This window comes from Barbus barbus (assembly GCF_936440315.1).
Source record: "Barbus barbus genome assembly, chromosome: 9".
In the NCBI taxonomy this organism is placed as follows: Eukaryota; Metazoa; Chordata; class Actinopteri; order Cypriniformes; family Cyprinidae; genus Barbus; species Barbus barbus.
Window position 1 is genome coordinate 10,744,493 of NC_136737.1, and position 136,364 is coordinate 10,880,856.

At 39.0% G+C, this 136,364-nt stretch overlaps 5 protein-coding genes across 12 annotated transcripts; 2 read left to right on the plus strand and 3 right to left on the minus strand.

Annotated features, from left to right (window-relative positions):
* The first annotated feature begins 1,016 nt into the window (after positions 1-1,016).
* On the plus strand, positions 1,017-13,077 carry LOC306875008 (E3 SUMO-protein ligase ZBED1-like). Of its 7 annotated transcripts, none has more exons than XM_079425366.1 (11): positions 1,045-1,266; positions 1,506-1,608; positions 4,884-4,915; positions 7,537-7,633; positions 8,582-9,540; positions 10,170-10,337; positions 10,511-10,606; positions 10,785-10,902; positions 12,191-12,362; positions 12,493-12,793; positions 12,872-13,071. In XM_079425366.1, exons 5-9 carry the CDS (start codon positions 8,587-8,589, stop codon positions 12,259-12,261), a joined length of 1,407 nt encoding a protein of 468 aa, XP_079281492.1. In that variant the 5' UTR covers positions 1,045-1,266; positions 1,506-1,608; positions 4,884-4,915; positions 7,537-7,633; positions 8,582-8,586; the 3' UTR covers positions 12,262-12,362; positions 12,493-12,793; positions 12,872-13,071. The 7 variants fall into 7 exon arrangements, with proteins under 7 accessions (XP_079281489.1, XP_079281492.1, XP_079281488.1 ...); XM_079425367.1 differs by lacking the exons at positions 1,045-1,266; positions 1,506-1,608 and adding exons at positions 3,468-3,824; positions 4,031-4,562 and having other exon boundaries at positions 8,582-8,670; positions 8,777-9,540; positions 12,493-13,077; XM_079425363.1 differs by lacking the exons at positions 12,191-12,362; positions 12,493-12,793; positions 12,872-13,071 and having other exon boundaries at positions 1,017-1,266; positions 10,785-11,718.
* Positions 13,078-19,236: 6,159 nt separating this feature from the next.
* LOC306875040 (uncharacterized protein) lies at positions 19,237-22,410 on the plus strand. The gene is made up of 4 exons (XM_079425414.1): positions 19,237-20,120; positions 20,297-20,455; positions 20,931-21,026; positions 21,160-22,410. The coding sequence occupies exons 1-4, from the start codon at positions 19,719-19,721 to the stop codon at positions 21,457-21,459; spliced, it is 957 nt and encodes a 318-aa protein (XP_079281540.1). The 5' UTR covers positions 19,237-19,718; the 3' UTR covers positions 21,460-22,410.
* A 3,464-nt stretch (positions 22,411-25,874) lies between these two features.
* LOC306874994 (stonustoxin subunit beta-like) lies at positions 25,875-71,772 on the minus strand. 2 transcript variants are annotated; one of them, XM_079425344.1, is made up of 4 exons: positions 71,701-71,772; positions 66,218-66,350; positions 41,607-41,759; positions 25,875-27,097 (listed from the first exon to the last, which is right to left on the minus strand). In XM_079425344.1, the coding sequence occupies exons 2-4, from the start codon at positions 66,270-66,272 to the stop codon at positions 26,679-26,681; spliced, it is 627 nt and encodes a 208-aa protein (XP_079281470.1). In that variant the 5' UTR covers positions 66,273-66,350; positions 71,701-71,772; the 3' UTR covers positions 25,875-26,678. The 2 variants fall into 2 exon arrangements, with proteins under 2 accessions (XP_079281470.1, XP_079281469.1); XM_079425343.1 differs by lacking the exons at positions 25,875-27,097; positions 41,607-41,759 and adding an exon at positions 48,273-50,549.
* A 5,738-nt stretch (positions 71,773-77,510) lies between these two features.
* Positions 77,511-84,848, minus strand: LOC306874999 (uncharacterized protein). Its single transcript, XM_079425350.1, has 3 exons — positions 84,790-84,848; positions 82,900-83,032; positions 77,511-80,068 (listed from the first exon to the last, which is right to left on the minus strand). The coding sequence occupies exons 2-3, from the start codon at positions 82,952-82,954 to the stop codon at positions 78,375-78,377; spliced, it is 1,749 nt and encodes a 582-aa protein (XP_079281476.1). The 5' UTR covers positions 82,955-83,032; positions 84,790-84,848; the 3' UTR covers positions 77,511-78,374.
* A 4,464-nt stretch (positions 84,849-89,312) lies between these two features.
* On the minus strand, positions 89,313-96,920 carry LOC306874992 (uncharacterized protein). The gene is made up of 3 exons (XM_079425341.1): positions 96,799-96,920; positions 95,692-95,824; positions 89,313-92,021 (listed from the first exon to the last, which is right to left on the minus strand). The coding sequence occupies exons 2-3, from the start codon at positions 95,744-95,746 to the stop codon at positions 89,830-89,832; spliced, it is 2,247 nt and encodes a 748-aa protein (XP_079281467.1). The 5' UTR covers positions 95,747-95,824; positions 96,799-96,920; the 3' UTR covers positions 89,313-89,829.
* Positions 96,921-136,364: the final 39,444 nt, after the last annotated feature.

Below are 136,364 nucleotides of genomic sequence, written 5' to 3' on the forward strand. Positions count from 1 at the left end.
AGATATTCAGCTGGAATATTCCCATCAGTTTACAAGTGAACACGAACATCAGAGCATCAGGAAGAGCTGAAATCTGATCAAAGACTGAGTTTATTAAAGAGGACAGAGAGAAGATGGGAGATCCAGAACCCTGCAGAATCAAACACACTGAAGATACTGAACAACAAACATTCTGTATTCTGTATGTTTTTTGCATTCAGAATACAGAATGCATTCTGAATGCATTCTGTATTTTTGCATTCTGCACAAGAAAAGTTTGCTGCAGACATGCAGATGTTCAGATGTAATTGTACATACACTTTTTTTAACTCAGCTAAAGTATTCTGATTTTTGTTATATTTTAATAATTCAATTAGCAATCAATTTTGTTTTTATTATTTAATTATATACATAATTATATATGTATGTGTGTGTGAGTGTGTGTGTGTGTGTGTGCATGTTTATGTGGTTTATGAGGACACAAATTTGTATAATGACATGGGTATGACAGAGGTATTACAATGAAGGTGGTTTATGAGGACACTGCCTATGTCCCCGTAATTTAAAAGGCTTAAAAACATACTAAATGGTGTTTTTTTTTTTAATCTAAAAATGCACAAAGTCTCCTGTGAGGGCTAAGTTTAAGTGTAGGGTTGGTGTAGGGCAATAGCACACACAGTTTGTTCAGTATAAAAACCATTACGCCTATGGAGAGTCCCCATAAACCACAAAAACCAACATGTGTGTGTGTGTGTGTGTGTGTGGCTTTAAAAATATTATAACCAAGCCCTTTCTATAAATAAATAAATAAAAACCTAAAAAGTTCCTGGCTCCTTAAATGGTTTCTGCAGACAAACTCTCACTGGAATTTAACATTGGCCAACATTTAAACAAATATATTATGCAAGAATTAAACTCTGAACGCCATTGATATGTGTTTTATTATTTGTATGTATGTATGTATGTATATATATATATATATATTTAATTTCTGATTTGAGCGCGTGAACGGGACTTCTATTTTGGAATGGCTGTTTGACGTCATAAGGCTGCGCTGTTAACCAAACGCGAAATTTGTAGCTGCTAACTCGTCTGAAAAAAGCTTCATCCACACATGAGAAACAGAAAATATCAATATATCGAGAATCGGTTCAGAAACAGTTTTTTTGGAAGTTGAACCAGATGTTTTGTACAATGATCACATGCTCTGTTGGTTAAAACAGTGTAAATACAACGATAAGACAAAGATACAGGCTATAAGACAATTTTCACAATCCAACTGCAAAGGTTTCCATAACAGTACAATCTACTGAATTTAACATAAACATCATTGAATACCAAATGTAAACGATAAATATTTAAATCTGTCATGTCTTTGTTGGTATAATTTGTGTTCTTTTAGTAATTTGTAGTACTAGTTTTGAGTGTTTTTTGGCAGATCAGTTCACTGACAACTGAAATAGGAATCTTGACTGAGACACATCCAGAAATTTTCTTTATTTTTCTCATAAAAACTCCTGGTGAAGTGACTGAGATCCATAAAGATGGCGTTTATTAAGGAGGAGAGTGAAGACATAAGGATTGCAGAAGTTTTCAGCTTGAAACAAGAAGATGCTGAGGAACAAACAGGTTGGTTTCTTTCTCAAAGCTGAACTCAGTCATTTGATCCTTATTCTATCCATTTCTACAGAAACTAATGATATTTGTGAAGATTTAATTGGTGAAGCTCAATTATCTTTTGCTGCACATCAGAAATATATTCTTTGGTTTTTCTCATTGAGATGGATGATTAAGGGAATTTGGGCTTTGTTTTCCCTCCTATTTTCTGTGAAACAAGAAGCCATGGCTGGATAATTTTATGTTCATAATCACCCTGGAGTGCTCAAAATTGTGAATATGAATGGGAATATACTTCAGAGATATTTTACTCATAAGAATTTCTAGGTGCCAATAATCGTGTATTTGAGAAAAGAAACATTTCATTATATTTCCCCCCATTTTAAATTCTTATCCAATGAAAGGTTAGATTTTTATGAATTTATTCAATAAAAGATAAAAAGGATTAACAATACAGGTAAATATGATCAAAGGTGGCTGTGAAAATTTATCTGTATTGTTAATCCTTTTTATCTTTTATTTAATAAATTCATAAAAATCTAACCTTTCATTGGATAAGAATTTAAAATGGGGGGAAATATAATGAAATGTTTTTTTTCTCAAATACACGATTATTGGCACCCCTAGAAATTCTTATGAGTAAAATATCTTATGAAGTATATTCCCATTCATATTCACAATTTTGAGAATATATTAGTGGTGGGCCGTTATCGGCGTTAACGTGCTGCGTTAACGTGAGACTCTTATCGGGCGACAAAAAAAATATCGCCGTTAATCTATTCGCAAAGTTGGGTTGGGAGCTGGGTCTATACTACGCATGATGGCTTTCACCTTGATATTTTAGCGCGGATGTATACCTAGCCGAATTGCACTGTAGGGGGCGAGAACGAGTCTTCGAACCTGTGTGTATGCCTACTATGAAATTACCACATCAAACGTGACGTGCTAACATGGATACAGCTATGAAGCCGCCGGGTTTGCTTAAGGGAAATTTTATTTTTAAGAAGCTTCCCAATGGAAACATTGACAAGACTAAGGTTGTTTGCACCTTGTGCAATGCGGAATTAGTTTACTGTAGGAGTTCTTCCAGTCTCAAGTACCACCTAAACGCAAAGCATCCCTTAGCTAATGCAGAAGATGCCGGCCAAGCACTGATGTAGCGCAGGGGAAGAGTCATCGTCAAACTACTATGTTTGAGTGCAAATGAGGCAAGCCCGTCAGCACAGCTCTATCAGCCAAGCTAACTAATCTCCTCGCTCAGTGGATTGCCACCAGCTGCCGGCCCATCAGCGTGATTGAAGATGATGGGCTCGAGCTTGTTCTCCAGGCGGCCACAGGTGACCCATCTTACAAACTACCTGCGAGGCGAACTATCATGAGGAGAATACATGACCAGCACGCCGCAGAGAAAGCCGCAAAAGATGAGAAGATGGTAGAGGCGAGGTGTGTAGCACTGACTGGGGACCATTGAACATCTGTCAACAATGAAAACTACCTCGGCGTTACTGTACACCTCATCGATGCCAGCTGGGAACTTCACTCCTTCGCTTTAGGTAGGCTACGTTATGTAATTTTAAATTACATAATTTAATTTAATTACTTACCCTATTAATTACCACGACACCACAAATTACCACCACATTATGTTTGCTTCTTGATGATTGCTAGTTGTTTACTACTAGTAGTGAACATATTCAGATCTACTTTGTCTGTCCGTTAGGTGTGATGAAAACAGAGGAGTGTCACTTTGCAGAAGCGTGTGCCAGGCAGTTTCTCAACGTCGCTAATCAGTGGGGAATAGTTGACAAAATCAGCACTATTGGAACAGACAGCGCTCCTAATATGGTGGCAGCAGGGAGGATACTGCCATTCGAGCATTTGCCCTGTGTTGCGCATGTTGTACAGAGAGCTATTGTAATGTCACTTCGGGAAGGTGGTTTTGATGGTGCACTGGCCAAGTGCCGTAAAGTGGTCGGACATTTCAAACACAGTCCGGCCAACTCAGATGAGCTGAATGTCCAGCAAGCCTCCCTTGGACAAGTTCAGGAGCCACTCGTGCAAGATGTTCCAACACGGTGGAATTCCAGCCTTGAGATGATCAAGCGCGTGATGCGCAACAGAGACGCACTGCACACAACGCTGTCTCAGCAGAAGCAAAATCTGGCCCTCCCAACAAATGCTGAATATGAGAAGTTGGCAAAGCTAGAAAAACTGCTGGAGCCATGCAGGTATGGTCTACAAAGATAGCGTGTTCATGAATTGGCATACAAGTTCTTTTAAATGTCACTTTGTATTTAAGAAACACGTGCCCTTAAATGTAATGTGATTACATTTAAAAATGTGTAATCTGAGTTAAATGAATCAGTCATTAATTATTTATTGCTCTGTTTCTGTCTGTCTGTGTGTCTGTCTGTCTGTCTGTCTGTCTGTGTAGGTACATCACTGAGCTCCTTCACTGTAAAACCAAACAGTAAAACTTCCATAAATAAAATGGGTTGTAATTACTCAAAAAAAATAAAAACGTTCATTCGACTTTAATTTTCTGAGCAATGAGAACGAAAGTGAAATTTTAAGTTTACAGCACTCAAATGCTTTAATTTGTTTTTGTCAGTGCACTCAAATAGTTTTACTATAAATTCGTCTGACGTCACTTACGTCCGTACGTGCTCCTCCTTCATCTAGCGGTTGCAAGTTCGTGGAAACACGCCATGTTTTTGTTGCTCGCCTGACCCGCCTCAGATGAAAATCTGTCCAGCTAAGGTTTTAACACGTGAAAAGCTCGATCATATTTTATAAAAAATAGCGTAGGAGGAAATATTCTTCGATCGGGAATTTGCTGTGGTGTTGTCTGTGAGGACCTTTGGTGAGAAACGCGGCATGCAATTTTCGGAACCTGCTGGTGACAAGATTTTCTTCGTTGTGCTGCCCGCCATTATATTCTTCTTCTCTTTGGGCACACTAATCTGGTAAGTTCCCTGTTTTATTTTCTGCAAATATCTTTAGTGTCGTAGCAGTTAATGTATTCTATGCATCTGCAAAGCGAATGCGGATTTGATCAATTGTACCCTGCCTCACTAAAGGTAAAAATGGATTGAATTGTTGAAGCAAATGTTTTTTAAATATCAAAGTCTGTCTTTTTGCATTGGTTGTGTAAAAACATTTTCGGGCAACAACTTTTAATGACCTCAAAATGGCGCGGCGGGCTGATTAGCGTGATGTGTATTCACATTTTTTCTATTTTGGCAAATATTACAACCTGACTAACTTCACAATCTCTCTTTTTTCAGGCTAAAAGTGAAGCAGCTGGCAGTTCAGTTTGGTATGTTTATGTCCAATTATTAATACACATTCATTGCATAAAGATACTAAAATGTGAATGAATATTGAGAAACGCAACACAAATCGAAAAGGAAAAAAAAAATCAATGGCGTGGAAGTGCAAACTTTGTGCTGCTATCTTTGATAAAAGGTTACAGGTGCTTGAACACTATCGTTTGCATCATGGCAATGTTTCCTCAGTCAGCCCATTGCCATGTCTCTATGAAGACTGTATCTGCACATTTCAGTCAATAAATGCGTTGAAAATTCACTTAACACGGTTGCATACTCAGACAGCTGTGCATAGTGTAAATCATATGGAATGTGTATCATTCATCTGTCCTAAATGTGGACTGAAGCAGCCGTTTAGCGATAAAACCCTTCTCAGTCATTTAAGGACACATTTAAAACAACATGAGACAGTGGACTGTCCATTCAGAAATTGTCAGTACTCTACAAATGTCTATTCCTCCTTCAATGCCCACAAAAGTAGGAATCATCCAGATGGTGATGTCTCAGATTTTAAGGACGAGATCATCTGTGCAGTAACTGACAGCCCCTCAATGCAAAATCAAGTTGAATCTAATGAGCCTGATTCCTCTCAGGATTCTCTTGAGCTAGAGACTACTGACTTTAATCATCTTGAGTCAAGATATGACACAGATGAATTGCAAGCTCAATTAAGGAACAACTTGGCTTCTTTGTTCTTGAAAATGCACAGTGTTCTTCATGTATCAGAGATGGCTATACAAGACATAGTTGAAAGTTTGGTACAGATATTCTCACTGTCCAAACCTCTTGTGAGAGACTCAATCATCATGGTTCTGCGAGAGCATGATCAGACTCTCAGTGAAGTCCTTCTTAATGAATTAGTGGAAGCTGTTGTGAAAAGTAACATCTTTGTCAGCTCTACTGTAGAAGGTGCGGAGCTGTCCACTGCTAAGCGAAGAAAAAGATTTGTGGAGAGTAACTATCCTCTGGTATTGCCAGTTCAATATACAGTAGATTCCAATGGACACACAGCTGTGTATGTTCCGATACTTCAGATGCTTCAAACAATGTTTAAAAATACTGATCTTCTTGAGAAAATTCATGAAGCCAAACCATCGCCACCTGGAATGTACATTTCTCATGAAGACGGAATGTATTTCAAACAAAATGAGGTACTGTCTGAAGCAGGAGAGCTGAAATTGTCACTGATTCTGTATGTGGATGACCTTGAATTAGCAAATCCTTTAGGCACAGCTAGAAAGATCCACAAGATTTGTGCAGTGTATTGGTTACTTGCCAATTTACCCAGCAAGTATAGATCCAGCCTACATGTCATACAACTAGCTCTGCTATGCAAAGTATCAGATGTGCAGAAGTGTGGTTATGAAAGTGTTCTGTCACCTTTGTTGAAAGACTTGCAAACTCTTGAGCAGGATGGTGTTTTTATTGAAAGTCTCGGTCAGTGCATCAGGGGCACGGTGTTGTTTGTGGCAGCTGATAATTTGGCTGCTCATGGTCTTGCAGGCTTTGTGCAGTCTTTCCAAGGACGTTATTTCTGTAGATTTTGTTGCTGTACTGCAGATCAAAGACAGACCAGTGACGTTTCTGAAGGAGATTTTAGCATGAGAACGAATGACTGCCATGATCTTCATGTGCAAAATGTTGTGCAAGGAGAAAATGTAAGCCATTTCGGTGTTACAGGTGAGTGTGCTCTCAGCAAGGCACTGCAGCATTTTCATCCCATTACTGGATTCCCACCTGATATTCTGCATGATTTGTTTGAGGGTATTGTGCCTGTTGAGTTGGCCTTGTGCATCAGTGAAATGATTCGAAAGAAGTACTTCACCCTTGAAGCCCTAAACAAAACAATTTGCACATTTCCATATCAGCACACTGATAGGCTTGATAAACCTCAGCAAATTCCCAAAAATTTTGTTGCCAAACGAAACATTGGTGGGAATGGGCATGAAAATTCCACTCTGCTGAGGTTATTGCCACTTATGGTAGGAAGTAAAGTCCCTGAAGGAGATGAAGCATGGGCCATATTGATGGACCTTAAAGAAATTGTGCAGCTAGTGTTGTCTCCATCTTTCACAGAAGAATCCATCCAGTACATGCAAACTAAAATAAGTGATCACAGACAGGTTCTTAAAGCAGTGTTTCCAGACTTTAAACTCAGACCCAAGCATCATTATATCGAACACTACCCAGAACTGACCAAGTGTTTTGGGCCTCTGGTTCATCTGTGGACCATGAGATTTGAGGGAAAACACCGCTTTTTCAAAAAGGTGATACATGACACACAGAATTTCAAGAATGTCTTGAAAACCCTCGCTACCAGGCATCAGCACATGATGGCATATCACCTCAATGCACCATTTTTTTTCAGACCCCACATACAGGTCTCAAGTGTTACTACTGTCCAAGTCACTACTCTGCCTCAAGTGGCAAGAGACTTCATAGAGACCAAGACAGACAGCCAAAACATATACAGTACATCAAAAGTCTCTATTGATGGCACAGAGTATGCAAATGGAATGTTTGTTTCCGCAGGGCAGGCAGGAGGACTTCCAAAATTCATCAGGATTGAAAATATACTGCTTGTGAACAACTCTGCTTCCTTTCTTTGCAGGAACTACGAGTCCTGGTACAGAGAACATTTAAGATCATTTGAGCTGACATCATTGGACATCTTCTCTGTGCATCAACTTTCGGAACTAAATGACACAGTAAGTCTCACGGCATACACTATCGATGGACATTTGCTGTTAACACAGAAACGATCTGTTTTGATCAAAGATTTGGAGGATTAAACCCATTTAGAAATAGGAAAAAATACAGTCATATAGAATAGTTTGTGGTTAGAGTAGTGTTAAAGGGATATCAACAATTAAAATTATTATTTACATACCTCATGCCATCCCATATGTATATGACTTTATTTCTTCAACTGAACAAAACTGATGATTTTTAGAAAAATATACCATATCGGTGAGTCCATATAACACAAGTGAATGAGTTCCAAAAAGTTGAAAGTTCAAAAAGCACATATAGCAATAATGACAGTGATCCATAAAACCTCATGAATCAATGTCTTCTGGAGCAAAAAAATAGGTGTGTGTCAGGAACATTTTAATATTTAATTTTTTTTAAATCTATAATCATGTGTTCATGAGAGCGTCAAGTTCATGCTTGATGTAAATTTAAGCATGTTGTGAAGCATGATGTAAGCATTTTGTGAAACTCGCGTAAGAAGTGCACAAGGAAATACATTTTTGTGCAAGCTTCACTATGCGTTACATCATGGTTCACATGTACAAACATGCGTATTATGGTTGAGTGAAAGCGATTCTTTAAAGTGAAGAAAAAAAAAGTTAAAATTATAAAAATTCTTACACCAATAATTTTACTCCAGAAGACATTGATTCATATACTGTAATTGTACAGATAGCATCATTATTGCTGTATGTGCTGTTTGAAGTGTTAACTTTTTCCAAAACCCATTCACTTGTATTATATGGACTCACAGAAATGCATTATTTTTCTAAAAATCTTCATTTGTCTTTGTAAAGAAAGAAGGACAGTCATAGACATCTGGTATGGAATGAGAGTTTTCATATTTTTGGTGAACATTCCCTTTAAACTCATTAATGCATTCTTTATTTTCTTTTAAACAGTAAGAATGGCAGCTCAGAACTTCCTGCTTCATGTCCATATCTCATCAGACATTGTGCGGAAGATGACTCTGTCTTCACGTCCAGAATCTGTGAATGAGTTAAAAACAATGATAAAAGAAAAGTTTAAGCTGGACTTTGACTTTAACCTATCTTACGAAGATCCAGATTTTGACGGGCAATTATGTTCCCTTGTAGACATAGAGGAGCTTCCACAAAAGGCTGTGGTAAAAGCTGTACGATCTGAGATTGATGCAAGTTCAGTAGCATCAGATGACACCATAACATTGCCCCATGTTGTGACTCCAGACAGGACTGAGAGATGGCCGTATGTTTTTCCAGTGCCCACTTTTTCTTACGAGGTAGAACTCATACTTGGTGAGGGAAATGCTACACGTGAGAAAACGGGGAAGACTCTCAAGTTATCCAGGGGACAAAAGCATGACATTCTTGAGACCCTTGCAGCCAAAATGCATAGTTTCAAAGCATACCCGAATGATAAAGAGGTTTCAAAGGTAGCAGAAGCACTTATCACCAAGCATCCTTGTCTAAAAGAGCCAGGATCTCAGACAGGGTGGTATGGTTGGAAAAACAGTCTGAAGTTTAAGATGGGGAATTACCGGACTAAATTGAGTCGAGCTGGATTTCACGAGGTTGCTGTAAATTGTGGGAAGAGGAGTAGAAACAACCCGGACAAGCAAGCTCCTCACACAAACATCAAACGCCCCAAGAGGGCAGAAGTGAATTTCCTCCCTAACTTCCCAATAGGCGAAGACATGGCAAGCCTGGAACAACTTAGACTACAAATTTTAGAAGAAGTTAAGAAGAGTGACAAAAATCTTGTCCTGATTATGAAGTTAATGCAGACGACCTTTGCCCTGAGACGCAAAGAGGTCATCACTGAAAACCTACCTGTTGGTGATATCCTGGAACGCTGGCCTGCCTTTAAAATTGAGTCACAGGTAAAAATATTTTTCTTAGTACACTTGAAAATGTTATTTAAAGGAATAGTTGACCCAGAAATGAACATTTGCTGTTAATTTTACTTTATCTCTGGCCATGCAAGATGTAGGTGACGTTCTTTGTATAACACTAAAGATTATTTTTAGCTTAACTCTTGGTCCTTGATGACTCATAAAATGCAGGTCAAAGGGTGTCGTCACTTTGCGAATCAAAAAACATAAACAAGCAACACAGAATGAATACCTGTGACACAGAAATCTTGAGCTCCAGTCTTTAGTTTTAATGGTAATAATGTTATAATGTGTTGTCTATATCTGCTTTTTGACTCGCAAAGTGGTGGCACCTGTTGACTTGCATTTTATGAATCACCAAAGACCACAGGTTCAGCTTAAAATCATTTTTAGAGTTCTACTGAAGAAAGTAAGTAACTTTCATCTTGGATGGCTGAAGGGTGAGTAAACTGACAGTTAATTTTTATTTGTGGTTCTTTTTAAGTGTGTCAGGTTTACACTTGTAGTTGACAGTCGAAGTTCAAAATGTTATTTTGCAGCACATGTTTTTTTTTCTACAGGATCACAAATGTACACTGTACATATACCTTGGCTTAATCACTTATTAATTGTTGCAGATCTGTTCCGAGTTTCATAAAATTACAAACGTCAACCTGAAGAACCACTTTTATGCTGTGTTGGACCAGCATGCTCCCCGTCTTCAGAGCTTGTTCAGAAAGAAAGCTGCTCGCACAGGGAAAGTGTCTGAAGTACTGAGTCAGCTCTTCAGGATATATGACCTCCAGGTCAGTTGGTTACACTTCTTGATGCCTCATAAAGAAACTGCAGTGGATTTTTAAATATTTTGGTTGCATTTACAGACATTTTAGTGGTAGATGCATAGTATTGTGTGGCTGTGCGGATTATATTCCATGTTAAATCAAGATTCTCATACTCAAGTCTAATTCTCACACTGAAGGAAAACGTGGACATCCATGTACGACGAGCTGCCATCCTCCGTGCTCTCCCCACCTATCTGCAAGAGGATGACTCCAACTTTCTCAAGACATGGGATGTAAGTATTGCACTGTTTGGTAACCAACAATCTCACTTGCCATTAAGATGTCATCCTGGTTCTAGTTCCATGTTTTTAATATATTAATTAGAGTTGTAATTACTGTATGGTATTAATTATGGTATTAGCAGTCATCCTTTGGAAGTTTAGAGTAACAGTTCTTTGTTCTTGTCTTCAGGTTGAGCAATCTGATGAACCAGACATTGATGACGTACCACTTGGTCTCCTCTCCATTAGTGGCAATTCAACAGATGCCACGTTCTTCTGCCCAGAGAAGATTGCAGTTGTTCTTGAGGGTAACATAGTTATCGATTTTCCCACATTGGCTGATGCATTTGTCATGCTTTTTGGACTAACTTACGCCTTGGATCTAAGTTACCCAAAAGAGTTGGCCAACACATTTGACTTTACCCAGAAAGTCTTGATGGGTCTGGAGGATGGGAAGCTAAGGCCCAGAGTTTTGAGTCTTAAAAATGAGCTTTTTGCAGTGGAGTAACCTCAGTGTTTGAACAAAGCTTTCAAACTCTTTCATTTGACATTTCATTTCTGTCCTGTTCATTTCACTTGTCACTTTTAGTGCAAACCGTAGAGCAAGGAAATTAGTTTTTTGATGACAGCTTACAGATGTTTTAAAGTATGATTGTTCAACGTACAGTTTAAATGTGTTGCTGTTCAAGTTGGCATGTTTGCACTGTATTGATGCCATGCAGTACAACAGACAATGCAGTGCATTGCAGTTTACACTAGTAATCATATCTTTGATTTCTGTATCCTAATACGGTCATTGTGCAGTTTAGTAAATCATTACAAAAAAATAGAGATGACAGTTTAAAAACATTTGGTTTTTTATCTTTCTCTTATATTGTATTCTAGTATAACTTTTATATTTCTAAGGTTACTACGTGAATTTTGAATAGTGTTCCACTGTTCATACTTGACGAAAGTGTTTACAGCTGGGTGATATCCAGATATCCATATTGTCCACTTCTAAAAGTGATAGCTATCTCAGCCCATTTCTCAAGGGCCTTGCGCTCTATTGGAGTATTTCCATTTGACAAACAATTTATTGTTAATGTTTTGTGGTTACTTAATAAAAAAGTAACTTGCATTTAAATTGTCTGTGACCTGTTTTTTTTTTCAGAATGTGTATAGTTATTTATAGCTATTTAGTTGATAACTTAAATCTAAAAACTTACAAAAATGAATAAAGTGAGTAATTTGTTACTGAGAAATTAAAACGTTTTTTATGAAGGTAAAATACACTGTATTGTAACAAAAAATGTAAGTTATCTTTGGGTAATGTGAACCCAGAAACTCCTTGTAAAATTACTTGATCAATAATGTTACAGTAACTTGTGATACTAAGTTAGTATCAGTCAAAATGACCTAGTACCATTTACTTAAAAAAAGTATGTCTCTTAACTTATAAAATGTAGTTTGTATCAGTTAAAATTACCTAGTACAATTTACTTAAAAAAGGTATGTTTCTTTAACTTATAAAATGTAGTTTGTATTACTTAAAATTTTCGATGTAATCAGTTTCAACTATTTTTTTGAGTTATATTAACTTATCCGGTTTTACAGTGTTGGTGGGGATAAGTATGTATCCTGCTCTGTGGTTCTGCCTGCCCTGTGCCACCTCCAGTACGCGATGAAGATCTCAGATGATGATCCTGCCTATATTGTGCGATTCAAGGCTGCCTTCACCAAGGACCTCAACCAGCGGAGGGAGAAAATAAACCTGGAATGGCTTAAGGTATGTCAGACTGACCAGAAGATAACTGCATTGTTTGACAATTATAGACTGTTAAGCCAGTAGATCGTTCAATGAATAGATGAATGAGTCAATAAATCAATCAATAATTATTATTTTTTATTCATCAAAGGTGGCGACTGCTCTAGATCCACGATTTAAGGACCTCAAGTGCTTGCCCAGAGCAGAGAGGGAGCCAGTGTGGGCAAAGCTAAGTGAGTTGGTGAAGGGAGAAGAACCTGCTCTGCAGCCACTCGGGGAGGAGAACACTGAGCCACCCAAGAAGAAAACAGCCCTGCTACTGATGGGATCAGACTCAGAATCAGTTGAGGAGACACCAGAAGACAATACTGTGGAGAGGTACAAGGTAGAGCCCAGTGCCAGTCTAGATCAGTGTCCACTGAAGTGGTGGTCGGAGCACACTGCTGTCTATGGTAAGATGGCCCACATTGCCCGTAAATACTTGGGGACTCCTGCCACAACTGTCCCATGCGAGAGACTTTTTTCTTTAGCAGGCCATATTGTGCAGAAGAGGAGATCTAGTTTGTCACCAGAAAATGTGAACAAGCTGGTCTGCCTGAGTGACTGGTGGAAGAAGGAGAAATAGAACTTGGACTGATTGACACAAAGCTACTGACTGTAAACAGTTCATCACAACCTCTTATGTAGGCCTACAGTTCAAAATTCATGTTTAACTGAATAAACAGTTAGTAAACACAAGTACATCTTATTGAACATGATTTATTTTCATCACCAATTATCATAGTAGAACAGCTTTCTCAAGCAGTTTGTGATGCATTTTGGAAACAGGAGATGAGCCCCTAGTCTAATGCGCCACCTGGCGTGAGAAACCCGTTCTCAAAGACTTACTTTTAGTCATTATTTGGGTAGCACACATATTCTGAATGCCTTCGGCAGAATTCAAATGAGCCATTTTAATCTAGATTAATTCCAAGATTACAGTGAGATTAATCTAGATTAAAAAAATGTATCTATGCCCACCACTAATATTAATATATACAGGTCCTTCTCAAAAAATTAGCATATTGTGATAAAGTTCATTATTTTCTGTAATGTACTGATAAACATTAGACTTTCATATATTTTAGATTCATTACAACACAACTGAAGTAGTTCAAGCCTTTTATTGTTTTAATATTGATGATTTTGGCATACAGCTCATGAAAACCCCAAATTCCTATCTCAAAAAATTAGCATATCATGAAAAGGTTCTCTAAATGAGCTATTAACCTAATCATCTGAATCAACTAATTAACTCTAAACACCTGCAAAAGATTCCTGAGGCTTTCAAAAACTCCCAGCCTGGTTCATTACTCAAAACCGCAAACATGGGTAAGACTGCCGACCTGACTGCTGTCCAGAAGGCCATCATTGACACCCTCAAGCAAGAGGGTAAGACACAGAAAGAAATTTCTGAACGAATAGGCTGTTCCCAGAGTGCTGTATCAAGGCACCTCAGTGGGAAGTCTGTGGGAAGGAAAAAGTGTGGCAGAAAACGCAGCACAACGAGAAGAGGTGACCGGACCCTGAGGAAGATTGTGGAGAAGGACCGATTCCAGACCTTGGGGGACCTGCGGAAGCAGTGGACTGAGTCTGGAGTAGAAACATCCAGAGCCACCGTGTACAGGCGTGTGCAGGAAATGGGCTACAGGTGCCGCATTCCCCAGGTCAAGCCACTTTTGAACCAGAAACAGCGGCAGAAGCGCCTGACCTGGGCTACAGAGAAGCAGCACTGGACTGTTGCTCAGTGGTCCAAAGTACTTTTTTCGGATGAAAGCTAATTTTGCATGTCATTCGGAAATCAAGGTGCCAGAGTCTGGAGGAAGACTGGGTGAAGTCCAGTGTCAAGTACCCACAGTCAGTGATGCTGGTGTTGGTCCACTGTGTTTTATCAAGGGCAGGGTCAATGCAGCTAGCTATCAGGAGATTTTGGAGCACTTCATGCTTCCATCTGCTGAAAAGCTTTATGGAGATGATTTCATTTTTCAGCACGACCTGGCACCTGCTCACAGTGCCAAAACCACTGGTAAATGGTTTACTGACCATGGTATTATTGTGCTCAATTGGCCTGCCAACTCTCCTGACCTGAACCCCATAGAGAATCTGTGGGATATTGTGAAGAGAAAGTTGAGAGACGCAAGACCCAACACTCTGGATGAGCTTAAGGCCGCTATCGAAGCATCCTGGGCCTCCATAACACCTCAGCAGTGCCACAGGCTGATTGCCTCCATGCCACGCCGCATTGAAGCAGTCATTTCTGCAAAAGGATTCCCGACCAAGTATTGAGTGCATAAATGAACATAATTATTTGAAGGTTGACTTTTTTTGTATTAAAAACACTTTTCTTTTATTGGTCGGATGAAATATGCTAATTTTTTGAGATAGGAATTTTGGGTTTTCATGAGCTGTATGCCAAAATCATCAATATTAAAACAATAAAAGGCTTGAACTACTTCAGTTGTGTTGTAATGAATCTAAAATATATGAAAGTCTAATGTTTATCAGTACATTACAGAAAATAATGAACTTTATCACAATATGCAAATTTTTGGAGAAGGACCTGTATATATAAAATAACCTGCATTATGCTAAGACTTGTCATTGCACTTGCAGTTTGTTCTTTTGTTGGTTTTGATTGCTTCTATTGTCATCATTTGTATATTGCTTTGGATAAAAGCATCTGCTAAATGACTAAATATACAGTGGGTACGGAAAGTATTCAGACCCCCTTACATTTTTCACTCTTTTTTATACTGTGCTTGATTATACTGACTGGACTTAATTAGGAAAGCCACACACCTGTCTATATAAGACCTTACAGCTCACAGTGCATGTCAGAGCAAATGAGAATCGTGAGGTCAAAGGAACTGCCTGAAGAGCTCAGAGACAGAATTGTGGCAAGGCACAGATCTGGCCAAGGTTACAAAAAAAATTCTGCTGCACTTAAGGTTCCTAAGAGCACAGTGGCCTCCATAATCCTTAAATGGATGACATTTGGGACGACCAGAACCCTTCTTAGAGCTGGCCGTCCGGCCAAACTGAGCTATCGGGGGAGAAGAGCCTTGGTGAGAGAGGTAAAGAAGAACCCAAAGATCACTGTGGCTGACCTCCAGAGATGCAGTCGGGAGATGGGAGAAAGTTGGAGAAAGTCAACCATCACTGCAGCCCTCCACCAGTCGGGGCTTTATGGCAGAGTGGCCCGCCGGAAGCCTCTCCTCAGTGCAAGACACATGAAAGCCTGCATGGAGTTTGCTAAAAAACACCTGAAGATTCTCTGGTTTGATGAGACCAAGATAGAATTTTTTGGCCTTAATTCTAAGCGGTATGTGTGGAGAAAACCAGGCACTGCTCATCACCTGTCCAATACAGTCCCAACAGTGAAGCATGGTGGTGGCAGCATCATGCTGTGGGGGTGTTTTTCAGCTGCAGGGACAGGACGACTGGTTGCAATCGAGGGAAAGATGAATGCGGCCAAGTACAGGGATATCCTGGACGAAAACCTTCTCCAGAGTGCTCAGGACCTGAGACTGGGCCGAAGGTTTACCTTCCAACAAGACAATGACCCTAAGCACACAGCTAAAATAACGAAGGAGTGGCTTCACAACAACTCCGTGACTGTTCTTGAATGGCCCAGCCAGAGTCCTAACTTAAACCCAATTGAGCATCTCTGGAGAGACCTAATAATGGCTGTCCACCAACGTTTACCATCCAACCTGACAGAACTGGAGAGGATCTGAAAGGAGGAATGGCAGAGGATCCCCAAATCCAGGTGTGAAAAACTTGTTGCATCTTTCCCAAAAAGACTCATGGCTGTATTAGATCAAAAGGGTGCTTCTACTAAATACTGAGCAAAGGGTCTGAATACTTAGGACCATGTGATATTTCAGTTTTTCTTTTTTAATAAATCTGCAAAAATGTCAACAATTCTATGTTTTTCTGTCAATATGGGGTGCTGTGTGTACATTAATGAGGAAAAAAAAATTAACTTAAATGATTTTAGCAAATGGCTGCAATATAACAAAGAGTGAAAAATTTAAGGGGGTCTGAATACTTTCCGTACCCACTGTATAATGTACTAGATGTATTTATAAAACTGCATCAAAATTATCAATATTTTGTATAGCAATTGTCTACTTTCCACTGTTACACCAGGGTTCAATTTTGTCTTTTTACTTTGAGTTACTGACAAAGGAACTGTTTTTGCTTTTATTTCAGAGTTGATTAAAGAAAATGAAGGCAGTGAAGATTTGAGTGAATTTGAGGAAGAAAATCACTTCAAAACTGGAGAAAAACCTTTGAGTTGCTGTCCAAGCAAACAGATCATTTTAAGGAAAACAAGAACCAAGAAATCTTTCACCTGCACTCAGTGTGGAAAGAGTTTGACATGCAAATATAATCTTAATTTTCACATGAGACGTCATACTGGAGAGAAGCCATACAAGTGTTCACACTGTGACAAGAGATTCAGTCTGTCAGGAACCCTGAAAAGACATGAGATAATTCACTCTGGAGAGAAACCTTACAAGTGTTCACACTGTGACACGAGATTCAGTCAGTCAGGAACCCTGAAAAGACACGAGATAATTCACTCTGGAGAGAAACCTTACAAGTGTGATCAGTGCGGGAAGAGTTTTGCACAAACAGGAAGCCTTACGGACCATATGAGAGTTCATACTGGAGCGAAACCGTTCACTTGTGATCAGTGTGGGAAGAGTTTCACACGATCATCAACCCTTAAGTATCACATGAACTTCCACAATAGAGATAAACTGTACACATGTTATCAATGTGGGAAAACATTTTTGAGAGCTTCAAACCTGAAGCAGCACCTGAGAGTTCATACAAAGGAGAAGCCACATTCATGTCATTTGTGTGGAAAGAGTTTTTCACAGCTACAACATTTAAAAGTACATCAGAAAATGCACACTGCTGTGAGAGAGTACATGTGCTTTGAGTGTGAGAAGACTTTTACTACAGCGAGCCGTTTAAAACAGCATGAGATGATTCACACTGGAGAGAAACCTTATAAGTGTTCACACTGTGACAAGAGATTCAGTTGGTCAGGAAATCTGAGAACACATGAGAGGATCCACACTGGAGAGAAACCGTATCACTGCACTGCATGTGGGAAGCGTTTCAATCAATCCTCCGCTCTACACATTCATACAAAAAACAATCACCTTAAGTAGATCATCTTCAGATCCAACACTTTCAGGTCTGATTTGTGTCATCACCAAATGTGACGATAATGTATCAAGCAGTAAAATATCACCTGGATAAATCTGTTCTAACCAGACATTACAAGGGACATGACAAAGAAACAATATCTAAAATTTTCACCGTGAATAAAGTTCATCTTCAAAACTAGCAGATTCAACTGAGATTCAGATTAACTCAAAGATGGAGTTCCTGCCCAAAGAACAATGTCAGAAGGTTTAATTCTTCTATGTCATTTTGCTTCATGATATAAATCATATCATTGTGCTTGCTTATGAGTTTCATATCGTTCAATTATCAATTATCCTACGTATATGTGTCACTTGTAGTTTGCTTACACTTTCATGAAGGAAAGTAGAGTTTTTTTACAAACTGTTCTTGTTCAGGGAGCTGAAGAAGAAACTAACACTTAAGAAAGACAGATTTAACTTCACTGTTATTTTAAAAATTACTAGTTATTCTTCCACTTATGATGTATTTAGGAAGTGAAAGCTTCAGTCATTAATTCATACTAACAGCTCTGGCCAATCACTGCTTGACAGCTGGAATATATAAGCACTGAACTCTCGGTTTAATTTTTCGCAGTTGATGGCGCTGACGTTCCCTACTTTTTCAGGGAAACTGTCGCTTAAAAATTTTGGCCTGACTTTTCATAAAATTACTGACATAATTTAAATGTAAACTTATGTGAACAATTGCGTAAATATTTATTAAGACATGCACTGTAAAAACGACAACTCAAAAGTGTTCACCTTACTAAGATTTTTGCATTCACTGACAATAAAATTGCTAGTTGGAACTTGAACTATCTGTTGTAAGCCACTTGAACTCACTTTCAGACGTTTCTGAAGAAAAGTTCATCTTATTTAATAAATTGAGTTGATTTTATTTTGAAGTTGTAGTTGACACTCAGTTAGAGTGAGGTCAACTTATCTGCGCATGCTCAATTGAAATTTGTCATGGCAACCAGCTGCAACGGGGTTTCCAAGGATTTTCCCAGGAGCTGCCTTCGAAAGTTTGCATCAGCCATCTTGTCACGATGCCAGCGGTAACTTTCCCTGTCTTTGACGAAGAGAAACATTCCTTTCTAACAGGTAAGCTAATCATATGAATATGTATGCATTTGGTAACTTATTTGTATTACATTTCATTGCGGGAAACAAAATCGATAAATCATAACCAGGCGAGGCGTTTATGGCAATACAAAATCCCCCACCAGCTAATCAGTTAGAAGCTAACTTAGCTTAATTTGAACAGCTATAAATATTGTCCACATATTAATTGTAAGATTTGTGTTGCCGTTATGTTTGTTATTCTCGATGAATGATTGTTTCATGCACGTCTGCTTTGCTCACTGACATGAAACCGAAGCACCGTGGTAACGTTAGTTCACTTTGCTGATCGTGACCATGCGCTGCAACCAAAGTAGAACTAACGTGCTAAAACTGTGATGCAAAGCTTCGGTTTGATACAGTTAACTAGATAGATATAGCTTCTAGCATGCGACCTTTGTGTAGGGCTGGGTACAGAGTTAGATACGTTTTAGGTACCGACCGAATTACCTCGATACTATCTAGTATCGAAAAATGGAATGTTGTTCGGTTCCAGTTTTCGATAAGGAGTTAACTCGTCAACGTCAGTGCTCAAACAAATACATATGGAATGCACAACGACGCACATACACGCAAACTCAACACACACGAGACGCGCGGAACTGTCCGCGCACATATAGTTACTCATGTGAGACGCGCCCGCGCACTCAAAAACTCTCTACGCGCATACTTATATGAGACGCGAGCACACACACACAAACTCTCTGCGCACATATTCATATGAGACGCGAGCACACACATAATACCCTAAAGATGTGGAAAAGTCGATCAAAAGTGTGGCTACATTTCTCCAGGCTCGATGCAGTATTTGCGGTAAAATAATTGTTGCAAAGACCGGCACCACGACAGATATGATGAAGCCCTTGACAGTGCACGGAGTAAACATAAGAGCAGAAAGTTGCTCCGTCTTCGACTGGTAAATGAAGTGATAACTTACCTTGTTGATCACTCTGACAGTGTTTATATTGCAATAAATAATAACCTACTGAGTGTACACAGCCGTTCAAAAATGTGTTGGTTAGTCAGAATTCTATTTTCTACGTCAGGATGTAATGAGGTTGGTGTCAACAGGAGATCAAGAAGGGAGGAGGCGGATGATCATGGTGTCAACAGGGGAACAAGAGATGATGATGATGGGGATGGTGGTCCGGAAGGAAGGTTTTCCTTGAAAAAACCAAAACGAGGTGAGGTCAACCATGTACCAGATAATCCTGAAAGCTACACTGAGGATGACTTGGAAGACCTGAGGTCTTCCCTGGTTGAAGCTATGAAGAAGAAAAACAAGGACATTGAGTTTATCAAACAGAAGATGGACATCACATTCTCCCTTAGGAGAATGGAGATTGTAGAGATGGAGCCCATGGTCTCAGAGGTTCTGGAGAGGTGGCCTGGTCTATTTCTTGAAGAACAGGTAAGGCATCTTTTTTTTCTTGAACTTGGTGCATTTGTTTACATTTGTGTTTTTTTTCTTTTCATAATAGTGTATGTTGGTTCATTTGTATCATGGCTTTGAGTTTGCAGTCTTAATTATAACAATGAAATCACACTATCAGCTTGTTGTATTTGTATTGCATTTGTTTCATTCAGATTTGTCAAGAGTTCACTCGTGTGACCACCAAGGACCTGATGGGAACATTTAAAGCTGCCCTTGAGATATTCACCCCTCGTCTGCTGAAATTGTATCGTGCCAGGAAGGGCGCCTTTAGTCGAGAGATGGAAACCCTTTTGGAAATGCTTGACAAACAGGTTGTTATATTGACTACAAGGCCTTTTCTTCAGAATATTTAAACCATTAATCAAGAAGGAACTACCAAGCTAGCACTCTGCACTTTTGATGTAATCAGCCAAATGCTGATTTAGAATCAGCCCTGCCATGCTTCAGAATGGCTAGCTACATGCATTCACAAACATGTCTTTAAATCAACCCTAAATGTTGCAAAGATGTGCAACTCACCGATTGGTTAGTGGTGTTCGTTGAGTGTTCGTCAAACGCTCTATTTCATCCAAGATAACCCAGAAAGGGGGCTCAAAGTGCAAAATAGTGAACTTATCCTTAAAAGACGAAAAGAAACACTAACAAACTAACAGAGTCTGCAATTATTTTATCTGCCTACATGCATAATTGTAGAGATGGGAATACAAATGGAACAAGCACATGCACAAGTACATTTCACAGAGCTAAACAGAAGTATTTGTTTGTCTTTATATTCTTCCAAAACAGACATCTGACATCACAAGTCATCGCAGACAGGCAGCTGTGGAAGGTCTTCCCATATTTCTGCGGGAGAATACTGAGAAGCTTTTCTCTAGATGCCTGGTGAGTGCAGCTGTGGAAGACCTTCAGCTTTTAGTAGTGTTGTATAGCAAAGAGGCCATACACAAATAGACAACACTGTTTATTGACTAGTTTTCTACAGGACATTATTTCAGTGGTGTTTTTGTTTTGTCAGGCAACTGATGCAGATGACAAACAGATGAAAGGCATCAAGATGGGGGTCCTCAAAGTGCTTGATGATGATGACGACGTCATTAATATTGCCCTTGTGTTGGAGGAAACCATTGTCCTGAAAGACATCCCAGACACCCCGACTGCGCTTGCGTATCTTTTTGGCTTGCTGTATGCCCTGAACATGGAGTTCCCAAAAGACATCAGGTATACCTTTGAAGCTATCCAGCATATTTTCATGGAAATGTCCACCAATTGCTCACAGCGTGTCCGGAGCTTCAAGACCAAGCTGTTAAACCAGTGATTTATTTTCCATGGGGAAGATTTATTTTATCATGCCTGTTCATTTATGTTTGGATATTTTGTAAGTCTTCACATAGACCACCTTATAGTTTTTATGTTGTTCCTTTATTTTGACTAAAAACAAATGTTATTTGTAGCTGTCATACAACTGTCATGAGACTATTTATTGTTTCTCAGAAGCATCAAACTTTGTTTCAGCATTGCTGTTATAGTCTGCATCTTTGCTGGTGTGGCAAGTGTCCATGGGGAAGATTTCTTTTATCATGTCTGTTCATTTATTATGTTTGGATATTTTGTAAGTCTTCACATAGTCCACCTTATATTTTTTATGTTGTTCTAGGGCTGGGCGATATATCGCATGACATTGTTAGGTGCATCTCGTCAATAAAGCCGGTTCCTTGTAAATCGCCATCACCTCATGGCAGTTTCATAACGCCATCACCTGTTAGTTTCATAACTTTCAGATGGAGCGGCATTTACTACACAGAACCGTAGTTAACTGACAAGCTGAGTCATATCGCATTAATTATCGCAGTCTGTGATAATTAATGCGATATGGCTCAGCTTGTCAGTTAACTACGGCTCTCTGTAGTAAATGCCGCTCCATCTGAAAGCAGGTGATGGCGATTTACTACTAATCAAGGAACCGGCTTTACTGACGAGATGCGCCTAACAATGTCATGCGATATATCGCCCAGTCCTATGTTGTTCCTTTTGATTTCCCCAACTTATTGACATGTGCCTTATTTTCTCTGGACACAAGTGCTTTATTTGAACTAAAAACAAATCTTTTATGTGTAGCTGTCATATTACTGTCAAGAGACTACTGTATTGATTGTTCAGTAGAAGCAAGCTGTGTTTCACCATTACTGTTATAGCCTGATTACTTGTTTACATTGTGGAATTGTAAAGCTGTTTGTGCCAAAGTTGTTTAAATAAACATGCATAAATTAACTGGTTTACTGTCAGTGGATGATTTAAAGTGGGGGGTAATTTAAACTCAAAATAGTAAGTTATTACAGGGGATGTTAATCTGAACTCAAAATAGTAAGCTTTTACAGACTTGAAAGTTCCAGTAACTTGAATTAAAAAAACTTAGTTGTCAGAACTTGAAAAACTTAGCTGACACAACTTAATAATTGTAGTTCTTCAAAACTTAAACAATTAAGTTGATATCTTCAACTCAAAAATTCTGTGCAGTCGGTTGCCTTGAAAATTTGAGTTGAACTAACTTTTTCTTTTTTACAGTGTGGCTGCATAGTGACTGTAACTTCCTGCATGATGTAGCTTTAACTGATCTCGAGATATGGCTCTGAAAAGAGCCTTTGTGGTGTATGTAGCTGCTGTAGACAAGCAAAAGAGAGAAAAGAATAATTTGAGTTTCACTTACAACAATCAGATGGCAATCGACACTGAATAAAGAGAGAAGATAATAATTATTTTCATGATCGTTTTATAAATTCCCAAAGTTTATAAAGGCTCTGATGAATCTGTAATATCATCTAACTAATTGAGAATTGTAATTATAGGCCTATTAATATATCCAAATGTTTTAAATAATTTTCAGTGAGGAGTTATGTAAATTAATCTTTTATTATCCGCGCCTCAGTTGTGCGGTAAATGCACAATTATTTTGGGGCGAATGAATTGTAGACCTATAAATTTAATAATATAATAATTTAATACATTAATTGGAAATGCAAAGTCCTCACGATATCAGCGATATCGTGATATGTTATCTCTGGCTATCGTCCATATATGGTGTCTCGCAAGCGCTACCCGAGTATTTCGCGCGTATAGTGTGAACACATAAATCGTGAGCTTTGGCTTTGCATCGCATGTGATCTTCTCGTACAGTGCGAGTTGATACCTTGCTGAAATCGCACAGTGTATGCCCAGCTTAACACGAAGGCAACGCAAGTACAAACTCAAACAAAAAGTACAAAAGATTTTAGCTTAACTGGTGCATTTAATATAAATTTTAGCCCCATTGAGAAACTCAATGCGAGGGTTAAGTGATTGATGGTTGTCCAGGTCTATGCAATTGCACATATTGCTATAAACTATTTCACATTTTCATTCTCTTAAACTCATCCTTTCCTCACTTTCTCTTTCTTTCTTCAACTTGTGTGAATGTGTGTGTTCACAATTGTGATAAACCATAAAACTTTTTCACACACTTTCCAAAAAAAAATATATATATATATAAATATTTCAAAGGGTTACTAATGACACATCATTTGGATATTTTCATGTCTAGGAAACATTTGGGATTACACGGGTTAATATAGAAATGCACCTTTTCATACGGACTACATCATACATTTTATTTGAATTGGTTCATTTAATAGTAGATGTTTCAAGCTATCACATTGTTGTGATGTTCTCCTTTCACGGAGACTGGATGAGACGACAGAAAGCACATCCAAAAAATGAAGATCGCATGGGCGCCCCCATGTCATACAGTAAGCGCGATAATACTCCCACACTCCTCATAAACACTTGAAATGCGCCTATTTAGCAATTTTATTAATATAAAAAAATAATAATAATGATAATGACCTGTTTTGGACATATTTACTATTGACTGCTCATCTCCCCTTTCATTGATCTGGCACACCCTCAGCACCTGCTTTCAGGATTCTCTGGCACCGCCCCTGCTCTTTGCTGATATGAGAATGTGTTTGGAAATGCTAAAAAGATCTTGATCGTTGTTGGAGGGCAATACAGACTATGCTAATAAGCTAATGTTTTCTTTAATATATTTGATGTGAAGTCTCAAATGCTCTCCTCGTACAACTTCTCTACACACTCACCAGCCCCACCCCCAATATAGTGGCTACTACGCCAGATTCCTCTGGACCCATCATCATCTCAGAGGATCAAGTAAGAAGGGAATTGAGTAGGCTTAGCCCCACAAAGGCTGTGGGCCCTGATGGAATCAGTCCAAGAATACTGAAAGCCTGTGCCCTGCAACTTTGTGGTGTGTTACAATATATCTTTAATCTGAGCCTACATCTGGAGAGGGTTCCAGTGCTATGGAAAATATCTTGTTTAGTGCCGGTACCAAAAGTAGCACAGCCCTGTGCCCCCAATGACTACAGGTCAGTAGCGCTGTCCTCTAACTTAATGAAAGTTTTTGAGAGACTGATTCTCTGATCCATTTGGCCCCTTGTCAAACCCTTCCTTGATCCGTTGATCCAGGCCCACTTTATTGGAGGAGAAGTTGAAGAACATGCAGGTGTACACTCCTCTGGTCTCTTGGATAATGGACTTCCTTACTGGCCACTCTCAATACGTCTGCATACAGAATGGTGTGTCCGATACTGTGATCTGCAGCACCGGTGTTCCTCAGGGGACAGTTCGTTATCCCTTCCTCTTCACCCTGTATACATCTGATTTTACTTACAACTCTGAATTATGCCATCTCCAGAAGTTCTCTGATTCTGATGACTCTGTTGTTGTAGGATGTATTCAGGGTGGTGATACCTCAGAGTATCAGACGGTAGTGGACAACTTTGTTACCTGGTGTGAGCTAAACCACCTACAGCTCAATGTCAGGAAAACAAAGGAACTTGTAGTGGACTTGCCCCTGTCACTCCTTTACTCCTTTTGCAGATTACAAATATTTGTGAGTCCGTATAGACAACAAATTGGACTGGACATTAAATTCAACTGCACCTTTCAAGAAAGATCAGAACAGGCTGTATTTTCTGTGGAGGCTCAAGTCTTTTAACGTCTGTAACACCATGCTATGGATGTTCTATGAGTCTGTGGTGTCTAGTGTCTTTTTCTATGTGGTGGTCTGTTGGGGAAGTAGTATGTTGCTGCTTATTTATTGTTAGTGCTGAGATTGGTGTGCAGTACATACTGTATAACTGCTGTGCTTGATTGCCGTTACCACGCTGGACTTATCGTCATCAGCATTTGTCGTTCCGTTGCGCCTCAGTTAACTTCATATTTGACCTGAATTGTCATTTTTTATTGGTGTTGTTTTTACATTGTTGTGTGTTTTGCTGTTATATAATGTGTTGCTATAAGTATATATTTCTATTACTACTATTCATTATTTATTCATTCATAGCTCAGTAGCTTATAAGATACATAATTGTAGTTTAATTTGTCTGTGTACAAGGTTTTATTTTTTTCAATTTTGCACCGTTTTGTCCCACTTCTCAAGAATCAGTGTCCTGTCATATAAAGCTGTTGTGCTCGTGGAGACCTAATAAAGCAGAAAAGACAATCATTTCAGAAGAAGAGATGCTGATGATTTTCTAGTGATCAAGCAGCAGATTGAAGCTCTGAAAGACTGGAATTACAGCGAGATCAACTGTGTTCAGCAGCGATACTGTGAGTGTTTGTACAGAATTCATTTAGTGAATTGAGTGTTAAATCAAGCAAACAAATAAATCAGATGATCAGGAGACGGGTTTCATTCTGAGTTTCATTCTGCTGATCTCAATCACATTCATGATTTTTCATACTGTCATCAGTTCACATCAGAGATTCAGAAACCACTTCATGATTAAATGAGTCACAAATGTACATTTATTACATTTAATAATCAGTTTATAATATAAATATTAAAACTAACTTATGCATCTCTTTATTAAAGATTCAGAATAGTATGTTTGTCTGACCAAGATTTATAACTTCTGGATGACAATGAAAAACTAATTAATGAATGAATAGTCTCTCTATTGTTTAATATCACACAGAGACTGTCACGAGTCCGGGCTCGGCAGTTCTTCCCTGTCGCCACCAGAGGTCACCATCTCCCTTCCTCCCGGACTCATCTACGTAAATACATACACCTGTCACATCTCACACACCTGTCCCACTCATTACACCCACAGCTGTTCCCAATTGCCACGGACTATTTAGTCTCCCCTCTCCCACCACTCTGCCTGGTTGCGTTACATGATATTTGTGAATGTGTTTTTTGTTTCTAGTGTCTGCTCTGGGCAGGGATACACGCACCTCATTGCCGTTTTTGTATCCCAGTCCTTTTCTGTTTTGTTTTTTGCCGTGTTGGCTTGTTGTTTTTGTTTAAATTAAAGAGCACTTCCCTGCACTTGGACCCTGACCTCATCTTTTCGCGGCGCTTCTTCGCCGTGCCGTGACAGAGACACTGAGGAATCAGTATCAACTCTGAATCCAGCACAGAGAGGTTCAGTGAATGTAGTGTTGAATGTGTGTAAGTGTGTGAGTGTGTGTGTGTCAGAGACGCTGTAGAAGGACAGTGCCGGTCGACACGTCCACATACACTCCTGCTCTATTAGAGGATGAACAGACAGCAGGTATATCAGTGCTGTTCTTATTGTGACAGACAGAGAATCTGTTATCAGAGCACTTCAGACTCCAGGATTTGTCATTGAATCCAAACTCACAGTCACTCTCTCCTTTCCTGTTGATGCCTGTATATGACACTGATATTTCGGCACGTCTCTTCCATTCAGCCTCCCAGTAACAGCATCCAGTCAGACTCTCAACACTCAGAACCTGAGGTTCCTTCTCAAATCTCTCTGGATGATCAGGATACGGCTGATGATCTTCCACACCTGTGATCATCCTGTTCTGATCAGACAGAAGGAGTCCAGTGTTTGCTGTGTTTGGATCCAGTGTGAGATCACAGGCATCTGAACGCAACAAGAGAGAAACATCAAGAACTACACAACAGTGAAGATGTCTGTGTGTGATCACAGCTAAAGTCCAAACTATCCTCACTCTTCACAAATGTGTTCACTATTATAGTGAAAGCTGTTGAAGAGGGACTAGTGATTCAGATCTCACTAGCAGTGCTGGTCCTAGACTTCTGGAGCCCAAACAAAACTCTGTGAAAAACCCTGTCAGGCCTAAAACAGTGCAGACTAGTGTTGTGTAAAGAAGCAGTTGGGGGTTTATCATGCAAGTCTCATTTCTATACCACTTTCTACAATACAGATTGTTTCAAAGCAGCAGTAACCGATTGAGATTGTGCTGTAAAGCAGCTCTAACAAGCCAATAGTGTGATTCTAGAGCTCAAGTCAGTCCAGTAAGTATAACGTTCTTCAGTTGTGCAGACAGACTGTATATACAGTGTATTTGTGCTCATACATGTACATGCGAGTGTTACGACAAACTCCACTGCACACTAGTGTTGGGTGATATGCTCAATTTTCATATTGTCCTATCATCAGCCTGTGAGATCACTGATACATGATATTATTGTGCTAATTTATTTATTTACTTAGTTTCATTGCCGGAAAGTGAACCAACTTCAGCGTAAGGCAAAACGCAGCCTAATGTTTTTAGCATGACTGAGTTTGTAAGAGAGGATGTAGGGCACGTAGTGTCCGAAAAATTTATTTATTACCCTAATAAAAATACACCCCCCCTCCCATAACTGGACACCTGTTTTGTACACCCCCACCCGTCTAAGTGACCATCTGTTTCATCCACCCCAGTGATCTTAAAGAGAGGATTACTCTTTGATTTTCTCGCCGTAACACTTGCGGTGTTATCTATCAATTGAAACAGACGTGCGTAATTAAACCTCTAAAGTTTTACAACATGCACCTGTGAGCGTGCCGGGTCTTCTGGTGCTGCGAACTTTGCCTAAAGTTCACTGATCAAAGCATCTCCATCGCATCTATTTTATGACGTGCACCTGCGCGTGTGAACTCTGTTAGGTTCACTGACCGGTCAAAGGATGTGTGCCCTATTGAACCTTTTTTATGATACATCTGGTGAAGTTAGGTAAAGTTGAAAATTGAGTATTTATAATGAATTTACAATCAATTCGAATGCGGTTTCAAACTGACGTTCAGGATGAGATGAGATAGATAAAGAAGTCGATAACAACAAACTTAAATAAATAGGGAGGGTCAAGGTGATTGTTTTAATAAGATGGTTTGCGCTGTAGGAAAACGTTCATTTAGTTCATTTTACTTAGTTTTGTTATTTATTTTTTCACTCATATTTTTTTCAACCCTCAACACAAACACAAACACTGCAAACACACACGCACACAAACACTCAACACATCTACACATAAACAACCATACAGTTAAATATTTAGACTTTTATGATGTCTCATACAAACCTTTTATAAATAAAAACTTTTAGAATCACACTGACCATCTCTACAAGGTGATGAAAAGTAGCATGATTAAACAATGATATAACTTTTGTTTTAACAAATAAGTTTTTAATCTTTCAAACCTAAAACCATGATCCTCTAGAGCAAGGATTAGAAGCAGACAAACGAACCTCTGAGTAACGCGAGGCACTTACAGAGATTTTTCTTTATGAATTGGACCTAAATTAGATAAAGAAAACACACACACACAAATCTGAGTATGCTAAATTTTAAAGCAAAATCGTATGTTAACAAATAAGTTTTTAGATGGAAATAATTAGAAGCAGTCAAACAATCCTCTGATTAACGCAAGACACTTACAGAGATTTTTCTTTATGAATTTGACCTATATTAGACTGAAAATTACTTGTCATAAGGATGTCTGCAACAAAAGTATAAGGTGCCACAAATGCTTCTCAGAATCATTAAAAGGTAATAGTCTGTTAACAATTTAGACGCTTTTATTATGAAATCGCACAAAGAACCACTGAAGTACGCACTGTTTGTTAACACGGAATTAATTGAAATAATAACCTACTACGAGCTTATTTAACCGCTTTATTTACAGCATGCTGAATGTAATACAGTTAAACAGAAACATTAAAACATTTCAAGCTTCAATACATTCCTCTTATGAAAATGCTGATTTAAAGGAAGCACTGCTAGAGAAGTTTAACATCTCACCGGAAACTTACCGCCAGCGCTTCCGAGCAACCACTGTTCCAGCTGGGGAATCACCGACAGAGACCTACCATCGCTTGAGTAATCTGTATCGTCGCTGGGTACGACCTGAGGAACACTCTAAGGAGGAGATCGGTGAGACCATCATTCTTGAGCAGCTTCTTCGTGTGCTCCCATATGATACCCGTACCTGGGGGCGAGAGCATGAGCCGACGACAGGACTGGCTGCATCAAAGCTGGCTCAACAGTACCTAAATGCTCACCGAGGAGGTCCACGCACTCAACCATCTATAGGTACTGTACGCTCTGTTTCAGATAACTCTGGTGTTGTGACTGAGAGGGGGCGGGTAGAACATACAGACAGTGGACAGGGGCTAAAGTCAACAGTAGGCAAAGGAATCATTTGCTTTTATTGCCAACAGCCAGGGCACAAAGCATCAGTGTGTCCTGCGCGCAAAGCAAAACTGACTGGATTCTGTTATGTTCCCAGAGACGAGGAAAGTGCAAAAGACTCTGTAGTCACGCCGACAGCGGCGGCTAGAAAAGTACCTGGGTACCCCAGCCTCTGAGACGTCTGTGGAAGGTCTTGATGCTAGTGGCTGGAGGATCCCAGAGAATATCTCAAAACTGCAAAGAGGGGATGAGTCTTTAAAACCACTGTTTAAGAAGGCTGAGTGTGATAATGTGTCCAATCTGTGCAAGGAAAGGTATGTTGTGACAAATGGAGTGTTGTACTTGCAAGCAAATGATGCGACATCATTTGTATCATGTGTTGTGTCCCAGCGGGGCAGAGCTCCCTTGCAACCTCTCCCTGTCATCTCTGCTCCTTTCAGACGCATCGCTATGGACATTGTGGGGCCTTTGGAGAAAAGTAGTGCGGGACATCAGTACATCCTGGTGATCAGTGATTACGCTACAAGATATCCGGAAGCCTTCCCACTTCGAACCATCACCATGCCCAAAATAATTTTTGCCCTTGTCCAACTCTTTTCCAGAGTAGGTACACCAGAGGAGATCCTGACGGACCAGGGAACCAACTTCACCTCGCGGCTAATGAGACAACTAAATCAACAGCTAGGCATCACCGTCATCAGGACGAGTCCTTACCACCCACAAACAGATGGCCTGGTGGAGAGGTTCAATCAGACCCTGAAGAACATGCTACGGAAGTTTGTTGCAGACACAGGGCGTGACTGGGACAGGTGGCTACCGTTTGTGTTCTTCGCATATAGGGAAGTACCTCAGGCCTCTACCGGTTTCTCGCCATTCAAGCTCCTTTATGGCTGGCAGGTACAAGGACCGTTGGACCTGCTTAGAAAGAGCTAGGAGGATCCTGTCTCCAGAACCGAGGAGAAAGGCATAGTACAGTACGTGCTGGAGATGAGGGAACGGCTCGAGCAGTATCGGGAACAGGCGAGGGAAAACCTGCAAGAGGCACAACAAGCTCAGAAGCAATGGTATGACGAACATGCAAGACTGCGACAGTTCCAGCCAGGACAGAAGGTGTTACTCCTGTTACCAACATCATCAAACAAACTGCTGGCCAAGTGGCAAGGACCATATACGGTGGTCCGGAAGATGGGGCCAGTTACCTATGAGGTCCACCACCCTGATAAGGGGAAAGCCAAACAGACTTACCATGTTAACCTACTGAGGCAGTGGAAGGAACTACCCGGTAAGGCAAGCGAAGCATCACTTCTGGTGCAGAAGGTGGAGGATGTGGAGGATGAAAGAGGCCTGGGCGGACTGAGTTGGTTCAGCACACAATACACCTGACGGACCCAACACCAATGAGACAGCGTCCTTATCGGGTTCCTGAGAGGCTGGTGGAACCTCTAAGGGAGGAGATCAAGATGATGAAGGAACTGGGAGTAATAGAGCCCTCTACAAGTGAATGGAGCAGTCCCTTGGATATTGTCCCAAAGAAGGATGGGACACTTCGAGTCTGCATCGACTTCCGTAAGCTGAATGCACAATCGAAGTTTGATGCTTACCCGATGCCTCGGGTGGATGACTTGTTGGAGAAAATAGGACAAGCCAAATTTATCACCACCCTGGACCTGTGTAAGGGTTACTGGCAGGTACCCCTCGGTCCAGCCTCTAGACCATACACGGCGTTCCGAACTCCGCTGGGCCTATACCAATTTACCGTCCTTCCCTTTGGCCTGCATGGGGCACCTGCCACCTTCCAAAGATTGATGGATCAAGTCCTCCAGGGTTGTGAGGAATGGTCTGCCGCCTACCTTGATGATGTTGTAATCCACAGCAACTCCTGGGCAGAACACCTGCAACATGTGCAGCAGATCTTAGAAAAGATCCAAGCAGCAGGGTTGACCTTGAACGTTGCCAAATGTGAGTGGGCACGACAAGAAGCCAGTTACCTTGGGTACTATCTAGGCAACGGCCAGCTGCGACCGCAAGTGGATAAGGTGGAGGCAGTCCTGCGGAGCTCAAGACCCAAGTCAAAGAAGGAAGTGAGGTCTTTCTTGGGCTTGGTGGGCTGGTACAGGAGGTTTACACCAAATTTTGCCTCCATTGCAGTACCCCTGACTAACCTATTGAGCAAGACGGTAATCCAATTCCGTGGACTGGAGACTGTGAAGCCGCGTTCAATACGCTGAAAGAAAAGATGTGTTCCAGCCCAGTCCTGCAAAGTCCAAACTTCTTCCAGCGATTTCTGGTGCAGGTGGATGCTTCTGTGACAGGGATTGGGGCAGTCCTTGCTCAGGGAAGTGAAGGAGAGGAGAAACCAGTCATCTTCCTTAGCCGCAAGCTGTTACAGAGAGAAACCGGATACTCAGCTATAGAAAAAGAGTGTCTCGCCATCAAGTGGGCCCTTGATAGTTTACGTTACTACCTCCTTGGACGAGACTTTGACCTTGAGACTGACCATCGAGCTCTGACGTGGATTCATTCAATGAAAGATCACAATGCCAGAATCACAAGGTGGTATTTGGCCCTTCAACCTTACCACTTCAAGGTACGGCATCGACCTGGCAGTCTGAATGTAGTCGCCGACTACCTGTCCAGGTTCCCGGTCAGTACGCGGCATGGAGGGGAGGGAGGTGATGTGACAAGGGCAACATAATTGTCACTGCTGGGGAAGCGGCACTGGCATACACACACACACATACCTCATTCACTCTCCACTTTCATCCCTTCCCGCTGTTTCTGTTGTCGGAGAAGCGGGTGCACACGCGATCCGACGACACATGGACAGGTTGAACATTTTCCCCCCTTTCCATCAGTTTATGCATTTCTGGGCATGTCACGCATACACACGGCATTTTGTATGAGGTTTCGTCTTTGTTATGTGTTTGTTTGCGTGAGTGCATGGTAGTCCGGCCAAACAGAGCGAACGGGCGGCGAGCAGTTATGACGGCACTGACTGTGCCGCGCCGGCGCACAGCAGGCGGAGTTGGGCGAAACCACTGTTTGGCATTAGGGGGGGAGGGGGGTTGTGTATGTCGATATGTCGAAATTAAGGGTTAACTGGATTAATTGATGAAGATTATTTTTATTTATGAATTATACGTGGAGAGTATGAGTTGTTGTTGAATGATGGGCATAATTATGGAAAGTATATGAAGTACTTGGGTTTTAAACTATAATATTTACCTGTCATTGGAATGGTCCTAGAATGGGGAGGAGCCTGTCTTATAAAAGGGGGGGGGGACTGGAGTTAAAGAGGGCACTTGTTTTACCAAGTCGTAACGAGAGGGCAATAGCGGTGCCTCAAGCGAACCACCCCCCCAACCTTGTATATTGTGGATACGTGTTACCTGTATATACAGATATTGGATTTGTCCTGTTTATTTTCCTCTTTTGATGTTTCTTTGTTACTTTTGGGTTTTGCTTTATTATGCACCCGTAAATACTTCACTGAGGACTGTACATTTTTGGCACTGTAAATAAATTACACTGTGCACAAAAGTGCTGTTGCGGGTGAGCCATCATTTTTTAACATCTTTACGGACACTTGTTACGTCCCCCCAAGCGAGCTGGTGGTGCTCGCTTTACCACAAAGACTAAGTGTGAGTTTGTCTCTTGCCTGATGAGGTTAAGTTAAAATTTGCCACAACACCAGTGTGGAGGATCCTCAGCCTATGCTCTCAAGCCCGCAAACCTCAGTGTTCTCAAGCTTGCCAGCCACAGCACTTACTTAATAATGATAGTTTGTAGATTAATATTTTAACCTCCTATTTGTTGTGAAATACACCTTTGTTTTTCGTCGTTGTTTCAGTTCTAAGCAATGTTGGTGTATTGATAACTTCTGAAGATGACAGAAAGAGGATAATTCAGTTTATACAAAGTTTATTAACCCTCTGGGGTCTGAGGTCATTTTGGGGCCCTTGAGATGTGTTGACATGCCCTGATATTTGTGCTTATTTCAGCTTCTTAAATCATACTATTGACCAACATGTAATTTTTTTTGTATTCAGCACAAACTGTGCTACAATAATATGTGACCAAGATGGATGTACATGTCTGCATTTCTTAGAAAAAAAACATTATGCGTGGTTAGTAAGTTTTGGGGAAAATAATGTAGCTGAAATAAGGCCATAAAAGCCACACTAAATCGTCCTGAATAAGACTTTTGAGTAATCAGTCTTGTAAGCTAGAATATTTACTTCACAATTATGTGAAAATCATTCTGCTTACTCATTCACAGAAAACAATATATTGATTTAAATTTTTAAAGACATGTTTTGTGATCTAAAGCCAATATGCGAGGGAGTGGAAATGGTCTTGAATATTAAGTGGTTCTCACCTGAGAGACAAAGGGCCCTCCCCTAAAGCTGCTAATGGCCCATCAGTGTGACTGTGACTGAGGCAGGTAAGAGAGTGTGAGGAGACTGAAAAAATGGGTTTTTTAAATGATTTGTATTTTATTTACAACACAGTATAATCAAAACATACATAATGAAGGTCAAAGACACATTATTGTGCACACTGATCTAACCACAGAGATGTGAACAGACTTTGAGTCATTCCTGTAACAGATTCTGTTCAACAAGTGAAACAAATACCTGATATTTACTTATTTCCATGGATTCAAGAAGAAAAAAACACAATCAGTAGCCAAGGATCTTGTTTTACCATAGAATATCAGTGTAGTTGACATCTGATGTTGGTACGGCGCTCTCAGAGGAAAACATCTTGAAGAAAGTCATCAGGATTCATCTGTGGTTCAGGTACCTGATCCAAAAAAATACAAACAACCAAAAAAAAAAAACATTTGTGAGCATAGACTCATGCATGCTTTGTACTATCATACACAAAAAAAGACATTTACTATCTGAGAAACTAATTATTATTGTTTAGTATGTTATTAAAATCTAATTTTGAACAGAGTAGGCAATTAATAATAAACATGTTCTAAACAGACTCGTAGTATTCATCATGTTACAATGTACTCTCATATTACTTTTATTGTTTTATATAGAGCATGAAAACAACAGTTTGGGGAAAAAACAACTATGATTGTGTAGTCATATAGCTTAGTATGCATGATTTTATAGCAGCTGTTATGATTCTGCAGCACTAGACTCAAGTATGCTGTGAACCACAAAAGGATGCACTTTGTACTATAAAAAATTATATTTTATATCGGAGAAACTATTATTGTTTAGCATGCTATTATAATCTATTTTGAACAGAGTAGGCTATTAATAATAAACATGTTGTAAACATACTTAGACTCGTAGCATTCATCATGTTACAATGTACTCTCATATTACTTTTATTGTTTTATATAGAGCATTAAAACATCATCCTGCCATAAGAAATTTAAATACAATAAATTGTCCATCATATTCAAACACTGTAGTGTGGAATTACAGTTTGGGAAAAAACAACTATGATTTTGTAGTCATATAGTCTAGTATGCATGATTTTATAGTAACGTTAGCTGTTATGATTCTGCAGCACTAGACTCAAGTATGCTGTGAACCACAAAAGCATGTACTTTGTACCATAAAAAAGGATATTTTATATCTGAGAAACTAATTGTTATTGTTTAGCACGCTATTAAATCTATTTGTGAACATTAAATATTCAAATATTCATTCTTAGATGCGTAGCATTCATCATGTTGTCGGTTGGGAAAAACCTAACTAAACGCGTTCAAGTTTGTCACAATAACACGCTAACTAATGCAAAAAAGAAGCATTTACTTACTCAGATCGATCTTCTGTATGAAGTCTTGCACTTCTTCTGAGGTAAATCCAGCCTTTACTCAGCGCGTCTCCTTCCAGAAACGAGCAGCAACAGAGTCTCGTGACTGTTTGTTGTTGGGCGTCTCCAAGCGCGCGCGCGCGTCACGTGGTTATTTGCATGTGAACACGAGGGGGCGGGATCTCATTAGAAATAATGAGTTAGACTGGACAGACTGAACATGGTGTCGGTTTCATACTGATTACTTTATCACAGAACATTTGTTTTCGATAACACTTACTTCATTTGAAAGCAGACACTTCAGGCTTTCTATAGATATAACTCTCATGTTTCTGTGTTGAGTATTCGCTGAGTTACACTTCATTTTAGTGACCCGTTACTATAAACATATCGCGGAGACGGAGAAGACAGAGAGCGCATCCTGTTGGTTTTCTTTTTTTTTCCAAAACCACAAAGTTTTGTTGTAATCGTGAGTGTACTCAAAAAAAAGTAGACACTTAACAGTTTCGATTGATGTATAACACTTATTTGTGTGACCAAAATCAACAGAGTACTTTTAGTGTCTTTTGCACTTATCGTAAAAAAACCGAGTTCGTATCGCCGGCGATACGGCGGGCCCCAGAGGGTTAAAAAGGCATTTTCAAAAACTGAAGTGACCTTGTTTTATTTATTAGTTAGAATGGGTGCAATTCAACATTCAACAACTCCAAAAGCAGAATAATAAATGAAAGTTATTTATTAATCTGTGAAATATTAAAAAATTAGTTGATTAATCATTCTAATAATCTCTGATTAATCAATATTAACCATCACTCCTGGAAGTACAGGATCAGAACTTGAACTAGTTACTGTAATTTCAGACATGCAGACATGTAATTTATGAGAGATTAGAGAACATAATTTAGTGAATCTCTTCCCACATGAATGGCAGTGATACAGCTGCTTTCCGTTGTGGATCTTCTCATGTATTTGTAGATGTGTTGACCGTTTGAATCTCTTGTCACAGTGTGAACACTTGTAAGGTGTTTCTGTAGTGTGAACTGTCTGGTGCACTTTCAGTGCACAATATGTAAAGAAAGTCTTCCTACACTTTGAGCAAGCATGATCCTTTACACCACTGTGTCTTTTCTGGTGTATCTTTAATGCAACCATCTGGCTAAAACTCTTTCCACATAAATAACATATGTAAGGCTTCTCCCTTGTATGAACTTTCAGGTGGTCCTGCAGGAAATCTGCCCTAAAAGATTGTGTACTGCTTTGGTCACAGTTTTCTAATCTTTCTTTAGAATGAGTAAGCAGATGTTTTTTAAAACCACTATATTTTCTAAAACTCTTCCCACACTGATCACATGTGTACGGCTTCTCTCCAGTGTGGATCCTCATGTGTACATTAAGGGCTCTTTTTTGTGTGAAACTCTTCCCACACTGATCACATGTGTATGGCTTCTCTCCAGTGTGGGTTTTTAGGTGTGCATCACGGTATTCTTTTCGGCTGAAACTCTTCCCACACTGATCACATGTGTATGGCTTTTCTCCAGTGTGGATCGTTGTGTGTTTGTTAAGAGTAGATTTTAGTTTGAAGCTCTTCCCACACTGACCACATGTGTACGGCTTTTCCCCAGCATGGATCCTCATGTGTTCATTAAGGGATCCTTTTTGTGTGAAACTCTTCCCACATTGATCACATGTGTGTGGCTTCTCTCCAGTGTGGATCCTCATGTGTAAATTAAGGGATCCTTTTTGTGTGAAACTCTTCCCACATTGATCACATGTGTATGGCTTCGCTCCAGTGTGGATCCTCATGTGTACATTAAGGGCTGTTTTTTGTGTGAAACTCTTCCCACACTGATCACATGTGTATAGCTTCTCTCCAGTGTGGGTTTTTAGGTGTGCATTACGGTTTTCTTTTCGTCTGAAACTCTTCCCACACTGATCACATGTGTACGGCTTCTCTCCAGTGTGGATACTTGTGTGTTTGTTAAGGGTAGCTTTTTGTCTGAAGCTCTTTCCACACTGACCGCATATGTATGGCTTCTCCCCAGTGTGAATATCCATGTGTTTTTTAAGAAAAACGTTTTGTCTGAAGCTCTTCCCGCACTGACCACATGTGTATGGCTTCTCTCCAGTGTGGATCCTCATGTGCTCCTTAAGAGGTTGCTCAAGTCTGAAACTCTTCCCACATTGATTGCATGTGTGCGGCTTCTCTCCAGTGTGCATGTTCATGTGTCTATTAAAGGTTCCTTTATGTTTGAAAGTCTTCCCACACTGATCACATGTCCATTGCTTCTCTCCAGTGTGGGTTTTTAAGTGTGCATCACGGTTTTCTTTTTGTCTGAAGCTCTTTCCACACTGACCACATGTGTACGGCCTCTCCCCAGTGTGGATATTCATGTGTTTTGTAAGGCTTCCTTTATTTGTGAAAGTCTTTTCACACTGATCACATGTGTACAGCTTCTCTTCAAGATGACTTTTTATGTGAATATCAGGATTTTGCTTGCACGAGACACTCTTTTCACATTGAGGCCATATTTCATCTCTTCTTTTCAATGAGAAACTCCAGGATGTTTCTTCAGTTTTGACATGATGGTTCTCCCCCTCTTCAATCAGTTCCTTAACCTCCTTGTTCTCTTCTATCATGTCTACAATTAAAAGTTAAAATGTTTAGTAAAAAATTAAGAAACTCTTAAAAGAAAAAGAATGTGAAAGGAAAAGGACATGTGAAACCTTGAGAAAACAGTAGAAAATATAAATATTTTGATGCAATCATTTGAATTTGATACATTTATTATCCAATTATTGTTTTAAAACATTACAGACACAGGTTTCGTAGTTAGAATTATTATTGTTTGATCAACTATATTTTACATCTTCAAAATTTAAAAAACATATCTAAATATCAAAGTGATATTGTTCAAATATTTATTCAGACCTTGTGATGTTTGCAATCAGTATGAATGTTTCTCAAACCACCTATAATTTGAAAAAAAAAGTAAAAGAAAACAATACTGGTTAGTAATGTAATCCTGGTTCCCTGAGATAATGGGAATGAGCATTGAGTTAGTTACCAAGGAAGGCAGGAAGAGCAGAGAGAGTTATAATTTGTGTCCTGAAAGGGGCTGAAAACACCTTAAGCACATATCCTATTCTCAAACTAAGGGCAGCTTTACTGTCATTAGGGCCAAGCTCGAGGCAGGATGCATACACTGAAGGAGCCTGCAAGTTGCTCACTCACTTGACCATAGCCAAAGCCAGGAGGAAGGCTGTCTTCAGCAAAAGAAGCCGAAGGTTGGTCATTTTGAGCAGCTCAGTATCATGGAACTTCAGGATGGAACAGACTGTAAGACTGAATATTGGTAAGCCACCCTCTCGAATGTGAATCTTAAGAATGGTCTGTGACATGGGCTATTTAATTATGAAATTATGCATATACAAAATACATGCGTTACAAATAAATGTTACACCATACTGCTGCTGCTACTGTTATTTCAATAAGTTCATTTAAAAAGTATACAATAAATGAATAAACCTTTGTTTTTATCAAATCATGACAACACAAAATATAAAAAGGTGTAATAATTTATCCAGTTTAATCAAATAAAGTAACAAACAGGTTTGTGTTATTGGGATTACTCCAATATTTTTTTCCACATCATGCTTAAGTTTTCAGACTATGAGCCATTCCCACTTAAAGGACTGATTATGGAAATGGAATGGTTCTTGCAAACATGATACTTGACTCTGAACTGCTGCTAATCATTATTCTTTTGTCTATAATATTCGGATAATATTCATAATTATGATCGGAGAATCCTCGCCATGGTAAAGAATAACCCTATCACAACATCCAGCCAAGTTAAGAACACTCTCCAAGAGGATGGTGTATCACTGTCAAAGTCTACAATCAAGAGAAGACTTCTCAAGAGTAAATACAGGGGGTTCACCACAAGGTGCAAACAAGGCCAGATTAGACTTTGCCAAAAAACATCTAAAAATGCAAGACCACTTCTGGAAAACATTTTTTGGACTGCTGAAATTAAAGGGATAGTTCACCCAAAAATGAAAATTCTGTCATTAATTACTCACCCTCATGTCGTTCCAAACCCATAATACCTTCATTCATCTTCGGAACACAAATTAATATGTTTTTGATGCATCTTGAGAGCTCCCTGCCCTCCCATAAATAGCAAGGATCCTTACATGATCAAGGCTCAGAAACGTAGCAAGGAGATTGTTCAAATAATCTGTGACATCAGTGGTTCAAACTTAATTTTACAAAGCTATGAGAATACATTTTTTGTGCAAAGAAAACAAAAATAACAATATTTTTCAACAATTCATCTCCTCTGCGTCACCCTATAGCACTATTTTGGAGAGCATCACATCCGTAAACAACATATGCAACGTATGTGCATGGATACATTTTTTTATGTTCAGATCAAAGCGGAAACAACGTAAACAGAGAATTTGCATGCTGACACAGAACAGCATACCTTGTTTACGTATGTGATGCTCTCCAAAATGGTGCCAGGCTGATGCGGAGGAGACGAAGTCTTAAAACTACAAATTACGAAAATTAATAAAATTACGATTGAACCACTGATATCACATGGATTATTTTAGCGATCTCCTTGCTATGTTTCTGAGTCTTGATCGTGTAATCCTTGCTGCCTATGGGAGGGTTAGAGAGCTCTCAGAATGCATCAAAAATATCTTAATTTGTGTTCCGAAGATGAACGAAGGTCTTACAGGTTTGGAATGACATGAGGGTGAGTAATGACAGAAGTTTCATTTTTGGGTGAACTATCCCTTTTAAAATCAACAAGTAAAATATTGACGGGAGGAAAACAATTATGGAGAAGGCTTGGAACAGCTCATGAACCAAAGCATACAACATCATCTGTAAAACATGGTGGAGCAGTGTGATGGCATGAGCATGCATGGATTCCAGTGCCACTGGGTTACTGGTGTTTATTGATGACGTAACAGAAGACAGAAGCAACCGGAAGAATTCTGAAGTGTATAGGGATATATTTTCTGCACAGATTCAATCAAATGGAGCAAAGTTGACTGGGCGGAGCTTCATAGTACAAATGGACGATGACACAAAACATACAGCAAAAGCAACCCAGGAGTTTTGAAAGTAAAAAAGTGGAATATTCTGCAATGGCCAAGTCAATCTTCTGATCTCAACCCAATCAAGCATGCATTTCATTTGTTCAAGACAAAACTAAAGGCAGAAAGACCCACAAACAAACAACAACTGAACTGAACAGCTGCATTAAAGGCCTGGCAAAGCATCACAAATGAGGAAATCAAGTCTCTGGTGATGTCCATGAGTTCCAGACTTAAGGCAGTCATTGCCTGCAAAGGATTCTCAACAAAATATACAAAATGTATATGTAAATGTATAATGTATAAATGTAAATGTATAATCATAAAATTTTATTTATGATTATATTTATTTGTCCAATTATATTTGAGCCCCTGAAAATGGGGGGACTGTGTATAAAAATGGTTGTAATTGCTAATAATTTTCTGTTATATTTTGGTCTTTCATTTTGATTTTTGTTTGTCTGCACTTCAATTTAATCTTTTTTTCATTTTAATCCATGTTGAATAGCTGAGCCTCAACTCAATGCAATCAAAACAACGAATCACTGAAACTTGTAACTTCACATTTTTTTCTGTACTGCAGCTTTAAAGTCTGCATGAACCGGAAGTTGCTGCTGACTTTATTTCAGTGTAGAGGCATATTTCCAGCAGAAACGGAATATTGAGCAGAGGGCAGGGTTTTATTTTAGTTCTCCTCCTCTGTCTCTCACTCATAGCAAACTAACGGTTGGAGGGGTGTGTTTAAGGATATTCTGCCCAAGCCGTCAAACTGACGTCATCAAAAAAGGAATGCCATTCCAGAGCGGAAGTAAATGTTCAGTTTTTGAATAAAGATTACCAAAACAAACTTTTTTTTTTTTTCAGCAGATTAACTTGCACGGATTGTTTACATCAAGACTAGCAATGTGCGATAGTAAAGTAAATAAAGTCCATTTTGAGTTCATGCTGACTTTTACTGTTACTTCACAGCTTTTATGATTTTCTAACTGGAACCACTAAATCTGATCAACTGCTTGAAGTTTTATAACCTTATTGAAGAATTAAGAATATACACCAACCTATTTGTTGTGCAGTATCTTCCTGTTTTCTTCTGCATTCTTCTGGATCAGTAATGTTTTCGACTTTTTCATAAACTGTTGTGGGAGGAGTTGAACTGTAGGAGAATTCCTGCGTGGTTGGAGGACAATTGCTGTGTGGTTGGAAGAGCAGATCTACCAAAAATGAAAAATAAATCAGTTATCAAATTAATGCTTTCATTGATTCACACACTTAAAGGGGTTCTATTATGCTCTTTTACAAAGTCTTGATTTTGTTTTGGGGTGTACTAGAACATGCTCTCATGCTTGGTGGTTCGAAACACGCATTATTTTTCACATAATTTACATTATTACAATACTTCTCTCCCCAGCCTGGCACAAACGGCTCGATTAGTTCCGGATTTGATGAAGGCCCGCCTTCCGAAAAACGAAATGTGTTGTGAATGGTTAGCTGTCCCAGTGCGTTGTGACTGGCGAACAGCTTAGATGTGAGATTGCCTATACATGAGATTATTGTGCTAATTTATTTAATTATCTACTTAGTCTCATGAAAGTGAACTAACACCAGCATAAGGCTAAAAACCGGCCTAATGTTTCTAATATGACTGAATTTGTATTTAACATGACAATTTAATAGAAACATTGTAAATTGCTAATTATAATGCTTATATTTCCTCAGTTACTCAAAAAGCAGCTACAGAAAATGAGCAAGGAACATTTAAATTACCAAATAACATCATCACTGACTTCAGTGTAGTGCGAGTTCATGCACTTAAAAAAAAGACTCCAATTATAATCAGTGAAGCTATCTACACTCTACAATAATTAAGTCAGCAAGTTTCTGAAGCGTCCCAGAGGTGGCTCTCCACACCGCATTGCTAAAGATGCGCCTAGACTATTTTTGATGGATAGTAAAAATAATAATAATCATCATCTTGCTATTGTCAAAGGCATCAGCAACAGGCAATATCACATAATACTGTAGTCTATCAGCACAACCCTAGGGGTGGCATATCCCTTACCCCTCATATAAATGAGGGATTCATTTTCAAATGGGTGACAAGTATAGCTTAATTTGTCTAAATGTAGGTGTTCATTAAGATGTTCATAAAGCAATGTAAATGCAGACTAAAAGTATTTTAATAAATAATTTGAATTTAAAACTATATTTTTACTTCAGTAGTACATCAGTGCAATTGCAAAAGTATACTAAATACCTGTCACGATGCTGCTACTGCATTGGAGCGAAGGAGCAAGGAACGCGGAGAAACAGGAGAATTCTCACAATCAACAGTCTTTAGTAAACAAACCAAGAGTAACACAGGGTGGAGACATACGTAGCACAACTTGACATACAAGACCCAACAAGGAAACATGGGGCAGACAACACTTTAAATACATGACTAAACGAGGGAAACTGACAAGACACACCTGGAATCAATGAACACATTAGGAGCAGGAACAGGAAGAAAACCAAATATGGGCATGTCACACATGAGGGAAAACTAGGTCAATGGGAGCACATTGGGAGGAAAACAAACGCGTAAGGGTGTACACGCGTTACTAAGTAATTGGGTGTAACGCGTTACTAAGTAACTACTGTAATTAAATTACTTATCCATTGAAAAGGTAAAGTAAGGGATTACTGTTCATTTTTGGGTCATTTAATTACAGTTGCTTATAAAGTACTTACAATAACCCCCCAGGGTAAACAGAACAGAACCAACATAAATGCATTGCAGATATCATTAAAGTTCAATAATTTAATGTAACATTTTAGAAATTAGTCTGATTAAAAGCAGAATCAGAAGGCTGAATGCTGACTGACAAGAGGAGGAGTTGGGGATGGATGAGGGTAATTAGCTATTGAGCAACGTGAGGCTGGTGATAATACTAATGGACCAAATGTATGAAAGATGTGATAGTTGTTGCATCCCTATAGGTAGATGTGGATCAGCTGAGAGTCAAGCTTGACTAACGTGACCTGCCAGTACTGACACTGACGGAAGAGTTCTGTCAGGACCACTATAATCAAAGATGACTGACAATTAGTATACAGTTTGGATTGGTGGTATGGTTCTGTTGTGAGCAAAACTCCCTGCGCATCCATGCAGCCTAGCATGGATAAGAGCAGGGAGAGCAGCAATAAGCCCCCAAAACAAAACCATATGCCATACCCCCAAGTATGCTGCCAATACCTGAAACGTTGCAAACCTGAGCAACATGTTCGCACTTACAACCAGATAGCCTTAAGTGCAAGTGTGCTCCCAATAATGACCAGACAGCTTAGCAACAAGCGTGTTCCCAATAACAACCAGACAGCTTAGGAACAAGCGTGCTCTCAATAACAACTAGATAGTTTAGGAACAAGCACATTCCCAATAAAAACCAGACATCTTAGGAACAAGTGTGTTCCCAATAAAAACCAGACAGCTTAGGAACAAGCATGCTTCCAACAACCAGAAAGTAAGGCACATTGTCAGTATGATCACATAAGTTTAGCACAAGCACTTCATTGAAAACAACTAAATAAGTCTAAGCAATACAGATAGCCTTAGCAAGCATGTTGCCAATAATCTGAGAGCATTAAAAAGGAATTTAGCTTAGCTTTCTGACGACCTTCAGGGATGAATGAGAATGAAACATAGCCAGCTGGGATGTGGATGCTTGATCTCTTAATCCTTCTTCATGTGGGGAGTGAAGATCCCATCTGAACTTGTTCTTATTCAGTCACATAACTCATGGAGTCCATATAAATAATATAGCAATGCAAGAAGGAATGTTAACTTCCGAATCAGGCATCAATATGCGAAAAACTTGCACTTACCCCACGGTCCCTTACAGTTCGCCAAGAGTGATCTCTCCCAGATTAATGCACGTTACAACAGATTGTGCAGGTCAGTGCCTATTGTATCAAGTGAAATTATGTTTCAGCTTTGCCCTTTTGGCGGTAATACTGTTTTAGAATTTTTAGGGCAAATCGTATTGCCCGTATCGTATTGGAGTTATTGCCGTTTATTCCTGAATGTGTGAGGAAAATCGAACACAAGCTTAACCCCGCTGCGAAAGCACGTGTTCAAGTTAACAAACTTTAATCCTCTCACTAAATTCCCAATTGCACAATTCCTAGTATTAAGATTATGGTGTTTGCCTGGAGAATTCGCCATTAATTAGCTACTGAAAAACACGAAGCTGGTGATAATATTGATGGACCTTATATATGTCACACTACACAGTAGGGAATGAGGAGGCGAGGAGCTTCTTCAAAAACTCAAACTTTATTAACAAAACTCAGGGATTGCAGGAGACACAGAAAACCACATCAAGATGATCAGACCGGACACAGAGGCAGGGAAACACAGGGCTTAAGTACTAGGAGAAAATTAGATAATAAAACACACACCTGGAACTCAATGAACTAATGATGACACTAAATGAGAAAAGTAACAGGAAGAAAGGGCTTGCGTGGGACGCGAATGGCGGGTGGGCTTGGGAGAGCCACGGATGATGGCGTACATGACTTCGGAGCCGCGGATAGCGGCGGGCATGACTTCGGAGTCGCGGACGGTGGCTGCTTGGGGGAGCCGCGGACAACGGCAGGCTGGTTCTGGCTCGGGGCAGGACACTCTCCAGACACCGGAGGATCCCTTCCCTCCATTTTAGTCCAGTGGTGTCTGGGAGGTCCACGGGACGATGGGAATTGGCCCCGTGCCAGAACAGAGAGAAGATGGTGGCGTCACCGAGGGCCGCCGCTGCGGCGAGCCTGCAGAACTCCCAGGAGTGTTTATGGAACGGGAGGTCTCTGCGGGCAAGAGCGATGAACTGTGTGGTGGTTTCCATCACCGTGGGAGAAAAAAATTTCAAACCAAAAACTTTTCAAAAATCTGAAAAAATACTACTGTATTTTACACTACACTCAGGAGTAGGGAACGAGGAGGCGAGGAGCTTCTTCAAAAACTCAAACTTTATTAACAAAACTCAGGGATCGCAGAAGACACAGAAAACCACATGAAGACGATCAGACCAGACACAGAGGCAGGGAAACACAGGGCTTAAGTACTAGGAGAAAATTAGATAATAAAACACACACACCTGGAACTCAATGAACTAATGATGACACTAAACAAGGAAAGGAACAGGAAGACCAAATAAGGACAAGGAAACACAGGGAGCATGTGGAAACACAAGACACAGGGAAACAAAAGGTGCGTTCGACTTCATGCAGCACGTCGCAGACCGATCGGCGGCTAACTTGAAGCAGTGCATGCCGGTTAGAAAATTTGTCCGACTTGAACCGGCGCTGACGTTACATCACTGTCACGTGTGGCATCAAAGTACTGCGAGAGCGTTTTGAGAGCATCCGGCGCCAGCGCTGATGATGACACAGCTGTTTCACGATTAGGCAAATTCACCACATGACAACAATGACGTGCGTTTCTAACATCTTCAAATCCAATAATGCTCATAAATCTGTTTTTAGAACAGTAAAACCTTTTTTACTGTAGTCGCAATGTTATATTGACTCACGTTTATCATAAAACACTGATATAAGTATATATACCTCCACTTTATTAGTATTTAAATAATTTACGTTGAACTTTATTCTTGAGCAGATGGCGCTGTATTAAGCAGTATATAAAAAGTGTTTCTGTTGCTCATGAAAACGTTTCTGAAACGTCTGTGCATTTGACAAATATTGCATTTTATTCACTTCATCTGTGATAAAGTATGCAAACACCCTGTGAGTGTCACTAACAGGAGCAGAAAGTGTCCGGCTCGACTTATCCATTTTCAACTCCGTCCCTGACTGCAAGCGGCCACACTTGTTGATCGCCATCTGTAGCCGTGCTTCAAGTCGAACGCACCTAAAGTCTGACAATATATGAGTGCTGTGATAGGGGTTGCATCCCTATAGGTAGATGTGGATCAGCTGAGAGTCAGCTGATGCAAGCTTGACTAACATGACCTGCCATAACTGATGCTGACACTAGATTTCGTCCACTGGTGGGAGACATGATGGTCTTGTTTTTTTTTTTTTTGCAAACTACCAAATCAGTGAACATAATGGGCCTCATTTATGAAACAAACGTACGACAGAAAATTGGGTGTACGGTCGTTTCTACACAAAACTTGTTTCTATTTATCAATATGGAGCAGTGGCTACGATCAAATCTCACATCTGGTCTCAAGTTTTTGAGTTACCTGAACTTGCGTGCAGCATAGTAAATCTGGCGGAGAATTGTATAATAACAGCATTTTGTTCGTTTAGATTATTTTTCTGACCAACAGCTCATTAGTCGATCGTTAACCAGTAATATAAGAATACTTTTTTTCAGGGCTTTATATGTGTTAATAGCAACAACAGACCACGAGGATTCACACATTGTTGCATAACGCACCTGCAGCACTTCTGTGAACAGAGAAAAACAGAAACTACACAAAATATATTTCTCTTAACAATAGAAAAAAAAAAAAATGTACAAGTAGCCTAAAGAGAGGCTCGTGAGCCCAATGCAGTTTCAGTTTTGCTTGACGTTTGTGTGCTGTTTATAATCAATGCCACTAGCTTATAGCGTGATTTTTTCCCTTTTTTATATATATATACACTCTCAATATAAGGGTTAGCAATATATTTTTAAAAATTGTATAAAAACGTTACCATATGAAAAGGCATAACTGTTACGTTAACCTCAGTTTGCTAATGTTATAACCATCAAGTCTAGCAACAGCTTAATGACTTTGTTTGCACAGCTAATTGGTAATTTATTGTCACATGGTGTGTTAAGGCTTTGGGAGACATTGCAAGCAATGAGGTAGTGTGGAGATCTGAAGCAGTGGAGGTCAGCTGTTATTAACCACCTCTCCTAGAGAGCAGCTTCCACTCCTAATGGAGATGCAGATGTGATGGAGGCCAAGTGGAAAAGCATGGTCAACCATGTTCAGGACATCCACGAACATGACACTCCTATGTTTCTCTGCTGTATACATCCACCTCTGAAGGGGGAAGCAAGCAATAAGGAGTGGCTGGAATCATGTACAACATACTTTTCTTGTGTGATTTGATGGTCATTGTTTGGTTTTTGGGAGTTCTCACATGCTAATCGCTGATGTTTTCCTGTCTGTTTATTAAAGTGCCCTTGCAAGATGGCCACCCCACTGAAAATATGTAGAAGATTTATTTTATTTTATTTGTTGCATATTCTCACCTCTCGCTGTTGACGGAAGTCATTTTACTAGAGTAATTTTGGGGCAAACTGGACAACTACATCAGCAAACTGATACCAGGGGTGATCCCAGGTGGACCATGGCTGAATATGTGGACTTGGCCCTACAGCTGTGTGGATCTCCTGTCACAGTAGGACAGGTAGAGGAGGAATCACCCCCTAAACTTTCCCCCACATTGCTTGGTCCAGCACAGACTACATCCCTCATGGCCACCACTGGATCCGTCTCAACATGGACAAGACTAGTACCCAGTGTGGAGGATCCTCAGCCTATGCTCTCAAGCCCGCAAACCTGTGTTCTCAAGCTTGCCAGCCACAGCACTCACTAAATAATGATAGTTTGTAGATGAATATTTTAACCTCCTATGTGTTGTGAAATACACCTTTGGTTTTTGTCGTTGTTTCAGTTCTAAGCAATGTTGGTGTATTGATAACTTCTGAGGATGACAGAAAGAGAATAATTCAGTTTACACAAAGTTTATTAAAAAGGCATTTCAAAAACTGAATTGATTTTATTTATTAGTTAGAATGGGTGCAATTCAACATTCAACAACTCCAAAAGCAGAAAAATAAATGAAAGTTACTGATTAATCTGTGAAATATTCAAAGATTAGTTTATTAATCATTCTAATAATCTCTGATTAATCAATATTAACCATCACTCCTGGAAGTACAGGATCAGAACTTGAACTAGTTACTGTAATTTCAGACATGCAAACATGTAATTTATGAGAGATTAGAGAAGATAATTGAGTGAATCTCTTCCCACATGAATGGCAGTGATACGGCTGCTTTCCGGTGTGGATCCTCTCATGTATTTGTAGATGTGTTGACCGTTTGAATCGCTTGTCACAGTGTGAACACTTGTAAGGTGTTTCTGTAGTGTGAACTGTCTGGTGCACTTTCAGTGCACAATATGTAAAAAAAGTCTTCCCACACTTAGCGCAAGCATGATCATTTACACCACTGTGTATTTTCTGGTGCATCTTTAATGCAACCATCTGACTAAAACTCTTTCCACATAAATAACATATGTAAGGCTTCTCCTTTGTATGAATTTTCAGGTGGTCCTGCAGGAAATCTGCCCTAAAAGATTTTCTACTGCTTTGGTCACAATTTTCTAATCGTTCTTTAGAATGAGTAAGCAGATGTTTTTTATAACCACTATATTTTCTAAAACTCTTCCCACACTGATCACATGTGTATGGCTTCTCTCCAGTGTGGATCCTCATGTGTTCGTTAAGGGTGTGCTTAAGTCTGAAACTCTTCCCACACTGATCACATGTGTACGGCTTCTCTCCAGTGTGGATCCTCATGTGTCCATTAAGGGCTCTTTTTTGTGTGAAACTCTTCCCACACTGATCACATGTGTATGGCTTCTCTCCAGTGTGGGTTTTTAGGTGTGCATCACGGTATTCTTTTCGGCTGAAACTCTTCCCACACTGATCACATGTGTATGGCTTTTCTCCAGTGTGGATCGTTGTGTGTTTGTTAAGAGTAGATTTTAGTTTGAAGCTCTTCCCACACTGACCACAAGTGTACGGCTTTTCCCCAGCATGGATCCTCATGTGTTCATTAAGGGATCCTTTTTGTGTGAAACTCTTCCCACATTGATCACATGTGTGTGGCTTCTCTCCAGTGTGGATCCTCATGTGTACATTAAGGGCTCTTTTTTGTGTGTAACTCTTGCCACACTGATCACATGTGTATGGCTTCTCTCCAGTGTGGGTTTTTAGGTGTGCATTACGGTTTTCTTTTCGTCTGAAACTCTTCCCACACTGATCACATGTGTACGGCTTCTCTCCAGTGTGGATACTTGTGTGTTTCTTAAGGGTAGCTTTTTGTCTGAAGCTCTTTCCACACTGATCGCATATGTATGGCTTCTCCCCAGTGTGAATATCCATGTGACTTTTAAGATTTACTTTTAGCCTGAAGCTCTTCCCGCACTGACCACATGTGTACGGCTTCTCCCCAGCGTGGATATTCATGTGTTTTTTAAGAATTACTTTTTGTCTGAAGCTCTTACCGCACTGACCACATGTGTATGGCTTCTCTCCAGTGTGGATCCTCATGTGCTCCTTAAGAGGTTGCTCAAGTCTGAAACTCTTCCCACATTGATCACATGTGTGTGGCTTCTCTCCAGTGTGTATGTTCATGTGTCTATTAAAGGCTCCTTTATGTTTGAAAGTCTTCCCACACTGATCACATGTCCATTGCTTCTCTCCAGTGTGGGTTTTTAGGTGTGCATCACGGTTTTCTTTTCGGCTGAAACTCTTCCCACACTGATCACATGTGTACGGCTTCTCTCCAGTGTGGATCCTTGTGTGTTTGTTAAGGGTAGCTCTTTGTCTGAAGCTATTTCCACACTGACCGCATGTGTATGGCTTCACCCCAGCATGGATAATCATGTGTCTTTTAAGGATTACTTTTTGTCTGAAGCTCTTTCCACACTGACCACATGTGTACGGCCTCTCCCCAGTGTGGATATTTGTGTGTTTTGTAAGGCTTCCTTTATTTGTGAAAGTCTTTTCACACTGATCACATGTGTACAGCTTCTCTTCAAGATGAGTTTTTATGTGAATATCAGGATTTTGCTTGCACGAGACACTCTTTTCACATTGAGGCCATATTTCATCTCTTCTTTTCAATGAGAAACTCCAGGATGTTTCTTCAGTTTTGACATGATGGTTCTCCCCCTCTTCAATCAGTTCTTTAACCTCCTTGTTCTCTTCTATCATGTCTACAATTAAAAGTTAAAATGTTTAGTAAAAAATTAAGAAACTCTTAAAAGAAAAAGAATGTGAAAGGAAAAGGACATGTGAAACTTGAGAAAACAGTAGAAAATATAAATATTTTGATGCAATCATTTAAATTTGATACATATATTATCCAATTATTGTTTTAAAACATTACAGACACAGGTTTCGTAGTGAGAATTATTATTAAATGTTTGATCAACTATATTTTACATCTTCAAAATTTAAAAAACATATCTAAATATAAAAATGATATTGTTCAAATATTTATTCAGACCTTGTGATGTTTGCAATCAGTATGAATGTTTCTCAAACCACCTATAATTTGAAAAAAAAAACAAGTAAAAGAAAACAATACTGGTTAGTAATGTAATCCTGGTTCCCTGAGATAATGGGAATGAGCATTGAGTTAGTTACCAAGGAAGGCAAGAAGGCAGGAAGAGCAGAGAGCGTTATAACTTGCGTTCTGAAAGGGGCTGAAAACACCTTAAGCACATATCCTATTCTCAAACTAAGGGCAGCTTTACTGTCATTTGGGCCAAACTCGAGGCAGGATGCATACACTGAAGGAGCCTGCAAGTTGCTCACTCACTTGACCATAGCCAAAGCCAGGAGGAAGGCAGTTTTTAGCAAAAGAAGCCGAAGGTTGGTCATTTTGAGCAGCTCAGTATCATGGAACTTCAGGATGGAACAGACTGCAAGACTGAATATTGGTAAGCCACCCTCTCGAACGTGAATCTTAAGAATGGTCTGTGACGTGGGCTCTTTAATTATGAAATTATGCATCTTTCAGATCTACCAATGAACCCAATCCCCTGGGAGGATTCGCAAGAGGATTTGCTTCAAGGGTAGCATTCTGAACGGATGCTTTATCACGGTGCAGTTCATATGTCTCAAATTTAGGATGGGCCTGAGGCTGCCATCCTCCTTTGGAATGAAGAAGTAGTGACTGTAAAAGCACAACTCAATGGCCTGTAGGGCCTCTCTCCACAGCAACCTTTGCTAGCAGGGTTTGGACTTCAGCTCGGAGGATGTGGGCATCATTGTCCAAAACAAAAAGTTTAAGACAAGCCCTGAAGTGAACAAGTTTGAGGGTAGTCCAACCTCGATGGAAATTAGCCTTCTCAGTCTTGGAGCATCAAAGTGGCCGTTCAGGGTCCAGCTCTAGCTTAAGGTGGGGAACCTGGTGCTTCGGGAAGGGATAGCACTTAGCTGTGCAGAAACCTTGTTTCACTACAGGTTCCAACTCAGGCGTTGGATGAACAGGTGCTGACAATGGTTTAGGGCGCTGCTGAGTCATGACACTTTCGACTGGAAGCAACAGAAGAACTGGCACACTTGGAGAGGAATGACACATGGCTTGTGACAGCCTTTTGGGCAGCATGCCGACATATGGCATGGTTGTACTTCGGGAACCTCGAATTCGAATCCCGGCTCACGGACCGTTCCTGATCCTAACCCCCTCTCTCTCTCCCACTCACTTCCTGTCATATCTCGACTGTACTATCAAATAAAAAGGTAAAAACTATCACCTGGCTCCTTTGGCTGTAGGGGGCAGAGACCTCCATGGTGTCCAACTATTCCTCTTCATAGATGCTGTCAATAGCAGTAGTGTTATTAGCCAAGTCCTCCTTGGAACCCTCAAAGGGATCAAACCGTTTGCACTATACTAGGGCATTGGTTTTCATGGGAGAAAAACACGGAGGAATCCCCTGCAGTAGGGAAACTCTCTCTCTCACAGACTCCTGAGAGAAAGATAATGGTAGAACACGAGGGGCGGAGCTGCTTTCCCTTAAGGCTGGTACACCAAGTCGATGGGTGGGTGTCGGTCAACATTAGGTCGTGGAGGAGCGTCTGTCGGGCTATTTTGCTGTGTTACATTTACATTTAGTTACATTTACATTTAGGCAGACGCTTTTACCCAAAGCGACTTACAATTGGGGAATACAAGAAGCGATTCATCTTGAAGAGGCAATCAGACAGAGGAAGTGCTCATAACACCAAGTCCCAGTCATTGTTCAAATAAGTAAAAGCTAGCAAGGGAAGGAGAGCAAGATTGAGGGAAAGATTAAGTTTTTTGTTTTTTTTTTGAGTTTAGGATGAAGTCAAGTAGTGCCGAAAGAGATGAGTTTTCAGTTGTTACTTGAAGATTGACAAGGATCCAGCATTCCGGATAGGGGTGGGAAAATTATTCCACCAGCCAGGAATGGTGAACGAGAATGTTCTGGAGAGTGATTATGAGCCTCTCTGTGATGGTACCACAAGGCGTCGCTCACTAGCAGATCTCAGACTTCTGGAGGGGATGTAGATTCGTAATAGTGAGTGGAAGTAGGAGGGTGCTGAGCCTGTGGTCGTTCTGTATGCAAGCATCAGTGTCTTGAACTTGATGCGAACTGCCACTGGTAGCCAGTGCAAGGAGATGAAGAGAGGTGTAACATGGGCTCTTTTGGGTTCGTTGAAGACCAGTCGTGCCGCTGCATTCTGAATCATTTGTAGAGGTTTGATTGTGTTTGATGGCAGTCCAGCCAGAAGAGCATTGCAGTAGTCCAGCCTGGAAACAACAAGGGCCTGGACAAGAAGTTGTGCAGCATGCTCTGTCAGAAAGGGGCCCGATCTTTCTGATGTTGTGTAGTGCAAACCTGCAGGATCGAGCAGTCTTTGCAATGTGCTCTTTGAAATGTGCTCTTTGAAGGTCAGCTGGTCATCAAAGATTACACCAAGATTTCTGACCGAAGTTGATGGGGTAATCATTGATGAGCCTAACTGAATCGTAAAATCATGCTGTAGAGTCGGAGTGGCAGGGAAGACAAGAAGCTCCGTCTTTGCCAGGTTGAGCTGTGGGGAAGATGCCTGTGAGGAGAGATGTGTTGATAATGTGTTTGAGTGCCCGTAAAAGTGTGGGAGAGATTGTTTGGAGAAGGTGTGAGGGGATTGGGTCGAGAGGACATGTAGGATGGCTGGAGAGGAGAAGTTTGGATACTTCTGCCTCGGTGAGGGGACAGAAGGAGAAGATGGGAGTTAGAACAGTGGATGTGGTTGATTGGAGGTCCTGTGTGTGTGGAGTTGAGAACCGGTTACTGATTGTTCTAGTTTTGTCTGTGAAAAAAGTGGCAAAGTCGTCAGCTGTTATCGAAGTGGTGGGAGGTGGAGGAGGGGGACAGAGGAGAGAATTAAATGTTCTGAAGAGTTTACGCATGTCTGGAGCGCTGTTGGTCTTGTGGAAATGTGAGGATTTGGCAGTGTGGATTTCAGTAGAGAAAGATGAATGCAAAGACTGTTACCTACTCAGGTCCGACGGATCGTTTGATTTGCACCATTTTCTCTCTGCCACTCTGAGTTTGGTCCGATGCTCACGAAGAACATCGGATAACCAGGGGTTAGAAGGGGCAGCCCGTGCTGGCCTGGAGGAGAGAGGACAGATGTCGTCTAGACAAGAGGTTAACGTAGAGCATAAAGTGTCACTAGCTGCATTCACATCCAGAGATGAGAAATGGGTAGGCGAGGGAAGAGAGGAGGATACTACAGAGGAAAGAAAGGAGGGGGAAAGGGAGCATAGGTTACGTCTGAAAGAAACCGGTAAGGGAGATGGTGGCACCCAGGTAGCAAAATGTAAAGTAAATGTAATGAAGAAATGGTCAGAGATATGTAGTGGTTGTACCAGAATGTTATCTGTAGTACAATTGCGTGTAAATTAAATCAAGTTGGTTGCCTGATTTGTGCGTGCTAGTAGTGGTAAGGCGTTTGAGATCAAATGAAGCTAGGAGTGAATGGAAGTCTGTAACATAAGGCCTGTCTAGGTGAATGTTGAAATCGCCGAAGACTAAGAGTGGAGTGTCATCCTCCATGAAAGAGGACAGCAGCCCATCCAGCTCCTCTAGGAAGGTGGCTAGAATTTGGCCAGGGGGACGGTATCTTACCACAATCTGGAGTTTTATAGGAGCTGTTACAGTAATGGCATGAGATTCAAATAAGTTGTGATTGCCTAGGGGAGAGTGGGTTGAGTATTTCCAATTTTTTTAAATAAGCAGACCAGTGCCCTCACCCCAGCCAACTTGCCTTGGGGTGTTAGAGAAAGAGAAATTGTGAGAGAGAGCAGCTGGGGTTGCTGACTCTTCTGGACGAATCCAGGTCTCAGTCAAGCCCAAGATGCTGAGTGTGGATTGTAAGGAAAAAGCAGAAATTAAGTCAGCTTTGTTGATAGCTGACTGGCAATTCCAGAGGCCCACAGAGAAAGAAAGAGGTGCAGTGGAGGATGTAGAGATAGGGCGCAGGTTAGCCGGGTTACGTAGCCTTCTGCGTGCGTTTTTAGAGCGAGGTTGAGAGAGAACCGGAATGGTTTGGAAACACATGATAGAGGTGGAAGGATAGAGGATAGGAAAGGAGAGTGCGTGATGGAAGATAGAAATTATACTTAAGTGTGTGCTCGGTGTTGTTGCTCGGTTAAAGTCGCGCAGGAAAAAGTCGTCGGTTTTACACTCGTTGGTCTTCACACGAGGAGGCTAAGCACGACGGCTGAACGCTAACACAGATGCTTCCGCGTCAGCGCTCGGACATCAAATAAATACAGTCTAGGAAACTAGAGTGAAAACAACTGTGGTCGGCTTCTGATCAGCCCAGCCAATAAGGTTAAAGGACTGCTAATAGCTCAAGACGAAACTAAACACTTTGCACAATCACACAGGCTCGTTCTTAGCTGAGGCGCAAATTATTCTAATTACCAGTAAGTGCAGTCAAACATATAAACCTCAACGAAAATGCAGAGTAGAAATAGGTAGGAAACCAACTATTCCTTCCTAGCAGCAAGTAAATAATTTAAACAACAGATCTGCTACCAACTATTCCAACACTTACGCGAGCTGGCGTCTGTCTCCTCTGGTGACTAATCGGCTTTCCCGATTGTTCCACATGTCAGATCTCAACAGGCTCACGTCAGCAGCAGTTTGCCCGATTCAACATGTTGAATTGGCATCAGGGCAAGTGAGAACTCTGATTGGATGTTCAGTTTAGCGAATGAGTCAGTGCCCGAGAATTGAAGCAAAAATGATGAAAATTAGTATGTAATTGAAATAGCCTACGAAATGGGAGGATAAAAAAAAAAAACATTTCAATACTTTCTCTCGCAATTAAATCATTGGGTAATTATACTGTAGCCTATATTAATTGCAGGCATCAGGGAGCTGCTACTAATATGCAGGGAATTGAAACCACTTTCAAATGTGCACTCTCAATTCACTTTCGAGATTCGCGATCACACGGACTCTATACAACGGAGCAGCAGTACTTACCACACATTTTACAAGATTAGATGTTTGTCAGTGGTGCTCAGTATCTGCAGTTCATTCGCCATTGTCCTATCAGTCATCTCTCCTTACTCTGTGTGATAAGTAATTTTCATGCTCTGTAATGTAATGGGCAACCACTAGCTAGCGGCTAATGTCCCTTTAGTGGCTCCGTAGAATGCGCTTGTTTTCCCTGCCTTTCTGCATACGGATTCATGCTTTGGGCACAGCCTTAACCCCGCCCCCAATGTCATCATCCATCACAATGTTTCACTGTAGATATCGTCCGATGCCAATTTGGTAGACATCGCCCAACCCTAGTTTATTTAATTCTAAGGTTGATGTTTCATCAGCTGTGATGAGTGTGTGGTTTATTTCAACTGCACACAGAGTCAGAAGCACGCGCTTATCACAGTCATATCAATGACAGTATTGTGGGAGAAAGGAAAAAAGTTATCACTTAAGATCACTATCTACGGTTGTTGTAGTCCTGAAATGCATTATGGGTAATGTAGTTCGGATAAATGTGTTTGTGTGACATATGCTCTCCCTGTGCAGTGTAGTTCAGAAAATGTAGGAAAAAATTTTATATTCTGCTTTTATTTCATTTAATGCAAGTCAGTCAACTTTTATCTGCACAAGAGAGTAAAATGGCATGCATCGGCTAACTTGGTCTAATCACTGCTTTGTCAAAGATATAATAATGTTTTTTGTTTGGGGGGCTCCCTCTGCTACTTGGGTCATATTTTTTATGGAAAAATATATAGAAATTATCATTCTTTCTAAATGTGATGTATACTGTGACTACAAATAAACAAACAGGCTCGACTGAATAAATAGGGTATGTGTCCTTATTCTTTTGTGAAATAACTATACGCTTTATTTCTGTGTGACTAATTTTCAATCCTGATAAATTAATTAATTTCGATCAATGTATCACTTATTGTAAAACATCGATGCATTTGGATTTAAATCTTTAACAAAACATGCAAACAAATGGCCGCTTTTATCATGTTCGTTTTGTGATCGCATTTGTTCCAGTGACTTATTTCTTATTAGTTTTCTGATAACTTCTCTTTGTTGGTGAAATGATGGGGTAGTGTGATGTTTTTTCCGAGAGAGAAAGGGCAGGTTTTAGTGAAGCGCAGTCGAGCTTCTGGTCCGACGGTGGAAACAGAGCGTGATTTTGGGCTCAGTGCTACAGGTCCGAGGCTATTAGCCAAGCCCAGCCCGGCCCGGCCTGTTTAAAGCACTGGCTCGACAGTGGAAAAGCGGCTATTGTCATGTATATTACACTATGCCAATCCTTCCGAGAGCCGTCATGACAGAACTAAGTTTTAGACTCTAGTACCCAGTTCATGGAAAGTTATCTGGAGAGCTATTTGCTTTCAAGCTGCAGTACAGGGTTTTTTTTTTTTTTTTTTTTAAATGAACAAAAATCAATCAAATAAGTCAATTACTGCCTTAGTGTGTGTGTGTGTATGTATGTATATATATATATATATATATATATATATATATATATATATATATATATATATATATATATATATATATATATATATATATATATATATATACACACACACATACATACATATACACACACACACACACACAGTCGTGGCCAAAAGTTTTGAGAATTACATAAATATTGGAAATTGGAAAAGTTGCTGCTTAAGTTTTTATAATAGCAATTTACATATACTCCAGAATGTTATGAAGAGTGATCAGATGAATTGCATAGTCCTTCTTTGCCATGAAAATGAACTTAATCCCAAAAAAACCTTTCCACTGCATTTCATTGCTGTCATTAAAGGACCTGCTGAGAGTAATCATCTTGTTAACTCAGGTGAGAATGTTGACGAGCACAAGGCTGGAGATCATTATGTCAGGCTGATTGGGTTAGAATGGCAGACTTGACATGTTAAAAGGAGGGTGATGCTTGAAATCATTGTTCTTCCATTGTTAACCATGGTGACCTGCAAACAAACGCGTGCAGCCATCATTGCGTTGCATAAAAATGGCTTCACAGGCAAGGATATTGTGGCTACTAAGATTGCACCTAAATCAACAATTTATAGGATCATCAAGAACTTCATGGAAAGAGGTTCAATTCTTGTTAAGAAGGCTTCAGGGCGTCCAAGAAAGTCCAACAAGCGCCAGGATCGTCTCCTAAAGAGGATTCAGCTGCGGGATCGGAGTGCCACCAGTGCAGAGCTTGCTCAGGAATGGCAGCAGGCAGGTGTGAGCGCATCTGCACGCACAGTGAGGCGAAGACTTTTGGAAGATGGCCTGGTGTCAAGAAGGGCAGCAAAGAAGCCACTTCTCTCCAAAAAAAAACATCAGGGACAGATTGATCTTCTGCAGAAAGTATGGTTAATGGACTGCTGAGGACTGGGGCAAAGTCATATTCTCAAATTCTTTCCGATTGTTTGGGGCATCTGGAAAAAGGCTTGTCCGGAGAAGAAAAGGTGAGCGCTACCATCAGTCCTGTGTCATGCCAACAGTAAAGCATCCTGAGACCATTCATGTGTGGGGTTGCTTCTCATCCAAGGGAGTGGGCTCACTCACAATTCTGCCCAAAAACACAGCCATGAATAAAGAATGGTACCAAAACACCCTCCAACAGCAACTTCTTCCAACAATCCAACAACAGTTTGGTGAAGAACAATGCATTTTCCAGCACGATGGAGCACCGTGCCATAAGGCAAAAGTGATAACTAAGTGGCTCGGGGACCAAAACGTTGAAATTTTGGGTCCATGGCCTGGAAACTCCCCAGATCTTAATCCCATTGAGAACTTGTGGTCAATCCTCAAGAGGCGGGTGGACAAACAAAAACCCACTAATTCTGACAAACTCCAAGAAGTGATTATGAAAGAATGGGTTGCTATCAGTCAGGATTTGGCCCAGAAGTTGATTGAGAGCATGCCCAGTCGAATTGCAGGGGTCCTGAAAAAGAAGGGCCAACACTGCAAATACTGACTCTTTGCATAAATGTCATGTAATTGTCGATAAAAGCCTTTGAAACGTATGAAGTGCTTGTAATTATATTTCAGTATCACAGAATCAACTGAAACAAAGATCTAAAAGCAGTTTAGCAGCAAACTTTGTGAAAACTAATATTTATGTAATTCTCAAAACTTTTGGCCAAGACTGTACACACGCACAGTGCCCTCCATAAGTATTGGAACAGTAAAGACAAAATTGCTCTGTTGGCTGTGGAGTCAAGACACTTGCAAATATGATTAAAAGATGAATATGAGACAAAACTACAGAATGACATTTTATTATTAGCCGTTTCAACACACGTTTTACCAAATAAAAAGAACAGCACTTTTAGAGTCCATCCCACTCATTGATGTGAGCATAAGTATTGGGACAGTTGAACATAAGGCAGATATAAAAGATTAAAAGCTATTATTTAGTTGCAGATCCCTTGCACACAATCACAGCAGTGAGTGTGTGACCCATAGACATCACCAGACTCTTGGTCTCATCCTTTGAAATATTTTTCCCAGCCTTTAATGCAGCCAATTCCAATTGTTGCTTGTTTTGGAGAGTTTCTGCCTTTACTCTCCTCTTCAGCTGGTGAAATTCATGTTCAATCAGATTTAAATCTGGAGATTGACTTGAGCAATCTAAGACTTTCCATTTATTTGCCCTTATAAATTCCTTGACTGAACTGGCAGGGTGTTTTGGGTCATTGTCCTGATGCAATACAAAGCACTTCCCAATGAATCTGGTGGCATTTTCTTGAAAATTGGTAGGGAAGATGATTTTGTACCCTTCCAAATTAATTCTGCTTCTGTCATCATAAATTAAGTCATCAGTAAAGTTGAGAGGGCCTGTTCCAGAGGCAGCCATGCATGCCCATGCCATGACACCACCTCCACTATGCTTTACAGATGAGGCTGTATGCTTGATATCATTTGCAGTTCCCTTTTTTCTCCACATTTTTGCTTTCCCGTCACTTAGAAAAAGGTTCATCTTTGTCTCATCTGTCCAGAAACACTTCTGGCTCACCTTTGTGCTTTTTTGCAAACTCTAATCTTATCTTCCTATTTTTGGTGCTGGTCAGAGGTTTGCATCTTGCTGTGTAGCATCTGTAATTCTGTGTCAAAGTCTCCTGAGGACAGTAAATTGTCAGAGCATCACCCCAGCTTTCTGGAAGTTGTTGGTGATTTTACAGACACATCTTTTAGGGTTCATTTTCACAGCTTTTATGATTTGTTTGTCATCAACTACTGTTGTTTTCTCAGCTGATCAGGTAGTTCTTGGTTGCTGGTGTCGCTGGTGGTTTCCAAACTCTTGATTTCTCCATGCCCTTTGTTTTTGCTAAAGTTCTAAGTCCTCTTTTCTTTTAGCATCCAAATTGCTTGCTTTTCTCTCAAAGTCAGATCCCTCGTCTTTATCCTGCTCTGTGTGTGTCATCATCGAATGCAAGATTCAGAATACAGAAGTAATGGATATAACTGATACAACACATTCCCTGCTTTTAATGTCTGAAGAATTAATGCAACAGGACACAGCTGATCACTTAGAAAGACCTGAGAGGCAACTGATCCAATACTTATGCTCACATCAGATAGAGGGATGAAACTCTAAAAGTGCTGAACTTCTTAGCTGGTAAAACATCGGTGTGTTGAATCACCCAATAATAAAACGTGACATTCTGTAGTTTTGTCTCATATTCATCTTTTAATCATATTTGTAAATGTCTTGACTCCACAGCCAACAGAGCAATTTTGAATATACTGTTCCAATACTTTTGGAAGGCACTGAGATATATATATACACACACACATATTGCCAAAAATATTGGCACCCTTGGTAGATATGATCAAAGAAGGCTGTTAAAAAAATTAATCTGCATTGTTAATCCTTTTGATCTTTTATTTAAAAAAATAAAATTCACAAAAATCTAACCTTTCGTTGGATAATAAGAATTTAAAATGGGGGGAAATATCATTATGAAATAAATGTTTTTCTCTAATACACATTGGCCACATTTAACGGCACCCTTTTAATTCAATACTTTTTTAAACCTCCATTTTCCAGTTTAACAGCTCTAAATGTTCTCCTACAGTGCCTGATGAAGTTAGAAAACACCTGACAAGAGATCAGAGACCATTCATTCATCCAGAATCACTTCAGACCCTTTAGATTCCCAGCTCCATGTTGGTGCTTCTTCTCTTCAGTTCACCTCACTCATTTTCTATAGGGTTCAGGTCAGGGGACTGGAATGGCCATAGCAGAAGCTTGGTTTTGTGCTCAGTGACCCATTTTTGTGTTGTTTTTGAGGTTTGTGTTTGGATTATAAGTAAAGTAAAGTAAAGAGACTTTATTGTCATTGTAGTTATACAACGAAATTTGTTTGGTAGCTCACAGAGGCCAGCAGCAATAAAACAAGAAAGCAGCACACAGAACATATTAAATGTAGTAAAAGTATAAAATTACTGTATAAAATAAAAAGGCACTTAGTATAATAATAGACAAGATAAATTTAAGGATAGAAATGTAACAGTATTTACAGTATAGTAGTTGAGTGCAGACATGAATGTCCCATAGTGTCTAGATAATAAAAAATAACACTATTTACAATGTGGTAATTTAGTGCAAACAATAATGTCCAATAAGTGTCTTTGTGCATTAGCAGCAAACATGAGGAAGGGAGAAGAGAGGAAGGGTTAACTATTTGTGTGTTGGGGGGGTGGCACAGGCTACAGCTCTGGGGAAAAAGCTGTTCTTTAGTCTGTTTGTGCGGGTTCTGATTGTCCCATATCTTTAAGAGCTGGGTTGGCACTTTTGTTTTCTTAGGAAAAAAAGTCTCTGTTGCGCTTTCTTCACTAAGTGGGATGTGTTAATGGTCCATGTGAGATCTTTTGTTATGTGTAGACCCAGGAATTTGATGTCATTCACCCTCTCAACTTCCTCACCATTTATGTAGAGGGGGGGTGGTGTTGTTTTCTTGACTCTCCTGTAGTCTACAACGATCTCCTTTGTTTTGGCAGTGTTCAGAACCAGACCGTTGTTCACACACCATTTGATTAGGTGTTGGACGTCCTCTCTGTAGTGAGACTCATTGTTTTCTGATATCCTTCCCACTATAGTGGTGTCATCAGCAAACTTCACTATGGTGTTAGAAGAGGAGTGGATGGGTTTGCAGTCGTGTGTGAATAGGGTGAAAAGAGCTGGACTAAGAACGCATCCCTGTGGTGCTCCTGTGTTAATGGTGATAACAGATGATGTATGGTTGCCCACCCTGACATTCTGTGGTCTGTTAGTGAGGAAATCCAAAATCCATGAACAGAGTGTGGTGGTTAGTCCCAGGTCATTCAGCTTGTTTACAAGTTTGTATGGCACAATGGTATTAAATGCCGAGCTGAAATCTACAAATAGCATCCTAACATATGCATTGGGATGCTCCAGATGAGATGAGTAAGGGTGGTGTGAAGTGCGATTGAGATTGCATCCTCTGTTGATCTGTTCCTACAGTAAGCAAACTGTAGGCTGTCCAGGTCAGCAGGGATGTTGGCTTTGATGTGTGAAAGAACAAGTCTCTCAAAGCACTTCATGATAATTGGTGTCAGAGCGACTGGGCGATAGTCATTCAGACATTTTACTGACTGTTTTTTGGGCACAGGAATAATGGTAGTTGATTTAAGGCATGTTGGGACTACAGCCTGCTGCAGAGACAGATTGAAGATGCTGGTGAACACCCCCGCCAGTTGGTCAGCTAGGAAGATTTAATCATGGCCCATTATAAGACTTCTAACAGAGTCAGTCACTTATTGATTTTTTTTATCTGTTGGTATTTAATAACAATTTAATAACAGAAATATAGGCCCACAACATTAAAAATACAGCAGTATATTTCATTGTACACATGGGGTACTTTTTATCCCTGTGTTCACCAAACCCATCTTGAGTGTTTGCTGCTAAAAAGCTCATTTTTTTGTTTCATCAGACCATAGAAGCCAGTCCCATTTGAAGTTCCAGTTGTGTCTGATAACTGAATATGCTGGAGTTTGTTTTTGGATGAGCTAGGAGAATTTTTCTTGAAACCCTCCCAAACAACATGTGGTGATGTAGGGGCTGTTTGACTTTTTTCTTTTTAAGGTTTTCTGACCCCGAGACTCAACTATTTTCTGCTATTCTCCAGCTGTGGTCCCTGGAGAGTCTTTAGCCACTCAAACTCACTTTCACCATGCATTAGGATGATAAAGACACACGTCCTCTTCCACGCAGTTTCGTAACATTTTCTGTTGATTGGAAATTCTTAATTATTGCCCTGATGGTGGAAATGGGAATTGTCACTGCTCTAGCTCTTTTCTTAAAGCCATGGTTGGATAATTTCATGTTCATAATCACCCTGGAGTGCTCAATAATATTGTGAATATGAATGGGAATATACTTCAGAGATATTTTACTTGTAAGAATTTCTAGGGGTACCAATAATTGTGTCCAACGTGTATTTGACAAAAACATTTCATAATGATATTTCCCCCCATTTTAAATTCTTATCCAAAGAAAGGTTAGATTTTTGTGATTTTTTTTAATAAAAGATCAAAAGGATTAACAATGCCGATTCATTTTCACAGCCGTCTTTTATCATATTTACCAAGGGTGCCGATATTCTGGGCCATGACTGTGTGTGTGTGTGTATATAGTGTTTCCAAAAAAAGTAGTAAAATGGTCAGCTTATAATATTGATTTATTAATAAATGGTTGGGTTAGATTTAATGGGAAATGTCAGTTTTGTGACATTCAACTTTGCGTGATGATGTTACATCCATAAACAAAAAGAAGAAAGCATTTCAGACATGGCAACAACTCTGTAAATCGTATTAGATACCATTATACTTATGCTATTAAAAACTTAATTTCCTTGTATTTCCTAACTTTTGTGGTGTTATTTTTAAACAACCGTTTTTAAAACAACAATTGAACAGAAACAATAACGATAAGGACATTCTCCAATCAGAAACCGTGGGTGGACAGAACAATCCGTGCCGCGGTTAACACACGCACCGCCGCTTACAATGAGGCTCTTCTGTCTGGGAATACGAGCGAGTACAAAGCATCGTGCTATGCTCTCCGACGCGCAGTAAGAGCCGCCAAACACAGATACAGAGAGAGAATTGAGTCTCATTTCCAGCTCAAGGACTCTCGACGGATGTGGCAGGGACTGAGGACCATCTGTGACTTCGGAAACAAATCCTCCGCGGAGGTGAGAGCAGATCCGTTGCTGGCCGACGAGTTAAACATCTTCTACGGCCGCTTCGATGGCAACGGCGGCGGCGCGTTTCTGCCGACCAGCGCGTCTGGAAGCAACAGGCAGCGCAGCGATGATCCTGTAATCACCGTGTCAGAGGATGAGGTTCGGAGGGCGCTAAAGAAAGTGAATGTCAGGAAAGCAGCCGGACCTGATGGAATAACCGGCCGTGTTCTGAGGTCCTGCGCCGATCAGCTCGCTGGTTTGCTCACTTCTATCTTTAATGAGTCCCTTGCTACCGCCGTGGTTCCCACCTCATTCAAAAAATACATCATTATCCCTGTGCCAAAGAACAATAAACCCTCTTGCCTGAATGACTATCGCCCAGTTGCCCTCACATCTATAGTCATGAAGGTTTTTGAGAGACTTGTAAAGAGCCACATTTGCTCCTCCATCCCTGATACTCTGGACCCTCTTCAGTTTGCCTATCGCCCAAACAGATCCACGGACGATGCCATTTCTCACGTTCTCCACTCTTCCCTCACACACTTGGATAGCAACAATGGAAATTATGTAAGGCTGCTATTCATTGACTATAGCTCAGCTTTCAACACTATAGTCCCCATCAAGCTGGCATCTAAACTCACAGACCTCGGCCTAAACTCCTCACTCTGTGACTGGATTCAAGACTTCCTCACCGGCAGACCTCAAGTGGTGAAAGTTGGCCAGTTCACCTCAAACTCCATCACTCTGAACATAGGAGCCCCACAGGGCTGTGTCCTGAGTCCCCTGCTCTACTCTCTCTACACGCATGACTGCGTGTCCTCTCACAGCTCCACATCTATTGTCAAATTCGCTGATGATACTGTGGTTCTGGGCCTCATCTCCAACAACGATGAGACCGCATACTTGGACGAGGTAGAGAGACTCACATCATGGTGCCAGGACAACTGTCTCTCTCTGAATGTGAGCAAAACTAAAGAGCTGATCATGGACTTTAGGAAGAGACAGCAGCAGCCCTACACTCCTCTTATGATCAGTGGGACCCCTGTGGAGAGGGTGAGCAGCTTCAAGTACCTCGGTGTAAACATCTCCAAGAACCTGACTTGGACTACACACATCCAAACACAGGTTAAGAAAGCCAGGCAAAGACTGTACCATCTGCGACAGCTGAGGAAATTCAGGGTCTCACCAGCAATCCTGAAAACTTTCTATTCAGGGACCATAGAAAGTGTATTGACTCAGTGCATCTCAGTGTGGTATGGAAACAGCTCCAATCAGGACTGCAAAGCACTACAGAGAGTTGTGCGCTTAGCTGAGCGCATCTCAGGGTCTGCTCTCCCCTCTCTGCAGGACATCTACCTCAAACGCTGCAAAAGTAGAGCTGTCAAAATCATCAAGGACTCAAATCACCCTGGTAACAGTCTATTCACTTTGCTTCCATCTGGTAAGCGCTTCCGTAGCCTGATGGCAAAAACTGAGAGACTTAGGAGGAGCTTCCTCCCCCAGGCCATCAGGCTCCTAAACTCTAACTCTGTGTCATAACATCACTTGACTCCATGTAAATATCACCATATCAATAAGCTATTCATAATTTTTCTCTACCTCATATTGCTGCTATTATATACCCTGTACAACTTTTTTGCACATTATTTTGCACATTCCTCTTAGTACTATTTAAGTCAACAACATACTGACCTGCACATTTATATTTATATTTTTTATCTTTTTATTTTATTTTTTTCTACTTTTCTTCTCTTAATATTTGTATACTTTATAATTGCACTGTCCTTGGAGCGGACCTGACCTACATTTCACTGCTGGTTATACTCTGTATAATTGTGTATGTGACAAATAAAAACTCTTGAATCTTGAATTGAAGACAATACCAGCTCTTTTGTGTGTGTGTGTTTTACAGTCTTCTCTTTTTGGAGGGGCATGTTTTGATAGCATTAGTGAGTTATGCACACTTAATGCCTTTAACCACAAGTGCCAGTATACCACAATCCATCATATTCATCCACGTTGAATAGATGAGCCTCAACTCATTGCAATCATCAAAACAGTAAGCCGCTGTAACTTGTAACTTCACATCTATGATTTTTATGCTTGAAGTTTTAGAAAATTGGTAAACAATTAAGAATATACACCAACCTATTTGTGGTTCAGTATCTTCCTGCTTTATTCCGCAGGGTTCTGGATCAGTCATGTTTTCAGCTTTCTTTCATAAACTGTTGCGGGTGGAGCTGGACTGTTGGTGAATTCCTGTGTGGTTGGAGGAGCAGATCTGCCAAAATAAAAAATAAATCCGTTATCAAATTGATGCCTTCATTAATTCATACACTTTAATCATGTTGTTCGTTTATCTGTCTATCAAAATGTAAAAGTTATTTAATCTGTTTTAAAAATAATTTACATATTCTAAGTATTATATATTTCTACACATTGTAACACTTGACATAAGTACATAACCACAAAATGCAAGTTACATGCTGAGGAAAATACTTGTCAAACACTCGATCAGCTATTAGGGTTGGGTATCGAGAACCATTTCCATTTTAGAGCCTGTTACAAATTTCCAATAACTGTTTTTAAACTATTTTAGATCCGCGTGGCTTCGGTGTTAAAGAAACAGCAACCGAATAAACGTGCTGCCCTGGGTTTCCGTTGTCCGGTAATTGCCGGACATTGGCCGGAAAAAAAATGAAATGTCCGACAAAATTAAATCTCTCCGGTCAAATTGTCCGATTAAAATGGCCTAATAATCCCGCCCCACAAACACAATTTGAATTTGAGAATAAGCCTAAAATGTATAAAGCAAAAATACACCGACCTTTGGCTATGTTATAAAGGAACAGGCTCTACCGTTTGAAAGTTATTAAACAACATCGCATGCTGCATTTAAAATAAAGTGCACGCCTAAGGGGCCGCTCACATATCGCGTCTTTTGCGCGCTCAAGTTCGTTATTTCAAATGGAGACGCTCATAATGAAAGCGACGCGCTCGTTTTTTCCAGGCGCGTCCGCGCCGCATCGAGATAAAAACATCTCAACTTTTCAGAATGCCGCAAGCGCACCGCGGGTCATGTGACAAGAACCAACCAATCAGCTTCCTCACCTTTTCCGTTACTTTGAAACCTCAGCAGCGTTTTTGAAGTATGGGGTGCACCCAAACACTGCGGCGTTTTTTAATTTTCTTAGTAAATAAATCTTGTAACAGAGTTACAGCAAGTGTTTTTCGGTGTTGGAAATCCATTGCTGAAATGTCCTTGTTGTAACGGAGAGCGCAGCTGATGGTTGTTTAGCAACGACAGACGCCTCCGGAGCAGAGCCGGCGCCAGGGCACCTCCATCAGGGGGGCATTTGAATTTCCAGGGGGGGCACAAATCATGTGTGTGGGGGGGGGGGTTGAGCCGCTGACGCTCGCTAAAGCATGCAATCGCTTTCTTATGCTGTTTTATTGGTTTCACTTTCGCTTTTGAAATCGATCACTTTCAGCAAGGAGGGGAGAGGATGGAAAGTGGGAGCACAGTAACTCGTTGGGGGGGGGGGGCATGGCCCGAGAATTAAAATGTTTAACCAATGCCAATCATTAAAAAGAGCTTGTCAGTAAAACTTCTTAACGCCGTTGGATCCTCAAGATCTCAGCGAAAGCTCATGACTAGAGCCCTGCACTGGCCTCAAATGCAGGCCCTAGCCCGGCCCACGTCCGACAGCTTATCAGAATTACTGGCCCGAGTCCAACCCGAGCGCGTCTTTTTTTTTCCCTTCTCCTAAAACAGTTTATACTACTGTTTCGGCAATTACAATTGTTCAGTTTTGTGTGTAATGGCAAAATTAACATATTTCGTTTTGTTTTTTTATTAAGTTAATTTAGAAAAACGTTTGGAGCATTTTTGTTCGTTAAATAGCCTATACGTCTTTGTTTTTTTTAAGTAACGACCAAGCGGCCAGCGGCATGAGCTGATCATAGCCTATGTTTGATCAATTTAGCCTTCTCATATCATCAGGACCTGCCTAAAATAAAATCTATAGATATACTAAAACAGTTCAAGTAGCCTATATAACAATGTTTAAACATTAAACCTGCTATAATAATAATGTGCGCTATATCTAAGTGTGTGCGGAGAGGAAGCTAAAGCGCGCTCTGCAGGACATGGAGGCACCAGCAAACACATGGATTTATTTCAGTGGAAACAAATTAAAATAACCTACACCGTCATTTATTTATTTATTGATAAAGGTAAGAGTAATACACCATTCGGACCTGTAAAGGGTCTACTTGTATTTGTGGGCACTCACAATACCAACAAAAGGCTTTTATAAAACAAAGAAAACAAACATGATGCGCTTTCTGCCGTCTTTAACAGGAGCGCTTCCCAAAGATGAACCGAAGCTGAGCGAATACATGCCTCACAGACATGATAAATATATCTATAGAAAGCTTTAAATTATCACTTAACGAAATAAAAAAAATGAAAACAAAAACTCGTTTATTATAATCTTAATCATAATCAATAAAGATGCATTTCTCTCTAAAGGCGCGTCTAATGAGGAGACGGTGAGTCAGGATCAGCAGCTTCATCCTTGCGACACAGACTCAGAAAACATTAGTTTAGTAGTAAATAATTAAAATATCTCCTTACTATTTCCCGCAGACACATTCATGGTTATGTTTGCTGGGGTTTTGCAGCAAGCTTTAGTCTATAGCGTGCATTTGAATGCAGAACAGCTGCTGCTGCTCTCAGTCGCGGCACGGTCTCCTGTTGTTTCCACCAGCGCGGCAGTTTTTTTCATCGCCAATGGATAGATGTCTACAATATAAAATAAGGAGAAACCCAAAACAGGCCCGATGCCTGGCCCGCGTCTTAACTATGACGTGGAAATTGACCCGAAGCCCGGCCCTAGAGGCGTAAAAAAGACGGGGCCCATCGGGCCAGGGCCGAAATGCAGGGCTCTACTCGTAACTCCACCCCGCCTCCTTTCAGATCGAGCGCCGCGCACAGCCTGGTGGAAACAGATCTCCGCTTTTTCTCAATGCATGGGTAAATAAATAATAACTGATGTTTGAATAGTACAAAGTTTTCTTCACTCAGCAGACTCCTCCAGGGCGGGCACTAGTGACTCACAGGGAGGGCCAGGCCCCCCATTGCCCGCCCATTGCGCCGGTACTGCTCCGGAGCGCAACCGCCCGAGCGCTTTGGAAAAAAAGAGAAAGCTGCGCGCCTTGCGTTTTCCACGCGTTTTTAGGCGCGATATGTGAATGGCCCCTGAGACGTCTATTTATAATAAGCGCAGCATTCTTTTGTAGGCCTATAATTCTAATATCGGTCTCACCTATATTATATTATCTTATGCTCTTCAATAATATGCAGAACCAGCGATCAGAAGGATTATTTGCCATTTTACAAGCATTGAGTGTGCGGACACCGCTCCTCTTATCGATGCCATAAGCCTGCGACGTGATGCCCTCGCTGTCATGACAGAGCTCCGTGGCTATGGAGGATTGCATTTCTCCACAGCCTGCGAAGTCCTTATATGTGATTTCAACTAAATGTATCCAGAGTGGACCAAGCTCGCCAAGATAGCCTGTGTAATCCCTGTCTCGAGTGTTCCTGCAGAGAGGGGGTTCTCGCTGCAGAATCGGATCAAGACGAAGCAGCGAAGTCGCCTTGCGGAGAACAAGGTTACGCGGTTTATGCGCATTGCAAGTTGTGGAGAGACTCTGGGAAGTTTTGATTTTAAGTCGGCAGCTGCACAATTCAGCACTGCAAAACAGCGTAAAAAGTAGCCTAAAATGACAGTGTTATAGGCCTAGTCATTTGTTTGTTCCAGTTAATTTGACAAGGAGTCATTTCACGGTGGCCAATTTAAATGTTACCAGTTAAATGAGACATATTGAGAGTGTATAATTAAGTTCGCTTGAGTAAAAACAATAGGCTACTATTCAGATATTTTATGTGGGGAAGGGGGATTGGTTTGTTAAACTATGAATGTGAAACCATAGTAAAAACAATTGGCGTTGATTGACGCCAATCGGACGTTCATGTTTTTTTCCGTCTATTTGAAAGTTAGGCTAATAAACGTTGCATTCTATACGGCCTGATTATGTCATTTTTTTAAGTTACATAGCCTGCCTCCAGTTTTCCTCAACTTGACTAATTAAGAGGCGATATTTGACCGGCACATCACCAAAATGTCCGGAAAACGAAACTTCTGCCGGTCACTTTGACCGGCACCATTTTTTTCTAGCGGAAACTCTGGTGCTGCCTGTCATTAATGTTAATAAAAGAACAAAATAAAATAATTTATTGATTTGAATGAATATCTTTTTGTAATGTTCATAAGGATTAATCAAGATTTTATTTATGAAAAGAAAACTATGCAGTATTTTTAAACTTTTGATTTCAATTTCTGTACCTTAAATTTGTTCAGTTGTATTTATTTACGCTGTTGCTAATTGATTTGTTTGTTCCTATTTTATTACTTTAACAATTTAATGTGTGAAAATTATATTATTCTAATAGTTTTGTTAAAACGAGGAATGCAAACATTCCTCTTGTAGGCCTAAGTGTTCTGTAGGCTGCAGACACCAAATAACCTACCCTACATGAGATATTGCTTAAAAACTTAAAAATATACAACATAAAGTATTTTAAAAAAAGCATATGACACTGTTCTCAAAATAAAAAATGTATCTTACTATTATCTCATTATTGAAATACCTAAAATGCATGCTTGTAAAATGTTTTCTTCAGCCAGCTGAAATGTGGTACCCTTGCGCAGGATTTTACCACCTCCACCTCATATATTGGCGAGGAAACCCCGTTAACAATCATACAAACAACAACAACAACACAGAAAGTCATTCCGGTCTTAATGAATTAAACAATAGTTCCACACGTCACTGAAAACTCGAAACTGAGATGATTGCAGAAACCATAGCAACGTTTTGGCATCTTGTGCGTTTAGTATCCGTTTTAGTGACCAAAGTAATATTATAGTGACCAAACGCACGTTTTTTCAGCAGTTTAACCGAAGTAAAGGTATTGTTTATTTTATTTTTGCTTGTACAGGCTGCTTCACAGAATGCGTGCGGTCTGTGTTGCCATGGCCACTCATTACAAGCTCTTTTCGGGCTTGTTGGTTAAGTTGTCACTGCTTAGAATTGTCTCTCCAGTATTTTAATGAATTATGTGTCTACATTACCTCGATTAAGGAATAAAAGATAAACCAACAACCGAAGCTGCAGCGTGTAACGTGTTACGTGGACACGGAGAGGGGAACCACTTGGATTCTGTGGGTCTTAAACACTGATCTATAATAGAGAACAGACATTATATATAGATCCCAAGCAATGATGCGCCTAAAAATCAATTTCTTTCAATTCACAGCTTTTTATTCGTATTGTTTGAGTGGCTATAAGGCGTATGCCTGCATATATGGGACAAAATTATGTCTTAAATACGGGACGATTCCGTGATAATCCGGAATGTTTGGCAACCCTGACTGCTAATTTAGCCTAAATGTTTATTCCAGTTAGCAGACGCCAGAACAGAAAGTACGCACAAATTGAGTTGTACCAGATTAAAACAACCGTGTATGTTTATAACTGTATAAGTATACGAATTATCTCACCTCAGAAGACTCAAAGCTGTGAACTGGCAAGATGTAACTACGTTTACTTCTTCTTCTGTGGTTTTTATTGGCAGTTTGCAGACGACGTGCATTACCGCCATCTACTGGACTGAGGTTTGAACTCATTGGGATATCAGATTTTATATAGTCTACTGTTAAAAAATAAATAAAGGCAGACTCGTTAGAAAATTCAGTTTCATAAATAAGCGGTATCATAAATCCTATTAGTCAATCCTGTTTCCTTTAGATGAACAACTAGCCTAATTCTCGATAGATCCTTGATTGTTTAGGTCCATCTCCTACAGAACCTGGAGTGACAGATCATTTATTTCCAAATATATTAAAGCTGGTCTTAACTGTAAATGTTCATAAACCTCAAATTGTATAAATACATGCTCTACAGTTTCTGCTAACCCACATTTGTCACAATTTCACATTTGTCCATTTTCATGTTTTCCTATTATCGCTTTTATTTCTGTTTTACTTAATGCCACTTCAACGGCTATTTGTGAATGATTTAATGCCTTTTTAGCTAAAAGATCAGTCTCCTCATGTCCTTTCACACCCATATGTGATGGTACCCACACAAAGTTTACCAGAAGTCCATATACTGTCTTATTCTAAATAGACTCTGCATTACTTCATTTATCATGTATTGCCTTGCTAATGATTTTCCACTTGATAAACTGTTTAGTGCTGTAAGAGAATCTGTGCAGATCACTGCCTTTGTTGGTTGTATTTCTTCTATCCACTGAAGTGCTATTAATATTGCCATCAGTTCTGCAGTAAATACAGAAATATGATCTGAGGTTCTTTCTGACTTTTTAATTTTAAATAGAGGAATGTATACTTCTGCAGCTGTTTTCCCAGAAACTGGATCCTTTGAACCATCAGTGTATATTTGTACTGCACTATAATATGTAAGATCGATATATTGCTGTGCAACTAAACTTTCTAGCACACTTGTTTCATTATTATATTTTTCTTTATGCAACTTTATGTCAGCATTGGGAAAGGCCAAGGAGGGATTGCTGACCTAGCCACAGTAGTGGCAATATAAACGTCACTTAAGGCCATTTTCTGTGCTTCCTCATTGGCCTTCCATCCAAAGCTTGATAACTTTTTATATTCATATTCCCAACAGTCCTTCAACACTCAATGAGACTGTCGGCAAGCTCCCCAATCAACTCCTGCTAGACATCTCATGACATTTTTGCATTTTGATAACTTTTTCTTTTGTGTTTAATAGCGGTTGGCAAACCAGCTTTAGGTGCGATTCCGTGACATACTGGGATGGAGTGTGAAGCCTCGATGAACAGAAGGAATAATCAAAATAAATTATATATATATATATATATATATATATATATATCAGATAGTGACCCCCTCTAATATCGGCACCATTGGTAAATGTGAGCAAAGTAAAATAAATCTGTGAAAATAAATCTGCATTGTTTATCCTTTTTATCTTTCATTAAAAAAATCCCAACCTATCATTGAAGTAAAACAATTGAAAGTGGGGGGGGGGGGGGGGGGGGGGGGGGTCTCATTGTGAAATAAATGCTTTCCGTAGTTCATGTTGGCCACAATTATTGGCACCCAATTATTGCAACGTCCTTTCCCAGGGTAACAGCTCCGAGTTTTCACCTATAATGCCTGAGGAGTTTGGAGAACACCTGATAAGAGATCAGAGACCATTTTCTTCATACAAACTCTCTCCAGATTCACAGCTCCATGTTAGTACGTCTTCCCTTCAGTTCACCCCACTCATTTTCTGTAGGGTTCAGGTCAGAGGACAGAGACAGCCATAGTAAAAGATTCATTTTGTGCTCAGTGACCGATTTTTGTGTTGATTTTGATGTTTGTTTTGGATTGTTGTCCTGGTGGAAGATCCAAACACGGCCCATTATAAGATTTCTAACAGAGGCAGTCAGGTTTTGATTTTTTTATTTGAATCCACTATTTTTATAGAATCCACGATGCCATGCATCTGAACAAGATGTCCAGGACCTCCAGCAGAAAAACACACCTAAAGCATTAAAGATCCAGCAGTATATTTAACCGTGGACATGGGGTACTCTTTTTTTTTTTCTGACCCCAAGAATCAACTAATCTCTACAATTCTCCAGCTGTGATCCTTTGAGAGTCTTTGGCCACTCAAACTCTCCTCCTCAACGTGTATTAAGACGGTATAGACACACGTCCTCTTCCAGGAATATTTTTAACATCTTTAGTTGATTGGAACCTCTTAATTATTACCCTGATGGTGGAAATGAAGATGCTTTAACTCTTTTCATACACCCACTTTCTATATTGTGATGCTCAACAATCTTGTTCTGCACATCAGAACTATATTCTTAGGTTTTAGTCCTTGTGATGGATGATTAAGGGAATTTGGCGTTTGTGTTCCTCATATTTATAAGCCTGTGGAACAGGAAGTCATGGATGGACAATTTCATGCTCCTAATCACCCTGGTGTGCTAAAAATGTAACTATAAATGGGAATATACTTCAGAGATATTTTACTAATAAGAATTTCTAGGGATGGCAATAATTGTGGCAATATTCACTGGAGAAAAACAATTATTTCATCATGAGCTTTCAATATATATATATATATATATCTCCTGTTCATTGTTTTCTATAATGTGCAGGGAATATTAGCGGTAACAACTTTTTTGTTCTAGTTTTAAAGGGAGCTACTGCACCTCTGAGAAATGGGCATGCTGAAAGGTTTCTCATTGGTGAAAGACCAATCAGTCTTAACCATACATATAGGATGTGAAGGAAGTGAATGAAGGACACAAAGCTAAGGCTGTCTTCCAAAAATCTTGAAAATGAGATGGCCTTCAGCGACAGGGCCAGTGCGTGCCCATAGGCAAACTAGGCAGCCGCTTAGGGTGACAGTACAGTGAGGGGACTAAAAAAAAAAGAGATACACTTTCTAAATAATGTATTTATTTTCTTAGAGATTTATGGCATGCCCATAGGCAACATGACAAATTTAGCTACTTTTTATTGAAAGCAGTTGGCAACACTACAAACAGGAATAGAACCAAACCCAACTAAAATACAAATTAACTTACAGAACTAAAAAAAAAAAAAACCTCGACTAGATGACGGTTGAAGCACTTGAAGTGACACATATGCATAAAAAGAATACAATTGATTAAATTTAACAATACAATCAGATTTAGAACAAAATTCTATGTAAGAATACAACTTAGATTTTGCTCTTTTGGCAGGAACATCATATTTAAATTGATCTGAATCTCATACCTGAATCTGCTAATCTTAAAGATGAACTTTATTGAATGTATTTTTTGTCCTGTCTCTCATAACAGCTGTTTAAGGCAGATTTATCGTGTCGCATTTAGTGAGAACACTGTTGCACTTGAAAGTGCTGGATTTGAAGATGAACTGCTTACTGTGATTTTAGACAGTCGTTCTCTAGTAAAGACGACGAAGCAAAAGTTTTCCCACACAGTGATGCAGGGCAGTGATACGGCTTCTCTCCGTGGATTTTCTTGTGATCCTTAAGGTGTGCGTTACGGACATGGGTACGGCTTCTCTCCAGTGGGAACCCTCTCGTGTGTTTTCAGATGTTCTGACTGACTGAAACTCTTGTCACAGTGTGAACACTTGTAAGGTTTGGTGCACTCTAGTGCCGTTTCAGTTGAGCACGATAAAAAAAGATATTCCCACACTCAAAGCACATATGATTCTTCACACCGGTCTTTTTTCTGGTGCTTTTTTAAAGCAGCCAGCTCACTAAAACACTTTCAACACAAAGAACAAATGTGAAGCTTCTCCTTTGAATGAACTTTCAGGTGGTTCTTCAGGGCATCTGTCCTAAACAAATTGTTTACCACACTGATCACAGCTACATGGTCTCTTTCCAGAATGATAACGCAGATGTAATTTGAAGGTGTTTATCTCACTGAAACCCTTCCCATACTACATGTGTACGGCTTCTCTCCAGTGTGAATTTTCATGTGAACTTGAATTTGTTTGTGTGAGAAACTCTTTCCACACTGAGGGCAGGTAAAAGACTTTTGGATTTGATTTTTCAACAGTTTGTGATGTTTCTCCTCAGTTTCACTCAGTTCTTCACTCTCCGTATTCTCTTCCATCAGGTCTAAAATTAAAGAGTTTAATTTTCAGTAAATGTGACAAGACAAATGTGGAAAGAACATAAAACTGAACCCTGATGTAAAAGCAGGAAGAGTACCGTGACTGGGAGGTGACATGTTTGATTCACTTAGTTTTGTGTAGACGACGTAACTCAAGGGAACATGATAATATGTCGTGGTCATTTTGTCGAGGTAACGACATCCATTTCTCGTGGCCAGGAGTTTAATGTGTAAACAAACCTGTGTGACCATAGCAACCCGGGATTATCAGAGATGGATTCATTAATATTTTATTTAGAATAAAGAAACTATTTATATTAATTATTAGGCTATAGAAATTATTACATTATTAAATTATTATATTAACCATATGGCTACCGGACTGTATTATGTGCGATACTCAGCATTCATGAAGTTTATCATGAAAAGTTCCATAAAGTGCACATAAAGGTACATAAAATAAAATAGGCCTACAAGAAAAAAAAATTATCCATCCCACAGTCTTGTAAATCCATTAACTGGTCTTTTGCTCGTAATATTTGTATATTATTATTAGCCTATTATTATTGGTTATATTTTTTATATTCATTTTATTTTTTCCTTCATTTCGATCACTTTAAACGTTCTGAATAGTATTGTAAATAACAGCCTGCTGTAAATGCTCAACATGCCAATAAAGCTTTGATTATGCTGACTGGATTTTTTACTGGAATGCAGTTTAAATTTAACATGGGCTATATTTCATTTTATTTAGGCTAATTAATAGACCATAATTAGAAATACTGTAATGTTTAGTTGAGGAATTAATCATTCACACAATTTCATTTATAAATGAATACACAACACGCTCATTTATCTCTACACACGGGCATAAATACAATAATAAAGTCAAAACTTTATTGGCATAATTGTCAGGCGGTAAAGCGATACACAAATTGAAAGGGGAAATAAGCATAACAATAAATATAAAAATATAGCCCTAATAAGTTAATGTAATAAAAATAATAATAATATACAAATATTATATTAAATGTTTAATGTTAATAAAAATGTTTTCTAATAATATCTGATAATCCTCTGGTTGCTATGGTCACGCAGGTTTGTTTACGCATTAAGCTCATGGCTACAAGAAAAATATGTCGTTCCCTCAACATAAGATCTATAATAGAGAACAGTCATTATATAGATCAGTGATCTTAAAGCTTTCGGCAAATGTTTGAAAACCAAGCAATTATGTGTCTAAAAACAATTACTTTCAATTTAGAATTTTTATTCGTATTGTTTGAGCGGCCATGCCTGCGTATATGGGACAAAATTATGTCTTAAATACGGGACGATTCCGTGATAATTCGGAATGGTTGGCAACCCTGTCTGCTAGCCTAAATGTTTATTCCAAATGAAAATAAATTCAGTTACATAAAATCATTTTAAATCTTTATAAAGTTAAAAAAATTAAATGAAAATGTATTACCCAATTTGATCAGATATGTTTAACGTCCTAGCAAAAACCGTAGCAAAATCATAATTTAACTGCTGTTTTTACTAAATGCATTTGGACTTATGAGTAGGGCACTTGGGGTTGCATTTTCATGGTGATACCGCGTGATAATTATAGCAAAATGCAGTGAGAATTTCAAAATGCATTCTGATGCAGGAAAGGGGTAGCAAAATGGTGATTTAAATGTCCTTTATTTTTCTTAAATACATTGGCACTGACATATGATGTTTCAATTGCATTTTCATTAAATACCCCGCGATGAATATAGTTTAAGTCATTGTGGATTTGAAAATGCATTCCGAGCCGAGCACGCCCCCTACCTGCCAATCATTACATCAAGGCAGGGCTCGGCAACAGGTCAATATTCACCATTAACCAAACGCTTTTCACCTGCCTGAGCATTTCTCACCGTTTACACTCGGATTGATGCACATAAGTAAACAGACAGTAAATTATCAACAATAACAACAGCCAAGTCCCTCTAGAGTAGCAAAATATATAACAAGTATATTTTGATTTTGAAACAAGTGCTCATGTTTATTCAACAAAGTCAAAGCCTTTTGGAAAATCTATGTGTAGCGGTCAGTTTTGTGGGGCTGCCACAAATAAACCACTGTATGTGAAACATTGGGTTGCATCCCATAGCATAACAACCTGAGCCCAACTTCAGTCTATTCATCTCCTTAACTTTAAATGCGTTTGTGGTCGGCGCCATTAGCAAGACCGATAAACAAACACAGACTGGAAGTTAACTATAAGTATCTATTGATAACTTCTGATGAGGACAGAATACCTAAAGAGGATAATAATTCAGTTTACTCAAAGTTTATTAAAAGGACACTTTCAAAACCTGAAGTGATTTCTTTGTTTTATTTATTCATTAGTTAGAACAGGTATAACTCAACATTTTAAACTCCAAAATCCAAATAATCAATAAAAGATACTGATTAATCTGTAAAAATCAACACTCGATTGATTAATCATTCTAATAATCTCTGATTAATCGATTATCAAAACAATTACGGTACTTGATGCAGCCCTACCTAGCACCTATCACCTGGAAGTACAGGATCAGAACTTGAACTACTTACTATAATTTCAGACACACATACATGTAATTTATGAGAGATTAGAGAAGATAATTGAGTGAATCTCTTCCCACATGAATGGCAGTGATGCGGCTTCTCTCCAGTGTGGATCCTCTCATGCATTTCTAGATGTGTTGACCGTTTGAATCTCTTGTCACAGTGTGAACACTTGTAAGGTGTTTCTGTAGTGTGAACTGTCTGGTGCACTTTCATCGCACCATCTGTAAAAAAAGTCTTCCCACACTCAGGGCAAGCATGATCCTTCACACCGCTGTGTTGATTCTGGTGATCATTTAACTCTGCACTATATTTTCTTTTACTGCATTGGTCAGAGTTATATAGTTTTTCTCTAGAATGAGTACACAGATGTACTTTAAAAAAACTTGAATTCTTGAAACTCTTCCCACATTGTTCACATGTGTATGGTTTCACTCTACTGTGGGTTTTCTTGTGTATGTAAAGGGTTACTCTTCGCATGAAACTCCTCCCACATTGATCACATGTGTATGGCTTCACTCTACTGTGGGTTTTCTTGTGTATGTAAAGGGTTACTCTTCGTATGAAACTCTTCCCACACTGATCACATGTGTACGGCTTCTCTCCAGTGTGGATCCTCATGTGATCATAAAGGCTTTCTTTTCGTTTGAAACTCTTCCCACATTGATCACAGGTATATGGTTTCTCTGTACTGTGGGTTTTCTTGTGTGCAGCAAGAGCTCCTCTTTGTGAGAAACTCCTCCCACACAGATCACATGTGAATGGCTTCTCTCCAGTGTGGATCCTTATGTGTTCATTAAGGGTTGCCTTTTCTATGAAACTCTTCCCACACTGATCACATGCATGTGGCTTCTCCCCAGTGTGGCCTTTCATGTGTACACTAAGCTTTCCTTTATATCTGAAACTCTTCCCACACTGATCACATGTGTGTGGCTTCTCTCCAGTGTGGCCTTTCAAGTGTACACTAAGGTTTCCTTTATATCTGAAACTCTTCCCACACTGATCACATGTGTGTGGCTTCTCTCCAGTGTGGCTCCTCATGTGGTCTTTAAGGCTTCCTTTAACTAAGAAAGCCCTCCCGCAATGATCACATGTGTGCAGCTTCTCTCCAGTGTGGAATCTCATGTGTTGGTTAAGGTTTGTTTTTTGTTTGAAATTCTTCCCACAGTGTTCACATGTGTGTGGCTTCTCTCCAGTGTGGATATTCATGTGTCGATTAAGAATTTCTTTTAGTCTGAAGCTCTTCCCACATTGATCACATGTATACGGCTTCTCTCCAGTGTGGATCCTTGTGTGTCTATTAAGAGAATCTTTTTTTTTGAAGGTCTTCCCACACTGATTACATGTGTATGGCTTCTCTCCAGTGTGGATCCTCATGTGTACATTAAGGGTTCCTTTTTTTTTGAAGCTCTTCCCACACTGATCACATGTGTATGGCTTCTCTCCAGTGTGGATCCTCATGTGTACATTAAGGATTCCTTTTTTTTTGAAGCTCTTCCCACACTGATCACATGTGTATAGCTTCCCTTCATGATGACCTTTTATTTGAATATCAAGATTTTGCTCGCATGAGGGATGTTTCCAGGATGTTTCTTCAGTTTTGACACGATGATTCTTCCCCTCTTCAATCACCTTGTTCTCTTCTATTAGCTCTAAAATTAAAGCAAAACGGTTAAATAAAAAAATAAAAATAAATAAAAATTCAGTAAATCTTAAAAAAAGAAAGTGAAAGGAAAAGGACATGTGATACCTGAGAAAACAGTAAAGTATAAATATTTTAATGCATTTATTTGAATTGGGTACATTTATTATCCAATTATTATTTTAAAACTAGTTCACAAACATTTCCATTCCACGACCCACCTAGACAAAATAAAGCGAAGCAGAACCATCTAAAACCGATTGGAGATTAAAATAATCATGAAATAACTGTAAAAATAATAAATGTTTGTCTCATTTTCAATAAACACTAAAAACACAGATGAAGTTTACTTTTGCAATGGTTAAATGGTCAGCGATATCTTCAAAAGATCTTTGAACTTCTGCACATTTTTTCTCTACATAGTGATGATATGGCAAGGAAATAATAGGAAATTTATTAAATTCTTATGCTAGAGTGTGGAAGTCTTTAAATCATGTAGCGTTATAATTAACCCCTCTTTTGTGCCCCACTCAACCGGTACATGTGAAATGCTTTTTACAGACTGTTTCCTTATTGGTAAGAAGCCAAATGCATATGAATGAACAAAAACAACAAACTTTTTATGTCTCTCGGAAAGGTACAGCGCCAAGTTCAAACAGATGAGAGAAATGAATGAAAATACCTTAAACAGTTTTCATAACAGTTGAATTTTCCAGTGTATGCAATCTCATGCAGAAAGTGAAGTGAGCGAGCTTCTTCTCATTAATAATGCGGACAATGAAGAAATGGTCAGAGATATGTAGTGGTTGTACCAGAATGTTATCTGTAGTACAATTGCGTGTGTAAATTAAATCAAGTTGGTTGCCTGATTTGTGCGTGCTAGTAGTGGCGAGGCGTTTGAGATCAAATGAAGCTAGGAGTGAATGGAAAGTGCACTTAAAAAAAAAAAAAAAAATATTCACAAAAATCTAACCTTTCATTGGATAACAAGAATTTAAAATGGGGGGAAATATCATTATGAAATAAATGTTTTTCTCTAATACACATTGGCCACAATTAACAGCACCCTTTTAATTCAATACATTTTGAAACCTCCATTTTCCAGTTTAACAGCTCTAAATGTTCTCCTATAATGCCTGAAGTTAGAAAACACCTGACAAGAGATCAGAGATCATTCATTCATCCAGAATCACTTCAGATCCTTCAGATTCCCAGCTCCATGTTGGTGCTTCTTCTCTTCAGTTCACCCCACTCATGTTCTATAGGGTTCAGCTCAGGGGACTGGAATGGCCATAGCAGAAGCTTGGTTTTGTGCTCAGTGACCCATTTTTGAGGTTTGTGTTTGGATTATTGTACGCTAGGAAGATTTAATCACGGCCCATTATAAGACTTCTAACAGAGTCAGTCACTTATTGATTTTTTTATCTGTTGGTATTTATTAACAGAAATATAGGCCCACAACATTAAAAATACAGCAGTATATTTCATTGTACACATGGGGTACTTTTTATCCCTGTGTTCACCAAACCCATCTTGAGTGTTTGCTGCTAAAAAGATCATTTTTTTAGTTTCATCTGACCATAGAAGCCAGTCCCATTTGAAGTGCCAGTCGTGTCTGATAACTGAATATGCTGGAGTTTGTTTTTGGATGAGCTAGGAGAATTTTTCTTGAAACCCTCCCAAACAACATGTGGTGATGCAGGGGCTGTTTGACTTTTTTCTTTTTAAGGTTTTCTGACCCCGAGACTCAACTATTTTCTGCAATTCTCCAGCTGTGGTCCCTGGAGAGTCTTTAGCCACTCAAACTCACTTTCACCGTGCATTAGGATGATAAAGACACACGTCCTCTTCCAGGCAGTTTCGTAACATTTTCTGTTGATTGGAAATTCTTAATTATTGCCCTGATGGTGGAAATGGGAATTGTCACTGCTCTAGCTCTTTTCTTAAAGCCATGGTTGGATAATTTCATGTTCATAATCACCCTGGAGTGCTCAAAATTGTGAATATGAATGGGAATATACTTCAGAGATATTTTACTTGTAATAATTTCTAGGGGTACCAATAATTGTGTCCAACGTGTATTTGAGAAAAACATTTCATAATGATATTTCCCCCCATTTTAAATTCTTATCCAATGAAAGGTTAAGATTTTTGTGAATTTTTTTAATAAAAGATCAAAAGGATTAACAATGCCGATTCATTTTCACAGCCGTCTTTTATCATATTTACCAAGGGTGCCGATATTCTGGGCCATGACTGTGTGTGTGTGTGTATATAGTGTTTCCAAAAAAAGTAGTAAAATGGTGAGCTTATAATATTGATTTATTAATAAATGGTTGGGTTAGATTTAATGGGAAATGTCAGTTTTGTGACATTCAACTTTGCGTGATGATGTTACATCCATAAACAAAAAGAAGAAAGCATTTCAGACATGGCAACAACTCTGTGACTTAAATCGTATTAGATACTATTATACTTATGCTATTAAAAATTTTATTTCCTTGTATTTCCTAACTTTTGTGGTGTTATTTTTAAACAACCGTTTTTAAAACAACAATTGAAGACAATACCAGCTCTTTTGTGTGTGTGTGTGTGTGTTTTACAGTCTTCTCTTTTTGGAGGGGCATGTTTTGATAGCATTAGTGAGTTATGCACACTTAATGCCTTTAACCACAAGTGCCAGTATACCACAATCCATCATATTCATCCACGTTGAATAGATGAGCCTCAACTCATTGCAATCATCAAAACAGTAAGCCGCTGTAACTTGTAACTTCACATCTATGATTTTTATGCTTGAAGTTTTAGAAACTTGGTAAACAATTAAGAATATACACCAACCTATTTGTGGTTCAGTATCTTCCTGCTTTATTCCGCAGGGTTCTGGATCAGTCATGTTTTCAGCTTTCTTTCATAAACTGTTGCGGGTGGAGCTGGACTGTTGGTGAATTCCTGTGTGGTTGGAGGAGCAGATCTGCCAAAATAAAAAATAAATCCGTTATCAAATTGATGCCTTCATTAATTCATACACTTTAATCATGTTGTTTGTTTATCTGTCTATCAAAATGTAAAAGTTATTTAATCTGTTTTAAAAATAATTTACATATTCTAAGTATTATATATTTCTACACATTGTAACACTTGACATAAGTACATAACCACAAAATGCAAGTTACATGCTGAGGAAAATACTTGTCAAACACTCGATCAGCTACTAGGGTTGGGTATCGAGAACCATTTCCATTTTAGAGCCTGTTACAAATTTCCAATAACTGTTTTTAAACTATTTTAGATCCGCGTGGCTTCGGGGTTAAAGAAACAGCAACTGAATAAACGTGCTGCCTGTCATTAATGTTAATAAAAGAACAAAATAAAATAATTTATTGATTTGAATGAATATCTTTTTGTAATGTTCATAAGGATTAATCAAGATTTTATTTATGAAAAGAAAACTATGCAGTATTTTTAAACTTTTGATTTCAATTTCTGTACCTTAAAATTGTTCAGTTGTATTTATTTACGCTGTTGCTAATTGATTTGTTTGTTCCTATTTTATTACTTTAACAATTTAATGTGTGAAAATTATATTATTCTAATAGTTTTGTTAAAACGAGGAATGCAAACATTCCTCTTGTAGGCCTAAGTGTTCTGTAGGCTGCAGACACAAAAGAACCTACCCTACATGAGATATTGCTTAATAACTTAAAAATGTACAAGAGCTTAACAGAAAGTATTTAAAAAAAAGCATATGACACCGTTCTCAAAATAAAAAATGTATCTTACTATTATCTCATTATTGAAATACCTAAAATGCATGCTTGTAAAATGTTTCTTCAGCCAGCTGAAATGTGGTACCCTTGCGTGTGTGCACATGAGCAGGATTTTACCACCTCCACCTCATATATTGGCGAGGAAACCCCGTTAACAATCATACAAACAACAACAACAACACAGAAAGTCATTCCGGTCTTAATGAATTAAACAATAGTTCCACACGTCACTGAAAACTCGAAACTGAGATGATTGCAGAAACCATAGCAACGTTTTGACATCTTGTGCCTTTAGTATCCGTTTTAGAGACCAAAGTAATATTATAGTGACCAAACGCACGTTTTTTCAGCAGTTTAACCGAAGTAAAGGTATTGTTTATTTTATTTTTGCTTGTACAGGCTGCTTCACAGAATGCGTGCGGTCTGTGTTGCCATGGTCACTCATTACAAGCTCTTTTCGGGCTTGTTGGTTAAGTTGTCACTGCTTAGAATTGTCTCTCCAGTATTTTAATGAATTATGTGTCTACATTACCTCGATTAAGGAATAAAAGATAAACCAACAACCGAAGCTGCAGCGTGTAACGTGTTACGTGGACACGGAGAGGGGAACCACTTAGATTCTGTGGGTCTTAAACACTGATCTATAATAGAGAACAGACATTATATATAGATACCAAGCAATGATGCGCCTAAAAATCAATTTCTTTCAATTCACAGCTTTTTATTCGTATTGTTTGAGTGGCTATAAGGCGTATGCCTGCATATATGGGACAAAATTATGTCTTAAATACGGGACGATTCCGTGATAATCCGGAATGTTTGGCAACCCTGACTGCTAACTTAGCCTAAATGTTTATTCCAGTTAGCAGACGCCAGAACAGAAAGTACGCACAAATTGAGTTGTACCAGATTAAAACAACCGTGTATGTTTATAACTGTATAAGTATACGAATTATCTCACCTCAGAAGACTCAAAGCTGTGAACTGGCAAGATGTAACTAAGTTTACTTCTTCTTCTGTGGTTTTTATTGGCAGTTTGCAGACGAAGTGCATTACCGCCATCTACTGGACTGAGGTTTGAACTCATTTGGATATCAGATTTTATATAATCTACTGTTAAAAAATAAATAAAGGCAGACTCGATAGAAAATTCAGTTTCATAAATAAATAAAAGCGGTATCATAAATCCTATTAGTCAATCCTGTTTCCTTTAGATGAACAACTAGCCTAATTCTCGATAGATCCTTGATTGTTTAGGTCCATCTCCTACAGAACCTGGAGTGACAGATCATTTATTTCCAAATATATTAAAGCTGGTCTTAACTGTAAACGTTCATAAACCTCAAATTTTATAAGTACATGCTCTACAGTTTCTGCTAACCCACATTTGTCACAATTTCACATTTGTCCATTTTCATGTTTTCCTATTCTATGCAAGCACTGATTTAATAAAAACAATGACCAATTCGCATTCTCGTTATTAAAATGTCCTCTTTCCTGTTTCCAAATCTTCTTCTCTCTGAAGCAACTTTCTCTTGTATGCAGTATATATGTCTACCTTTTGTTCCTTCTTTCCATTCATTCTGCCATATTTTCTGTATTTCCTTTGTTATCGCTTTTATTTCTGTTTTACTTCAACGGCTATTTGTGAATGATTTAATGCCTTTTTAGCTAAAAGATCAGTCTCCTCATGTCCTTTCACACCCATATGTGATGGTACCCACACAAAGTTTACCAGAAGTCCATATACTGTCTTATTCTAAATAGACTCTGCATTACTTCATTTATCATGTATTGCCTTGCTAATGATTTTCCACTTGATAAACTGTTTAGTGCTGTAAGAGAATCTGTGCAGATCACTGCCTTTGTTGGTTGTATTTCTTCTATCCACTGAAGTGCTATTAATATTGCCATCAGTTCTGCAGTAAATACAGAAATATGATCTGAGGTTCTTTCTGACTTTTTAATTTTAAATAGAGGAATGTATACTTCTGCAGCTGTTTTCCCAGAAACTGGATCCTTTGAACCATCAGTGTATATTTTTACTGCACTATAATATGTAAGATCGTTATATTGCTGTGCAACTAAACTTTCTAGCACACTTGTTTCATTATTATATTTTTCTTTATGCAACTTTATGTCAATAAAAGGCATTGGGAAAGGCCAAGGAGGGATTGCTGACCTAGCCACAGTAGTGGCAATATAAACCAGGCCATTTCCTGTGCTTCCTCATTGGCCTTCCATCCAATGCTTGATAACTTTTTATATTCATATTCCCAACAGTCCTTCAACACTCAATGAGACTGTCGGCAAGCTCCCCAATCAACTCCTGCTAGACATCTCATGACATTTTTGCATTTTGGTAACAACTTTTTCTTTTGTGTTTAATAGCGGTTGGCAAACCAGCTTTAGGTGCGATTCCGTGACATACTGATGGAGTGTGAAGCCTCGATGAACAGAAGGAATAATCAAAATAAATTATAAATTTAACGTTAATAAAAATGTTTTCTAATAATATCTGATAATCCTCTGGTTGCTATGGTCATGCAGGTTTGTTTACGCATTAAACTCATGGCCACAAGAAAAATATGTCGTTCCCTCAACATAAGATCTATAATAGAGAACAGTCATTATATAGATCAGGGATCTTAAAGCTTTCGGCAAACATTTGAAAACCAAGCAATTATGTGTCTAAAAAACAATTACTTTCAATTTAGAATTTTTATTCGTATTGTTTGAGTGGCCATGCCTGCGTATATGGGACAAAATTATGTCTTAAATACGGGACGATTCTGTGATAATCCGGAATGGTTGGCAACCCTGTCTGCTAGCCTAAATGTTTATTCCAGTTAGCAGACGTCAGAACAGAAAGTACGCACAAATAGAGTTGTACCAGATCAAAACAACACAGAAATAACCCTGTAAAGTGTTGCTTTAGCAAGCTTTATATTTATAATTGTATAAGTATACGATTATGTAACCTCAGAAGACTCAAAGCTGTGTACGATGAAAGCATACAGTATGTGTAGCTAAATTTAATTTGAAATGTAATACGCAAAATGGCAATGCAATATATAAAATGTCAATTATTACTGTATTTAAATTTACATTTTGCTTCAGGTCCTGTGAGAAGGTGCTGCCAGGAATCTGAATGTCTCCACTGTCATTACAGTGCTGTTCATGAGGGAGAGTGGGGGTAGAGTGTGCAACATTTAGTAAAAAATGAAAATAAATTATATCATTAAAATTGTCCATTTTCTACACTAGCTTTAATATGTAAATTAAAAACATTTTAAAGCTTTATAAGTAAAAAAAAAATAAAATGAAAATGTATTACCCAATTTGATCAGATATGTTTAACGTCCAAGCAAAAACCGTAGCAAAATCATCATTTAACTGCTGTTTTTACTAAATGCATTTGGACTTAGGAGTAGGGCACTTGGGGTTGCATTTTCATGGTGATACCGCGTGATAATTATAGCAAAATGCAGTGAGAATTTCAAAATGCATTCGGATGCAGCAAAAGGGTAGCAAAATGGTGATTTAAATGTCTTTTATTTTTCTTAAATGCATTGGCACTGACATACAGGTGCTGGTCATAAAATTAGAATATCATGAACAAGTTGATTTATTTCAGTAATACCATTCAAAAAGTGAAACTTGTATATTAGATTCTTTCATTACACACAGACTGATATATTTAAAATGTTTATTTCCTTTAATTTTGATGATTATAACTGACAACTAATGAAAGTCCCAAATTCAGTATCTCAGAAAATTAGAATATCAATTAAGACCAATGCAAAAAAATGATTTTTAGAAATGTTGGCCAACAGAAAAGTATGAACATGAAAAGTATGAGCATGTACAGCACTCAATATTTAGTTGGGGCTCCTTTGGCCTGGATTACTGCAGCAATGCAGCGTGGCATGGAGTCGATCAGTCTGTGGCACTGCTCAGGTGTTAGGAGAGCCCATGTTGCTCTGATAGTGGCCTTCAGCTCTTCTGAATTGTTGGGTCTGGCGTATTGCATCTTCCTCTTCACAATACCCCATAGGTTTTCTATGGGGTTAAGGTCAGGCGAGTTTGCTGGCCAATCAAGAACAGGGATACCATGGTCCTTAAACCAGGTACTGGTAGCTTTGGCAGTGTGTGCAGGTGCCAAGTCCTGTTGGAAAATGAAATCTGCATCTCCATAAAGTTGGTCAGCAGCAGGAAGCATGAAGTGCTCTAAAACTTCCTGGTAGACGGCTGCGTTGACCTTGGACCTCAGAAAACACAATGGACTAACACAAGCAGATGACATGGCACCCCAAACCATCAATGACTGTGGAAACTTTACACTGGACCTCAAGCAACGTGGATTATGTGCCTCTCCTCTCTTCCTCCAGACTCTGGGACCTTGATTTCCAAAGGAAATGCAAAATTTACTTTCATCAGAGAACATACCTTTGGACCACTCAGCAGCAGTCCAGTCAAGACGCTTCTGACGCTGTCTCTTGTTCAAGGGTGGCTTGACAAGGAATGCGACAGCTGAAACCCATGTCTTGCATACGTCTGTGCGTGGTGGTTCTTGAAGCACTGACTCCAGCTGCAGTCCACTCTTTGTGAATCTCCCCCACATTTTTGAATGGGGTTTGTTTCACAATCCTCTCCAGGGTGCGGTTATCCCTATTGCTTGTACACTTTTTTTCTACCATATCTGGTCCTTCCCTTCGCCTCTCTATTAATGTGCTTGGACACAGAGCTCTGTGAACAGCCAGCCTCTTTAGCAATGACCTTTTGTGTCCTGCCCTCCTTGTGCAAGGTGTCAATGGTCGTCTTTTGGACAACTGTCAAGTCAGCAGTCTTCCCCCTGATTGTGTAGCCTACAGAACTAGACTGAGAGACCATTTAAAGGCTTTTGCAGGTGTTTTGAGTTAATTAGCTGATTAGAGTGTGGCACCAGGGGTCTTCAATATTGAACATTTTCACAATATTCTAATTTTCTGAGATACTGAATTTGGGACTTTCATTAGTTGTCAGTTATAATCATCAAAATTAAAGGAAATAAACATTTGAAATATATCAGTCTGTGTGTAATGAATGAATCTAATATACAAGTTTCACTTTTTGAATGGTATTACTGAAATAAATAAACTTTTTCATGATATTCTAATTTTATGACCAGCACCTGTATATGATGTTTCAATTGCATTTTCATTAAATACCCCGCGATGAATATAGTTTAAGTCATTGTGGATTTGAAAATGCATTCGGAGCCGAGCACGCCCCCTACCTGTCAATCATTACATCAAGGCAGGGCTCGGCAACAGGTCAATATTCACCATTAACCAAACGCTTTTCACCTGCCTGAACATTTCTCACCGTTTACACTCGGATTGATGCACATAAGTAAACAGACAGTAAATTATCAACAATAACAACAGCCAAGTCCCTCTAGAGTAGCAAAATATATAACAAGTATATTTTGATTTTGAAACAAGTGCTCATGTTTATTCAACAAAGTCAAAGCCTTTTGGAAAATCTATGTGTAGCGGTCAGTTTTGTGGGGCTGCCACAAATAAATCACTGTATGTGAAACATTGGGTTGCATCCCATAGCATAACAACCTGAGCCCAACTTCAGTCTATTCATCTCCTTAACTTTAAATGCGTTTGTGGTCGGCGCCATTAGCAAGACCGATAAACAAACACAGACTGGAAGTTAACTATAAGTATCTATTGATAACTTCTGATGAGGACAGAATACCTAAAGAGGATAATAATTCAGTTTACTCAAAGTTTATTAAAAGGACACTTTCAAAACCTGAAGTGATTTCTTTGTTTTATTTATTCATTAGTTAGAACAGGTATAACTAAACATTTTAAACTCCAAAATCCAAATAATCAATAAAAGATACTGATTAATCTGTGAAAATCAACAATCGATTGATTAATCATTCTAATAATCTCGGATTAATCGATTATCAAAACAATTACGGTACTTGATGCAGCCCTACCTAGCACCTATCACCTGGAAGTACAGGATCAGAACTACTTACAGTAATTTCAGACACACAGACATGTAATTTATGAGAGATTAGAGAAGATAATTGAGTGAATCTCTTCCCACATGAATGGCAGTGATGCTGCTTCTCTCCAGTGTGGATCCTCTCATGCATTTCTAGATCTGTTGACCGTTTGAATCTCTTGTCACAGTGTGAACACTTGTAAGGTGTTTCTGTAGTGTGAACTGTCTGGTGCACTTTCATCGCACCATCTGTAAAAAAAGTCTTCCCACACTCAGGGCAAGCATGATCCTTCACACCGCTGTGTTGATTCTGGTGATCATTTAACTCTGCGCTGAATTTTTTTTTACTGCATTGGTCAGAGTTATATTGTTTTTCTCTAGAATGAGTACACAGATGTACTTTAAGAAAACTTGAATTCTTGAAACTCTTCCCACATTGATCACATGTGTATGGCTTCACTCTACTGTGGGTTTTCTTGTGTATGTAAAGGGTTACTCTTCGTATGAAACTCTTCCCACACTGATCACATGTGTACGGCTTCTCTCCAGTGTGGATCCTCATGTGATCATAAAGGCTTTCTTTTCGTTTGAAACTCTTCCCACATTGATCACAGGTATATGGTTTCTCTGTACTGTGGGTTTTCTTGTGTGCAGCAAGAGCTCCTCTTTGTGAGAAACTCCTCCCACACAGATCACATGTGAATGGCTTCTCTCCAGTGTGGATCCTTATGTGTTCATTAAGGGTTGCCTTTTCTATGAAACTCTTCCCACACTGATCACATGCATGTGGCTTCTCCCCAGTGTGGCCTTTCATGTGTAAACTAAGCTTTCCTTTATATTTGAAACTCTTCCCACACTGATCACATGTGTGTGGCTTCTCTCCAGTGTGGCCTTTCAAGTGTACACTAAGGTTTCCTTTATATTTGAAACTCTTCCCACACTGATCACATGTGTACGGCGTCTCTCCAGTATGGATATTCATGTGGTCTTTAAGGTTTCTTTTATCTAAGAAACCCTTCCCACACTGATCACATGTGTGCAGCTTCTCTCCAGTGTGGAATTTCATATGTTGTTTAAGGTGTCTTTTTTGTTTGAAATTCTTCCCACAGTGTTCACATGTGTGTGGTTTCTCTCCAGTGTGGATATTCATGTGTTGATTAAGAATTTCTTTTAGTCTGAAGCTCTTCCCACATTGATCACATGTATACGGCTTCTCTCCAGTGTGGATCTTCTCATGTATTTGTAGATGTGCTGACCGTTTGAATCTTTTGTCGCAGTGTGAACACTTGTAAGGTGTTTCTGTAGTGTGAACAATCTGGTGCGCTTTCATCGTACGATATGTAAAAAAAGTCTTTCCACACTTAGAGCAAGCATGATCCTTCACACCGCTGTGTCTTTTCTGGTGTATCTTTAATGCAAACATCTGACTAAAACTCTTTCCACATAAATAACATACATGAGGCTTCTCTGTTGTATTAACTTTAAGGTGGTCCTTTAGGAAATCTGCCCTAAATAATGTTCTACTGCTTTGGTCACAGTTTTCTTGTTTCTCTCTTGAATGAATAAGCAGATGTCTTTTAAAACTACGGTATATACAGAAACTCCTTCCACAATGATTACATGTGTATGGCATCTCTCCAGTGTGGATCCTCATGTGATCGTTAAGGGGTTGCTTAAGTCTGAAACTCTTCCCACACTGATCACATGTGTATGGCATCTCTCCAGTGTGGCTCCTCATGTGATCGTTAAGGGGTTGCTTAAGTCTGAAACGCTTCCCACACTGATTACATGTGTGCGGTTTTTCTCCAGTGTGGATCCTCATGTGTATATTAAGGGTTCCTTTTTGTGAGAAACTCTTCCCACACTGATTGCATGTGTATGGCTTCTCTCCAGTGTGGGTTTTTAGATGTTCATTAAGGTGTCCTTTTCGTGTGAAACTCCTCCCACAATAATCACAAGTGTGTTGCTTCTCTCCAGTGTGGATCCTTGTGTGTTTATTAAGAGAAGATTTTTTTTTGAAGCTCTTTTCACACTGATCACATGTGTATAGCTTCCCTTCATGATGACCTTCTATTTGAATATCAAGATTTTGCTTGCATGAGGGATGTTTCCAGGATGTTTCTTCAGTTTTGACACGATGATTCTTCCCCTCTTCAATCTCCTTGTTCTCTTCTATTAGCTCTAAAATTAAAGCAAAACGGTTAAATAAAAAAAATTAATAAAAAATAAATCTTAAAAAAGAAAGTGAAAGGAAAAAGGACATGTGATACCTGAGAAAACAGTAAAGTATAAATATTTTAATGCATTTATTTGAATTGGGTACATTTATTATCCAATTATTATTTTAAAAACTGGTTCACAAACATTTCCATTCCACGACCCACCTAGACAAAATAAAGCGAAGCAGAACCATCTAAAACCGATTGGAGATTAAAATAATCATGAAATAACTGTAAAAATAATAAATGTTTGTCTCATTTTCAATAAACACTAAAAACACAGATGAAATTTACTTTTGCAATGGTTAAATGTTCAGCGATATCTTCAAAAGATCTTTGAACTTCGGCACATTTTTTCTCTATATAGTGATGATATGGCAAGGAAATAATAGGAAATTCAGGAGAAAGTGAAAGAATTTTAATTTTTTGCATTAGCAATGGATGAGAGCAATGACGTGCAGGACACGGCACAGCTGCTAATTTTTCTTCGCGGAGTTAGCTCAAACTTTGAAGTGTTCGAGGAGCTGGCAGCCCTACAAAGTCTAAAAGGCACTACGACAGGGGAGGATATTTTTGGTAAAGTGTGCCAAATGATGGGAGAGCTGGGTCTAGACTGGTCTAAGCTGGCCAGCATCACTACTGACGGGGCCCCTAGTATGGTTGGCGCGTTGAGGGGGCTTATAGGACGCATAAATAGAGAAATGGAGGAAAGAGGTCTCAGCCCCCCCGTTACAAGTCCACTGCCTGATTCACCAGGAAGCACTCTGCTGCAAAGTTTTGAAGTGGGAATCTGTCATGAAGGTGGTGGTGTCATGTATAAACTTCATCAGAGCAAACGGACTTAAACACCGGCAGTTCCAAGCCTTTCTCGCCGAGCTAGACTCTGCTCACGGAGATGTGCTTTACCATACTGAAGTCCGATGGTTAAGCCGAGGCAGAGTTTTGAGGCGTTTTTACGAGCTGCTACCAGAAATCAACACCTTTCTTCTGACAAAGGGCAAAACTGTCCCAGAACTGATCCGACGCAGAATGGTAATGGGACCTCACCTTTTTAACAAATGTGACAGAAATGCTGAACAGCCTTAACTTGCAGCTCCAACATTTACATTTATTCATTTAGCTGACGCTTTTATCCAAAGCGACTTACAATTGCTATATATGTTGCACGCCTCTGGAGCAACTAGGGGTTAAGTGTCTTGCTCAGGGACACATTGGTGTCTCACAGTGGATTCGAACCCGGGTCTCTCACTCCAAAGGCATGTGTCTTATCCACTGCGCCATCACCACCCCAAGAAAGCGGCAATCCCCGAAAAGGGGAAGCACACCGTTCCTGGAGACACTGCAATACCAGGCCGATGCGTGGAGTGGACGGAGCAAGCCAAGGCAAGGGGAAACTAATATGCGGCATGTATTCCCATATGAGGTGAAACTAGCTCTGCTTGTGGGACAAGTGGAAAAGCAAGACTTCACTCATCTCCCCGTTACCCAAAGTCTCTCAGCTGAGAAACCAGTGGCCCCATTCCCAGCTGAAAAGTCTGTGAAAGCGCTGGAAATGCTTAAGGCGGAGTTTGATGTGCGATTCCGTGAGCTACATGTCCACGCTAAAGAAATCCGCCTTTTCCAGAACCCCTTCGCTGCCGACTGATAAGAAGGCAACGAAGCCTTGCCTTCTTATCAGTTTGAGTTGCTGAGTTACAGAACTGTGATGTCCTGAAAGACGCATTTAAGTCCAATTGTCTCATTGAATTCTATGCTGCCCTCCCTAACAAGACATACCAAAACATCAAAAGGCATGCAATGAAGATGTCCACACTTTTTGGCAGCACGTATATCTGTGAGCAAACCTTTTCTGCATGAAACTGATGAAAACTCAGATGAGATCCAGACTCACTGATGAACATTTGCATCAGTCTTTGAGACTGGCTGTGACAGCAATGGAGCCTGACATTGGACATCTCACCACCCAGAAGCAAGCCCACAGGTCACTCTAATTAATATGCATAAGTAAGTAAATATTTTGATTTTGAATAGCACTGAAAAGTAATGATCATTTGTCTGCACGGTGCATAACAAAACAATAAACGATTCTAGCATTAGGAGGCATAATAAATACAATTAAAATCATAATAAAATCTCCACAATAATACTAGTAGTCACTCCGACCCGTGTAATTTTCTGCTATAAACTAATCCGGCCCCCCATTAAAGCAAGGAAAATCTATGTGGCCCTCGCAGAAAAAAGTTTGGGGACCCCCTGTTCTAGACTAAATGTGAATGTGCTTTAATTCATCCCACTCGCAAAAAACAGATTTAGTATTCATCAAAATAAATTAAAACAGTGAAATGCAAACTCAGAATATGATGCAAACCTGCAATAATTAAATGTTAAACACAAAGGTATCTAATCCCATTTTATTAACCAATGTCTTTGCTGCTGACCTTTGATGATCCAGTTCAACCATACTAATAAGCAAAAATGACTTTAGATAAACTAACAATTGTGCTTCATTGTTTATTTTTATTTTATTCCTGAAGAGTGTTGAACCTTCTTATCCTGCATTATACTGTACAGACGTGAATTTACTTTTCCTTCAGCCTGAGGTTTATTCATTACACTTTTTGGTGTGAAAGGGCTTTTACATTTGCTATGATTAGAACTTCTTGTATTAAAAACAATCAAGCCCTGCTCATATTTAAAAAGTAATGCAAAAATAACGCAAAAGTAACGTAACATTACTTTCCATAAAAAGTAGCTAAGTAACGTAATTAGTTACTTTTTAGGGAGTAACGCAATATTGTAATGCATTACTTTTAAAAGTAACTTTCCCCAACACTGGTTACAAATGCATAAATAATGTTTTGATATATTAAACCTAAAACACTGAATACTGATATTTGAAATGATTTAAATAATAAAATATACTTTAAAGGGGACCTATTATGCAAAAACCACTTCTATAAGCTGTTTGAACACAGTTGTAATTTTTTATTTTGGATGCGATTAATCGTTTGACAGCACTAATAAATATATACATTTTCTGCCCCCATTTCTTGAATTTGTGATCATTCTAAATGCATTTAAATAGACTTCATGTAATATATGCGTGCACTCTGTGGGTGTGTTTTGAATAGTTTTTGCAAAATACTCTATAATGTCAAATCGCACATCGTTAAAACAACAATTACAATATTTTCGCAGACGATATATCGCACACCACTAATCGTGAAGTGCTGAAAGACTCCCACCCCATCGCACTGCCTAACGTTTGTGACGGTATTTATTTTAAAACAACGGTTTTCAAAACAATAATTGAAGACAATACCAGCTCATATTATTCTTTTAATTTTTTACAGTATGTCTTTTCTTTATGGAGGGGCGTGTTTTTATGGCATTAGTGACTTATGCACTGTTAATGCCTTTAACCACAGGTGCCAGTACACCACACTCCATCATATTTATCCACGCTGAATAGATGAGCCTCAACACAACGTAATCATCAAAACAATGAACCATTGTGACTTGTAACTTCATGTCTTTTCTGTACTGCCGCTTTATCTGTTATTTCACAGCTTTTATGATTTTTCTGCTTGAAGTTTTATAAACTTAGTGAAGAATCAAGAATATGCACCAACCTATTTGTTCTTCATTATCTTCCTGTTTTATTCTGCGGGGTTCTGGATCAGTCATGTTTTCAGCTTTCTTTAATAAACTGTTGTGGGAGGAGCTAAACTGTAGGTGAATTCCTGTGTGGTTGGAGGAGCAGATCTGCCAAAATCAAAAATAAATCAGTTATCAAATTGATGCTTTCCTTAATTCACACATTTAAATCATGGTGTTTATGTTTATCAATCTATCGAAATGTAAAGTTATTTAATTTATTTTCAAACAAATTTACATATTCTAAGCATTATTCTAAGTATCTAGACTTTCTTACATTTGACAGATAAATATATAACCACAAAATGCAAGTTGTATGCTGAGGAAAACACTTGTCAGAGGCTTTAAGCAGCACACGCATCTAAAGTAAAACAGAGCAAAATGCTTTTTTATTTGAAGTGCTTATGAATATAAAGCATTCTCATGTTTCGGAACTTGAACAACAAGCAGCAGATTGGCTACAGATTGCTATCGGCCAATAATTGCTTCTAATGATTGGATTGGTGATCTCTCAATTTGCCAATCTCAGAAACCAATCTCATGTAAAAGATGCACGCCTGCTGTGAGGTGTATGGCATGACATGCAGCAGTGCCGTCTCAATCTGTTTTTTTATATATTTGATTAATTTGTACAATTTATGTAGAATTTCTTCTTTTTTTTTTTTTTTGCCCTACTGTTTGTAATTAGTTTCTTATTATTTTATCTGACTGTTTACACATCTTCAGTGAGTTTGAGTTGAGTATATCTGTTCAGGGAAAACATGCATCTACAGCACCTCTTAGTGGCCATTATATAAAACACAAAGGAACTTACCCTCCATCCATGATATTGCTTAATAACTTAAAAGATATACAAAAGCTTAAGAGTAAGTATTCTGATAAGAGTTTTGCAACATGATGGAAAAAAATAATGTTTTTCATCAGTCACTAACTTGTTGACTAGCCATGCAGTTGCAGGGTCCACTTTTTTAAGCAGCAATAGAGGCAAAACAGATCCAAAATAAATTTTGGCTTAATTGGATACATTTTTGTTTGGCCTTGTGAAACACCAATGTAAGTATAATGCAGACTGAGATACTAACACAAATAGACAGTTGAGTCCTTTTAAAGTTCAGGGACAAATCAATGCAGACTTTTTCTTCATTCAATTTGCACACTGAACATTTAAAATGTACATTTTCTTCCACAGGAAAAATTTTCTTTGACGCCCCTAGAAGGACTGAGGTCCATACATCATAATCTCACAATAAACTCCTGTGGGAAAAAAAAAAAAAAAAACTGTTTATGACACTGTTCTCAAAATAAAAATCAAATTATCTTATTGAAATACCTAAAATGTGTGCTTGTAAAATGTGTTTTAATGGATTTTACCGCCTCCACCTGATTTTGAGCCAGGAAAACCTGTTATCAGTCATACAAACAACAAGAAAGTCACTCAGGTCTTAATGCATTCAACAGTAGCTCCTCACATCGTTTAAAATATGGGACACTCAAAATATTCGTACTGTACTGCTTAGCCTATGTACAATTTAATTACAAAAATAATTGATTCTTCACCAGTCGTTTATATCTAAATGCATAATAAATCTCATTAATCTCTCCAGGATCCTGCTGGGTCTTAACGCCTTCAGCAAAGGTTCGAAAACCAAACAATTATTTTTCTAAAAATCTATTATTTTTAATTCAGAGTGTGTTATTCGTATTGTTTGGGTGCGGCGTAAGCCTGCGTATACGGGACACTTCTGTAATAATTCGGAATGGTTGGCAACCCTACTGTTAAGATAAATGTGCAGTTACCAGACGCCAGAAAAGACGCACAAATAGAGCTGTACCACATTAAAACAATATAGAAATTACCCTGTAAATGTTGTTTTAACAAGCTGTATTTTTTGTATAATTGTATAAATAGACGAATTATCTCACCTCAGAAGACTCAAAGCGGTGTTATTGGGCTAGCAGTAGCTACTTTTCCTATCTAGTTTTCTTCTTCTTCTTCTACGGCGGATTGCATACTCAGTTCATTACTGCCACCTATCTCTCAAATGGACCATTGATACTCTGATTTAGTGTGGTATTTTTCTACAGTCTATGTGTGGTAACCACAGAAAGCGTTTACACAGTTCTATGCACATCCATGAATTCCTTATATATATATATATATATGGACAAAGAAAAAAAAAAGGTAATGATGTATCAATGTTCAGTTTCATCATTAAAGCATTAACTGCAAGAGTGACATAATACATAGTTTGTGTAATAATATGATAAATCGTCTATAAGCTGTTTTGTCTGTTTTATTACAGGAACACAGCAAAACAAACAATAAGTGAATAACTTATGCTCACCTAGGCTAATATAGTTTAGCTTTTTGACGTGTTTAGCTTTTATGTATTTCATTTGTGGGGCTTTAATTAATATATATATATATATATATATATATATATATGAATAGATTAGCCTACCTAGTTGTCATTGGTGACTACTGCAATGTGTAGCAATGCCTGAAACAAACCTCTACAAATGTATCTGTGGCCTAATAAAATGTATATAAGCTAGTCTGGTGTGAGTATCATTCATTCTTTCTTTTTAATAGCCAGTATTTCCCAGCCTCCACAGCCCCATCAGTATCTTTATCAACACCAAACTACAAATATTCCTTTTCCTAATATTATATCAAGTATCATGTAAATTATAATTAAAGTTACACGGGTAAATGAACATTTACTTCTATCTGTCACATATTTTATTCTATTATTATTTTAAGAAAAAAAAAAAAAAAAAAATCTTTCCACATACACCTGTTTGGGAATCACCAAGTAGCCTATAATAGATTATAATATAAAAAGGTATACGTCCACCCAAAAATGAAAACTCTGTCATCATTTACTCACCTGTTTGAAACCAGTGTGAACAAAACAGCATTGACACATTTTTCAAAGTATCTTCTACAGAAGAATGAGTCATACAACACTGAAACAACATGAGAGTAGGTTAATTTTTATTTTTGAACGAATTGTCCCTTTAAAATGGACCTACAAAAGTCATGTTTTCCTTAATTGTATTTAACAGTCAAATACAGAGCATTGCTTAACCGTTTAGAGAATCTGAGAAAGAACTACTAATAAAATTATAATAATAAATATCATATATAATCATACATTGTGTTTTTTGACCATACAGTATACTGCACTGAAAAAACAATCTCTTTCATGTCATATGTTTAAAAATGGTGTGTGAAAACATCCACAATTTCATGACCCTAGTGTTGTGTTCAGAAGTCAGAAAGAGCTTTATTACCAAGTATGTTTACACACACAAGGAATTTGACTTGGCCACACGAGCTTCCACGAAGAAAGTATGGATCGTGCAAGATACATGATGTGCAGATATACATAGGAATCATGTTTAACATTTGAAAATCTATTAAACATTTTTGAATAAGATTTTCAAATGTTAATCACATTTTAAACAATGAAACCCAAATATTTTTGTCAGCCAAACTCTGTTCTCCTGTCTCCTCCTGAGATTCATATCTTCTGAGATTAATTTAAAGTTAATATTTCAATAATTTTAACACTTTCATGTTGACAGTTCTCTGATATGGTTTATTTTAACATGACATGTTAATGTTATCTTTTTTAGTAAGTTTTATTTTGACTGTTTACAGTGGGGCAAATAAGTATTTGATACACTGCCGATTTTTCAAATTTTCCCACTTACAAAGAATGGAGAGATCTGTAATTTTCCTCGTAGGTACACCTCAACTGTGAGAGACAGAATATATAAAAAAAACAAAATCCAGAAAATCACATTGTATGATTTTTAAATAATTAACTTCCATTTTATTGCATGAAATAAGTATTTGATCACCTACCAACCAGCATGAATTCTGGCTCTCACAGACCTGTTAGTTTGTCTTTAAGAAGCCCTCCTATCCTCCACTCATTACCTGTATTAATTGCACCTGTTTGAACTCGTTACCTGTATAAAAGACACCTGTTCACACACTCAATCAATCAGACTCCAACCTCTCCACTATGGGCAAGACCAAAGAGCTGTCTAAGGACACTAGGGACAAAATTGTAGACCTGCACAAGGCTGGGATGGGCTACAGGACAATAGGCAAACAGCTTGGTGAGAAGGCAACAACTGTTGGCGCAATTATTAGAATATGGAAGAAATTCAAGATGACTGTCAATCTCCCTCGGACTGGGGCTCCATGCAAGATCTCGCCTCGTGGAGTATCAGTGATCCTGAGAAAGGTGAGGGATCAGCCTAGAACTACATGGGAGGACCTGGTCAATGACCTAAAGAGAGCTGGGTCCACAGTCTCAACGGTTACCATTAGTAACACACTACACCGCCATGGATTAAAATCCTGCAGCGCGCGCAAGGTCCCCCTGCTCAAGGCAGCACATGGCCAGGCCCGTCTGAATTTGCTAAAGACCATCTGGATGATCCAGAGGAGGCATGGGAGAAGGTCATGTGGTCAGATGAGACCAAAATATAACTTTTTGGTATAAACTCCACTCGCCGTGTTTAGAGGAAGAAGGATGAGTACAAGCCCAAGAACACCATCCCAACCGTGAAGCATGGGGGTGGAAACATCATGCTTTGGGGGTGCTTTTCTGCAAATGGGACAGGACGACTGCACCGTATTGAGGGGAGGATGGATTGGGCCATGTATCGCAACATTTTGGGCAACAACCTCCTTCCCTCAGTAAGAGCATTGAAGATGGGTCGTGGCTGGGTCTTCCAGCATGACAATGACCCCAAACACACAGCAAGGGCAACTAAGGAGTGGCTCCGTAAGAAGCATTTCAAGGTCCTGGAGTGGCCTAGCCAGTCTCCAGACCTGAACCCAATAGAAAATCTATGGAGGGAGCTGAAAATCTGTGTTGCTCAGCGACAGCCCCAAAACCTGAAAGATCTGGAGAAGACCTGTATGGAGGAGTGGGCCAAAATCCCTGCTGGATTTGCAAACCTGGTCAGGAACTACAGGAAACGTCTGACCGCTGTAATTATAAACAAAGGTTTCTGTACCAAATATTAAGTTCTATTTTTCTATTGTATCAAATACTTATTTCATGCAATAAAATGGAAATGAATCATTCAAAAATCATACAATGTGATTTTCTGGACTTTTTTTTTTTTAAATATTCAGTCTCTCACAGTTGAGGTGTAGCTATGAAGAAACTTACAGATCTTGCCATTCTTTGTAAATGGGAAAACTTGAAAAATCGGCAGTGTATCAAATACTTATTTGCCCCACTGTATATAAAAATGTTACTCAAAACATTATGTTGTAGAGTATATAAATATTAGTTACATACATTAAATGTTACTATGACAAGTACAGAAGTAATTGCTTTATGACTATAACTTAAATTGAAAAGACAAGGGAAATTGTGTAGAAGTATGTGTATGTGGAAAGAAGCAATGCAAAATTAAGTCAGTGTCTGAGATTATTATAAAAACAGGGCCTTGGCACTCAATGAAAACAGCCTCCATGTATGTTCAGCTCACACAATGATCAGCTACCAGTGACTTAAGCTCCACATCCAGTCTGAAACAAGACAATGAATTTACATGTTGATGAATATATGTGGAAACATCACAAAAGCAAATCAAGGCCATAGTATGACACTACTGATGATGACATATATATGATTTCTTATTCAAATTTTAAAATAATATTCTTGGAGTAGCTGCTGACCTAGAGGTGTCTTGATGTCATAGACTTAGTTCACACTTCAGGCTAAAGTGGCCCAAATGTAACCCATATCTGATTTTCTTTTGACAGTCTAAACAGCACAAATCAGGCCCAGGCCACTTTCATATGTGGTCCTAAATCGGATACATATCCGATGTTTTGCAATGCGACTTCAGACTGAACGGCCATGTCGCATTTCATGCGATTTTTATGTCATTGAAATGCGACAGACGTCACAATTCTGCGCTGGAGGAGGCGGGAAGATTAAAATCACGTCGTTAAAATTACATCACGTCTTCTTCTGCGCATGTGGGTCACTTCAGGGCCGTATACGGTTCACACATGAGACTGATGGCAGTCGCATTTAAATGACAATGTGAACAAGAGCGCAAAAAAAATTTCAGCATTAAGACCTGCCGTGTGAACTAAGTCCAAGAAGACTGTGCCATCAGAATAATGCTTTAAGGTTTATGCACCGTTTTACATAATCAATTACAAATTATAATGATTACAATATTAACATTTTAACTACAAGAAAAATGTTCTCAGTAGGCACATAGCTTATGTAGGTAACTGAAACATACAAAATAAACAAGGGTTTATGAATGACACAGGATACTCAGCCAGACTAGCTTATATACATTTTATTAGGCCACAAATACATTTATAGAGGTTTGTTTCAGGCATTGCTGTATGCACACTGCAGTAGTCACCAATGACAACTAGGTAGGCTAATCTATTCAAATAAATAAATACATTAATTAAAGCCCCACAAATTAAATATATAAAAGCTAAACTATATTAGCCTAGGTTAGCATAAGTTATTCACTTATTGTTTGTTTTCTGTATTCCTGTAATCAATCAGGCAAAACAGCTTATAGACGATTTATATTATTACACAAACTATGCATTGTTTTGACACTATTGCAGTTCATGCTGAACACTGATACTTCATTACCTTTTCAGCTATTAAAATAGTTCAGTTTTGTATGTAATGGCAGTGAATTTATTTAGTTTCGTTTTTTTTATTATATTTTGTTATAGTTAATTTAGAAAAACGTTTGAAGCATTCTGCTGAAAAAAAAAAAAAAAAACGAGAACCCTGCAAAACAGAAAATGTAATGGATTTAACGGTTATAATGGGAATTGTATTGGTTTTAATGGAAACTATAATGGTGTCTACTGGTATGTGATGGATTCTATTGGTGGGATGTTAAATCCTATTGGAAAAATGCCCAAAACACACTACAAAAAAGGAATTTTGTAATGGTTTTACTGGAAAAAGCTAATGGTTTATAATGGTATTTTAATGGAATCCATTAGAATTTCTGTGATGGTTTCTATTGGGCTTCTATTGTTGTTTTTTGTTTGTTTTTTTAGCAGTTTCTTTCTTAAAGTATAGGCTAACGACCAAGTGGCCAGCGGCAGGCTGATCATAGTCTATGTTCGATCAATTTAGCCTTCTCAAATCATCACGACTTGCCTAAAATAAAATCTATAGATATACTAAAACAGTTCAAGCATATAACAATGTTTAAACGTTATACCAGATAAATGTGCGCTGCATCCAATCATTTGTGCGGAGAGTCTAAGTTAAAGCGCAGGACATGGCGCAATCAATTGCATTTTTTTTCTCAATGGAAACACCTTAAAATATGCCATAATTTTTGCTCATAAGAGTAATACATCATTCGGAACTGTAAAGGGTCTACTTTTATTTGTTTGCACTCACATCAACAACAAAACGTTGTGCTTTTAAGAAAACGATGCGCTTTGCCGTCTCATCTTGAACAGGAGCGCTTCACAAAAATTAACCGAAAGTCAGCGAATACATGCATCATAGACATGATACATATATCTATAGAAAGCTTTAATTTACTACTACTATGAAATAAATCAAATCGATGACAAAAACTCTTTCATTATAATCCGTGAAGATATACTTTGTGCGCGTCTAATGAGGAGACGGCGAGTCAGGATCATCATCTTCATCTTTGCGACACTGACAGAAAACACTAGTTTATTAATAAATAATTCAAATATCTCCTTACTATTTCTCCCGGACACATTCATGGTAATTAATTTTGCTGGGGCTTTGCGGCAAGCTTCAGCCTATTGCGCGCATTTGAGTCTTTAGCTGTGCTGACGGCGCGCTCTCTGCTGCTACGGTACTCTAAACACCGTCGAGCCGCTCTTCACAGTCATGGCACGGCCTCGTATTGTTTCCACCAGGGCGGCAGTTTTTTTTTCCATCACTAACTGATGGATGTCTAAAATATAAAAATAAGGAGAAGCCTAAAACAGGCCCGAGGCTCGGCCTGCCTCTGAACTATGACGTGAAAATTGCCCCGATCGAAGCCCGGCCCTAGAGGCATAAAAAAGTCGGGGCCCATAAGGTCCAGGCTGAAATGCAGGGCTTAAACGTTACCCTCGGTATAAATCACGTTTCCCCCTCGGGAATTTATCCACTTGTTCAATAGTGTTACCTTGAATAATTACTGGACTGTAATCACCTAAACTTTTTGGGTCCACGATCATTTCCTTAGTTTTTCCAACATTAAGGCGATTTACATTACACCACTGCACAAAGTTCCAAATTTCAGACTGATATTATGTCATGTCCTGATTCTTTCCTAAAAGACTTGGTAGGCTATTACAGTGTCATCAGAGTATTTAATAATATAGGCCTAGTTGTTCTTATTTCAAGCAATCATTTGTATATAAAGTGAACAGAATGGGAGAGCATATACAACCTTGAGGGGCACCTATACTAATTGATTTAACATCAGATAGTGTATTAAATCAATAAGTCCCAAGAAGTCGTGGTTTACAGTGAATTTATAACAGCTAAGGGGCATTGTTAGGCAAAAAGCGGAAAACCCCCTAAAACCCCCTTAGCTGTTACAAATTCACTGTAAACCATGGCTTCATGGGGCTTATTGCTTTTATAAAACCCTATTGAGAAAGGGCTTCTCAGGAACCGCACTCCAGTGGTTTGAGTCTTACCTCTCTGATAGGTCCTTCAAAGTATCTTGGAGAGGTGAGGTATCCAAGTCGCAACATCTAGCTACTGGGGTGCCTCAGGGCTCAGTTCTTGGACCACTTCTCTTTTCTGTCTACATGGCATCACTAGGTTCTGTCATTCAGAAACATGGCTTTTCATATCACTGCTATGCTGATGACACTCAACTCTACCTCTCATTCCATCCTGATGATCCGACGATAGCTGCTCGCATCTCAGCGTGTCTATCAGACATTTCTTGCTGGATGATGGACCATCACCTTCAACTCAACCTAGCTAAGACAGAACTGCTTGTAATTTCAGCTAACCCATCGCTTCATCACAATCTCAGCTTCCAGTTAGGCTCATCTACCATAACTCCTTCAAAAACAGCCAGAAACCTTGGAGTTGTGATTGATGATAAGCTGAATTTCTCAGACCACATTGTTAAAACTGCCCGGTCCTGCAGATTTGCATTATATAATATTAAGAAGATCAGGCCCTTTCTCTCGGAACATGCAACGCAACTCCTTGTTCAGGCTCTTGTTCTGTCCAGACTTGACTATTGCAATGCTCTCTTGGCAGGTCTTCCAGCCAATTCTATTAAACCTCTACAATTAATCCAAAATGCCGCTGCAAGATTAATCTTTAATGAGCCGAAAAGAACGCACGTCACGCCTCTGTTCATCAATTTGCACTGGCTACCAATAGCTGCTCGCATTAAATTCAAGGCATTAATGTTTGCCTACAGAACCACCACTGGCTCTGCACCCCTTTACCTAAATTCTTTACTTCAGACTTATGTGCCCTCTAGAAGCTTGCGTTCTTCAAGTGAACAACGAATTATTGTACCATCCCAAAAACACAGAAAAACACTTTCAAGGACTTTTTCATTAACTGTTCCCATCTGGTGGAATGACCTGCCCAACTCGATCCGAGCAGCCGAATCCTTACCCATCTTCAAGAAACGGCTAAAAACTCATCTGTTCCATCTTTACTTGACCCTCTAACTCTAGCACTATCTATTCTAATTGTATTTTATCTATGTCTTTTTATTAAAAAATAACAACAATAATAATAATAATTATCTGTACTGCGTTAGGCTAACCAAGACTTGTAATAGCACTTGCACGTTGTTGCTCTTTTGTTGGTTTTGATTGCTTCTTATGTCCTCATTTGTAAGTCGCTTTGGATAAAAGCGTCTGCTAAATGACTAAATAAATAAATAAATAAATAAAATAAAACAGTTATTCCATATACTTAGTAAGGTTTCACAAAATAAAACAGAGCAAATAAGTTTAATAATATGAATAAAAACAGTATTCTTCCACCAAACAATGTAGTTCCCCAGAAACAGTTGTGATTGGAACCTATGGTTGGAACAAAGTGGTTGCCAAGCAACACACAAAGTAAACAAAGGTGTAGGTTTGTAGTGTAATTTACAATGGCTCCAAACGTGGCTGAACCAATCAGAATCAAGGACCGGAACTATCCGTTTTGTAATGTTGACTATATCACATTGAGCACGATTTGTTAAGAAGGAAAAAACTTAATTAATTAAAATAATTAACGTTAAGTTTTACAAGCATGTCCAAGAGTAACTCTGGCTGAAGCGTGTTAAAAGCTGAACTAAAATCCACAAAAAGTCTTATCAAGGTAACTGAGGTCTGAAGGGTTACTAGGAAGCTACAGGCAGGTGAGTTTTTATTAGGGTAGGAGCTGGACATAGACCTGTTGGATGTTTGCTTATTAAATGCACTGTAGCTAATGTTCAACCTCGTATGCCCCAATCGTACCTTTGTAATTTTGTTTTCCTCAGTTCTGCTCCAACCTGATACTCTTCCCTTACCCACTGTTGACTATATTTGATTGTATTTCAGCTACTGCACATCAGAGAAATAGGCGTGCCAAAAGGTTTCTCATTGGTGAAAGGCCAATCAGCTTTAACCATACAGCATATGTCATTACTTTAGGTAGAAAGAAGATGGTGTGATGCTGTATTTTTATATAGGTGAGATTAACTATGAAAAAAATAATAATTTGCGGTTTGGCATGCATGGGTAGTCCCTACCGGCCGATGGAGGAGTAGTGTGGTTGAGGCCCTGACCAGGAGGACCCGAGTTGCCTGCAGTGGGATATTTCACGAAGTTGGCGTACGGTCCCTACTGGCTGTCAGCCCCTGCTAATCAGAGGACAGAGGGCGGTATCTGGCCGAGAGGGCCCATGAAGCCTCCGACTAGAGCACAATACTCCGTCGTTGGATGAGTGGGTCCTATTGGCTTGGCAGATAGAAAGAGTTTGGTACGTCCGACAAGGGGGCTCTCGCGACCTCCAATGGGAGATCAAGACTCACGGCATCGAATGGATGAGCCTCACTTGCGGGCGGGCAAGTATAGGAGCCCACCGGGAGACCAGCGTCGACGTCTGACACGAGATCAAGACTACGATGTCAGACGGATAGCCTCGCCGGGCGGGTAGGGAGAAGAGAAAACCCGGAATTGGGAGGGCTCTCGCAGCATCCGATGGGAGATTGAGACTCAGGACATCGGACGGGTAAGCCTCTCCAGGCGGGGGGAAAAGGCGTGAGGATAGACGAGACAGTTGGACGGTGTTCGGCGGGTGGACAACACCAGTAGCGACTGACGGCTAGGCCTCGTCGCCCGTTGGACGGAAAATTGGTGGGTGGCCAAAGACTGACGCCGACGCTCTATGGGAGCCCAATACTCACTGAGTCGAACAGGTAAGTCTCGCTGACCGTAGGATGAAGCGGTAAGTTGTCTGGCTGTGAGGCTCTCACCGACGCCCGATGGGAGCACAATACTCACTTTGTCGGACGGGTAAGCATCGCCAGCGTGGGACTTGAAAAGGTAAGGTTGTTTGGCCGGGAGTGCTCTCGCCGGCATCTGTCAGGAGATCGGGGCTCACTGGGTTGGACAGATAAAGACGGAAAGGTAAAGTTTGGTCAGGACGTAGGAGGAAAAGGTGAGGTTGTCCGGCCGGGAGGCTCTCGCGACATCCAACGGGAGATCAATACTCATGAGTTGGATGGTTAAGCCCCTTTGGACTGAAAGCTAAGATTGCTTGGCCGACCAGGTATGTAGCGTTCGACGGGGGTTTGATATTGTGGCGTGAGTGGAGGGAAAAAGTAAGTTTGTCTGGCTGGGAGGCTCTTGCCGACGTCCAACGGGAGATCAAGGCTCACTGTGTCGGATGGGTAAGCCTCGCCAAGTGTGGGACTTGAAAAGGTAAGGTTGTCTGGCCGGGAGTGCTCTCGCCGGCATCCGTCAGGAGATCGGGGCTCACTGGGTTGGACAGGTTAGACAGAAAGGTAAAGTTGTGCGGTCGGGAGGCTTCGCCGACATCCGTCTAGAGACGGACACTCGCAGCATGGATGGGTAAGTCTCGCCGGCCGCAGGATGGAAAAGGTTTGTCTGGCTGGGAGGTTCTCACCGACGTCTGACGGGAGCTCAATACTCACTTTGTCAGACGGGTAAGTCTCACCAAGCGAGGGACTCGAAAAGGTAAGGTTGTCTGGCCGGGAGTGTTCTCGCCGGCGTCCGTCGGGAGATCAATACTCACTGTGTCAGACAGGTAAAGACGGAAAAGGTTAAGTTGTGTGGTCGGGAGACTCTCGCCGGCATCCGACTGGCGATAAATACTCGCAATCTGGATGGGTAAGTCTCGCCGTCTGCGGGATGGAAAAGGTAAGTTGTCTGGCTGGGAGGCTCTAGCCGACGTCCGACGGGAGCTCAATACTCCCTTCGTCAGACGGGTAAGCCTCGCCAAGCGAGGGACTTGAAAAGGTAAGGTTGTCTGGCCAGGAGTGCTCTCGCCAGCGTCCGTCGGGAGATCGGGACTCACTGTGTCGGACAGGTAAAGACAGAAAGGTACAGTTAGGTGGCCAGGAGGCACTAGCCGTCATCTGACTGGAGATGGATGCTCGCAGCCTGGATGGGTAAGACTCTCCGGCCACAGGGTGGAAAAGGTAAGTTGTTTGGCTGGGAGAATCTAGCCGACGTCTGACAAGATATGAAGACTCATGGTGTCAGACAGGTGAGCCTCGCCAAGTGTGGGACTTAAAAAGGTAAGTTTTAAATAGCTGGAAGGCTCGCACCATTTTTTATTTTTTTTTATTTACCCAAAGAGAGTCTGGTGGGCTGTTTTTATGTGGAACTGGTTCGTTCTGATGTAGCTTTGGAAGATGTTTCTGAGGAGGACAGAAAACCTGAAGAGGATAATCAGTTTACTCAAGTATATTAAAAAGACATTTCCAAAAGCTGAAGTGATTTCCTTGTTGTATTTATTAGTTAGAATGGGCATAACTCAACATTTTAACAAGCTATGATCAACAATCAAGCAATAATCAATAAAGATACTGATTCATCTCCAAAATAATGAAACAAATAGTTGATTAATCATTCTAATAATCACTGATTAATCAATTATCAAAATAATTACTTGATGCAGCCCTACCTAACACCTGGAAGTACAAGATCAGAACGTCAACTAAGTACTATAATTTGAGACACACAGACATGTAATTTATGAGAGATTAGAGAAGATAACTGAGTGAATCTCTTCCCACATGAATGGCAGTAATACGGTTTCTCTCCAGTGTGTATCCTCTCATGTATTTGTAGATGTGTTGACCTTTCAAATCTCTTATCACAGTGTGAACACTTGTAAGGTGTTTCTGTAGTGTGAACTAACTGGTGCTGTTTCACTCCAGTGTGGGTTTTCTTGTGTTTGTTAAGGGTTACTCTTCGTATGAAACTCTTCCCACACTGATCACATGTGTACGGCTTCTCTCCAGTGTGGATCCTAATGTGATCATGAAGGCTTTCTTTTAGTTTGAAATTCTTCCCACACCGATCACATATATATGGTTTCTCTCTACTGTGGGTTTTCTTATGTTTGTAAAGGGTTACTCTTCGTATGAAACTCTTTCCACACTGATCACATGTGTACGGCTTCTCTCCAGTGTGGATTCTAATGTGATCATGAAGGCTTTCTTTTAGTTTGAAATTCTTCCCACACCGATCACATATATATGGTTTCTCTCTACTGTGGGTTTTCTTGTGTTTGTAAAGAGTTACTCTTCGTATGAAACTCTTTCCACACTGATCACATGTGTACGGCTTCTCTCCAGTGTGGATCCTAATGTGATCATGAAGGCTTTCTTTTCGGTTGAAATTCTTCCCACATTGATCACATATATATGGCATCTCTATACTGTGGGTTTTCTTGTGTTCAATAAGGGTTCCTCTTTGTGTGAAACTCCTCCCACACTGATCACATGTATATGGCTTCTCTATACTGTGGGTTTTCTTGTGTTCAATAAGGGTTCTTCTTTGTATGAAACTCCTCCCACACTGATCACATGTGTACGGCTTCTCTCCAGTGTGGATTTTCATGTGATTATTCAGGCCTTCTTTTCGTTTGAAATTCTTCCCACACTGATCACAGGTATATGGCTTTTCTTCACTGTGGGTTTTCATGTGTTCATAAAGTGTTCCTCTTTGAGTGAAACTCCTCCCACACTGATCACATGTGTATGGCTTCTCTCCAGTGTGGATCCTCATGTGTTCTTTAAGGGTTGCCTTTTCTGCAAAACTCTTCCCACACTGATCACATGTGTGTGGCTTCACCCCAGTGTGTCTTTTCATGTGTTTCATAAGGTTTCCTTTATGTGCAAAACTCCTGCCACACTGATCACATGAGTACGGCTTCTCTCCAGTGTGGATATTCATGTGGTCTTTAAGGTTTCCTTTTTCTAAGAAACCCTTCCCACACTGATCACATGTGTGTAGCTTCTCTCCAGTGTGGATTTTCATATGTTTGTCAAGGTTTGTTTTTTGTCTGAAATTCTTCCCACAGTGATTGCATGCGTGTGTCTTCTCTCCAGTGTGGATATTCATGTGTCGATTAAGCATTTCTTTTAGTCTGAAGCTCTTCCCACATTGATCACATGCATACGGCTTCTCTCCAGTGTGGATCCTCTCATGTATTCTCAGATATTCTGACCGTTTGAATCTCTTGTCACAGTGTGAGCACTTGTAAGGTGTTTCTGTAGTGTGAACTGTCTGGTGCACTTTCATTGCACCATATGTAAAGAAAGTCTTCCTACACTTTGAGCAAGCATGATCCTTTACACCACTGTGTCTTTTCTGGTGTATCCTTAATGCAACCATCTTTCCAAAACTCTTTCCACATAAATCACATACGTAAGGCTTCTTCGTATGAGCTTTCAGTCGGTCCTTTAGAAATGTTCTACTGCTTTGGTCACAATTTCCTAGTCTCTCTCTAGAATGAGCAAGCAGATGTTTTTTAAAAACATCAGATTTTCTGAAACTCTTTCCACACTGATCACATGTGTACGGCTTCTCTCCAGTGTGGATCCTCATGTGTACATTAAGGGCTCCTTTTTGTGTGTAACTCTTCCCACACTGATCACATGTGTACGGCTTCTCTCCAGTGTGGATCATCATGTGATCATTACGAGTTTGCTTAAGTCTGAAACTCTTCCCACACTGATCACATGAGTACGGCTTCTCTCCAGTGTGGATTCTCATGTGTACATTAAGGGCTCCTTTTTGTCCGAAACTCTTCCCACACTGATCACATGTGTATGGCTTCTCTCCAGTGTGGGTTTTTAGGTGTGCATCAAGGTATGCTTTTTGTGTGAAACTCTTCCCACATTGATCACATGTGTATGGTTTCTCTCCAGTGTGGATATTCATGTGGTCTTTAAGGTTTCCTTTATGCACAAACGTTTTCCCACACTGATAACATGTGTGTAGCTTCTCTCCAGTGTGGAATCTCATGTGTTTGTTAAGGTTCCTTTTTTGTCTGAAGTTCTTCCCACACTGATCACATGTGTGCAGCTTCTCCCCATTGTGGATATCCATGTGTCGATTAAGCATTTCTGTTAGTCTGAAGCTCTTCCCACACTGATCACATGTATATGGCTTCTCTCCAGTATGGATCCTTTCATGTATTCTCAGATATTCTGACCGTTTGAATCTCTTGTCACAGTGTGAACACTTGTAAGGTGTTTCTGTAGTGTGAACTGACTGGTGCACTTTCATCGCATCATATGTAAAAAAAGTCTTCCCACACTCAGGGCAAGCATGATCCTTTATACCGCTGTGTCTTTTCTGGTGTATCTGTAATGCAGCCATTCGACTAAAACTCTTTCCACATAAATAACATACGTAAGTCTTCTCCTTAGTATGAACTTTCAGTTGGTCCTTCAGGAAATGTGGCCTAAAAAATGTTTTACTGCTTTGTTGAGAGTTTTCTAGTCTCTCTCTAGAATGAGTAAGCAGATGTTTTTTAAAACCATCACATTTTCTGAAACTCTTCCCAGTGTGGATCCTCATGTGTACATTAAGGGCTCCTTTTTGTGTGCAACTCTTCCCACACTGATCACATGTGTATGGTTTCTCTCCAGTGTGGATCTTCATGTGATCGTTATGGGTTTGCTTAAGTCTGAAACTCTTTCCACACTGATCACATGAGTACGGCTTCTCTCCAGTGTGGATCCTTGTGTGTCCATCAAGGACTCGTTTTTGTCTGAAACTCTTCCCACACTGATCACATGTGTATGGCTTCTCTCCAGTGTGGGTTTTTAGGTGTGCATCAAGGTATTGTTTTTGTGTGAAACTCTTCCCACACTGAACACATGTGTACGGCTTCTCTCCAGTGTGGATTTTCATGTGTTTTTTAAGGTATTTTTTTAATGTGAAAGTCTTTTCACACTGATCACATGCATACAGCTTCCCTTCAAGATGACATTTTATGTTAATATCAAGATTTTGCTTGCATGAGAGACTGTTTTCACACTGAGGCCATATTTCATCTATTCTTGTCAATGAGGATCTCCAAGATGTTTCTTCAGTTTTGACATGATGGTTCTCCCCCTCTTTAATCAGTTCTTCAATTTCCTTGTTCTCTTCTATCAAGTCTAAAATTAAAGTAAAAATGTTTAGTAAAAAAAAAAATAAACGTGAAAGGAAAAGGACATCTGAAACTTGAAAAACCATTAGAAAGTAGAAACAATTTCATGCATTCATTTGAATTGGGTACATTTATGTCACAATCTACTGTGTTGGAGCGAGGAACGAGGAGCACAGAACGCGGAGATGCAGTACATTTCACAAACAACAGTCTTTAATAATCCAACAAGGGGTAGGCAGGAGACACACACGTAGCACATGATGTTAGAGACCCGACAAGGAAACATGGGGCAGACTACACTTTATATACTGGGAGAAACGAGGGAAATAGAGGAGACACACCAGGGGCGCGTTTCAATAAGGAGGTTCAACCAACTCTGAGTTTAAACTTGAACTCTTGAGTTGACTTACCGTGAGATGGGAAACTTGAGTTTTCGGTTTTAGAAAGAATTGTGTTAGTTCATTCATGAGTATGTTGACTCTGAGTTTAGCGCGTCCAGCATGACTATGAAAAGTCATGATAAGTGGAGCTCCGAAATTACAATTCACCTGACAAAAAGATGTCTGCGTACTTCCGTCAATATGCAAGATTAATTCTTGATAACTGTTAATAACTTAATAGGTGTTATAATATCAGAGGTGAAAACTGTAAATTATTGAACTATTATTCATTTTAATGATATCCCATGGCAAAAAAAAAAAAAAAAAAAAGAACGTGGCAGCAGCTAAAAATGAAGTATAAAAACACAATTCAATCAAGGTAAAGCTTTAAGCATGAATGGTTCATGGGTGTTGGCTAAATGACTTTCAGTGTCTATTTCAATGCACTGCAGCTTTTTCCACATAGTATAACACTCTTTTCACATAATTAAATATTCTCTAATCCATTTTGTTGCATTTCTTAGAGCAATAAAATTAAGTACTGACTTGTACTCAGTCGACAGCAAGAAGGCAGAGGCTCGTAAAAAAGAATCATGATATCACAATATAGTATTTTTTTTCCTTTTAAAAAGGTTATGATATTCAAATCTTTGATACCATATCATTTTCATAATCCTTGTCACCAATGTCAATAACAAACTAATACAAGCCTAAAAAGAGACAAAACAAAAAAAAAAAACTCAAGCTCACTGACAGTGTTGGGGAAAGTTACTTTTAAAAGTAATGCATTACAATATTGAGTTACTCCCCCAAAAAGTAACTAATTGTGTTACTTAGTTACTTTTTATGGGAAGTAATGCGTTACGTTACTTTTTTTCTTACCTGGCTGAGGCTTGATCTCTTTCAGGACTTGCAAGAGTTTTTTTGACTGAGAAGTTCTGCATTCAACAACATTGTATAACCTTTATAACCTACACTTTTCTATTAAAAACACATATATAGAATAATAATATAGAATACTATATTCTGAAAACTTTCTGACCCCAAAGCTGTGCATGCCATATAAAAGATCTCTTTACATTTCAGATTATTGAAAGTTGAAATTAATGTTTGTTACTTTTGTATTTTTTGTGTTGGTAGGCTATGGCCTACATAAAGTAAATTCACTGTCCATTGAGATAATAAAGAGTGTAACATAGGCTAGATATTTGCCATTATGAAATAAGTTATATTAAGGCAAAAGAAAGATCTTAAACATTTAAAAGGTTTAATAACTTAAGAGAACAATAAGATGATACTAGAGAACAAACAACATCTCAAATTAAACATAAATCTGTCAGTTTAAAATAAAAAATTCTTGACATGGTCTGTATATGTTGATTCCAATAGACCACAACTCTTGAGTTTTCTACTAAGTGTCCTCAAACGATTATTTTTTTTTTTCAAACAAACAAAAAAGGTCCAGCTCACTTCTGAAAAAAACAAATACAACACATGTGTGTGTGTGTTAGAGTATTCTTATCTTAATATACGAGTTCACTATTTCATCTAGGTTTTATTTTCCAAGTAACGACTGTAGTGCAGCAGGATAAGTCTCTCAAAACGCTGGTCTGTGAGACGGTTTCTTTTTGGGGTGAGGATGAGACTTCCAATACTAAACAGTCTCTCAACTGGTGAACTGTAAGGTGTTTTAACTTTTAAGAAGACCTTCAAACTCCTGGGGAAATCATGTAAATTTCCCATATCAGCTGATTTAAGGTATTCACATATCTCCATGTCCACAATATTTGCTTGTTTGTCATATTGATTCTCCTCTTCAGGAAATGCGAAGAAGTCATTTTCATGGTCTCTGCTTTTAGGAGACTGCAGTGGCTCTTTCTGTGGTATCTCAATGGTGAGAGCACGATACAGTGCTGCCAGAGTCATCTTGGTGGTGTCTTTTCTGGTTTCATTCCTCAGCCAGCGCAGCTTGAATTTTGGCAGGGTTACCGCAGCAAGCAAAGCGTCATCATTGTCAAGTATGGTGCTAAACCGTGTCTTGATAGCCTGCAAGAGAATTTAGATAGGTGACACAGTTTATAAACTAATAGACATGCATTCATACTAGGGTGGCACGATTATGACAAAAATGATAATTGTCGATTATCTCCTTGAGATCGCAATTGCGATTATTAATAACGATTATTTTTTTAAACAGATTTATGCCATTGTTTGAAGCTGCATGCCATATTTATATATATATATATATATATATATATATATATACAGTATACACACACACACACATATATATATATATATATATATATATATATAGGTAGAAGGCTGAAAACACTCTTCCTGAACTTTTATTGCTTTTCTATAGCATTGAGCCTCAAATGTCAACAGAATTTCACAGCGTTGTTTAGTGTGTGATCGCGACTGGTCACTGTAAGAAACGCATTCACTCTAAGTTTGCACTGCGTTGTTTTCTTTTGAGGCGAGTGGATACAAGGTCAGTGTGGCGCGCTGTTCAAACGAGTACCACTATTTTGTTCCGCTTTTGACACATTTGACGTTTAACATATCTATCATGCACAACAGAGTGACAACGACTATCAGTTAGACAAAATGTATTTTGTCCAGTGTGTTTGAGTTTGATAAACTCGCGCTGCAAACACAGAATAATGCAAGTGGGCATTTTTAATTATTTATTTTTGTAATCGTGGCTTTGAACGATTATGTAGCCTAATTGTGGCATCCATAATCGTAATCGCGATTAGAAATTCGATTAATTGAGCAGCCCTAATTCATACCATATTAACTAAAATTATGTCAGGAAAAAAGTAAGTAGAATTAAACTTAATAACATATACATAAACATATTGACTTGAATGCACTGACACTACTGTATGAGAACTAAACTGAGCTGGATGATGACAATTTCTTATAGCTTTATTGAACTCATTTCATAATTGATTAATTACAGTTACTAAACGAAACTAAATAAACACTGAACTAATTTCAACTGAATAATGACTGTTTACCATTTTCTTTTTAGAGCTGCTTTACAGCAGAATTGAATTCCGTTTGAATCACTGAATCATTATTTTCCTGTTATCACTGTAAAGCTGCTTTGAAACCATCTGTATTGTATAAAACACTATTGAAATTGACTTGACAAAATAAAACTACAATAATAATGATGATAATAATACAATAGCCTATTGAACAGACTTACCTGAACTATGAGGTCTGGGAGGTCAGCCATCATATGGGAGAGGCCCTCTTTCAGTGTCAAGATTCTGGCCATCAGGATTTCAAGGGTAGGTTGAAGGGTACCGTAGAAATAGAATCTTCACCTTGTAGTATATCCAATGCCATACAGACAGGTTTCAGAACCTTGCAGTATTCTTTTAGGAACAAATATTCTCTCTCCGTAATGCATCTGATGTCCAGGCGAGTGCAAAGTTGATTGAGGTCCACTAAGGGGATGTCTGTGACTCTGCTAAGCACATCATGAAATGAGTTCCACCTTGTAGTTGCAGGGACCAGCAACTTTCTTTTGCTGAATTCCGCCAGGACCTCTGATGCTACAGTTGATCTACTAACGTTTGACCACAAGGCTGAACACTTTCCAGTTGCACTCCTGTACACTGCTTTGCAATCTGCCTTCGCCTTCAAAAATGTAATTATGTCGTTCGTGCATATAAGGGTAAGGGTGTGGGACGCACAACGTTGATGTGGAGGGAGAATATACCTTTCTCTGGTCTCACTGTCATCCCGTAAGACTTCATGCAAGTCCGTAAATATGACCTCGTCTTCATTATTTTCTGCTTCATCATCATCCTCATCAGCTTGAAAAATTCTGAATGCTTTTACAAAGTTCGCGCCATTGTCCGTGACAGTGGCAGTTATCTTACCACAAAGAGCAAATGTGCTGTGAATTTGCTCCGTCTCCGCTGCGATGTCATCGTACGTATGTCTCCCGCGAAATCGCCTGCAGGCGATTGCAGCTTTTTGGTGTTGCAGACTAGCAGGGTCGATCCAGTGTACAGTAATGCCTAGAAAACTTTTATTCTGAGCAGTTCATAGATCTGCAGTGGTGGAAACATATTGCAGGTCGGCAATAAAAGTTTTCTTCAGGTCTGTCTCCATTTCCATATATGCTTGGTCCAAAAAGTTTGTAAAGGTTTTGCGATCTGGCAGCACGCCCCCCCATTCTTTTGCCTGTCACTGAGATTTTGCTGATGATATTACGAAATGTAGGCGACTCCACAGTGGACAGTGGCTGCATCTCCTCAACAATAAAAGCAGCAACCAATTTGTTGAGTTCAGTTGAACTAATTGTTTTACCTGGTGAAGTTGAACTGAAATAAAGCTTTTGTTGTTTAGCTTGAGGCGGGATGCATGTATCATTCGGAATCGGCTCGCTCTCGTCCAACTCTGTTGTTTGTGCTTTGCATGCAGATGTTTTTTTTTTATTATTTGAAGTGGTGTTTTTTGCAGTTGACAAGAGTTTTTCACCTACACATAATCTACATTTAACGACAATCCCCTTCTCCTTTTCTTCAACGAGTTCAAATAATGAGAATACTTCCATCGGAGAAAGGTAGAGCTCTGGCCTGCCGTCTCGGTTTCTGACTATGTCTGTTCCTGCGCACGCATTGAGTACGTGATTATACATGATTACGTTCATTTTAATTCAGTAATTTCATTTTTTTTAATGCAAATGTATTAAACTGAAAAAAGTAACTTGCGTTACTTTTTTTAAAAAAGTAACTCAAATATTAATGTGTACATTTATAAAGTAATGCGTTACTTTACTCGTTACTTCCAAAAAGTAATATTATTACGTAACACACGTTACTTGTAATGCGTTATACCCAACACTGCTCATTGAAGATAAATAAACAGTCAGTGATGAAATAAGGATAAGAAACTAATTGCAAGCAATAGGACAAAAAACTACAATAAATAAGAAACGCTACATACATTGTGTAAATTAATTAGCCTTCACTGTGTTAATTATATCTACCTAACACATGCATTATGTATAGATTCTATACATATAAATATATCATTATTATTTTATAATATTATATATTATTTATTATTTTTTATTATTTTGTCTTAGTTACAAAAGTGATTTTGGTAAGAGCAGTGAGAGGTTTTCTAGCAATGTGCTATGATTAATATGAATGGCAGACAGAACGAATATTGGACAGCTTGCCCTTTAAGACCGGAGTCCGGATCCAATATATTGTTACATATGCGTTTTGTCTTTAAGCTGTTTCCTCTCTCTTAAGACATAAATCGCTGTGTTTATGAGGATACTTGCAAAAGACGGGGATTCTTTCGCATATAATTGTGTTTATGTAATCGTTCAAAGCCAATAAAGCGGCAAAAAAAGCTGTCCTCTCACACAGAAACGGAGACGGCGCACACATATAGCTCTGTTGTTTGTGTTTCAACAGCTTAAAATTGGTTGTTTTAAAACTGCAGTACTTAAAAACATGTGCCCATGCTACAGATGTAGTCCCTCGTTTAGGAACGAGCTCCTCGTTTTGTTCTGGTTGTTCTCCATATATATATAGTCATATCCCACAGCCCTATGGTCAAGTATTGGAAGAATTTTAAAATTCAAAAGGAAAAATAACAACTGTTGCTTTTGTATTTGTAGGAAATAAAGATGGCCAAAAAAAACTGTGAATAATTTGTGTTTATTTAACAGCTGTGGTGGTGGTTACGGCATCTCATAGCTACTACCCCTCCATCTGGCATCCTTCCATGCCATACAGTAATCGGTTTCATTTTCAGAAGGTGCGATGGTGGGGATATGCCTGTCATCAGTGCATCCAACCTCACTGGAAATCCTGAAGGAAATTCTAATTACTTCCAGAGGTCGCAGCGAGATGTTATCAAGTGACATTTATCAGATTAGCCTAATTTAAAACCGATTGCTATACCACTGACCTACAGTCCTGTGAAACTCCTCTTTGACGGATTTGTGCTCAGGAAAAAAATCTCAGAATGAGTGTGTGGGTGACACACACTTTCCTTATCGGTCTGCATACAGCGGCCTTGCTAATATGCTCTGCATCTCCGATGTTTTAAAAAAAAAAATCTACCATTTAAAATGGTACCACTCAAATAAACATGCATGTAAATATGGCAAATAAATAAAATAAATAAAAAAATAACGTAAGGTAGTATTGTTTCCATGAAGGGAAAAATTAATTTAAGTGCATTTTTCTTATTTTGCAAATTATCTGCCAATGGGGTAAGAAATATATATTTTTTAGATTAATTACATTAAGATTATTTTTCATATTCTATGGTGGACAATTTTACGTTTTACGTAAAATGCACTTAAAAGGAAAATGCCCCAGGAAACGAGTAAATATCTTAGACCATTTTTCATCTATAGAAATCTTATCTAAAGAAATTTTAGATCTTTGTACTTGAAATAAGACAAAAATACTCAGTAAGAAAAGCATTTTTGCAGCGTGAATGAACGAATAAGGCATTTAAACATCGCTTACGGTTTAAAACTGGGGTGGAGACTGAAAGAAACTCTGGGTTTAGTGAAGAAAACCTGCTCCCGACCACAAAGTAAGTTACCTCTCTTTCAGAAACAAGCTTGACTTTCCCGGGTTTGACAAACCTCCCATTTTGAGTTTCCCTCATTTCAGTGTTAACATACTCAGAGTTTTCATTTAACCTCCTTTCTGAAATGGGCCCCTGGATATAATGAAACACAATCGAACAGCAACAGGAAGATAACCAAATATGGGCATGTCACACAAGGGAAAACTAGGTCAATGGGAGCACATGGGGAGCAAAACACACACAGACGGTCCATATTCCTGACAATTTATTATCCAAATACTAATTTTAAAACATTACAGTCACAGGTTTTGTAGTGAGAAGTATTACTTAAAGTCCGTGTAAAGTCAATATTAATTGTGTTCTGAGTTTGTCTCACCATAGAAAAATGTGTTATTAACCACCCAGCCAAATTTGAATGCTAAAAAAAAGGCAAGTAAATACAATAAGGTATCAAAATCTTGAAAAAAGTAAGCAGTATTCTCTGCTCTCAAACAAAGTACCACAAGAGCGATTCGAAAGCATCAGGAGCGTCTGCTCTCTCTGTACCTCTCACTGAACTTTGATGTCACACACCGATCGGTCTGCAGCATTGCTTCAAGTCGAACACATGTCTTACAGTGTTGGGAAAGGGGCCGTGCTCGGTGGCTCGATTGCGTCAGAGTCATGATTTAGCCCTGCCCAAAAAATTCTTACCACGAAAATGGTGAAAAACTGTTTAACGGTCTAACTCCACATTTAAGTATAGTTTTCAGTCTTTGTAACATGTTTCAGCAATGCATTTCTAATATTTATAATGTGTTTACAAACAATTCTTAGAATTGACTTTACACAGACTTTAATGTTTAGTAAGTACAAGACAGTTTTAAAAATAAAATAAATAACAAATAAAATAAAAATAAAAAAATAGCAAAATCTGTGAGCCAGATTAAAATAAATATAAAAATGAAACTGTTCAGATAATATTTCTGAATATAAAATTGATATATTTTATATTATTTATTATAAAAATAATATTTATTTTGAGCAGCTCAAAAGGAGGGCCTCATACAGCCTTAAGTACCATAGACAAACTCCAGGATGGAACAGACTGCAAGACTGTATATTCACTGTTAGCAATTGATGTAATTTTTACAATAAATTTTACAACAACGCATTGTATTCATGTTTTTACTGTAAATGCAAATGCATTACGGGAAATTTACGGACAGTCCTGTAATATTATTGTAACTACACTGTAAAAGCATTATTTTACAGCCACCGCATAGCATTGTGGGATCGCTGCTGTTTTAATTTTGAAATTACGCGGCTAACGGTACCAGAAGTATTTAATCTTTTTTGGAAGAAGGAACACGTCTCAGGTATGTAACGTAAAATCTATTTCATAAGTCTATGGATATATTAATACGGTGATCTGAGTGAGTGCTGATTGTGTCGTTTGGTATATTTCAGAGGTATATTTTCAGATTTCTCTTGAACTGTTATATCTAAACATCATCTCCTCGGCTCGCCTCTACTAACGTACTTGCTTGGAACCTCAACGGAAGTGAAACGGAAAAAGGTAACGTTAACACATGCAAAACCACCACAATGTCGACAGCTCAAATAACGTTAGCATCATTAACGTAAGCCCATAGACTGTAAAAATAAGCATTACTCCGTTCAGCTTCCTTAGCTCAGGTTAGTATTGCATTACACATGCAACCGGACAGGCTATTGTAAGGTTATTATGACTTCTGTTTTGCTGTCTTTTAATCGTGGGTCTTGTAGCTTGTAGATGTTACGGTCACTGAATGAACACAAGAAAACATCAGCTGAAATATGGGCTTTACTTAAATGTCAGTGCTGGGATCTTCTTCACTACGTTTACATGGACATCAGTAATCTAATTATTTATCTTACTCTGAATAAGACAATATTTTGATTACGGTGTTTACATGAGTTGCTTTTAGAATAATCCTTTCATGTTCCCATTTTACATGTTATAGTAGATCGGTTAATGGCATGCGTCATTACGTCCCCACGTGACGCCATCCGACGTCCCCTCCAGAATTTCAGTATAAATATATATATAGTTCATCTTCATGATGATGCCATATACAGTATTGGGTGTTTCGTTTTTAATTTTATGAAAGCTTCAAAGTGCAGTTAATTATATGTACGTGCAGACGACGGTGGTGTTGAAGCTCTTTTATTTGCCGTCAAACGGTTGACCTGCAGTGTGTGTATCCTGTCACAAATGTGGCGAAAAGTCCTACCCAACGGTAATAATGTGATTAAGGGGTTTACATGTCTGTACTGCACTTCAATTATGCGACTAAAATAGGAATACTCCACATGTCTTAATTCGATTTGTGTTTACTTCGATTATGACTTTAGCTGGACTAAGGTAATCACAAATCTGTTTACATGGTAGAGTCTTAATCAGAGTATTGTCTTAATCGTATTAAAATCGGAGTATTGATCTGTAAGTTAGCCATAACTGTGAGCAGATGTTATAACGTTATTGTGCTTGGCGAACCAGGAAGGAAGAGCAGAGCATGTGTCAGGTAAGCTGTCTGTATCTAAAATAAACTGCATTTAAAGTCACACCAGAGGTGTTCAGCTGGGATCAGGACTTGGCTTTCTGCAGACCAGACAAGTTCTTCCACACTGACTGAATCAATCATGTCTTTTTGAACCGTGCCTTATACACAGAGGCACTGTCATGTTAGAATAGAAAAGAGTCCTGTCCAAACTGTTGCTATAAAATTAGAAGCACGCAATTCCGTAGAATATCATTATATGCTTAAACATTAAGATTTGTACTCATAGAAATTACTGAAGTAGTCAAACATGTTCATTAGAAGGCAATATAGTGTATATTAAAAACAGCCATTTTTTTTTATATATTCAATGTTGAGCGGACCATTTCTTTGTCTCAAAGCCAGACTGTATGGAATATTAAAGTAATAATAGATTTGTAAATGGTATTTGTTGTGTAATTGGTAATACATTTTGTAATGTTAATACGTTTTTTTTTTTAATTATTATTCCCTAGCCCTCTGCCACAGCTGCTGATATCCAAAAAGAGACCCTACCCAGCACACCTTGCTTAATTGTGCAAGGTATGTTCTTCCCTTATTTGGTAAAGGTTTATTACAGGGCTTAAGGTTTTTTGGGCACTATGCCAGAACTCTAGGCTTAAATAGCAAGGCTTCCAGGGAGCGTTCCAACCCAGCCAGGATCACTGAAAACTGTGTATCGCTGCACAAGGAGGCTACTATTTTATAGGCGCACTGAACTTGATTTTTTATTGCACCCTGAACATATTTCAGGCACAGAAAGTTTCCTTGTTTTAAGCCCTGGTAATAGTTGTTACATGGATATATGTGCCAAAAAAGAAAAGAAAGACTTCAATATAAGCCTATTGCATCCATAAAAAGCCTAGTCTAAATTACCAAAAACCATACCATAACTTCTCACAGCCGATATACCATAAGTCTCCAAGCTGATAAAATTGGTACTTTCGCCCATCATGCCAACACCACCACTCGTGCACGCGTGTGTTTTTATGTAGTGCAGCTTTCTAGTGCTCTTTTAGTTATCATATTGTGTTAATGCATTGCATTTCAGGAGAGACATTAAGCACAGACAAGTGGATGATGTCCATGGAAGGAACGATTGTGATGGGGCCCCACAACAATCTTTTGAATGGAGTGGTAGCGACCTTCGCTGGTTACAAACAATTTTGCAAAAAAAAAAAAAATATATATATATATATATATATATATATATATATATATATATATATATATATATATATATATATATATATAAAATTGGAGAGGGTTTCCATCAGCTCTGTTATGAGAATTAGAAATGGACAAGAGAGGAGTTGTGAACAGCTGTGGGATCAAAACATAAGGGGCAACTTAAAACACCAGATAGAATTGCAACAAATGAGAATTTATGCGAATACATCCGTTCAACAAAATATCTAGTCAATCCACATAAAAGTTTTTATTCACATTCGAATGTTTTATGTGAATTTTAACCATTTCCAGTCAGGTTTTTTTTTTATTTTTTTTTATGGTTAATATGTGCATTAAAAGGCTGTTAAGTGTCTTTTCTACCTAGAGTTGGTATTCCCCTGCAGGACATTTATGTAAACACAGATGAGTCTGACAGACATCAGTTTAGCATTACGACTTTAATTAATTAATTAATGATGTAATTTTTTTCTTAAGTATGGTTAAGGTATTTTGCAGACGCTTTTGTCCAAAGCGACATACAATATAGTACATACATACAATGATATTATATATTTAAGAAAACAATGTAAAAGCCAATGTAATTCTAAATGTTGTTAATGTTAAATAAATACATCAAGGTCATTTATTTATATATGAAAACTTTTTTTCCACTCTCTCTGTTTTCAGAGCTTTTTGTGGAATCAACTCCCAGATGGGCAGCAAAGCAGAGAAGCGAAAAGGGCTCAACGCACCTGTCTGCACCCTCTTAAGAAAACTGCTGGACTTTGAGTTGATGGGCTAGTATTGATGCTAGCCCATGTAACTGTACATGAAACAAAATAAAATATGTCTATTATATTATTATTGAAATATCTAAAATGTGTGCTTGTAAAATGTTTTCTTATTTTAAAGCACTTCTACTCATTTTATAAATTTATTCATTTAATGGCCCAGGACCTAAATACATTGCAGATATGCTCACTGAATATAAACCGAACAGACCTCTCAGATCATTAGGATCGAGTCAGTTAGAAATACCAAGGGGTTCACACAAAACAAAGGGCAGTCTGCTTTTAGCTATTATGCTGCCCGCAGTTGGAATCAGCTTCCCGAAGAGATCAGATGTGCTAAAACATTAGCCACATTTAAATTCAGACTCAACACTCATCTGTTTAGCTGTGCATTTATTGAATGAGCACTATATTACGTCCGACCTGACTGCACTGTATTTTATGTATAATCATTTTCTATTTTTAAGTGTTCTAAGTTCATTTTAAATCAATTTCTAAATCATTATAAAAGTTTATTTCTCCTAAGAGAAAGATAACGGTAGAGCACGAGGGGCGTTTTCTTTTTTTTTTCTTTTTTTAAATGTTACTTTTGTGATGTTATTTATTTTTTAAATTCTTCAAAACAACAGTTGAAGACAATACTGGCTCATATTATTATTTTCTCTTTTTTTTTACAGTATGTCTTTTCTTTTGGAGGGGCAATTTTTGATAGCATTAGTGACTTATGCACTGTTAATGCCTTTAACCACAAGTGCCAGTTTTATAAACTCAGGCACTAGTGCGTCTTTGTTTTAAAATGCATAACTTTTGCTACAGTTGCGCCCAGTGGTCGAATTGTAAAAAAAATTCCGGGGGGATGGTGTGGTCGGAAGAGAAGAGGGGGGAGGGGGGTCCTGTGGTTAATTTTACACAATGATTACAAAATAGTTTTCTAAGGTTTCTATTTAATGAGAAAATAGCCTTATTAAACAAACTATTATTTTAACTATTCAAACTATTATATAAGTTTTTTTTTTCTTCTAAGGCCTGAAATAGAGGAATTTTGGCCAATATTGATAACTAAACAATATTTTGCTGAATGTGTTTTTGTGGTGGCACCTTGGCTGGTTTAGGTCCGTCATGAATAAATATGACAATAAAACCGCCAGTAGGTGGCAGCAAATCCCTGTTTTTATAAATGACTTACTGCATCATTCAAATCAAATGATTCGTTCAAAACGGCTGATTCAACAGAAACGAAACAAGTGAGACCATCCCTGCGTCCCAATGTGCATACTATCCACCCTAAATAGTATTGAAAATTGCTAATATAACAAAAAAATTAAAATAAATTTAGAAATAAAAAAATTTGGATAGTCTGCACATTGGGACAGAGCAGGCTATCTGAATGGACCGCTGAATCACTGGCTCACTCGATTCGTTCAAAAACTGATTAATTCATGGAATGAAACTCCATGTTGCTCTGCGCTGTTGTATAAAACTAATAGCACATTCATCGCGCAGTGAATGCTTTTTGGACTCTCAAGATTTTTTTTTTCTTTTTCTGAAAGTTGTATAATGTCAGTTCTCCTATCGTCTCTCAGTCACACATACATTATGTCAGGACAATGTCTTTAAATTCTAATCAAGGAAAAATCATACCTTCCGTTTTCTTCTTTTTAAAGAACTTAAAAAGTTCAAAAAAACATCATTGCAATTTTTTATTTATTTATTTGATACAACATTTGATTAATCAGTGCATGCTGATAAACTTTTATCATAGTTTATAGTTATATGGTAACGAAAGTGTTCAACATTCAACCCGTTCTTTTTCATCAGTATTATTTGTGATGTAAATTTTGTGAACAGGAATTGCTTTTTTTTTACTTTCACTTTCACTTTCAAATTCTTCGATCTTGGTGTCACGCTTTACAAGAAAAGATAATTGTCTGTTTTGCTTATATCTATACACCTTTCACTTTTTAAGACTAAAGCAAAATATGGATCTTGTTATTCTTAATTAAAAAGCACAACAAAAATAAAACAGTATGTTACAGGGATTAGACTGTTAGACAGGGATTAGACTGATTAGGCAGGGATTGTAGGTGGGGGGAGTGAATGTACAGCACTCTCTCCACCCTCAATACCACGACTGAGGTGCCCTTGAGCAAGGCACCGAACCCCCAACTGCTCCCCGGGCACCGCAGCATAAAATGGCTGCCCACTGCTCCGGGTGTGTGTTCACGGTGTGTGTGTGTGTGTGTGTGTGTTCACTGCTGTGTGTGTGCACGTTGGATGGGTTAAATGCAGAGCACGAATTCCGAGTATGGGTCACCATACTTGGCAGTATGTCACTTCACTTCACTTCACAATGACAAACTATCTTATATAACCTTTATTAACAAACTGTGGTTTTAGTGGTGGGGATGGTCATTTTTTTCGACCAGGGGGATGCCATCCCCCCTCAATTAGAGCCCTGGTTGTGCCTATCGTTTACACTACTCTGCCGTTTTCGAGGTCGAAAAAGGAGATTTTTGAAAACGCTGCACACCCCGTTTTAGTTTGAAAACTCCGGGGTTGCGTTTCAGTGTAAACGGACCAAAACGGAGACTTTTGAAAACGATGCCCACATTCGCTCTGCATACCCTTGACGACCATGTAAACCAGTGGTTTCAAACTCAATTCCTGTAGGGCCGCAGATCTGCAGAGTTTAGCTCCAACCAGCTCCGAATCACACCTGCTTGGAAGTTTGTAGTGATCCTGAAGACCTTGATTAGTTGGATCAGGTGTGTTAGATTAGGGTTGGAGTGAAACTATGCAGAGCTGTGGCCCTCCCGGAATTGAGTTTGAGACCAATGGTGTAAACAATAACATCATGCTCGTTATTGTACCCATAGATATGTAATTAGACACGTCCGCCATCTAAATAATAGGACTCTACCTATACATATCTGTGGTTGTACCTGCATGAATGGTCATGTGACATGCGGTTTCGGTTCTGTAGTGTAGACTGTTTCTGAAACGCCAGTGTAGACGAGGATAGTTTTCGTTCTAAAACGCACAGATAGAAGAATATGCACCAACCTATTTCTTCTTCAGTATCTTCCTGCTTTATTCCGCAGGGTTCTGGATCAGTCATGTTTTCAGCTTTCTTTCATAAACTGTTGTGGGAGGAGCTGAACTGTAGGTGAATTCCTGTGTGGTTGGAGGAGCAGATCTGCCAAAATCAAAAATAAATCAGTTATCAAATTGATGCTTTCATTAATTCACATACTTAAATCATGTCATGTTTATCCATCTATCAAAATGTAAAGTTATTTTTTTTTTATTAATTTACATATTTTGAGTACTATATCTTTCTAGTCTTTCTCACATTTGACATAAGTATACCACAAAATGTAAATTTTATGCTGAGGAAAACACTTGTCAGAGGCATTAACCAGCACACGCATCTGCCAAAGTACAACAGAGCAAGATGTGGTAAACGCTTATGCTTTTTTATTTGAAGTGCTTATAAATATAAAGCATTCTCATGTTTCAGACAACTTCAGCAAGATCAGCTACCGATCGCTATCTGCTGATAATTGCCTCTAATGATTGGATTGGTGATCTCTCAATTTGCCAATCTCAGAAACCATGTAAAAGATGCGCGCCTGCTGTGAGGGGTATGGCATGACGTGCAGCAGTGCCGTCTCAATCTGTTTTTTTATACATTTGATTACTTGGTTTCTTATTCTTGTTTTATCTGCCTGTTTGCACAGCTTTAGTGAGCTTGAGTTGAGTAGCTTTATCTGTTCAGGGAAAACTGATCAAGGAAACATAGATCTAGATCACCTCCTAGTGGCCATTATACACAAAGAAACTTACACTTCATGCAATATTGCTTAATAACCGAATGTATTCTGATACAAGTTTTCCACTGTGGAAAAAAAAAACTGTACATGAAACAAAATAAATAAAATATATGTCTATTATATTATTATTGAAATATCTAAAATGTGTGCTTGTAAAATGTTTTCTTCAGCCAGTTGAAATGCGGTACCCAGGTCCTAAAAGTAACACTCGCCAAGCGCCAAATGAGAGTAAAAAATCGATGTTGGTGAGTATATGTAACAGTGTCAGTCGCCTATTGGCGGGTAAAACTTTTCTGAAACATAATGCAATGTAGTGAGAACAGCAGCCAGTTTTAAAAGGGACTCGCTGTTTCTGACACAAGCGAATAAAATAATCACAAAGCCATTTTAGACATTGCACCAGTAGCATTTCAACAGACGAAAACACGCACAATTATGTCAAAATGCGGTTTTGGCGAGTTACCTCGTAAGCGTAGTCTTAAATGACAGTAAAGAGTTTGGAGAAAATAGGACATCTGTGTCATGTGCATCAAGGTTTAAAGAGACAGCTGTCATTGATGTAAATCAAAGAACAAAAGAAAAAGAGAAATCACTGGACTGCTCTAGTCACTCATTAATAAAGATTAATCTGTATAGTTTATGCAGATACAATTTATAGTTGATGTGAAGATTGTTTTAAAATCACTTAATATTTCAGAGCCTATTAAATGTTAAAAATAATTGCTTTTAATTATAATGTATTGTTGAATGGCTAAAATTAATAGGGAAAATTGAGGGAAAATGCATTTAATAGACACCAGTAGCAGTATTGGTATCGATGCTTCATTAATAATAGGCTACTTAGTAAAAAGATGCCATTAAAACAAATTTTAAATATACTATCTTTGTGTTGTTTCTACATTAATTTAGAGGTTCAATGTGAAAGTATGACAATATAAATATGCGATTAATCATGATTAATCACAAAAATGTGATTTTTTTTTTAATCAATTGACAGAAAGCACTAATGTTAACCTTTTATAGATTTTAGACGTCAATTTAATTTCTAATTTTATAGGTTCCCCCAGAAAGATCGAGATGGCCCCCACCCCCCTTCAAATTTTCAGTTTGATAATCCGGCCCTCAAATGAAGCTAATTGAATAGCCCTTCTCTAGTCCGTTAATATCAGGGATTAAAGTGAAAAAAATTCTTCTGACTGAAATTTTTTTCAGGCCAAGTCATATTCCTTTAACCAACACTATTTAAATAGTCGAGACCAATAGCGTGGAAGATGTTTTAAACCGCTTTAATATTGCCAGTTTGCGTATTTTAAAAGCTATTTTTTTTATCTATGAAAAAATTATACATACCTTGACAAATAATCAACCATCAACATAACTTTTCAGTGCATGTTTTTATTTATCTTATAAGACCAAACAATGTTTTGTGAAACTCTTAATAATTAATAATCTTGAAAGTGCACTCTTGTCTTTGACAACTGATTGCATTAAATTAACTAGCGGTTGTGAGACTGTGAACGACAGGTCATGCTCCGCTATGAAAGAACAGATGCGCACTTTTAGATCACACACACGGTCGGCCATAGATGCATTAACCCAGGGGCGTAGCCATCATTTCAAAAGTGTGTGTGTGTGTGTGTGTGTGGGGGGGGGGGGGGTGTCTAGTGTTATACCTGTTTTGTTTTTTGTTTTTTTTTCAGTTAACCCTTGTCTAATTGACAGGTTTTATTTTTAATCATACCTTTTTGCTTAATATGCTTTATGATTATATTGTTATATATGATTATAAAATAGAAGGAAAGAAAGATAGAAAAAAGAAAGAAATACAACAGCGTGTCACTGGGACAGTACCCTTAAAAGCACATCTTTGTACCTTATTTACCCCAAAAAGTTTCATAGTTGTACATATTGGTACTCTAATGTACTAATATGCACCTTTTTGAGTATAAGTTACAAAGATGTCCTTATAAGGGTACTATTGTTTACATATTTCAGATTGTATTTTGTGTGTGTTGTATGTACAGTACATGGCACACAGTAATGGATACTTGCACATTCACATACTACTTTATTCTGTTCTGTTCTATTATACATTAGTCTGATTAGTCTATGTTAAAAGAAATATCTTATATATTCACTCTCAGCTGTGAATTCACTTCTGCCTCTGTCTACAGCAAATAAAGCAGTGTTTGAAACATGTACATACAGGGAATAGTGACATACAGAAGAAAATAACTAATTAAGTACACTGCTGGACAATAACCAATCATTTGTATCCTAAATTAAGTTTTAACACTTTAGAATGATAAACACATTCACTATTAACTATGACTTTTGCATCAATAAACTCTTCATTTACTGCTTATTAATAGCTTGTAAGGTAGTCGTTGTAGTTGTTAAGTTTAGGATTATGGGATGCAGAATATGATCATGAAGAATACAGAATTAATATGTGCTTAAGTGCTAATAAACAACCAATATGCAAGCTAATAATTACCTACTGTAGTTAAAAATGATAGCTGAGAAGTTGTTCATCATACTAATGTTATTTTTTATTTGTCTATATTTGACTAATTATGTGTTTTCTATGATTGGTCCATATATAATCCTACAAACGATCGTGTATTAATAGATTTTATACAATGTAAAAACAGCCAGGTGTTAAAAGCCACTCTATCAGTTCTTCTCAGCTGTGGAGTTTGTTTTTCTTGCGTGTCGTCCTAATTCTGTCCTAACAAACCTAGTATTACTGTTTCTTGTTCATTCTTGACAACACATAAACACGTCAAATTAGTGCAATAATGACAGAGCAGCCCTAAATGAAGATCGGTCCTGTATCAGATCAGTGCTTGCATACTTGATTGAAATACATCATGTATAGTATTGGCAGTTAAACATGTCACAATGCTGCAAACGCTGTAAAATCTCAGTTCAACATTATCTTTATTCTTATTTGAAGGGTTCTGATAACATACATACGTGTCAAAATAAAAGATGTTACAAAAGAGTTACGGAAAAATACACTGAAAATAAATAAGTGCATGTTTGTCCAGGCAGTTTTTTGTTTTCTCCATATAATGAACATAAAAACTCGCTAATTATTCAACAAGAGCAATAGGCACAGTCGCTGAACACATGCCAACTTACGCTGCTTGACTTCTTCGTAAAAAAAGGAGGGAAGAGTTTCTTGCCGCTTTGAACTCATCTCGACCTCTAATGAATGATGGATACAGCGCGGGACCGCGGGCGCGAGCCTAGGCTTGTCGTGACGTCACAAACTGAGTGACTGATTGCCATGGAAACGCAAACGTCATGTATAAATTATCCTGTCTCTTTGAATTTTAAATCATTCTGCATTTATATACATTGCTCCATTAAAAACTCAAGTTGCCGAGAACACAACTGTCCAATGAAAAAGTGCGGGGGACGAATTTACTTTTTTATAAAAAGTGGGGGACACGCGTCCCCCGCGTAATCTACGCCCCTGCATTAACCTCCGTTGTGGTACTTGTCGCACCAGGCAAGGAGCATGTGTACTGTAGAGCATTGTGACTAGCTTCTGATTGATGGCGAGCTAGCACTTTTTTTGCCATTATTGCCATATTGAAGTCTCCTGTGGCATACTGTGCAAAGACACGTACCTGGCTGTTTGATTTTTTTAGCCCACGAACTAAAAGGCTTGCCATTCTCCCCCATTTCGCCAAGCCAAGCCCATCTCCATTTATTTTTTACACTTTTATCGATCTCTGATACATCGGAGCCTTCCTGCATTATAAGTGTGTCCATGCTATCTGAAATATAGTTCTACCTCAGCTGTAGCCTGACATGCAAAAAATAAACATATTAGAATAACTTTTAAAATGGATTGAACACACGGAGCACTTTTTTCCGTGAGCGGGAAAAGAAAACCCGGAGTGGATCCAAAGCGGAGTGATTACAGAACGCTTCGAGAGGAGAGAGGAACTTGCTTTCACTCCACTCCAGGCTTTGATCACATCCCCCTCAGCAGGCTGAATACACCTCATCTTTCCTTAATTTAAGACCTATTCAAACTGAAATTAAGACATTTATTACCCTATTTGAGAAATGTAAGCCTATTAACGGCCTTAAAATTGTGAAAAGTGAATTTAAGACATTAAGGACAGGCGGAACCCTGCAATTGACGGAAATCCGTCATAGACACGTTGCAATTAACGGAAATCCGTCGTAGCGACGGAGAACTTTAATCCCTGCAGAATACAAAAAAAAATAAAAATCCAGAAAATCACATTGTATGATTTTTAAATAATTAACTTCCATTTTATTGCATGAAATAAGTATTTGATCACCTACCAACCAGCAAGAACTCTGGCTCTCACAGACCTGTTAGCTTGTCTTTAAGAAGCCCTCCTATCCTCCACTCATTACCTGTATTAATTGCACCTGTTTGAACTCGTTACCTGTATAAAAGACACCTGTTCACACACTCAATCAATCAGACTCCAACCTCTTCACTATGGGCAAGACCAAAGAGCTGTCTAAGGACACTAGGGACAAAATTGTAGACCTGCACAAGGCTGGGATGGGCTACAGGACAATAGGCAAACAGCTTGGTGAGAAGGCAACAACTGTTGGAGCAATTATTAGAATATGGAAGAAATTCAAGATGACTGTCAATCTCCCTCGGACTGGGGCTCCATGCAAGATCTCGCCTCATGGAGTAACAATGATCCTGAGAAAGGTGAGGGATCAGCCTAGAACTACACGGGAGGACCTGGTCAATGACCTAAAGAGAGCTGGGACCACAGTCTCAACGGTTACCATTAGTAACACACTACACCGCCATGGATTAAAATCCTGCAGCGCGCGCAAGGTCCCCCTGCTCAAGACAGCACATGTCCAGGCCCGTCTGAATTTGCTAAAGACCATCTGGATGATCCAGAGGAGGCATGGGAGAAGGTCATGTGGTCAGATGAGACCAAAATAGAACTTTTTGGTATAAACTCCACTCGCCGTGTTTGGAGGAAGAAGGATGAGTACAATCCCAAGAACACCATCCCAACCGTGAAGGATGGGGGTGGAAACATCATGCTTTGGGGGTGCTTTTCTGCAAACGGGACAGGACGACTGCACCGTATTGAGGGGAGGATGGATTGGGCCATGTATCGCAACATTTTGGGCAACAACCTCCTTCCCTCAGTAAGAGCATTGAAGATGGGTTGTGGCTGGGTCTTCCAGCATGACAATGACCCCAAACACACAGCAAGGGCAACTAAGGAGTGGCTCCGTAAGAAGCATTTCAAGGTCCTGGAGTGGCCTAGCCAGTCTCCAGACCTGAACCCAATAGAAAATCTATGGAGGGAGCTGAAAATCTGTGTTGCTCATTGACAGCCCCAAAACCTGAAAGATCTGGTGAAGACCTGTATGGAGGAGTGGGCCAAAATCCCTGCTGCAGTGTGTGCAAACCTGGTCAAGAACTACAGGAAACGTCTGACCGCTGTAATTATAAACAAAGGTTTCTGTACCAAATATTAAGTTCTATTTTTCTATTGTATCAAATACTTATTTCATGCAATAAAATGGAAATTAATCATTCAAAAATCATACAATGTGATTTTCTGGACTTTTTTTTTTTATATTCTGTCTCTCACAGTTGAGGTGTAGCTACGAGGAAAATTACAGATCTCTCCATTCTTTGTAAATGGGAAAACTTGAAAAATCGGCAGTGTATCAAATACTATTTTTCTATTGTATCAAATACTTATTTCATGCAATAAAATGGAAATTAATCATTCAAAAATCATACAATGTGATTTTCTGGACTTTTTTTTTTATATTCTGTCTCTCACAGTTGAGGTGTAGCTACGAGGAAAATTACAGATCTCTCCATTCTTTGTAAATGGGAAAACTTGAAAAATCGGCAGTGTATCAAATACTATTTTTCTATTGTATCAAATACTTATTTCATGCAATAAAATGGAAATTAATCATTCAAAAATCATACAATGTGATTTTCTGGACTTTTTTTTTTATATTCTGTCTCTCACAGTTGAGGTGTAGCTACGAGGAAAATTACAGATCTCTCCATTCTTTGTAAATGGGAAAACTTGAAAAATCGGCAGTGTATCAAATACTTATTTGCCCCACTGTATATAAAAATGTTACTCAAAACATTATGTTGTAGAGTATATAGATATTAGTTACATACATTAAATGTTACTATGACAAGTACAGAAGTAATTGCTTTATGACTATAACTTAAATTGAAAAGACAAGGGAAATTGTGTGAAAGTATGTGGAAAGAAGCAATGCAAAATTAAGTCAGTGTCTGAGATAATTATAAAAACAGGGCCTTGGCACTCAATGAAAACAGCCTCCATGTATGTTCAGCTCACACAATGATCAGCTACCAGTGACTTAAGCTCCACATCCAGTCTGAAACAAGACAATGAATTTACATGTTGATGAATATATGTGGAAACATCACAAAAGCAAATCAAGGCCATAGTATGACACTACTGATGATGACATATACAGGTCCTTTTCAAAAAATTAGCATATTGTGATAAAGTTCATTATTTTCTGTAATGTACTGATAAACATTAGACTTTCATATATTTTAGATTCATTACAACACAACTGAAGTAGTTCAAGCCTTTTATTGTTTTAATATTGATGATTTTGGCATACAGCTCATGAAAACCCCAAATTCCTATCTCAAAAAATTAGCATATTTCATCCGACCAATAAAAGAAAAGTGTTTTTAATACAAAAAAAGTCAACCTTCAAATAATTATGTTCAGTTATGCACTCAATACTTGGTCGGGAATCCTTTTGCAGAAATGACTGCTTCAATGCGGCGTGGCATGGAGGCAATCAGCCTGTGGCACTGCTGAGGTGTTATGGAGGCCCAGGATGCTTCGATAGCGGCCTTAAGCTCATCCAGAGTGTTGGGTCTTGCGTCTCTCAACTTTCTCTTCACAATATCCCACAGATTCTCTATGGGGTTCAGGTCAGGAGAGTTGGCAGGCCAATTGAGCACAGTAATACCATGGTCAGTAAACCATTTACCAGTGGTTTTGGCACTGTGAGCAGGTGCCAGGTCGTGCTGAAAAATGAAATCTTCATCTCCATAAAGCTTTTCAGCAGATGGAAGCATGAAGTGCTCCAAAATCTCCTGATAGCTAGCTGCATTGACCCTGCCCTTGATAAAACACAGTGGACCAACACCAGCATCACTGACTGTGGGTACTTGACACTGGACTTCAGGCATTTTGGCATTTCCCTCTCCCCAGTCTTCCTCCAGACTCTGGCACCTTGATTTCCGAATGACATGCAAAATTTGCTTTCATCCGAAAAAAGTACTTTGGACCACTGAGCAACAGTCCAGTGCTGCTTCTCTGTAGCCCAGGTCAGGCGCTTCTGCCGCTGTTTCAAAAGTGGCTTGACCTGGGGAATGCGGCACCTGTAGCCCATTTCCTGCACACGCCTGTACACGGTGGCTCTGGATGTTTCTACTCCAGACTCAGTCCACTGCTTCCGCAGGTCCCCCAAGGTCTGGAATCGGTCCTTCTCCACAATCTTCCTCAGGGTCCGGTCACCTCTTCTCGTTGTGCTGCGTTTTCTGCCACACTTTTTCCTTCCCACAGACTTCCCACTGAGGTGCCTTGATACAGCACTCTGGGAACAGCCTATTCGTTCAGAAATTTCTTTCTGTGTCTTACCCTCTTGCTTGAGGGTGTCAATGATGGCCTTCTGGACAGCAGTCAGGTCGGCAGTCTTACCCATGATTGCGGTTTTGAGTAATGAACCAGGCTGGGAGTTTTTAAAAGCCTCAGGAATCTTTTGCAGGTGTTTAGAGTTAATTAGTTGATTCAGATGATTAGGTTAATAGCTCGTTTAGAGAACCTTTTCATGATATGCTAATTTTTTGAGATAGGAATTTTGGGTTTTCATGAGCTGTATGCCAAAATCATCAATATTAAAACAATAAAAGGCTTGAACTACTTCAGTTGTGTTGTAATGAATCTAAAATATATGAAAGTCTAATGTTTATCAGTACATTACAGAAAATAATTAACTTTATCACAATATGCTAATTTTTTGAAAAGGACCTGTATATGATTTCTTATTCAAATTTAAAAATAATATTCTTGGAGTAGCTGCTGACCTAGAGGTGTCTTGATGTCATAGACTTAGTTCACACTTCAGGCTAAAGTGGCCCAAATGTAACCCATATCTGATTTTCTTTTGACAGTCTAAACAGCACAAATCAGGCCCAGGCCACTTTCATATGTGGTCCTAAATCGGATATATCACATAAACATATCCGATGTTTTGCAATGCGACTTCAGACTGAACGGCCATGTCGCATTTCATGCGATTTTTGTGTCATTGAAATGCGACAGAAGTCACAATTCTGCGCTGGAGGAGGCGGGAAGATTAAAATCACGTCGTTAAAATGACATCACGTCTTCTTCTGTGCATGTGGGTCACTTCAGGGCCGTATACGGTTCACACATGAGACTGATGGCAGTCGCATTTAAATGACAATGTGAACAAGAGCGCAAAAAAAATCGTATTTCAGCATTAAGACCTGCCGTGTGAACTAAGTCCAAGAAGACTGTGCCATCAGAATAATGCTTTAAGGTTTATGCACCGTTTTATATA

Bases quoted from the DNA above. Each gene is read 5' to 3' on its own strand.
- LOC306875008 (XM_079425363.1), top strand. From the start codon at position 8,587: ATGGCAGCTCAGAACTTCCTGCTTCATGTCCATATCTCATCAGACATT. The intron at 10,338-10,510 runs GTCAGTTGGTTA...CTCACACTGAAG, and splicing joins TCAGGATATATGACCTCCAG to GAAAACGTGGACATCCATGT. The intron at 10,607-10,784 runs GTAAGTATTGCA...TCTTGTCTTCAG, and splicing joins ACTTTCTCAAGACATGGGAT to GTTGAGCAATCTGATGAACC.
- LOC306875040 (XM_079425414.1), top strand. From the start codon at position 19,719: ATGTGTTGGTTAGTCAGAATTCTATTTTCTACGTCAGGATGTAATGAG. The intron at 20,121-20,296 runs GTAAGGCATCTT...TGTTTCATTCAG, and splicing joins GTCTATTTCTTGAAGAACAG to ATTTGTCAAGAGTTCACTCG. The intron at 21,027-21,159 runs GTGAGTGCAGCT...TTGTTTTGTCAG, and splicing joins AGCTTTTCTCTAGATGCCTG to GCAACTGATGCAGATGACAA.
- LOC306874994 (XM_079425343.1), bottom strand. From the start codon at position 66,272: ATGACTGATCCAGAACCCTGCGGAATAAAGCAGGAAGATACTGAACCA. The intron at 50,550-66,217 runs GTTGGTGTATAT...TTTTAATTGTAG, and splicing joins AGATACTGAACCACAAATAG to ACATGATAGAAGAGAACAAG.
- LOC306874999 (XM_079425350.1), bottom strand. From the start codon at position 82,954: ATGACTGATCCAGAACCCTGCGGAATAAAGCAGGAAGATACTGAACCA. The intron at 80,069-82,899 runs GTTGGTGTATAT...CTTTAATTTTAG, and splicing joins AGATACTGAACCACAAATAG to AGCTAATAGAAGAGAACAAG.
- LOC306874992 (XM_079425341.1), bottom strand. From the start codon at position 95,746: ATGACTGATCCAGAACCCCGCAGAATAAAACAGGAAGATAATGAAGAA. The intron at 92,022-95,691 runs GTTGGTGCATAT...CTTTAATTTTAG, and splicing joins AGATAATGAAGAACAAATAG to AGCTAATAGAAGAGAACAAG.